The following is a 121,830-nucleotide window of genomic DNA, read 5'->3' as shown; positions in this document are numbered from 1 at the left end:
TTGATTTTGGTAGCCAGTTTCATAAAATTGGTTAAGGGATACAAATCTGAAAGGTGGTATCTTTCAGCAACTCCTATGTAAATTTATGTCACGGTAGACAAATAGGTGTATGTAAATTTTGTGATCTGCTAAGGAGGCAAAATGAATTTAGTCACATCAGGCACAAAAAAACAAAACAAAAAACAGACAGAAAAGAGCCATAGTAAAACAACCCTTGCAAGCTCCACTTGCAAGGTCTTGGTTCTTTCAGCGCATCCCAGCACATCTAGAACCAAACAGACAACTTCATAACGGGTTGCTCCTGCCAGTTTAAATCGTTTGTACCACTGTGATCTACCCTATCTGTGTCCTTCCCCATTCTGGATTCCCAACAGTGGAAGATACTCAGCAGTCCTCAACCATTTGATGCCTATTTTAGTTTGCTCATATTGGCAACAATTAATCTGAAGGCCTGCTCATTTTTTTTTTCTTGAGCTGTGTATTTTGTGTGGTGGGAAGAGGAAAGACACTTGACTTCAGCATCTTTGCTGTATGCACTTAGAACAATGGGGCATGCACGGCTGAATCAATTCCTAGTTAAATTCTGCTGAAATCAATAGACTGATTGGGTTCATGGCCCTGGTCTCTGGCTTCTCTCCCAGCAGCAAAGCAGCAACTTCCATCAAGTGCTGGTGAACGTGGCTGTGGTAATGATCCAGTGTACAGCATGACAAGAGAAAGGGGAGGGGCAGGCATCTTGCTGTTCACAGTCAGCTGTGCTTGCTGTGCTTCTAAGCACTTTGTCCCTTTCACCTCTCACTCTTTCTGGAATACGCTAGCACCTCTACCAACTTGTGTTAGTCAGAAAAGAAGAAAGGGGTCGTGGATTGAAATGCAGGAAAAGAATCATGGCTCTAGTTTGTCCTTTCTGGGCTCTAGTTTGTCACCAAAAATAAATTCTCCCTAGGCAAAGATGGCAGGTTCTTTATACTCTTTAATGATGATGAATCACTGAAAAGAGAATGCTGTCCTCAAAGACACTATCTTTCTTTGAGTACACATAACAAAACCGATCTTGTCAGCCATACTTACTGCATTTTTAAAACATGTTTCTGTGCAGAATTTAGAGGGATGCAAACTTTAAACTTTTGGGGATAGTGGGACAGTGAGAAGACTACAGCTTGTGTAGGTCGTTGAATTGTTTTTAATGGGGAATTTGTCTGAAAATTGTCTTACTGTGTTGCTGGGTTTTGACCTGGCATTGTCCCAGTGTTATGTTTGAGTCTTTCCAACTACTTCAGGAAATTTTGAGTGTGGCATTTTCTCTTTTTTATCTGCTTCATCACAGGGGTCTGATCCTACAAACTCTCTCTATGCATATTTTACTGTCTTCAATTTCCTACATAGGGATATGGATACAGTAATGACAATGTCAAACCATGCTGAAGCTCGGGGAAAAAGACAGGACTGACTCACTGCCTGAAAGCAGGTAAAATGAGATAAAAAGCAGTTCTACCAGTGACTTAAACCTGCTCATTCTGTTATCAGAAAGATTATTTCTACTGCTATTTGTTCAGATAGCTCTGTGAGAAACACCTAATGCCTGCCACCCTAAAACTAAAGAGTTGTTTGAAAAAGGGTCACTTCACAGGCTGTTCTTGTTGTGTTTGTGAAGGTACAAGGGTTGCTTCCACTATCTCTATTTGCACGTTTGGAAAGAACAGTTTGGAACGTTTGGAAAGAACGTTTGGAAAGAAAGAAAGATCAGTCACAATATGGTACTTCCTTCAAGCAACTCAGTCTCCTCCCCAGTCACAAACTGCTGGCAGCTTCTTAGCTACTTGTTCACCTTTTCTTCTCTGGTTTGGCAGCCAATGGTTCCTAAGACAAGCTCTCACCTAAGAGGCCACAGATTCAGCCCTTCCCTCAGGCCTTGAGGTTCTGCTTTGCCTCTGCCACGCGGGATCTGCTGTCCCACTCCATCTCCCATTTGAACAGAGACAGAAGTTGGGCCCTTCTGCGACAGTATGGTTGGGGTCCACAGCAGGGGGAAAAGAGGCCGCTGCCTTCTGCTTTTCACAGTGGGAAAGGAGGGAATGACAGCCTTCAACAAAACCTGCTGATTTATTGCAATCTTCTGCAAACTTGTGAAGGAGACAGCACTCTCCACTGTGCCTTCTGAGACAGCATTGCTCCATGGACATGTGTCAATGCTTGCCATGCTGGTCTTGTTCTCAGAAGAACACCTTCAGTGTTGCATGGTTCTTTGTCTTGCATCTTTATTGGGCTGTACGATTCCTGGTGGGTTTCTGCTGCTTGAAAAGAGGAGTATTTGGTTTTTGTTCACTCGGTCTTACTGAAAACAGTATTTCCCAAATTCAGTCAGCATTACTCTTGGGTTTCACATTTTTCTGCTTAAGAATGAAGAGTTTGGCATGCAGTCGTTGCATTTTAAGTTGGGTGGCACTGAAATGGGTCTCTGCTGTTACCACCTTCCTCCTCCGCCCCCCGCCCCCTTTTTGACAGTGGAAAAGGTGGGTCGGATGGGAAGGTGTCAGACCCTGAAGTCTTTGGTGGCATGAAAAAGAAAGAGCTTTTTGTCCAAGCTGTGTATATATATACTCAGACTGGGTAATATGGGGTGTTTTTTTGGGTTTTTTTTCCTTCCCTAAAGAGACAATTAAGTCTGTGTAAAGGTGGATTTAACTATAGAAATGGTTGTGCATCAGCCTACTCCCATAAACGCCATGGATCAGATATACCAAAAACCCTTTCAGCTGGTGAAACAGCGACACGAGAAAGATTATTTACCTTTTCCTCCTACCCTGATGGAAGGGATCGTGGTCTTTGGTCGATGCTGACGGGGTGAAGCCCTACCGCTGCGGAGGGCAAACTCCTCCGGAGAGCCGTGTCTGCGGGCAGCCCTGTGGCAGAAGGCCGCGGGGGGCTGAGATTTTCCCGTCGCTCCTTACGGGCCCGGGACAGCTCCAAGTCCCGCCATTTTTTTTTGCCCAGACTGAGGTAAGTTTTCCACGAACCGCGGCTAGGCACGGCGCAAGGGTCAGATCTCCACCCGACAGCCGTGGGGAAGCGGGCTGCCCCCCTCCACCCCCCCGCACCGGGCCGCAGGGGAGCGGGCTGCGGCGGCCCACACCCCTCACCCCCCCCCGCCCCGAGCCCGGCGGGGTGCGCCCGTCAGGGAGGGAGGGAGAGAGGGCAGCGCCGCCATTTCGGCCGGTGCCGCCGCTGGCCGCTCCGTGCCCGCCAGGGGGCGACCTCTGCCGAGGGCCGTGGCGAGCGTGCGGGGCCGCGCGGCGGGAGCCCGGGGCCAGCGGCGGGGGGGCCGGGCCGGGCGGTGGCAGCGGCTCGCCGGGGCTCCTGGTACGCGGGGGATCCGCGCCGGGCTGTCCGGCGGGGAAGGCACCTGGGCGGGCGGCGGCAGCGGGAGGGGCGGAGGTAAGGCGGGGGCGGCGGGATAGGTCGGTACGTGCGAGGGGGCGGCTCGGTCACCGTGAGGGGAGAGATCGGTCCAGCCGCCCCACGAACTTCCCGCTGCGAGCGGGTCGCGGATCGGGACGCGCTCCCAGCGGTCCGCCCGCCCGTTCCCCATCCGGCTCGGCCCGAACGGAGGTGCCTCCTCACACCCCCCAGCTCCTCCCCAGCCCGCGGGGGGCCCGGCCGGTGCCCGCCCCGCCGCGGAGGGTCTCCCGCTGCCCCGCCGGCCGGGGCCCTCCTTCTTCGGGACGGCAGGTGGGCGCCGTGTGAGGGGAGGGAAGGGTCGCTGCGAGGAGCGCTCGGCTCCCCGGTCGCTGGCCCGTGGAAAGGTGCCTTTTCCTGAGCGCTTTCCGTTGTTATTCCCGCCCCGTCTCCCAAAGGTAGGTGGCTGCGTTTGTTCCTGCGGAGCTGCGGAGGTCTGCCCGGTCCCGCTCGGGGAGCTGCTGGCGGGTTAGAGAAAGGAGGAGGTGGGTCGTCGTCAGACTTGGGTTTGGATTGCCTTTCCCTCTCCACCCCGTTTATTTACACCCAGTATGGTGTCCCCATCCCGGCCCGCTGCTCCTGCTGCCTCTCTGCGCCGTGCTCGGGCGGGGGGCGGGGGGGGTGGGACCCAGAGCCCTGCCTGCTGGTCCCGTCCCACCCTGCTGATCCGAGGGACGGGAGGGCGGGGGGGCCGCCTGCCGGCGTGGCAAACGCTGAGGCACAGCCCGTTGAAGCTGCAGTGCTTTCGATGTCGGGGATGAAGTTAGTGCCTCAAGCAACCTGCTGTGCAGCTGATCTGCGGAGGGCTGTAGGATGGTGAGGGGACTGGAGCATCTCTCCTACGAGGAAAGACTGAGGGAGCTGGGCTTGTTTAGCCTGGAGAAGAGAAGGCTGAGAGGGGACCTTATAAATGCTTATCAATATCTGAAGGGTGGGGTCAGGAGGACGGGGCCAGACTCCTTTCAGTGGTGCCCAGGGACAGGACAAGGGGCAACAGGCACAAACTGAAGCATAGGAAGTTCCAGCTGAACATTGATAGAGGGGATTGTAAGAAACGTGAAACTATAACAAAAAAGCCTTAGTATTTTTTAGTTTTTAGTAGTCTTTAGTACTGTAACTTGTATTCCTGCATGCATAGTGATCTGACAATGTAATTATTACACTAATCCCTGTTTTCTCTTTAAGGAATGTAGTGGAAGGACATAAGCACAAGCTATCACTTAGTCGTTAGACAAAATAATTAAGTGAAACAAAAGTGGTCTTCGTTCTCAGCAAATAATTGGGATAATTGTGGGATAAAAGAGACTCCTAAATAATTCTACTCCACACAGCTCGGCCTTGGGAGGACAAATGTGCCAAGCTACAGAGATAAGGAGGCACCAAGAGAGCAACAAGACCAGAGCCAAACAACCTAAAGTAACAGGGTGTCTGGTGCGCGCGTTTGGAGGAGAAATCCCCCGTGTGCCTGGCGCCGTAATAAAGAATACCTGCATAACAATATACATTGTACTGTTAGGTTTTTCCTACCGGATCTTCGACTCAACATGAGGAAGAACTTCTTCACTCTGAGGGTGACGGAGTACTGGAACAGGCTGCCCAGGGAGGTTGTGGCATCTCCTCTGGAGATATTGAAGACCTGCCTGGACAAGGTCCTGTGCAGCCTGCTGTAGGTGACCCTGCTTCGGCAGTGGGGTTGGACTAGATGACCTGCAGAGGTCCCTGCCATCTGCTACCATTCTGTGACTCTGTGATTTTGTCTTTTAGTTGTGTAGAGACAGGCTCAGGGTGACAGGTTTCCCTTTCAGTTTGCAAGGTCGCTTGATGAAAAATGGTTCGTGTTAAACTCCTCGTTCATTAGTGGAACACATGATTTCAAATCTCTGCCAGTCTTTGCAGCATCAGGATGTGACAGCCTAACAGCTGGTTTCTCAGAGGCTGACCTAGGGCTTGTTAAAGAGAAATGAGCAATTGCCAGTGCAAGGACCAGCAAACGCTGGAGGTACCCACTGTTGGCTTAAAAGAGAACAGCTGCAATGCAAGCACAGAGCGGTCCTGGTTGGCAGGGGCTCCTGTAGAGTCCTGCTTGCAGCTGACTGACCCTGCGGATCATCTGTTTTTAAGACTGCCACCAGCTGGTATTTGAAGATGTGGAGGCTTTCTTGCTCCCACTTGATGGTCAGATCAACCTGTTCTGGGGCTGGTTGTGGGCAGCTCTTGTAAACAAAATGTTCTGGTTGATGCAGGGGTGTGTCCTAACGAAGTTAGAGCAGGAACAGGTTACCCGTGTGATTATCAGAAGCATAAAGGGTGGTTGAGGATCCTTCCCACCCCTGCTTAGATTGCAGTGATTTCTTATGTAGACAACAGGATTATTTCTATTCTGCAAGCCATTTAATTGTGTTTTTACACACATATATAATTTGTGTATAACGAAGGATACTCATGAGAAAATCTTCTGGATATTCTTGGACTGGAGAGTTTGTGGGCCAGGTGCTCTGCAGTAAGTAGATGGAGAGCCTGTGTCCTGCTTTTCCACCATAGCAAAGCATGTTGTTCTAAGCCTTGCAGACTCTACTGAGTGGACCAACATCCGTGACAGTTTTGCTTCTCCACTCTGTGGGACAGAGAAAAATCATGCCTGCCACAAAAAAAGGAGGCAGCTGTTCTTTTGTAACAGAGAGTATGCACATCTCAAAAAGGGGGGTAGGGTAGAAAGAAGAGGAACACAAGGTAGACAGGGTACAGTCAAGGAATACTGAGTTCCAGAAATCTCTGAAGAGCAAAAGGAGATGGACACAGAATAATAGCGTGATGTTGTTTGACATCAAGCAGCATGGAGTGATGATTTAATACTGTTTGCCACAGTGTTGGTGTAGTAGCTGGCACTGTTTAGAGTGCATTAGTGGGTGATGTGAAACTTGGGACTGGACCAGATCACTTCAGCCTCTTTGCTGATACTTCTGTCATGATAAATGTTCCTTTATCAACTGCCAGCAAAGTACTCGGCATCGTTTGAGATCCCTAAGGAAGGTGCTCGTGTTCTGGAACAGCAACTAAGAGCAGCAGACAGGGCCAAGTGCTCTGGGAACATGGATCACAGAGTCATTTGGAATAGCAGTTGCTTAAAAATATTGCGGGAAGAACGTGGTACTGTTCTTTGTTTAATGTTCAGTCCTTATCATGAGTCCAGTAAAGTGAGGTCTCGGATGGAACAGTTTATAGACAAAACAGAATGGTATTATTTTTATGTTTTAAGACGTTACCTTGGGATTAGATGCTTCACTAGTATCTTTTACAGATATGAGTCTTGTGAGCCTCTTCTACGCCAGGGGCTTAGGCCTGTGAAAGTAAGATGGAGGCAGAAAGCTGAAATGAGTAAGATGTAACTGGAATGTTAATGCTAACTACTCTACAATTAAACTTACTTCCTGAGAAATTACCAACTTACTGCTGCAGTAAGCTTCTTGGGTGGTGTATAATTAGCAAATTAGTACATTAAAGGAAAAAGGCTTAGAAATGAACTGTGGGTATGGCTGAAAATGTAATAGCTGTACACAGAGTAGCTGAGAGACTCTTTTAACGGAATCCAGACTGGCTAACAACAGAAGAGGAGATTTTTGCTCACTCCTCTCCTGTGGTTGTTACGAAGTCTTGCTGCCACAGTCCCCTTTCCACTTTGTGCTGGTTCTCATATGCGGTCGGAGTTCTTCTCTGCTTTACTCGAAATCTTCACCTTGGAGCAAAAATAGGGATTATGCTTGCTTGTTTTGTTTGGATAATTTCTTGTCAGTCTGGCAAGCTCAGGAAAAGGTTCAACAAGTGTTACAGCAGGACAAGAATGTGGGTTTGAAAAGTGGGGAAGGGAGGAAGAGAGAGGGTGTAAAATTGGGTCGTCCTGTCTTGTGGGCCATAATTTTGGTTTGATTTACCCCAAAAAGATAAGAAGGGACTTAGGCTAATCAAATAGCTTAATGGAAACACACTTTTTAAGAGCACGGTGCTCTTCAGTCAAGACTTCCCAAGATCTGTTTGATCTAGGAAATCTGTGTTCGGATTTAATTTAAAATATCTGCCACTTTTGCTATTGAGCACATTTCCTTACCACACCAATACAATCAGAAAAAAAGGATTTTCTGTTTTTGTATGAAGGTTGAACATAGTTTCATACTACCAAAGGATGCAGGTTTTTAAACCCAGAAGACTGTAGCAAATGCTGTGGTAGTAACATGCATTATATACAGGTATTTGGTAATAGAGGGCCTCTCCCATCTTAAAAACAAGTCTTTTCCCACAGTAGTGAACATTTGTTTTGAATTTTCCTTTTTGTAATTTTACACTTATTGCCATTTGAGGGTATAAAAAAATGAAAATACCTCTATGATATTTATGCAGCTCTGAAGTTTTAAAACAGGTGCTAGTAGGTAGATGAGTGCAGTCTCTAAATCGGGGACTGGAGGGAGTGCTGAACAGGCATGTAAAACAGCCTGGGGAAGTTTGACACCAGCCTTTGGCTGGGTGGCACTCTCAGTGTGCTGAAACCGAAGATGTGTGGCTGAGGGCTGTAAGAAATGAAGTTCCATTTTATTTCTCACCCTTTAATTGTGCATTCCTTCTAATGCTAAACTGCTATTTTTCTTCTCCATCTCACAACTATCTATTTTTCAAAATGATCCGAGATTTCAATGACCAGTACAATGTGGTACAAATGCTAGCAGTGAGCAGTGAACATTTCAAATAGTGATTCCCTAAAAAAATATGGACTACCGCTTTTTCTTCTTTTATCTAGTCAAGAAACTGTCAAGTCAGAGGATCATGAAATGCAGTAATTTAATTTCTCATTCTGGTGCCTTTTTTCCCTTTGTTCTTGTATGGAAATACCCCCTGACATGGCAATAACAGTGCTTGATAAGGTAGACATTGAAGTGATGCGTATCCACAGTGGTATGAAAAACAACAATCTAAAAAAACTTGAACAAATAGACATGGTTTTGTTTCTTTGAACCTCTAGTTCCAGTAATTGTAAAAAGTTACAAAAGTTACAAAAAGTTTAACTGTAAAAGTTACATGTAACAACAGTAGTCTAGAATTTTTAATAGACAAATGCAGTACTTCATTTCTAAATACTCCTGTAAGTGAAAAGGTCAAGATTTAAAGCTATTTGACTTCAAGTAGTAGATGGCCGTGTTTAGTCTCAGACAGTGCAACTCGTTCCACAGGAATGGAAAGTTGCATATGTATCCTCATTGAAGGTTAACACTGAATTTCAGATGAGAAACATGAAAAAAATACTGTCTACAATAAGTTCTTTTTTCTTCTGTGAGACAGAATTAACTTGTAAAAGCAAATATTTTTTTTTACAGAAAGCTAGCATAGGTAGTTCTTCACTGTTCCCTATAAATGCTTAGCTGACACCAGTCAGTTAAGCTCACCTGGATACCCCATGTTATCACTTAATGAATGCATGGCTTTATGACCTCTTGATCTCCCTCTCTCTCTCAAAAAAAAACCCCTGCATCTTGAAATGTGAGTCACAACTGACAATAAAGCATGCATGAGTTAATAGACATATCTGCTTTAGATTCGTGGAAGTACCGCCCCAGAAGAGCAGATGAAAGATGTGAGTGTTTCCACGCTGTCAAGTGATGGCTTTTGCTCATGGTGCTGTCATTACCTAACCAAAATATGCTGTGATCCCAGGAAGACTTGATGGAATCTGGTAGGATGTGTAAGGTTGTGTCCAGTCATATCTGCTGAAGTCTGTGCTGACTCTTGGCTTCTCAGAAACTGAAATCCAAGTCCAGATTCGAGCAAAGAGAAGTATGTCCAGCATAGATATAGGTACATAGATACAACTTGACATCATCTTGTATGATGCACTTTGCATAGGGAAACCTCAAGTTCATGGGCTTTAGTTCAGCAGCTTTCTTAAGATGGGTATCCAAAATTGGGTTGTATTAATTCCCCACAGTAACCATACATTAAAAGCAGCAAATTAGGAAAAAAAATACCAATCAGGATTAAATGTGCTTGAACATATTTTTCTGCTGTCAAACATCACTATGGCATCAAAGTAGTTGCTAAGTGTTTAAATTAACAAAAACAGAGATTCCAAAAATTGATTAATGAGGTTGTTGGGAATTTAAGTATATGCTAAATTGACCTGAAGCTCCATTTACAACCAGTTAAGGAACTGACCTCTTACGTTGGTGATTGAAAGTAGACTTATATTTAGGAGTCTGAAACTCATGCTCTCCTCCCCCTCATTCTGTAAAATAGGATCATGTGAGAATGAAATGGGTGGGCCAGTCTCCTTAGCTCAATGTCTTATTTAGACGCCTAAAAGTAGGCAGTTGTAAGTATCCTGTTGTTGTACACTTGGGATCAGGAATAATAATACCATTCTATTAAGATCAGTACATCCAGAATTAGTTTTCCGCCTTTTTCCCTACCCCCCCCCCCCAAGTGGGAAGGAATTTTTATATATATATAACATTTAAATAAAGACATGAGACTATGAGACTAAAGTTGCTGTCCAGCCCTCAAACTTCTCAGGCAAATTGTTGAGATTCTATCCTCAGGTAATGGTAGCAGCACATTGAATTTTTTCTCTTCAAAATATTCCCATTTTCTTCCCCCAGTCCCATATAGTCACAGAAATATTTTGGCTGCTTTCCTTTTACATTCCAATTCAACGCATTCCATTTATTATAAGCAGATTTTAGGAATCAGATATGCTTGGAGATCAGAGGTGGGAAAAAAAACATGTCAGAACTCATCCAGTCAGTGATGATACAGGGAGTGGTACTGGGACCCAGGATATTCAAGGTTTCTGGAGTAGCAGTTAAACAGGCAATGACTTGAAGCACTGCTTGGCTCTGCCTGTGTGAGGGAAAGAAAGGTGAGAGAGAAATGGAAGACATTTGCTTGCATCTGTGTCCATATAGTAAATATTTTCAGATTAATCTTGTCTGCTTGTGAACTCAAAGCAGACAGAACAGATACGTATTTTGTGTAGCATTGTAAACCAACATATCCTAAAAATCCATGCTGTAGTTACTGAATATGCTGTATAGAAAGATGTTTTTTTATATCCCCATAGGATATAGAGATGAGTCTACTTGCAAAATAAGGATCAAAGCTGGAAATTGACTTTCTAGATCTGAAGGTCTACCCATCATTATTTTTGAGTTTACAGAGGTCCAAGTTATGTTAAAATCTGTTTTGTAAATTAGGATCTTCGTAGCCTACAGGACTCCAGGAAGGTCTGTCTTCCTTATGCATGTCTGCATCTTGTACTCTTTTCTGTATTAGTGAAGTAATGCAGAAGTAAAATCTATGCAGTGTCCAAATGCAAGAATTTCAGGTCATAAAACAATTGGCATATTCTACGGAAAGACCACAAAATGGTTTTATAGTGTAGCAATATCCACTTGTTTTTTAAAGAGCTTATCTCCCACAGAAGCAGTGATACTGAATGCCCCTTTACTTGAGTACTCTACGTGTTTAACTTAGAGCCCTGAATGCTTTTTGAAAACAAGCCCCAATTATCAGTTTGAAAATGATTAAAATATGGGATTTAAAAGCCTATCAAAAAGGGGAAGATTATCATATTCTTACAAAGAATCCAAGAAAAGAAGATTTTACCTCTTTATGACATGTGTTTTTTCATCAAACTGTCAAAAATTATAAGGCATGTCCTCAGTTCCATTTGGACTGCTTGCCAGGAACACTGGCTGTATTGCTTATCTTTTAGGAAACTGGTGATTCTTTGGAAGTACCTTTTCACGCTGAGGGTAGTACTTTTTGGGATCCACTTTTGAAAGTTCTTGATAGCTCTTCTAACAAACATGTCTCTAATTCTTCAATTTGCTGATGAATTCTGTTTTGAAATTTCTCAATCTTGCTTGCATTCCAAGTACCAGCAGGAAGATTTTTGCTAAATAGTTGGAAGATCTGTTGGAGGAACTCATAGATGATCATTGTGACATTCTTCTGTGTGACTTTGGTAATTTCCATGGGAAATCTGAAATCAGTTGTTTCGCTGAGACATTGTGGAGAAAAATATCCATCCATTTTGCACAGAAAGTTCATGTTGTGGTAGTTCACTTTAATTCCTTGGAAGAGGCAAACTGGATGCAAGATTTTGATGTACAATGTCAATGTAATGCAAACTCGCAGTAAACTTCTCTGAAGCAGGATGGTCATGCTGATGAAGTAGTCAGCACTATTTGCCTTGTCTTTTTGCAGATCCGTAAGCTTGCAGTTTCTTCATTGTCTTTGTGTTCGCATGCTTCTCTTTCATGTCTCTGAATTTATTTCCTCTGTATGACATGCTGGGTATTACTCATTTTGCAGGAATTACGTTTTTATCAGCTGCGATCCTGCCAAAGTTTACTGCTGATTTCAAACAGTTGCAAAGGTTTGTTTGTTTCTGCCTTGACTGTATTTAATTGAAAAAAGAGTAAGTGAGTCAATCTGGTCAGTCAGAGGACATGGACAGATTAGCAGGTTAGAATGTGGTAAGGATATTTAATCTCATGCTTACTAGAACAGGCAGTCTTGCTTTATGCTGAGAAAGTTTACTTTTATGCTTAAGTTGGCAAAGAATGTGAAAGAGAATCATATCCCCAATTAACAGATATGGAGATATGAACTCTAAACAAGATGTAATCTTACTGATTTAAAAACAAATGTCTTTTTTGGTAGGACAAATTGTTTTGTTCGGGGAGTGACGTAAATTTTATTAGCAAAATAGCCCTGTTGTTGACACAAGCATTGACTCACTAGGGGCATATGTTGCTATCACTATGTTGGCAAATAAAGGTATGTATATACAGCTCTTAAAACAGATGCCTTTTTCTCCAAAATCTCTGATAGTTCACTGCTCAGAGAAGCTTTCTTCTACTTAATCACTTGATGAATTAGCCTACATTTTAGAGCCATAAAGGAAGATACGCTTTTATGTAAAGAAGAGGAATTCATTACATTTCGGAGTAAGAAACTTCTGTTTTGAAGCCTTCTCGTGTGAAGACAAGCTCTTAAGTAGACTGAATTTACTCGTGTTGGTAGCAAAATGTCGTATCTTCAGGACCACCCCAGCCACTGTACTGTTAGAATACGCCTCCCAGCGTCTGGCCAGTGTACTTCTCTGAATATCATGGCCAGGTTGTAGTAGCATGGCAGGTAGCCACCAGCATGTTAATTGTAAGTGCCTAAAACAGTCTCAGCCTTTTGTGATGACAGTTCGGAGACAGTGCTACACAAGCACTGTGGCTTGAAATGGAAGTGCTTGGTTGGTTTCTGAATATGCACTAGCAAAGAGCAGTGTTTCTGGGTACTGCTGGCTTCCTCTAGCGAGGCACTAGCCCTTGTAACTGTAATCACAATGTGAGAACTCACTGGTGATTGAAAAGGAAGACTGAGTTGAGTATTAAGGTAAGCAAAAGTTACAAGGCATTTAGCAGGTGGATTTGACTTTCTTCTTGTGGGAATCATTAAGGATTGCTACATCTATATATGAACCGAAGTGATTTGTCACTAAATTGTAGAGAGTTTAGAAAGCCAGGGGACATGCACTTACATAATTCAGCCTACATAATTACAGGGATTTTTGAAAAAGAATATGGAAAATGTTGAAGCTCAGGAATATAAGCAGCAAGGGAACTCCTGGACACTCTTGAGATTAGAAAGTATTTTCTTAAAAAAAAAAAAAAAAAAAAAAAAATTAGCAAAAAATGTCCTGTTGGTACTTGGGAGGACCTGTTAACACTGTGACAGACTGAAAGATTGCTACGGATAAACAGTTTCTTTACCAAGCCACAGGATGGCTTCTGCAGCTACACAGTAGGACCCTACTAACATATTAATGCTCCTGTGCTTATTCTTTTTGTTTTGCTACTGCTGTAGTAGCACTGTGGTATTGTCATAAATTGTCTACACCCAGAGATCTTCAGGGAAGTTAATTTATGAATGAAATTGTGGGGAGAATGGTTTTGTGTTGAAAAGACTGGACAGAGCATCAGGAAGGCTATGGTAGATGTGCATGGATTTGCCACAGATGTCTTTTGATGAGACATTGAATTATTTTTTCTTTTAGTTCTTAGTTTTTTTAAAGATGGAATTATTACATTTCTCTTCTTGTTTGCTGTATCTGTTTGTATTACTTAACATATTTAAGATATGTATGACTTCTAGTGCATAAGGGGTCTAAACTTAATTGGAGGCATTGCCTTTGTTGTGTATTTTTTTTTAAATATATGCATGTATCAAAGATTTAAAATAAACTGTAATTAACATGTAGTGTTAGAAAGATCAGAATATCTAATTGAAATTTAGCGTCATAAAAGGTTACTGAAGCTTGTACTAGAGGGATAACTATGAGTTCTCCTGAAATTAGATTGATCACAAAAGATCCCAGGACACAGGATTTATTTACTAGTTGTTACACACAGTCTCAAGCATCAGCTTGACACAAAGTTAATTTTTTAAAAAGGCAGTAGAGCATTTTTTTTTTTTTAACTGAGGAGATTGTAGTGTCAGAAACTTCTGGCTTTAATAGACTAGACTGAGCAGAATGAAAATAACTAGCAAGCTGATTCAGATCTTGATACATGTCTGGAAGCGTGTAGGGAGAGATTAGTTACGTGTGCTGAGCTGAAATTGGTTGATTCAAGGCATCGTATGAAAATAAATCACATCAGATCCATGTCTAGGTTACAGCTAAAGTGATCACACTAAGAGTGTCTATTCTGTAATGCCAGAGAGATCAGAGTCTGATCAAAAAGCTTTACCATTGGGAACATGGTTTTAATGTCTGGCCACAGTTTTGATAGTTCTGTTCAGAATTAAATGCTAATTCATCTCACCTTTGATTTGGCTTACTCTTTGCAATAAAAAAACAGGACAAAATTTCAATTTGGTGTACATATGGATAGCTCTGTTGCATTAGATGGAACAACATTGATTTAAATCAGGTGAGGACCAGTCCTTTCATCTACTAAAGCAACACAAAAAACATTTTAGTGTTGCATGGTAAAGCTGGATCCAATTCACTGTTAAAACAGTTTCATTCTGTTTACACACTGGAAAGCAGAGTTGCACCCCCAGTCATCCCTTATTTTCTTTCCATTGTGATTTCATAGATGATCCATGAGCTGTTTGGATGTTGTGAAAAAATACTAAAATTTCAAGGGGAGATTAAACAATAATTAAGAGTCTTTTAACCGTTATTGGAGAAACGGAAGAAATGTTTTCAAAAAAAGGAAAAAGAAAAGGCAACAAGGGAAAATCTGTTCACAGTCACTTCTAGATGAGCTGTAGGTGGTGAAGGAGAGAATATATTCATTGTGGAAGAACCTTTTAGCCATTGATTAGGAATCGGAGACCTGTTGGCTTTGTGCTGCTTGTCTAGGGAAAGGTAAGGATGGTTGCTTCTGAGGGAAGCTGAGTTGTCTCTACACAATGTTGTGTGTAACTCCCCTACTTTGACAACGTGTTTTACCCACATAAAAAATTACCAACTTCTAAATTAAAACTCTCCTTCTCTGAAAACACAGAGAGAAAGAAGAGATATACACATTCTACTTTGTAGTGCAAACCGTCCACCCTGAGAGCAACCTCTTCACACTGACACTTGCTTAACACACTGCTGGCTGTTCTGCAAACATGGAAATACTTTCCCTGTGGGAAAGAGATGAAAAGCTTGAATGAGCAAGTCAGGAGCTATGAACCTATGCTTTTGTTTTGGTGCTTCAGGTTTTTCTGAGCTTTGCATTACATTCTTTCCTCTTAAACACTTCTGTGGAGTTTGGGCAAGGGACCGAGAATTGCTGGAAAAACCATTTTTTCTCTAGCGAGATAGAATATGTTTGTTGGTTTTGAATTTTTTGTTGTTGTTGCTGTTTTCTTTTTATCTTTTAAATAATAATAACTAAAAAAAACCCACTCCATTACAGATTTTGTGTGTCTGTAACAAGTGTGAGCATCAAAATGTCTTGGTTTTGTACTCACATATGCTGTTATGCTTTCGTGATAGCTAAAGAACTTTTCTTGGACTGTGGATACCATTTTGCAGCTCAGGACATGAAATTTTGTGGCTCTGGTGGGAGCCAAGAATAAAATTCAGAGGTTTAAGCTGAAGCAATAAGTCTAGTACAAAGGACTGGGAATCAACTGAATGGAACTATGATCCCAGATCTGAATTCACCTGGGTGACACCTAGGTTAAAAGTGCCTTTCAATTTTCCTGTATTTTAACTGCATCTTTACACGGTAAATACACCTAGTTACTGCATGCGTTGGGAGTGTTGTATAGCTTTGCCCAGGCTCTGTGTCAAGATCATCTAGTGGAAGTGTGAGAAATGCTGGCAAAAAGAGGAAAAAAAAATTGCTGAGGCCTGATCAATGCAAATCACTTTTGAATCTGGATGACCCTAATTTCTGGGAGATAAGCTACTTTAATGTCCGGATTGTCTTTGTTTCACTCTAATGTTGCCCTGTTTGCTTGCTTAAGAAGTAATGGTGATAAACTCTGTTAGTTCATATGATAAAAACTTGCCTGCACCACACAGTGAAGCGTAGAGAGACATTGGCAGATGGAGGACCCCCGATGGCTCCTAGCCCCACCACCGTCAGCCCAGCGAAATCCCACCTCCACAAACCCAAACAAGCACAGGGGCACAGCGGTTAGCAGGAACGCAAATTAAGGGCTCAGAGGAAGGGCCCCTTCCAAGATTGTCCTGGGGGAGCATCACCCCCATGGCCTGAGAGAGAAACTCATCTAGGTGAGTCAGTGCCAGAGCACCTCATGGACTTCCTGGGGGTTGCTGCCGAGAGGTAGGGGACACGTTATGGGATGCAGAGGAAGAATTATTTCAGGATTACACAGGACCTGTTAGGGGATGTTTGGGGGAGGAACCAAAGGTAGGGAAAGGGATAGAGCTGGGTGTTTTGGGAAAGAGAATACGTGAAAATAGAGGGTTGAAGGGATAAAAAAGACCAGTCATGTGTAAATAGCAGCTGGTCAATACATTTCTATGGTTGGGCCCTGCGCCTGAACAGGAGTATGTCCTCTCTTCTTGATAAACTCCATTTCTAAGTATTTTCCTGGGTGAAGGGCTGTATTCTGTAGGTGTGCATGAGTATGGAGTCTTAAGTGCCAGCACCTAGAGTCAGACCGCAGGCCCCGTGTGTCATTGGCATTAGCAGCTGGAGAGACTAGAATGAGTGGACTTAAGTTCCAGCAGCTGAACTGGGACCTGGGGTCAGAGATCTGTGTGTCAGTGGTGCCAGCGACTGCAACGAGTGAGGGTATGCGATAGAACATGTGGGTGCTAGAGAGTATCAAGCTAGACTATCCAGTGAGCAGATAGTGTGGTCTGAGAGCCATGTGCGTGGCTGTCTTTCAGGGTGACAGCACAGGAGGGGCTGGGTGTTGGGGGCACCAAGGGAGTCCCGGTCATCTGCTGTGGAGCTCTCTATGTGTGTGCACATGTGTGCGAGGCGGTCTGCACCAGCAAGTGGAGTGGGGTTGAGGACTTGGTGGCCCACATGTCCAGGTGCCAGGATCCAGAGACAGCTACAGGGCAGATGATGTGTCTGAGCCCAGCTGCTGGAGGGATTAACTTTGTACATACGTGTATACTTGTATATATTCCCACTAGCAGACCTCCATCCTGCTTAGCAAGAGAGAGGAACAGGAAGAAGCTGTTGGTATTTATGTGACTGCTCTGTGTTGATCTGGTCGTGTGTATACGTATGTATGTGCTGCACATGTGTTTGCCTGTGTGTGCGTACTGGGAAGGCCTGGTCAGCCTCACTACTGGTTGGACCTGGGGACATGGAGCTGCAGCAGCCTTGCTTCTGTTGGGCTACTGGATTCTGCCTACCCTAACAAAAGACAGTCATTTTCTTTCAGCCAAGGACAGCAATTCCAGTAGGAAATCCACAGCCTCATCTAAGTGCTTATAAGGTACCCATCTCACCTCATTCATGTTATTGAGGACTGTACAAGTGAAGGAACACTTGCAGGGTTAAGAAGAAAAGATTAATCTTTACTGGAATATTTGCCATGGCGAAAATGTAGAGGTCATAGCATACCAGAAAAATGGAGGTGGAATACCCTACAAAGGCTGTTTGCCTTTCCAAGGGAATTTCCATCTGGCTGCACTGTCAGACTCTTTGTGTTAGATATTTGTGACTCTAGTGTTCTCATCTGCTTGCAATCAATTGTAATAAACAGTTAGACTAGCATTCTTGCTTATCAATCTGTAAAAGGGTCATCTTGGCAGCCAATAAAATAGCAATCATGAAAGCATCTCCACAGTGACAGGAGACAGAAGGTTCCTAATGCTTTCTCACTTGTACTAGTCATTGCTGGTCTTGTTAAAATTGTGAGTTTGTGTGGTAAAATAAGAAACCAAAGTGCCAGACTAGATTCCAGGAGAGACATTCACTCAGTTTTCCCGCTGAGCAGCATTTCTTTCTTTCTGGGAAGAGTGCAAACATCGCTATATTTCTTCTCTCAGATGTGAAACACCCTTAGGCCTGAATGACAGAATCCAATAAACATGATAGGGAAAGCTCCACCCAGCCAACTTGTTTACCCCCAACTGCAGAGCAAATGTTTCATGCTGCATGTGTTTTTAGAGATCTTTGTCAGCCAAATTACTCTTGGGAGCAAGCCTTTAATACACGACAGATGATGTCGAGCTTAGGGTGAAGTTTTACCACACACAGCCACATCGATCTAATAGTTAGCTCCTACCCAAAGAGTTGGTCCAGTTTTTCTCCTGTTTGCCCTTAGGGACTGTTTCAGCTCAGGAAACTAATAGAATTAAAAAGTCAATCCTCTTCCATTTCTCTAAGACAGGCAGTGGGGGGGAAGGATGGACAATTTTTTGCCTGCTTTTCTATTTTGGATTGGCTAATCATAGTAGAGCTGGTGCTGGCACATAGGGATGACCAGAAGAACATGGCTATTAGCATAGAAGCAGCATGTGCTTTTATCAGCAGGCAGCCTTCAGATCACCTGAGATGATATGCGTAGGCTTGGATGATCTGATCTTTCTGATTTCCCATGGTAAGGCCTCTGAGGAAAAGAAATCATTTTCTTAGCTTTTAGAGTGATGCTGACAATTTGGATCTGGTCTCTTTGCCTTCAGACCTTTTTAAAAGGAGACATGACACGAAGAGGCTGGAAACCCAGTATTCTGAGTTTAGGAGCCTCTACTGCGTAGAAGGCAACCTGAGGTAGTCATGTGATCTTGTCTCAGCATGACATCAAAGTCCCATTTTTCAGGAAAGGGAAGCATTAGGTATATTGTGAAGTGTTACAGAGTTGAAGCCAGATATAAATCAGTCTGTGTGGTATGTTAGTGTGACTATTAGAGGCTACAAACGTGCATTAGTATTGTTCAGCTTTACCATATATGCATACAGAGATTGTGTAGGCTATCTTGTATCATCCTCATAATAACAAATAACAGAGTATTTCTGGTCACTTATGTTGAGTGGAGGGCAGTTAGTGTTCTGATGTAATGAAAATGTCTTTGTGTTACTGACAAATGCTTTTTATTTCAGCATGGCAGTTTGCATGTAAGAAAAGTCTTGAACAATGTGACGTGACTGTAGGAAGACTGGTAACTGAGTAGTGATGCAGAATTGCCCAGACATGGTGAGGTGAAGACTGAACTATATGTGCCAAGTGTGAATAATTTTTAAAATGTTGTTTCATGAGGTAATGAAGCCTGGTTTTTGACCTCCTTTCACTTGATTCTTCAACTCCACCTCCTTGTGTTCTGTCAAAGCTTTCAGAAGGCAAGACAGAGGACATACTGCAACTAATTTTCAACTCCACACATGCTGAGTAATTAGGTTGTTCCTTAGTGAGGTCAGTAGACTTGTTTTCATCCCTGTCCTGCTGCTAATTTTGTGAACTCTGGAGGATGGTATCTATTTGAGGTTTGAACTGTGCTCTCGAACATCGTTGAAGCTGGACGATGGTTGAGAAAGCTGTTGTGAGAAGCAAGACAGACAGTTGGGCTGTGTAACATCTTGTTTTTAGGAAATCAGTTGAGAAGTGCAATAGAGATATCATTACATATTTTCCCTTGAAAAGTTGTTTAAAGTTGATAACACACATATATTATGTCTTTGGAATTAGGCGTTATTGTCAAGTGTAGTTGCAGTGAATTTTTTCTGAACTTAAATGAAATAACGTGCGGACAGAGAATATTGACACTGACTTGGTTTGATAACAGGAGTAATAACAATGCCAGCTTCTGCTTGTTTGGGTCGTGTCCGTGTCCCGTCTGTCTGTGTCCCCTCCCCACCGTCCCCCCGGTAAATATCAGTATTTCATATTAGCTTTGTTTCCTCTGGGGAGATGGTAACATCATGAAAATGGTCATTACCAGCAGTTCTAACAGCCTGCCTTGCTAATGATCTTGGCTAAAGGATTAAATGTTTAATTGTCATAGAGATAATTGTCTCTGTGGCTGATGGATCATCAAGTAACAAAGTTGCTGTTGAAGGCTCTCATAAGCTTGAGAGGAATGTATGATCACATAGGTTCCTGCCGCAGGACAGATTCCAAGCTGGGAACAGCTCATGTTGCTCTATGAAAATATGACTGTATTTGTCCTGTCTGCCATGTGCAGAGGAGTGTTTGGGGCACTAGCCATTCTCACAATTCACACTGCATCAGAAATAGTTCGGACTTCCTGCCTGAAGACCCCCAATGAATCCAGTGACACCCAATTCATTTGCTGTGTAGATTGCGACTCCAGAGTGAAGAGCTATTTGTACCAAGTGTTTTGCTACTTAGGATTTTGGAGAAGTCTGTCTGTGAAAGAGCTAGGTGAGTTTCCTAAGCCCTTTTTTAGTCTTTGCTCAGGAGATCGCTTCTGGAATAAGTGAGCTGGCACATGTCCCTTTCAGTGCAGTGCAGTTAGTAAGTGGTCTAGGATTTTGGCGCTGATGCTTATTTTGAAATTGCTTAGCACACACGACAGGCAACTCAGCAGGCCAGCGCATGACAGATCAGTGTTTTGGACAGCATCTGGACACAGGAACTTTTGATGCGCTGAAATTGTGAACCAGTTCACTGTAGAACTTATTTCAAAGCCTATAGGAATGACAGCTTTAAAACCCTCGATAGAATAAAGAGTATAGGTTGCTGGGTTTCTGTCTGAACAATTACGTGCTAGACAAAGAGAGGTACTATGGCAAATTGCAGCAATAGGCTGCAGTGCTCTGAATTTTCTCATCCCAATCCCACAGTGATTGACGCTGACAGAACAGCTACATCCTCAGTCCAGAGGCCTAGCAGTCACCTTCTGTGAACTATAATTCAGATTATAGTTCTGGGAACAGATTGCCCAGAGAGGTTGTGGATTCTCCTTCTCTGGTGATATTCAAGACCCGCCTGGACGGGGTCCTGTGCAGCCTGCTGTAGGTGACCCTGCTTCGGCAGGGGGTTGGACTAGATGACTCACAGAGGTCACTTCTGACCCCAAACATTCTGTGATTCTGGTTAAAAATTATTGCTGAGTTCTCACCAGCAAGCTCATATTCAATGGAGTTTCATGTGTTATGCACCTTTGCAAGTAAAGTTACTTTAATGAGGGCCAGGAGGGCTTTCTTTCTGCCATGCTAGAGGCTAATCTGCTAACATTTGTGAACTCTGTTATATTTATTATCTGTGTGTATTGAGTCAGTGGAATTGCCTTGTGTTTAAGAGGAATGAATCTGGAAAGAGTAACTTTGAAGTTTCAGTACAGAGTGTGTGAGAACACCAGTGGCTGCATTAAAACCATAAGGCTCCCAACTGGATTAGATAAAAAGTGTCAGGGACTGTGATTTTTTTTTTTTTTTTTTTATTGTGCTGCAGATTTTAAGTTATGTATGGATGAGAATATTAGGTCTCATAATCTGTTGCCACTATATCATCTGCCGTGGGAGGCACTTCTACACTGCTATATTAAAATTCAGTAAAGAAATATTACTGTGTCTTTTTCATGAAGACCCAATACAAGATTTACATATAATTATTCATTTCTAACAATATCTTGCATCAGAGAATCACATAATGTTTTCCTTGGATGTATTAATGAAACCTTGTTTTACATATAAGCATTACTATGCTTCTGTAAAGACAGTAGAATCAAAATGGGCAAAGGAGCGTGCCCATAATGTAATGATGTGCTAGTGATGAGGGCGTGAAAGGATGTTCAGGATGGGATCTGCAGCTTCCAGCTTTCAGTGTAAGACTTGCACTTCTGGGCCTGTTACCTTGGGCTACTTTTAGTATCAGAGGAGACCAATGAGCGATTTTAAGTTTGATGCATCTGATGTACTTTACATGTCTAGGGTGAGACGAGTTGTGTCATAGCAATGTTTCTCTTCATTAACTATAATGGGAGTCTAGACAAGAACCAAAGGTGTCAAAATCTACAACAGAGATACTTACAATTGAACAGATGATTCCCCTCCCAAAGGCTCTGACTGTAACCCCTCTGCATCTTACTACCAGCCCTACACCTCATCCCAGAAGAAATAAGTTCCCTACATTTATGTACTTTGCTATGACAGTAACCCATACAGCTTATCAGAAAGCTTTCAAATTTTGCCATGTTCTCAGTTACGGCAGTGGCAGCTGTGCTTCCTCCTGCTGGACTGCTGTATTTGTGCCAGAGCCACTGGTGTTCTGCAGTGTGGGAGCATTGATCACCCTGAGCGTACTACTCGACCAGTGTGCTTCAAAGGGCCAGGAGGCCTCTCCAGTGTTCATGCTCTGAGGAGCATAGTGTGGTGACACTCTGAGGATTGGTCTGGGCTGGTAACCACAAAGCCAACATGTTTCTGTGTCCTGGGTGTGCGGTGATGAAGCATCAGTGCTGGCTAGGTCAGCTGGCTTAGGTGATCAGGCTGTGCTCAGTATGAAATTGTCTCCCTGGCTGGAATTGTGTTGTCCCTGTGAATCATACAGTCAAAAATTATTCAGTCGTAAGCCCTTTCAGAATTTAGCCCGTTTTAGGCAATGTCAGTCCAGAGGCACATTGCCTTACTCTCCCTTCTTCAGCTTTCCCACTGAATAAGCTACTGATAGATAACTGAGAGTTGCTGATGTTGCTTGTTAGGAACTTTGTTCATGCACTTGCTTGATTTAATACATGTGGTTTATTATGCCATATAATCTGCCATTTGGTTCAGAAAGTTGGAGCTGCTGAGTTATTATTTGTAATTATTAGTTTTCTAAGGTAGGACCATTAGATGCTCTTAATATGGGCTTGTGCTGAGCGATGCAGTAAATTAAGCTGATAGATATTACATTATTGTGTTGTTCGTGTTGCCCTGTCACTTGTAAATTGTGGGGTTTATTTATGTCCTCATCACTATTTTTATATTGCTTCAGTAACTCTGTCAGGCATTAGTGTTAAATTCAGCATAATCTGTACTATTCTTAATGACCAAAGCTAAGCTTCTCCTTAGACAAGTCAGCCTTGTTTTATGAGTCAAACTGAAGGAAGCAATGTACAAAGGTCCAGTATATTTTATCTGATGTGAAAGCTATTTTTCAAACATGACTAGGACTCTTAAATGCCAAGATTTATTCTCAAAAGCACTTGATGGGAAGCACACAAAAAATCGGATCCACTAAAAATATATATTGGGCATGATTTTCATGTTGAAAGGCCAAATCTTTGTTGCCCCTCCAGACTACTCTCTTACCACAGAATGGTAGGGGTTGGAAGGGACCTCTGTGGATCATCTACCACTTATGATAGGTAGAAAGGAGACAGAATTACCTTTAGTGGGCCAGTTTAGTACGATATTATGGAAGTGAACAATTGCAAGTGTATTTTCTGAAATGTTAAATCTTTGTGAAGAATTGGCTCTTAAAGTTTTGTAGTTAGGAGGTCCTTAACATGCCGTTGCATCTCATGGTTGATAAATATAGTAATTCTAGCGGAGGTTTCTTCCTTTAACAAAAATATTTAAGAGGGGACTGTTACTACTTAACAGATTATCATCATAGTTTTCCTCTGGAACTAATGTACTGCACTGCTAGCAGGTATTTGTTTCAGATCTGTAAACATGAGTGAATGTGTATGTGTATCATAGCAGAGATGACTGATAGTCTGCAAAAACTGACGTGGAAACTGGATTTGAATTTTGAACTTAAGTGGAAACATGTTTACTCACAAAAAGATTGCTGCTTTACTTTAAGAAGGTGATAAGTTGATTGTGGGGTAAATTTGAAGTCTCTACAGGGTAGTTTTGTGCTGTTCTGTGCTTCTTTTTACCTCTGTCTTGGGGAAGCAAAGCATGCCTCAGTTCTTATTTGCTGCTTAGAGCAAGTATCGCTTAAATGAGGATTTGTCTTTATATCGAAAGTTTATTCCTGAAGATCTTTCTGTGTGCATTCTAGTGTTTCAACTCAAAGCAGAGAATAGAGTAACAGCATGGATTGTTTTAATTTTCAGGAATACTGAGGTCCGAGTCAATGAGTTGATTCCTTGTATTCCCCAAAGGTGTCCCCTTTCCTCAGTCCATCTCATTATACCTTCACACAAAAAAAGTGCAGCTGAACCATTTCAGTTGTTTGGGTTGCTGCCTGCTTTCTTGGAATCTGTTCCAGCAAAGTCTCATCTTTTAACGCTCAGGTGAACAGTAGTACAGCAATGCACTATCTGCACCCTAGACTAATTGTATTAATCTAATAATGTTTTAGAAACCAAAACATTACGAAGTCTTAAGCAGACAAGAAGCGTAATGCCTGACATAAACTTTCCTGTGTTTTTTCACTGAAGCTGTTCTGTAACATCTGCCTGATACTGGAATAAACCATGCAATTAATCGAACAGGTCTAATGAAAAGGAGATGTGACAGATCAGAAGCAAGCATATAAGGTTACCCCTTACCCTTTAGCAACCGTATGTTGAAATCTCTTTTGTGTAGGGCGCAGTTCAGGTACAGAGTATGCAGTTTCACAGTCTGGATACAATATCTCTGCCACACAGATGGAATATGAGTCGGTATATCCAAAGACCACTGTCAACAACAAGCAAAAGTTTTACGTGTCCAGCCTACCATAGATGACAACTGTTCTGTGGAGTTTTGCAGGGTAGTATATCATTTGGCTTAAGGCGTGTTGGATAGGTACCTGTGTTCTAGAAATTAAGAGTTATATTCTGCCTCCACGGGTGTGTCTCTTGAAAAACTGTAGATTACATGAAATGTACAAGCTTTGAAGGAAATCTATAGCATGTGAAGGGATCCTATTTATATCTCTGTAGGCCAGAACTACTAGAGATTACATCTATGTAACTCTCTGTAGATGTAATCTTCTTCACTAAATTACATTGGACTTTGAATAATACAGTTTGCATGGGATCTACACAATTTCAGAAGCACCCATATGTTTTTACTATATTCTCAAGACTTACCAATATGTTTATAATAAAGTAAATCTCACGCCTTTAGAGAGGTCTGAGTGGACTTCTGATAGTTATCTGTTATCTTGTGTTGAAATATATCAACATGACCGTTTTACTGCTGTGAGTTTAATTTAACTCCTCCTGTCCATCCAGTGATCAAAATATATTTTAATATGAGCATATGCTTGGATTTCAGGTTAGCTCTTTATTTTTCCATATTCATAACATTTCAGGTTTGCCTGTTTTGACAATTTTTTTCTTTTAGTAAGTAGTGGAAAATATAGTGCCAGTGTTCATATTTGTTTTAAAATAAAGAAGTTGGAGCTGAGAGAAACAGAAGAGTGATGATGCTTAGCAGAATTTGGAAAATCCTGATTTTTTGGCAGTAGTAGATAATTCCATGGGAATAACTGGTGTAGTCAGTATTTGAAGCTTTCTACTGTATTTATAATGTTCCTTTATAGTGATCACATTCTCTAAATTTATATATTACTTATACCAGACTTTTCATACCACCTTAAGCAGGTGTATTAAAGAATGATTCACACGGTAGTGGCTTTTTTCTTGAATTCCCAGATGTGCCACATCAGTCTGACTCTGACCTAACTGGAGCTAATCTTGTTTTATTTTAGAGCAGGCAGGTGAAGGATTGGATGATAGGCTCTGGTCTTACAGGCTGTATGACTCGTAGCATGTTGTCCTGTTCTTAAAACAGGAAGTGTGCAAGAATACTTACCTAATTGCATGTACTCCCCCACACACACAATAATTTAATAATTGAACCTGTCTGCGCATGACGATATAAAAAGCAGCAAACGTAGGTGGTTTACACTATCTTTGTGTAGTTGCCTGATTGTTTTCTATAGTTGAATCTAGAGTTAGAAATTCAGTAGAGTTAAAACAGGATGTAGCCAGCAACCTTTGCCTTGGTGCCTGCTGTCAGCCTTCTAAATTGCTGTTTAGCTGGCACTTAAATGAAAGCCTGTTGCAGTTCCTGGATGTGATTGCAAGAAACACTAAGTGGAAGAGTGAAGAAGGGGAGAAAGAAAAAAAAGTGCAAGGAAAATGAAGAGGATATTTTGGAGCAAAGAGAGGACTATGGGGAATAGATATTCCTCGAAAGAGAAAGCATTTCTGAATCGTCATCTGATCTTACAGGATTGCATGTTTTCAGTGTGTGAAGTGGTATGGGAGAAGCTGTCTATTAACTACTGTTGAATTTGCTGTAATCGTGGCATCTGCAGATATACTTCCAGTGATTTGCACCTTGGTTCTCCTTGGGTATTAGAATCAGTGGTTCCTAAAGAAATATCTGTAGTCTAAGTTTCAAGTCTTGCTGGAGCCAGAGTAGTGGTCTACAAGATAGTGACTCCCTCAAAAAACTGCTTGCTTCGAAACTCAGTTGTGTGGCTTGCCATCCTGAGTTCTCACTTGTTTTTCTAAAGCACACCTTGACTTGTCCCTGCCTTGTTAGGGTAGAGATTCACTCTTCTCAGTTAGTCACCTGGGTGGCATGCTTTTCAGACAGCACAGGTATTATTATTTGGGACTACCCTTGGGATCTGTGGTGATAGCTGCCTCAAAAATTGTTATGGCATCTGCCTCTCTAATAGCAGATATTGTGTGTGATACAGCTCGGTTTACTCAAATAATTTGGGGCAGGATCAAAACCATAATGTATGGAATGCATGGGTGGCAAAAGATGTGATTGGAAAGGGACGAAGAACAGCAAGGTAGCAATGCAATTTCCTAACCATTTATTTATGTAGCAACCAGAGTGATGAAAGCATCCTAAAGCGCAGTAGGTCTAAGGCTGTTTTGGCTTAATAGCAATTTCGGAATAAATTGCAAGTGCTAAATTTTGTGTGAACAGAGTCAGCATTCTCAGTATTGTTAAAGATTCTATAAAATTCTAGTGGATAAATTAAAATGTTAAAATAAATATAGTAAAGCCATGTAGCAGAAGTACTAAATATATAGTGAAAAAAAAATCTCAGTGTCATTATCTTCTGGATGTTGCAGGATATGTGTTTGTGGTAGGAAGTAGGAGAGGGAAAGAGATACAGAACCTGGGCATGGAGACATTCAGCAACATCACAAATACTCGTTCCTGTTATGAGGTAGGCCAGGGTATGGCATCTAGGCCACGGTCTGGATGAATGGATGAAAAGCGTGTTGCAGATTCAAGTGCTTCTCATTTGGAAGACTACAAAAGTGAGGGAAGGGCTGGGGTAGGGCAGAAACCTCAGGTGCTAATCACCTCCTACGACCAAGCAATAAATGGTGTTTTGGGATGATATTCTTCAACACTGCTTTTCTTCAGGTAAAAACAATTAACTTTGATATACAAATAATTATTTATGTAAGATTCTCCAGATTATCTGCAAAAACTGTATCTTGCAGCCCTCCTGGGAATACTTTGAATTTAGTTTTTCCAGCAGCAGAAAATGAAGTGCCATGTATTCAGATTCTCAAATTGGGAGTGAGCTGTTAAAAGAGTAACGAGAGGAGACCCAGAGTCTGAGTACAGGTAGTGCAGATAGTGCAGGGCTGCTTACCCCAAGGACTTCTCCACACATTTTGATGGCTTTCCTGCTTCTGATCTCACAAAGCTCTTAGTGACCTTCTGGCGGGTTTTTTTTTTGCTATGATGACTCTGAACCAACCTCTTCTTATGATATCTTGAGGGTTATGTGAGTGTGTTAGTATTATGAAGGCTTATTTTGAGAAAAGAAGAACCATACTGGCGTATGGGTTATGCACGTGTGTTTAGTGATACACTGGAGGTTTTGTGAATTCCTCCACTGTGTAACCATTGTAACTACCGTTGATTTGGATGTGTCTTTGATAAGACAGCCTCTCCTGCGACGTGTGTTCCCCAGCATCTATACTCTCTTAGAGAGAAGTGCCAGGACTTAGGTGCCTTTTAGCAGTTCCCACTAAAGGTCTTCTGTTCAGCTCTGCTTTAGGAGATGTGAGGCCACAGGATGAGGTATGGTGGAAAATGGCCTTAAAGGTTCAAGGGTTCGTTAAGAAATACCACCACAGAACCTCCTTGCTGACATTTAGTTACACTAGCAAATAAAAGTTTGTAACGGTGTTGCTCTGGTCGGGGACCAAGACAGACGGAGACCTTGCTTTTGAGTCACAGTATGTGCTGCACACAAGTGTACAAGTAGAAACAGAAAGGTCTCAGGTTTTCCTTTTTCTTGGTCAGAATTGTTTTGTTGTTTTTTTGAAAAGGCAGATGCTTAGCCTGCAGTGAAGGAAGTTTTTCTCTTTTTATACCTTTTAGGAGCTTGGTCCTATAGCTCTGTCACAATACATTTTTTTTTTGTGCGTGATTAGAAGCATAGTGCAAAATAGTTGGAGGGCACACAGAAAGCTGGTCTCAGAGCGAGTGCTGGATGAGAGTTGCTCTGACCACAAACTGTAAAGAGTAATCAAATACTGTACTTGTGTCTATAAAGTGCTTACCACAGGGACTAATTAAAAAAACACCAAAACCCTCCTTCTAGGTCAGTTTGTGAGTAGAAGTTTCATTTGCTGTGTTAAATGCATCCTGAAGCATAGTATGGGTTAAGCAGTATGTAGAAAATGCTTTCAAAGTAGTTTAGTTCACTAGAAAGGTAAAGTAGAATCATAAACTGGAAAGTTATTCTTCAGCATGTAGAGGGCAGAAGGGAGTTCCACACTTGTTCCTTCCCTACAACTTATTGCTAGTGCATTGGTCTGTTGCTGCTGGTGTGTTATGGTCTGTGCAGAGCTACCTGGTCAGTATGGTCCTGGCTACTTACCATCTGCTAAACTGCATTGAAGGACAGCATATTTTTTCTGTCCTATGCTCTCCCCACGTGAACAAACCTTGCTACAGCAAGGTTTGTTTTATCCTGAATTCAGTTGTATCCTGAATTGGAGAGGAGGCTTACAGTCCTCAGAGGATGTAGTTACTATCCTCCATGTTCTTTCCAGTATTGTGTTAGATATATCATGCCTCTGACCTAATTTACTTGCTTTCGTCATATTTCAGGTATCACCGATGGCAAAGAAAACACTTTTCTTTCTCCCTGTGAGTCCTGTAAGACTGCTGATTTAGAGCTCTGGGCTGTGGATGACTACCTCACCCCAGGTATTCTGTTTATAGCCTGGTTTATGGGGGGGGGGGGCGGGGGGTGTGCTTATGTTCAGCGGATTCTCTGGTTTTACCCCATAGGCTATTTTGACCAAATGAAATCTCTGAAATTTGACCAAATAAAGTCTCTGACATCCTGAGCTTTTTAGGACAGTTGGTGAGGCACTGTATTACCAACCTGCCTCTCCCCTGTCCACCCTCCTCACGTTTACTTGAGCTTTGGTGAAAGAAGCCTTACTAAGGTGAAAGTGTCTGAATGGATGTCACCTGACCTTCTTACATCTGGTTTTCAGTATCTATGCTTGCAAGAAGTCCTGTTTTCTCCAAGGAGTGTTAATTAGTTGCCTCTGTCAGTATAGTGTACGTAACATGACTCTGCCCTTCTATCTCTGTTTCGTTGCATGCTTTTCCTGGACAAGAAAATGGCTGGGTTTAGTTGAAATGTCACTGAGATGGAACATACTGTTTAGACTTTTTTCTTAAAGCAGAACACATATGTCATTTCCTAAAGCTAAGATTTAGACCAAAAATAGAACTGAGTTTGGCCACTGCTTGCAGAGTAGGATCCTTGAAGTTCTAAGGGATAAATTTCAGACTTCTAGCAGGGCCTTGACCCTGTTGCTCTGAGGTGTGCTGGCTATACTGCAGCACGCTGAAGACTGATGGAGTTGAGCCAGAGGCTCCTGAGGTAATAGGAGCCAACAGCAGTGAAATATCTCAAAGGAATTAAGGAGTTTTCCACTGAGAAGGTGGCATGGCTGTCAGCCCAACTGAAGTGCCTCTACACAAATGCATGCAGCCTGGGCAACCAACAGGAGCAGTTGGAAGCCACCATGCCTTTGGAAAGCTACGACCTAGTTGCCATTACTGACACTTGGTGCAATGAATCCCAAGACTGGAGTGTAGCTGTCGATGGCTGCAGGATGTTTAGAAGGGACAGGCAGGGAAGGAGGGGCGGAGGCGTTGCCCTCTGTATCAAGAAATGGATAGTGTGTGAAGCGCTGTTTCTGAAGAATAATCATAAGCAGGTAGAAAACTTGTGGGTAAGAATCAGAGACTGAGGTAACAAAGGGAACCTTGTGGTTGGTGTCTACTACAGGCCTCCTGATCAAGAGGAGCCTACTGATGAAGACTTCTTCCAAGCGCAAGGCCTCTCAATCACCAAGTGTAAGAAATCAGGAAAGGTAGGCAAGAGACCGATATGGCTGAGTTGAAACCTGCTGGTCAAACTATGGGGCAAGAAGCAAATGCAGAGGCAGTGGAAGCAGGGACAGAGGTATCTGGGGAAGAGCGTAGGGACGCTGCCTGGTTGTGCAGGGATGGGGTCAGGAAGGCCAAGGCGTAGCTGGAGCTGAACTTGGCAAGAGATGCCAAGGGTAATCAGAAGGGCTTCTACAGGTATGTCAGCCAGAAAAAGAAGGTAAAAATAAACGTACCCCCCCTGTTGAGCAAGACTGGCAAACTCATAACAACGGACAAGGAGAAGGTAGAGGTACTCCACAACTTTTTACTTCAGTCTTCACTGGCAACCTCTCTCCTCACCTCTCCTGACTTGGTGGACCACAAAATGGAGACTGGGAGAGCAAAGTCCCTCCTTCTGTAAGAGATGATCACATTCACAACCACCTGAGGAACCTGAACGTATATAAGTCTATGGGACCTGATGGGATGCATCCCAGAGTCCTGAGCAATTTGGCTGATGCAGTTGCCAGGCCACTCTGCATAGTATTTGAAAGGTCATGGCAGTCAGGTTGTCCTGGGTTCAGCCAGGACGGGGTTAATTCTCACCAGAAGCCAGGAGGGGACACAGCTGGGCGGGCTGACTGAACCAACCTGGCCAAACAGAGCAGGGTATTCCATACGATGTGCCCTCATGCTGGGTTCCAGTGGGGGAGCTGGCCAGGGGGGGAGTTAATGGCAGCTAGGGAGCGTGCGGGGCACCGGACGGTGAGAATTACTCTGTGCATTTTGCTGTTTGTTTTGTATATTCTTCTTATTAATATTGTTGTTGTTACTATTCACTTCCTTTGCTGCTCTGTTAAGCTGCACTTACCCTGACCCACGAGGTTTTTTTACCTTTTTCTTTCCATTCTCCTCCACACCCCAGCAGGGAGAGGGGTGATAGAGTGACAAAGTGGCCCTGTGTTGCCGACCATGGGCCAAACTACGACACAGGTGAAGTCCCTAGTGACTGGAAGAAGGGAAACATTGCACCTGTTTTTGAAAAGGGTAGGAAGGAGGACCCTGGGAACTACTGACCTGTCAGCCTCACCTCTGTGCCTGAGAAGATCATGCAACTGATCCTCCTAGAAGCTCTGCTAAGGCACACAGAGGATAGGGAGGTGATTTGAAACAGCCAGCATGGCTTCACCAAGGGCAAGTCCTGCCTGACCAACCTAGTGGACCTTCTATGGTGGAGTGACTATGCCAGCGAACAAGGGAAGAGCTGTGGATGTGGTCTGTCTGGACTTCTGCAAGGCCTTTGACATGGTCCACACCAACATCCTTCTCTCTAAACTGGGGAGATATGGATTTGATGAGTGGACTGTTTGGTGGGTGGGAGTTGGTTGGATGGTTACATCCAGAGGGTAGTGACAATGGCTCAATGTCCAGATGGAGATCAGTGACAAGTGGTGTCCCTCAGGGGTCTGTACTGGGACATGTACTGTTTAATATCTTCATGAGTGACATAGCGGGATCAAGTCCACCCTCAGCAAGTTTGCAGATGACACCATGCTGAGTGGTGCAGTTGTTGGCACACCAGAAGGACGGGATGCCATCCAGAGGGACCTGGAGAAGCTCAAGAAGTGGGCCTGTGTGGATCTCACAAGGTTCAGCAAGGCCAAGTGCAAGGTCCTGCACCTGCTTAGGGGCAAACCCCACTATCAGTGCAGGCTGGGGGATGAAGGGATTGAGAGGAGGCCTGTGGAGAAGGACTTGGGGGTACTGGTGGATGAAAAGCTTGACATGAGTCACCAATGTGAGCTTGCGGCCCAGATGGCCAGCCGTACCCTGGGCTGCATCAAAAGCAGCGTAGGCAGCAGGGTGGGGATTCTGCCCCTCTGCTCCACTCTGGTGAGACCCCATCAGGAGTCCCGCATCTGGATCTGGAGCCCCCAGCACAGGAAGGACATGGACCTGTTGGAGTGGGGCCAGAGCAAGCCACAAAAATGATCCAAGGGCTGGAACATCTGTCCTATGAGAAAAGGCTGAGAGAGTTGGGGCTGTTCAGGCTGGAGAAGAGAAGGGTCCAGGGAAACTTCATTTCACACCTTTCAGTACTTAAAGGGGGCCTATAGGAAAGATTTGGACAGACTTTTTAGCAGGGCCTAATGCAATAGAGCAAGGGGTAAAGGTATTAAACTAAAAGAGGGTAGAATTACACTAGCTATAAGGAAGAAATTTTTTATGAGGGTTGTGAAACACTGGCACAGATTGCCCAGAGTGGTGCAGATTGCACAGATTGCCCACTCAGGGAGATGCCTCCTCCCTGAAAGTGTTGAAGGTCACATTCGACAGGGCTCTGAGCAACCTGGTCTATTTGAAGATGTCCCTGCTCATTGCGGGGGAGCTGGACTTGATGACCTTTGAAGGTCCTTTTCAACCCAAACCATTCTATGATTCTGTGATAAGTCATTGTATTGCCTTGTACAGAAGGACTGGTTCTCTGGTTTATCTGTACAGAAATGAAAAGTGTAAGGCCTTGACGTAAAATCTGAGACCACATTTTTGACTGTGCATCTTTTGTTGTTCCTTACCACTCACATGACCCGACTGGCATTTTTTCAACAGACTTTAGTGGACATAGTTTTAGGCTTTTGTATGGGAATTGTGTGGATGTTCTGAGAGTGTAGGAGTGAGCAAGAAATCATATTTAACTCTCTCATTGTCTACTCATTCATGCCAGTGCTTTTAAAAGACAGATTTTAGATTTAGGAGTGAATTAAGCTAAACATAACAAAGAGATTTGTGAAGTTCAGCTGCGATTTAATAAGGAGCATAGTCAAAATTTAATCTTCAGGAACAGGTTATAGTCAGAAATGGAACAAGCTGGAGGAGTAAAATGTGTATTATCATGGAGAGTCGCCATGTAATTTAATTTTTTATCTCCTGCTCTTCTTCAATGCTATTAAAATTTTCTTACTCCTTCCACCTGTCCTCTATATATTGTTTTTAAAGGAGTGAAGGATAATAGTTCTTTGTTGCAACAAATGTTGCAATAAGCATGCTATAAAAGTGTAACAACCATACACTGTTGTGGTGAGGACTCTGTCCACAGAGACTGAAAGATTTCGGCAGCCCCCAGGTTAGTGACCTGGTGCTATTGCTGCTCCTACCACAGTAAGTAAGCTCAACCACCCAATCCACCAGTATGGTAACTGTTTACGAGAGCGAGGATTGTAACAGCAGCTGGTGAAACAAGGCACATGCACTCATAAAGGCTTTGCTTTATTAGTGGTGGAAGGATGTAGCAGGTCACAAGGGCTTGATAGCTGAAAGCAGAGGCTGTTTGCATACTTCTAGTCACCAAACCACATTCTCTGTGCTTGAACATGAGCTAACCACAGCTCAGACCAGTAAAAGCCTGTGAATGAGGGAGAGAACTAGAAGAACCTGGGTGTGTCACAAAAAACCAGCATTCAAAGGGGCTGTCCGAACTGCATGCTTCACTGTGATCTGTCATTCTGTCAGACTTCAGCCTCGGTAGTTGCCTGAGCTAAAGGGAGTTCCCCGCCTGCTTTATAGGTTTGGGAGGTCTGAAATGATCTTTGCAAACACTGATTCACTAAAGTGGCTATGGCTGAAAAAGTACTCCCATAGGTTTTGTATTCCATCTGTCTTATCCGCTGCCTTCCACACAGACCTTTCCATATGCTGTCCTCTTCCCTATGCTGTGTGGCCCAGCAGGGGATGAAAGAAGTAGAATGGGATGAAAAACTAGTGGTTTGTTTAATTATTACTGTTTACTTAGTCTCATACAGCTCACTGCAAGGGGATATATAAACACCTGGACCAGGTATCATAGGGGAGATGGCAAGAAGGCGGGAACATGAAAGGGAAGGAGGTGAGGCAGGACTGACTTCACAGAAAAACATTATAGCTGTACATACCCCTGCATGACTGTCAGTCTGTAGAGGATCAAGACCTTAAATTCCTGGATGATAGAGGAACGGAGGCTGAACCTCAGTATAATCTAAACCATGCATTTTTTGCAGTTTCTTTACTGTAGTTCTGAGAGATAGCGATTTCAGTTCACCTTAAACTGTATGATACAGTAAGGCCATGTTTCCAACTGGATTGCCATGGATACTGTTACTTCTTCACTGCAAGTTTTTATTGTAAGTGCCAGGGTATGCTCAATATCTTCATGGTGACCAGTGTACCTTTCCGGAACTGCAGATGAGGTGTGAGTACAGCTGGTACTTGTAAAAGGCCACTAGAATGACACTGGTTGAGAGGTGAGTCCTCTGTTTAAACACCAAACATTTATTCCCATGGTGAAGAGCAGGTTTCATTTCGGCTAATAAACAGCACTATCACCTAAGATTTGAGCGGTCGTATCTGATTCTGCTGCTGTCAGACAGCTGATGTACTTCAACACAGAAATGACTGCTTTTTAAGTCAACTTCTAACTGGTTTGTACAAACAATTTTCCTGAAAGAGGGACTTCTCGATTTTGTAGTCTGTATAGAAGGAACATTTACTGAAAGAAGTGGAATTAAATGGTTGTAAATAAAGCATTTGGATACTAAAATGCAATAGTTCTACCTAACATCACCTCTGAAATATGCTCGTGGCGAAAATGAGGATAACATGATTAATGGCATTTGTTTAAAAGGGACTGTAAACATAATGTTTTGTCCCCAACACCCACCCAAGCCATTGCTACTCAAACACAACAGAGGGACCGACCCTGTTCTTTAGCCATTTATTACTTTTCAGTTTTATCCCTATGAAAATCTCTGTATTTTGCCAGAAGCATGAAGCATCATTTTATTCACTTTGTCAAATGTTGCTATACTATAAGCATAGTTTAGAGATTTCCAGGCAGAAGCTGATCCAATTTAGTTATTGTTTATCACATTACATAATTGCATTCATTTTTAAAGCATGAGTTTTATAGACAGTTTTCCATTGTATTTTGCCTTCCCTTCTCAATCTTTTACCTAAGAAATGGGGTAGCGTGGTTGATAGTCTAAACAAGAAAAGAATCAGAAGTCATTTATGTTTACTCCATTGAGCCTTGACACTTTGATTATGAAAATACCCTTTATGCTGTTTTCTGTGATCTTTTACAATTATGGCTTCTATTAGTTTCATGAAAGCACTTGCTCTTTTTTTTTTCCCATGCATAGGCAAAACAAAGGCTAGTTATTGCATGTCAAATGAATGGATGTTGCTGTATGTGGGAAGTGTTTCTGACTATAGAGAGTGTTTCTGGCTATGGGAAGGCTTCTTTCCAGACTGTGCTTTCCACCGGAGTACCTTGAGGCTGCAGTGTTGTTATTGTGATCCATATCACATATGGATTAGTGTAAGGTAATACTGGCAGCTTTAGAGGAAAAGGAAGAACTTGGACAAACCCCAGGAATCCTTTCTTAGGGAGGACTTTAAGCCAAATTCCAATTCCTGCTCCCTTCCCCCCTCAAAGCTGCTGGGACTTCTACCATAATAAGCAAAGAAAATTCTTGTCCTGAAGCATCAGTAAGCTTCCTTTCATTGGATGCTACCATTTACTATTGCTATTTTGTGTTTTAATTGACATGCTCTAGGTTTCGTGTAAATAACACAGAAACCATGGACAAAGGCTGCAGCAGGACATTGTCATACTTAATAGTGATGGTTCTACATGAAAATTTTCACTACAGAAGCCATGGAGACGCTATCCAAGCCAGCACCTGGAAAGCTGAGGCATGGTTTACACATATCGGTGTATAATTCTTCTAAGTCTTACAGTAATAATCAGACACACTTACTTCTGGGACCTTGGTCTTTGTGGAACTTGCAAGATTGTTGAGGATAGGATGGAATGTAGGAAAAGATACACTGACACTCAGAACCTGGTTCCTGTGTTTGTGTATTCTGCTTTCAAGAGACTTTTTCTCAGTAACCTAAATTTGCTTTGATCCTTTTTCCTTTCCCTTTCAGCTCTGGCAAAACCATAAGGCAAATCTTAATCTCCGTGTGTACATAACAGATTAGTGAGGGAAGGGGGTTTTACCCTTGAAGAATGCCTTCTCATATCAAGGAGTTTTCAGTATGAATACATATAATTGCACAACCTTTTTTTTTCTTTTGATTTCAGGTGAAACTTAGCTGAACTGCACAGATGTAAGTATGTAAATAAAATACATGGAATATTATTGATCCTACACATTTGACTGATTTTTACTTTGAAAGTAGGACAGGTATTTTCAGATTTCAGGACAGGTCTTTCCTTATTGAATAATTCTTTGTATTTTGGTGTATTAAACAGAGAACTTGTTCATTGTATAGCATAATACCAGCTCTGAAACAAGAGCCTGGAAGTAGAAAAAGTGTACATTTACTCAATCAGAAAGGAGCATGGTATGTTTATGTGCCTCCATATAATGTATTTGCTGCCTCAGTTGTCTGATGTAGCCTAGTAAAATAGCCCCTTCTATGGATAGCGAAGTATGAAGCCAAACGTGAGAAGTCTACAGAATGTTTAACCTTATTGGGATTTGGATCAAATGTATGCTTTCCTACAGGCTTTAGCTGCCTTTTGACCAGACTGTGCAAGTGCTCGAGGTGTAGACTTATGTTTTGGAAAGAAAAATGAGCTGCTGCAGAGTTGGTTTTCAGACAGTGTCTTGCTGGATAGACATCTTACAGTGTGTTTAATGCTGGAGAAGTAATATCTTCTCACTTTTTTGATTAATGAAAAGGGAATTATACCAGCTACCTTACTAGCAGCCTGCTAAAGCTTGCTAATGCTCACTAGAGTGCTGTGAAGAAAAATGTGTGTTTATAAACAGTGTGTCATTTAACATTTTTATTGTCTGTGATTTAGTAGAAAGTATATGACAAAAGGATACGGTATGTTTTTAACTCAGCAGTGACTCAGACATAGTGGTGATCATAGTGTGTGGTTTGTTGTGGGTATTTTTTTAGTGGTATTTGCATGGGTAGGACTGGTTTATTATTTCTATATGTTGACTTGGTACACCTGATATTTAGACAGAGTTGCTGTCTCTATATGTGCATGTTTCTGCATAAGGCTGGGGACAGTATTGATTGCTGTGGTGCTGACACCATCAATGAAGCTTGTGGGTCTGGTTCTCTGCTCTGAGATCATCTCCAAATCTGCTGTTACCATCCTCCGTCATAGTCCTGCCAGCAAGGGTATTCACCCAACTACATTATTCATGCCATGGAATAGTTCTTCAGGAGAAGCTGTTGGTGACTTTCACATATCTTCAGAAATTCTTTGCTCTGAAAAGAAAGAAAGAGAAGCTGAAGTGTTGGAAGGAGTTACGTATCTGAGCTGCCCATAGCAGGACAGACATATATTGAGTGTTTAGTTCAGAAGAGCATCCAGAACACTGGCTCTGTATACCATCAAACCAAACACCATGAGCCACAATGCCATTCTTTATGCACCATTGTATAGTTAGGACCTGTCATGAAAGATCAGAAGCTGGTGTCTATCGCCTTTTACACATGTATAAGTCACGAGCAGTTCTGCTGACGTTGCTATGACATGAGAGGTGACTGGAAAATATCTGTTAGTAATAGTCAAATTGAATTTCACATGGAAGGAGAGTGGGTGCTACTGTACCACAGATTTCACGGAGTTATGATGCAATCTGACCAGTACCGCAACATTGTTCAGAGTGTTTCATCTCTGAAGTAACTCTGCCAAGACCAATTGAGATAACAAAAGTGGGAGCGTTTCTCAGTCTGGTCAGATGAAAATTGTCATGGAAGCGAAAGTGGTGGCCAGCAAGCCAAGTTACATTCTTAGTGGTTTAAAAGTCAGAAGGTTTTGCTCACCATTTGTTGTTGAGGTTGTGTGATGATTTTTCCTTTTGCTAATGCTGTGCAATTTTGAAGCAATAGCTTTGCTTTGTAAGTCCAACACTACAGTTTTAATTGACTCTATGTGATTTGGGATGGAATGACAAACCTCGCATCACTGATTGTTGATGCAAACACAGTGCAGAAACATCCTGGAAGTCTAAAGGTGAATGAGTTTCCACAGTGGCTTAGTGATTCAGTCCAAAGCAGAGGAGTGGCCATCCTACCATTAACTAACACCACTTTGTTGCCTAAGCAGTACAGATGCTTTTAGAGCCCAGAGACTCTGGGTAGAGCTTTCGCATTAGCTTCAGCCTCTGAAGGATTCAAACCTAAAGAGTCTGTGTTTAATCTCTGCTGAAAATCAGGTGAGCCTGTTCTTTGGTCTCTTGTGAGTAAAGTGAAAGCTTCTTTATTCCAGGAAAGTAATGGTGATGGTCTATGTTTAGAAAAGCCTAACAGAGGTGGTTGCTTGAGTGGGAGGAGTAAGGACAGCTGCGTAACCTGCAGGAAACTGCAGGAAAGCAGTCTGTTTCAGAAGTGAGGGGATGAGTCTCAAAATTCTTGTTTATTTCTTTGTTCATTTCTGTTAGCTTTTGAGTGAAGACAAGGGTTAATTAGACAGCAAATACCCTCAGGAAGCACAATGCAAAAAATATTTCAGAAGGCTGATTCACCACAATATTTCTGTGAAATTCAGGTCATACACTTTTCTGTTCTATGTTCTTGTATGTGAAAATGCATGAGAAATCAGGTCTATCCATCCCCTGGCTTTGCACAGCCTTCAGTGACATTTTAAGAGAGAGGAAAAAAATCAGCTCTTAGCAGAGCTAAATCCCTTAGAGAAGCTAAACAGTGGGTTTGACTTCTACAGTCCAGCTTTTCAAATATAGTACACAGTTTTGTATTGTGTGAAGTGATACAAAGATGAAAGAGTCTTCTTAGCTTTTATTGCAAGACACTGAACAGACGACTCTCCAGACAGGAAATGTATAGGAAATTCTTGTTTGTTCTGATTCTGCCTTAGTAGGTTAGCAAGCAGTTTCATTTGGCTGCATAGTAATCTTTTGGATTGGTCTTTGTGTTTGGTTTGACCAAGATGTATATATGCTTCCACAGAGAATTTCAACATGCGGCTCCTGGTACACAGAAGACTTGAGATAATGAGTTGTTTGCTGAATATTTTGGTTGTTTTTTCTCTGCATTAATTGGTTTTATGCAGACTTACTGAATGTATGGAGAGGAGTGGGAAAGAGTACATGTTTAATAAGATTAATTATGTTTGCATATTCAGTAGAAAATAGCTTACAACATGTGGTGTCTTTTGGTTTTCTTAGAAAAGGTTTAACAGCAGTGAGTACTGCGCTTCAAAATGTGTCTTTTGAAAATGAGTTTTATTTGGTGCTCAGCTTGTTGTTTTAAATAAAAACTCCTTGCATGTTCTGGTGAATATTTACAGATGAGGAAGGGAGTCAAAGCAGCCACATGAGAGTGCTGGATATATTAAAGTGGGAAAAAATTAGTTAACCTGAGCTGGAAAACTCCGGAGCTAGCATCCTTGTTATTGCAAACTAGGGCATTGGCTCCATGCCATCTCAAAGTGTGTCTGTCGCAAGCTCAGTCTGTGGAGCAATACTCACCTATTCCTTGAAAGGCTTTTAAATAAACAGCTGACTGCCACAGAGCATTTGAAAGCTAGAGGTTATGGATCTTCGTAACAAACAACAAACTGTAGGCCAAACTTGTCTCTCTAAGGTGCCTTCATTTCCTGCCAGTGACACTTAACTAAATTGTTCCACGGCTAGTTTTGTTTAAAGTCTTCTTTCGGCAAGCTTTGTCAGGTTTCAGGATCTCTGGATTTGAACATTCAGGATCTCTGTGTTTGAACATTACTCCAAGGGACATGTCAGATACAACAATAGTCTCCCTGGAGTTCATCCCTGAACTCGTATTTTGCTGGCACAGAAAGAATGTTTATAAACTCATGATTGGGATATCCTTCCATCATGCCATCAGCAAAAGGAAAAATAATCACTTCTTTGCTGTTTTTTGTTTAGTTGCTGCTTGTTGACAAATTGGCTGGATGCTAATCTTTCAGCTATTTGGGAGAGGGTGTTCCATGGCATTTACAGGCTATTGTGTGGGGCTGGGGTCTAGCACACCAGATTTCTTTTAGGTACATTCTGCTTTCTTGTAGTGCTTAAGAAAAAAGAAGCACCTTTTTCTCTTCCTTTCTGCCCCTCAGCAAAGCTTTGGGCAACTATCTTCAGAACAATTTAGTGCTTTCCACACACAGCCTAGTAAAATTTTCATGCACATGATTTGTGTTAAGGAAGACAGTGGAGCATCCATAATCCCATCATGAGAATTCATCAGCCACTGATAGGGTAGGATTTTTACAGTGCTGTGCAAATTCAAAACATACTGTGTTATTTTATATTGTTACGTTATTTAATATGACATTAAATAATGCACAGCATGAAATGTTTACTCTCCATCTTTAATCATAAAACTTTCAGTGCTAAAACAAAAATAGAATTGAGATAGCCTGTATCTACCCTATCAACAACTAATTGCCTGCACTTACTGATGATCATGCTCTTCTGCCTGTGTATATATAAGAACAACAAGGCTCTAATGCAGTAATTTATTTTTTCAACCATCCTGGCCATTAAAACCAGTCTTTGTTGCCAGAGTAGGTTAGATGGGACGACACAAAGTCCATGCTCTTCTTTTTGTTAGAGTGACAATGCCAAGTATTCCCCTGTAGAGAAGATGAATAGAGCCATAAAGAAAATGGCAGCTTCACTATTGCTTTCTAATCATTCTACACAATCCAGTAGAAAATTAAGACCACTGCTGAATTCCTGAATGTGGTTAAGGAAAGTAACAATCTCTGTACAGTTCTGTGGGAAACAGGAATTATATCTGTGCAGTAGTGTAGGTTTCCCTCTTAACTAGGGTCTATGAGGTTTGCAAAAACAAATAGCTTGTTAATTAAAGTAGAGAACAAATATGGAAAAATCTAGCTTGGGGATTTTTTTCCTGCAGAGAAGAGCACTGAAATTATTGTGAATGCTTAGAGGCAACATCGGTCACTTTAGGAGCAGTTAGAAAAGACTTCTAACTAGTCACATAGTATTTTGTCTACTAAATTTATACATACCTTATGTGTGTTATGCTATCACTGTAAAAATGCAGCAAAATGAAAAGATACTTTAAAAATCATCTAAAGATGGGAAGATTATACAAGATTTATTGAATTCCCACCTTTATGATAATTTTAAAGCCTCTATTTGGGTAGATATTTAAAAAGAATAGATAAGTTAATTCCTTAATACTTAAAGAAATGTGTCTTTTTTTTTTTTTTTACTTTTAGAAGTTCATCAGGATAGGGGTTGGCCAAGTTCTAAGTCTAGCTTGTTACATGTTTGCTTTTCAGCTCATAGTTACTAGAAAATTGTGGTAAAACAGTAACAGACAGACAGGGCCAGACGTGAGCTCAACACTAATGTATATTGTTTCCGTATCCTTAGGGACGTGAAGCCATTTGGGAAGGCTTTCAAGAGGAAGCCCTAGCAAACTGCTCTGAATTGATACAAGCATCTCTAAGAAAAAGAGCAAGGCCTGGAGGACCTGTGATAGGGAGCAACTCTTTTGAGATACCTGCATTAAATCTCAGCCGTGCTTTTCTCCCAGCTGCTACAGAGCAGAAGATTCGCAGACATGTCCATAGCACTCAAGCAAGTCTTTAATAAAGATAAGACTTTCCGCCCGAAACGCAAGTTTGAGCCTGGAACCCAGAGGTTTGAACTTCACAAACGAGCGCAGGCCTCTCTGAACTCAGGCGTGGACTTGAAAGCAGCTGTGCAGTTGCCCAACGGAGAAGACCAAAATGACTGGGTGGCTGTCCATGTTGTTGACTTCTTCAACAGGATCAACCTCATTTATGGAACTATCTGTGAGTTCTGCACAGAGAGGACCTGCCCGGTGATGTCTGGAGGCCCTAAGTATGAGTACCGGTGGCAGGATGACATGAAGTACAAGAAGCCCACAGCATTGCCAGCACCCCAATATATGAATCTTCTCATGGACTGGATTGAGTTGCAAATCAACAATGAGGATATATTTCCTACAAGAGTAGGTAAGTGTGAGGAAGAAGTCCTAAAACATAAACTGGCTTTCGTTCTATGTGCTAAGCATGTTCTCTTCCCACCCTCATTTTTAGGGGTGATGAAATTCAAGGCTTTAAACAGCAGGCAGGGAGGAGGTGGGTGTCTTGCAGGAATAGTGTGAAATACATGAAATACTAACTGTGACTGCTAGATATGGTGGGGTTTGTTAGCATAAAATTCTTTCATTCTAGCCATTTGTCCCTGATAAGCCTCCCAGGTTAATCACTAAAAGTGGTCAGCATTGCATTGTTGTCTTGTTGAAAGCTTGCATTTCAAGTTTGCATTGCTTTGGACTTTACTTGACCCCTTAGCAGATACAGAATGGGTAGAAAGCAAAGCTTAATTAGAGTGGTATCCTCCCTTGGAAGTGTGTACAGCTATATGCAGTACATGGCAGTGGAGAATCAGGAATGCAGTGAACTCTGCCCTCCCACCCTCTCTTGACGTCCCATCCAAAACTGACGAATTGGGAAGTGAATTATTCTTCAAATTACTGTTTCTAAGACTGTATATAACTAACAAGCTTTGCTGTGGTTTAACCAGACAGCCCAGACGAGAGATGTGTTAAGGACAACACAACTTTCCTAATGTAATACTATAGTAATTTTTCCTGAAGACTGGGGCAAGTAGGTGTAAGTGTCTTTGCTGGAATAGAATCACAGAATCACACAGAATCACAGAATAGTAGGGGTTGGAAGGGACCTCTGTGGGTCATCTAGTCCAACCCTCCTGCTGAAGCAGGGTCACCTACAGCAGGCTGCACAGGACCTTGTCCAGGCAGGTCTTGAATATCTCCAGAGAAGGAGACTCCACAGCCTCTCTGGGCAGCCTGTTCCAGTGCTCCGTCACCCTCAGAGGGAAGAAGTTCTTCCTCATGTTCAGACGGAACTTCCTGTGCCTCAGTTTGTGCCCATTGCCCCTTGTCCTGTCACTGGGCACCACTGAAAAGAGCTTGGCCCCATCCTCCTGACACCCACCCTTCAGATATTTATAAGCATTTATTAGGTCCCCTCGCAGCCTTCTCTTCTTCAGGCTGAACAAGCCCAGCTCCCTCAGCCTCTCCTCGTAGGGGAGATGTTCCAGTCCCCTCACCATCCTTGTAGCCCTCCGCTGGACTCTCTCCAGTAGCTCCTCATCTTTCTTGAACTGGGGAGCCCAGAACTGGACACAGTACTCCAGATGGGGCCTCACCAGGGCAGTGTAGAGGGGAAGGAGAACCTCCCTCGTCCTGCTGGCCACACTCTTCTTGATGCACCCCAGGATCCCATTGGCTTTCTTGGCAGCCAGGACACACTGCTGGCTCATGGTTAACCTGTCATCCACCAGGACACCCAGGTCCCTCTCTGCAGAGCTGCTCTCCAGCAGGTCCACCCCAAGCCTGTACTGGTGCATGGGGTTGTTCCTCCCCAGGTGCAGGACCCTGCACTTGCCTTTGTTGAACCTCATCAGGTTCCTCTCTGCCCAACTTTCCAGCCTATCCAGGTCACGCTGAATGGCAGCACAGCCTTCTGGTGTGTCTACCACACCTCCCAGTTTGGTGTCATCAGCAAACTTGCTGAGGGTACATTCTAACTCTTCATCCAGGTCGTTGATGAAGAAATTAAACAAGACTGGGCCCAGTACTGACCCCTGGGGGACACCACTTGTTACCAGCCTCCAACTAGACTCAGCGCCGCTGATGACAACCCTCTGAGTTCTGCCATTCAGCCAGTTCTCTATCCACTTCACCAACCACTCATCCAGCCCACGCTTCCTCAGCTTCCCTAGGAGGACATCATGGGAGACTGTGTCGAAAGCCTTGCTGAAGTCAAGGTAGACAACATCCACGGCTCTCCCTTCGTCTACCCAGCCAGTCATGTCATCGTAGAAAGCTATCAGATTGGTCAGGCATGATTTCCCTTTGGTGAATCCATGCTGACTACTCCTGATAACCTTCTTTTCTTCCACTTGCTTGATGATGGCCTCCAGGATAAGCTGCTCCATCACTTTTCCCGGGATGGAGGTGAGGCTGACCGGCCTGTAGTTCCCTGGGTCCTCCTTCTTGCCCTTTTTGAAGATTGGAGTGACACTGGCCTTTCTCCAGTCATTGGGCACCTCTCCTGTCCTCCAGGACCTCTCAAAGATGATGGAGAGTGGCTCAGCAATGACATCCGCCAGCTCCCTCAGCACTCGTGGGTGCATTCCATCGGGGCCCATGGATTTGTGGACATCCAGATCACTTAAGCGATCCCTCACACAGTCCTCCTCGACCAAGGGAAAGTCGTCCTCTTTGTAGGCTTCTTCTCTTACCTCCGGGGCCTGGGATTCCTGAGGGCCAGTCTTAGCACTGAAGACTGAAGCAAAGAAGGCATTCATTAGCTCTGCCTTCTCCGCATCCTCCGTCACCAGGACACCCGCCTCATTCAGCAGCGGCCCCACGTTGTCCCTAGCCTTCCTTTTGCTGCTGATGTAGTTGAAGAAGGCCTTCTTGTTGTTTTTGACATCCCTTGCCAGCTTCAATTCCAGGTGAGCCTTGGCCTTCCTCGTCGCATCCCTGCATGCTCTCACCACGTTTCTGTACTCTTCCCAAGTGGCCTGTCCCTCTTTCCACATTCCATGGACCTTTCTCTTCTGCCTGATCTCCGCTAGAAGCTCCTTTTTTAACCATGCAGGTCTCCTGCCTCCTTTGCTAAATTTCTTTCTCAGGGGGATGCATTGCTCCTGTGCATGGAAGAAGTGTTGTTTAAAGAGTGACCAGCACTCATGGACCCCCCTGCCTTCGAGAGCCCTGTCCCACGGGATTCCTCCCAGTAGCTCCTTGAAGAGGGCAAAGTCAGCCCTCCTGAGGTCCAGGGTTTTGATCCTGCTTATCGCCCTGCTTCCTCCACGCAGGATCCTGAACTCGACCATTTCATGGTCACTGCAGCCGAGTCTACCTCCGACCTTCACATCCTCCACCAGTCCCTCCTTGTTTGTTAACACGAGGTCCACGAGACAATAGTTCCCTCTGGATGAGGAGAACTTCGCAGAAAGGTGCATTGTGTAGTGTAGGCAGCCTAAATCTTTAGCTGTGGCTGCAGGTAATAAAAAAAGACGGGATGTCATACCTTAGACATGTCAATGTACTTGTGGAATTTTTAGCAATTTTAGTTAATGAGTTCTGATTCACTTCTTGCAAGTGGGAAAGATGGGAGCTTGCTGTAAGAAATGTGAGATGTTATATGTAAGTAATTGGTCCAGATGAGTAACAAACAAGCAGAATGCTTATATATTAAAATGAGTTCAATCAAGTATTTTGCATTTTTTTTGCAGCTAGGGCTTGCTGCTAATTGGTAGATGATACATCAAAAGGCTGTGTCTGTCAGTATTTCCTGACCTTTGGAACACCTTATTCTTGGCCTTGACAGCTATTTGTCTGGACAAACTTGGGGTTTGTTTCCCAGTTCCTATCACTTTTCTACATTAATAAGTAGAAAGTAGGTAGTAAGTATGTCTGGACTTTTCCAGCACAGCAAGAAGGAGGAGGATTACAAAGGAAGCAGGACCATATATTTTGTGTATTGGAAAATGAGTTTGGTTCCTCAAGCATTTGTTGATGTATGTTTCTGCAGGATGAATGATTTTTGGCATTGAGGGTGGGTTGAAGGTGCAATGAAGTATGAGATTTTGCTTCCATTGGTATTTCTGCAGGCTTTTATTATACCAAGTTTCCATCTTGGAGTATTCCAGTATTACTCGGTGCTCTTGCAGTTTGCATAAGCAGAAAATGTGATCTGTCTGCAAGCACGGGGAGCAGGTAACACACTGGCATGATGATGGGCTTTACTGAACCCACAAATAATCTGTAATGTAGAATTTTTCAGCTCTAGGTATTCCCCTCCTATGTTTGTGGTACGGTACATTTGGAGGAACCTTTGTCCTGAATGCTTACCTGTTGTAAGCATAAAATGGAATCAATGAACACTCTCAGTCTACTGTTTTTCTCCTCCCAGCATTTCCTGCTGTTGCAGATTAAATCAAATGTGAAGAAACTGAGGAAAAGGCAAAGACCTTGTGGTCTCTAGTATGGGGCTGAACTCTGATACAAATCAGAGCAGGAATGCTTGATGTCTGTGAAAAATCTTCCTTTCACTCTGGATTGAGCTAATGGAAGGAGAAGAGTCTGCTTAAGCCCTCATGCAGTGGTGGACTATGCCATGGTGGTGTTACAGACTGAGATGACTGGACAGTGCTATAAAGAGATTTTATAGACACCTTTTGGAGCATTAATCCATAGAGCAGCACCTCCATCTGTATGCCGCTCTCCCCTCCTCTTGAGCCTTTGTTGCAGATACCATAGCGGCCACCTGCACACTTCTCATTATCTTCTTAATTCACCAATTTGTGGTATGAATTGGTCGAATTGCTTGGGAGGTCTTAGATCTTACAGTTCAGAAGCAGATGCACACCGCATTGAATCTGGCATTCTGGGTAGCTCTTCTCTCAGCAGGTCCCTACTTAGGCACCCACAATGGTCAAAGGGAAGTCGGGGTCTGTTCCTGAGTAAGTTGCTTTTCGTTCAACGGAATATTTCTGATTTATTTGCACATCAAACCCCTATCAGTAAAATCGAGATGATAATACCTGCCAGCCTGTAGGAATACTGCTTATAAAGCTGTTGAATGAAATGCAGTCACTCAGCATGTCAGCGGGTATATTGTTACATGTTTTGCTGGTCACAATTGATCAGAGAGAGGAGCTTTGTTACTGTTGGGTACTGTTCACACCTGTTCTGCAGCAGCTTTTGGTTAGGTGCATCATAGGCTTAGTAAGAATGCAAACCTCTGTTGTCATTCAGATAAATTAATGATGGTGAAAATGATGATCATTCATTCTTCAAAGCAGTTGAAGTAGATCTTGAAAAATTACATAATTAGATGTGAAATCAAAACAGGCATAGGTATGTCCTTACTGATAGTACCACGGTTTTAAAGCACTGGCTGGTTGTAACTTCAAGAGATTAGTTTATTACTTGAGTCTTTGTAGCATATGGTCTGCAGAGAGTTTTTTGTTCTGGAGAAAGTGTATGTCCAGTGGGTGGGATGTGTGCTTGCCTTTCCATTAGCAAATGAGTTTGGTGAAGAGATCCAGTGCAGGATTCATAGGAGCTGTCCACAGAAACTTGAGCACATTTTTCTCAGCTTAATTGTATTAAACTTGTCTTCTCTCATTTGACATATCTCATGCAAACTATCTAAAAAATAATATCAAGAACTGTCATTAAGCACAGCTTCCATTGGGGAGCTACTTTCAAGGAAAATCATTTCAGGATCGGGATAGCCAGGCTTGATGGGCTCTTTTTTTTGTGTTGTTGTTCCTCTGCGGTTTAAATAAACCACAAATACAGTGGAGTTATAAATTGTTATGAATGTTATATTTAACCCTCTCAGTGTTTACACTGGCAAGATGACTTCTGGCCCCTTGCCCTACTGCTTTTATCTCTGTGCTTTTCGGTAAACTGGCTGAAGAAGTCATTTGGCGCAGAAAGCAGTAGATCCTTGGGACAGCTGCAGCTTTTGGTGAACTGCAGTTGTCAGCTTTCACCATACGTGTTTGGGCAGTATCAAAAAAGGAGCTAAGAAAGCAAGCAGCTCTCTATGGCTGTGCTGCCTTCAGGCTCTGATTCCCAAACACCACAAATTCAGTTGCCTTAGGTTTTTTCCTCCTTCTCGTTTCAGCCTTTAAACTAGGAGCAGTTCTGTCTTGTTTGGATTTTCAGTGAATGGAATGCTTTTTTCTGTTGTAAGAGCTGCCTGGAGAGACATCTAGATATTTGAGGCCACAGGGGATTATTTCATTTATTCTAATCTGACCTCCATCATAACACAGGCCAGAGAATGTCACCACATGACTCCTCCATCAGGTCCATAATTTGAAATGAGAAGACAGACAGAAGACAGAGAGTTCTGCCGAAATAAACAAGAACATTAACTTCTTTCCTCACTTGACGTAATGAAAAACTTTTCCCAATGAGGAAAATAAAGCAGTTGAGAGGAGGCACAGAGTTTGTGCTGTCTCCATCCTTAAGGGTTTTCAAGACCAGGCTGGACAAAGCCCTGAGCAACCTGATCTGATCCGATGCCTATATAAAGCAGAAGGCTGGGATGCAGACCTCCCAATATCTGTGCCAGCCTAAATTATCCCATGATTCTTAATTCTAATTTCAGCACTGACAGGCTGCTTCAGGTACAAGAACTATACTGACCGGAAACCGATTAAAGAGTTTAAGAAGCTGCAATTTGGCATTCCATGGAAGTACAAAATCACTTTTAAGCTATGAGAGTTTTTGTAGAGGAGGATTTCAAAGGTTATTAAGTTACTGTAATCAAATAGCCTGGTTATGGCTGATCAAAATGAAAAGATACTTTTAAAATGTTTAAAGCCTAGGACTTTGGCTGAAAAATTAATGCATCTTTAGAAATACACTGCATGATCTGTGCTGAACTACTAAATTTTGGTAGCTGGCAACTTCAGAGTTTTTGCACAGAGCATGTGTGTGACATTACTTCCGAAAGAGGAGCCCAATATGTCACTGCAAAGCATCTACAAAAGCAGACCGAGACTTTGGAGGGTCCTCATGGATGTGATTCAAAAAACCACTGAGTCAAAAACTAAACTTTTTCAAGGTATTCTTACTAATACTGTGGTAGAATTTTTCTGGTTCTCTAGTCAGTAATAATGGTTACCACTTCGGACACTTTTGTGCAGGGACAGGGGAGCAGCTGACTGGTGGGTGTGAATAGAGACTCCTTAACTACTTTTCCTGAGCAAAGGCCACTTCACAATACAGCCTGTAGAAATGTGGGGACAGTGTTTGACATCACTGACTTTCTTACAGCTGTCCCTGTCTTATTGCTCTTCCAAAGTACGAGGAGGTGCCGATGGTGTGGGCAAAGTGGCGTTTGCTGGCATTTGCTGCATATACTTTTTCTTTATTCTTTGTGGCTCTTGCAGTTGCACCATCTAGGAACTGCCATTACTTCATGCACACCCACCCTGCAATAAAAATATGCAATCTCTGCAGCTGATTTGTGTCTTTCATTTTAAGACAAAGCTTTGCCAGGGGCCAAAGGGAGGGGTCAGATTGCCGGCTGTTAACTGGTTATTACAGTGGTGGATGCATGTAGCTGTAGGCTACCAACTGAAGTCTGTTGTAAATTTCAAACAGTCCTTTCTGCTTGATCTTTACACCTGTCACATCAATGCTGGATTTGGGCTCAAGAAGAATTTTGTTTTTCTAAAGCTTATCTTCTTTTCACTGTTGCTGCCCTTCTTTGGTCTCTCCTTCAGCATGGATGTACTTGTGAAGAGCTTTGAGTTAATCTCTTATGCACATGAAAGAAAATTCTGCAAGGCATAGACTATTGTATGGCTGTAGCTTTCCTCTAATCATTAAACTTTGTGAATTCTGTGCATACATGTATGTTACAGCAAAGTTATAGCAGCAGTACAGCTATCCTCTTAGAAAGTTTGCTGTCTGAAAATATATGTGTCTGGAAAATATCAGGTAGATAATTTACAACTAGATCATATGTCAGAGCTTCCTCCTCCTCTCCCCCTTTTCCTGTTTCTGTGGTTCAGGATTCAACAAATGCTTCTGTGAAAACTAAGCTGGAAGATGAATCAACCTGCAAACCTAGTCCACATCAAGATTACCATCAAAGAAGATTGATAAAAATTGTATAGACCCTGTTTGTATCGTGAGTGATGCAGTTTACTAGATAGCTATCTGTCTGTCATTTTTAGCATTGCATTACTTTCTTGCTGACTGATTATACTTCAGAGCAATTTGATTCCCTATTTTTGTCTAGTATCTAAAATGCCTTACTTAGTCTAGGGATTCTGCATATACAAGAATAGAGACTGAAGCTTAGGAGTAGTCTATGCAATCCTCAAGCCCAATCATTGTTGACTGACAGGTGACTGCTCCCAAAGTTATCCTCCCCAGCTATCTTCCCCAGTATACCCTCTGATCTGATGCTAGATGTGCTATCTGAGGATCATATGAGTCTGCTTCCAGGTCAGACGTGTAAATTAACCAGTTCTTTAGTCTAGTTCCGAGAATAATAGAAAATATGCAATAGAAAGTAAGTGCAAAGTCCTTAGCACATTCTCTGCTTTTCCATGAGAATGATTTGGCACTGCTGGTCTGAAGGAACGCTGCCTTAGCTGGAGAATGCGTATTAGAAGGCTGATGCCTCATATGCCAGGTCGTCTGGATTATGGCCATCATTAAGGGCTAAAAAGCATTTCTTCTAACATGTAAAAAAGCAGGTCTCATCAGATATCTTCTTCCATTCTCCATGCTACAGAAACTTAAAATAATATTTAAAAAAAGAAGAATAAAAATTTAAGTGGTAGCATGAAGGAGGGAAAGCTTATGGGAGGAGGGATGTGTTAGCTGGCTCGCAAAGGCTGAAAGGTTTCAGGATCTCTGCTCACTCTGATACTGATTTGGGAGGAAGAAAGAAGTAGGGAACACCTGCAAGCAGTGGTGTCCCACGTGGAAACTGGAGTGGTACGTCCTGTAGCTGCCGGGTCCCTTGTTCTTAAGGAATTTAGCTCTCCAGCACATTGTGATTGCATACGCTGTGGGTCATTGCTTAAATTATTCTCTCAGAGGATCTGCAACTCCACAACTGCAGCTTCTACCCTAACTGAATATGTAACCTCTTCTCTTTAGCTAGCTTCACAGCATGACTGATGTCTGCAGTGTGTTAAGTCTATGGCATACTGGGACTGAGCTTGTGCCCAACTCAAAAGTGAGGAGATTTGGTATCTTGAACGTGCTTTACCTTGGAAAGCTTAGTTTGTGTGAACTGAGGAGTCTGTATTCCGCATTGTTGTGTGAATTCCTTTCCCTGATGAACAAGGAGAATAACTCTGTATTTGAAACCTTAGAAAACAGACTTTGTCTGATATGCTGCAAACCAGAATATGTGTAGGAGTGACATTTACAGGTCATAATGACTTTGCTGGTTCATTTTTTGGAAAGCAAATGAAATAAGATTCACAAGGATCGGCTTTCTTAGTGACTACTTTTTGCCTATGTTTATTTTGCTAAATTGAAGTTGTTGTTAAAGCTCAGAAATATTGTAGAAAAATTCATGGCAGTCCCTGCTTCCATAAAGTATTTTCCTCCCTAAGGTCAATTTTTTGAGGACGACACTGGTACTTTTGGGTCATGCTTTATGAAGAATCTAGCCAAGGGAAGAGACGTATGTCAGTGGCATCTTCAGCTGCCCCAGACGTATAGTAACAATTATCAGAATAAAGTGTGGTCATAGAGATATGAAAAGAAAATAGTTTAGGCCTGTTTAAAGCACAATCTCAGTTTAACTTCACTTTGGAACAGCTGGAGTGCTACAGTAGTGTGGTTCTAAGGGAATTTCTGGAAAGCATTAAGCAAGGACAAGGTCTTCACTTCAGCCAGAGGTATATGCACCAATATTGCCTTTAAGTTTGGCCACCTTCTCTCAGATAGAATTTTGGCCTTGTAGATTCACATACAGCATATAAATGGGGCAAAATTAGAAGCTTTTAACAGGGGAAAACTCATTAGTTTCTTTTAAATGAGGTCCTCATGTCTTTTTTAGATATTTTTTGGAGGAAAGTCAAGTATGTACTTAAAAAATACATGGTTAAAAACCCCTTGTATTGATAAAAGCCATGTGTGAGCCTTTGTATCAAAATAGTGTGGCCAGCAGGAGTAAGGAGGTGATCGTGCCCCTGTACTCGGCACTGGTGAGGCCGCGCCTCAAATACTGTGTTCAGTTTTGGGCCCCTCACTACAAGAAGGACACTGAGGTGCTGGAGCATATCCAGAGAAGGGCAATGAAGCTGGTGAGGGGTCTAGAGAACAAGTCTTACGAGAAGCGACTGAGGGAGCTGGGGTTGTTTAGTCTGGAGAAGAGGAGGCTGAGGGGAGACCTTATTGCTCTCTACAACTACCTGAAAGGAGGTTGTAGTGAGGCAGGTGTTGGTCTCTTCTCCCAAGCAACTCGTGATAAGGCAAGAAGAAGTGGCTTTAAGTTGTACCAGGAGAAGTTTAGATTGGTGATTAGAAAACATTTCTTCACCAAAAGGGTAGTCAAGCACTGGAACAGGCTGCCCAGGGAAGTGGTGGATTCACAATCCCTGCAGGTATTTAAAAGATGTGTAGACACAGCGCTTAGGGACAGGATTTAGTGGTGAACTCAGCAGTGTTAGGTTTACGGTTGGACTTGATGATCTTAAGGGTTTTTTCCAACCTAAATGATTCTGTGATTCTTTACTCTTTAAACACAAAAGCAAGAATGACATATTCCGATAATCTGAACCATTTGAAAGTACAGTGTTTATCGTGATAATGCTGCAGAGAAAACCATCACACTTTCTTATCAGTATTATTTATAAGTGTGATTAAGTCACTTGTGTGCTCACCATTAAGGACAACTAGAGTAGTATATTCCTGTGCCTAGTTATGCAGAAGTTCTCTGCCTGGAGGAGCTTACATGCTTAGAAAAATAAAAGTCAGCAAGAGGTTGTGGGAAGAAAAATTATTCCCAGAGAAAAGCTATTTAGCATGCCTCCTGCTAGAATTGATTTTTCTGCACTGGATTAGTTTGACCACTGTCAGCTGAACAATTACTGGTAGTGCTGCGCATGACATGACTAGCCTTTGTCTACATGGTTGCATCTTATAGTTTGACTTTTCTTCATGAGTGTGTTTGCATGTGTTTACACTGGAAAAGGCCATACCAAAAAAGTGAAAGCTGGGACTGTCCTGGATTCAGCTGGGAAAGAGTTAATTTTCAGAGGAAGCTGGGACAGCTGACCCAAACCATCCAAATGGGATATTCACATGGAGTCATGTCAGTATATAACTGGGGGAGCTGGCTAGAGGAGGGGAATCACTGCTCGGGAGCTGGCTGGGCATTGGGCAGTGAGAAAATTGCGCTGTGTATCACTCACTTTGCACTTTTTGTCACTATTATTGTTGTTCTTTTTCTCTTTCTTTGCTGTTCTGTTAAACTGTCTTTATCTCAACTCAGGAGTTTTGCTTTTTTCCTCAGTTCTTCTCCCCATCCCACCCCAGGGAGGAGTGAGTGAGCAAGCATGTCATGAATGAGCGGTTAGGTCGCTTAAATGATCACTCAAAGGTTTTGCAAGAAAATATTTTACTGAAAATGTGATCTTACAGAGTTTGTTGGCAAGGTTCACTATGTTACTTATCAAATGAATGTAATACAAAATCAAAGGAGGTTTTGAGTGGAAAATGATTTACATGGAGTTAAAAGAAAAGTGTAGGGAGTAAGGGAGACCCTCCCATTGAATCACCAGCTTTGGACTGGACCCCCTTGCTTTCTAAACTCCTTCTCAGAGAGGAGCTTAGATGCGGCTGGATCCAGAACTGGGCTTAGACCACAACGGCTGATGTCTAACGAATATGTTTAGCAGCAGTTCAGGGTGTGCTCACAGTTTAAAGAGACTGAGCGAGAGAGTCACAGGAATTTAGCAGCTATTAATCACTGGTTACCTTAACATTTACAGAGTGATTAGAAAGAATTTACTGTTACAACCACAGTAATAAGATGTTATGCTTTGAATCGATGCACACTCACACACTCACACAAGAATTCTCCTGGAGTCCAGTGAAAGGCTTACTTCAAATCGAATGATTTCCCAACGGGCGAAGGTGGAGTCTGAAGGAAATCAGCCCAGGTGGTTAGTGAGCGTCCCACTCTGAGGGCATTACTGGGTGCAGCCCACTGTGGACCAGAAGAGCTCAAAGGCCCTTCCTTGGTACTGCTGTTTATAGGATCTCAAGATAATAGACTTTAGGCATCAGTAATTTTCCATCCTGGTCAAAATCCACATGGTGCAATCTGAATATTTAGACAGCAACTATACAATTCCAGTACTACCCAGAATGTACAGTTCTGACATTTACCAGTTGGATGTGAATCCGGGCATCAGGAGTTTCAGAGGCAATCAGGGAGCGCCTGATAGGTCCAGCTCACTGCTCTTGTACAACAACAAGGAAAATGTCAAGTCATCCCGATTCAATGCACACCAGCTAGCTATTCCTGCAGTGCAAGTAAGAATACTACGTTGGCTGGTTCTGGGATTGCCAGGTGTGAGGGGTGGGCACACCACCACAAAATGGCCGCGTGGATCTTTGTTGCCTGCTGGGACTAAACCATGGCAGGACAATGATGATGGTTCTGAAGGGAATTTATTTCAGAGTCTTACAGTGGTTCCCTTTTAACTTTGTGGTTGTGGGGTTCACCATTCCTGTGATATGTGGGCCACTGTAGTGCTTCACGCAAGGAATTGTCAATACTTGGTGCATTAGCTGTTCAGTACCTTGAAGAAAACAACTTGAAATCTCTGCTCTCATGTGATGCTGAAGAAGGTAGCTGTATTCTATCTACTGTAGATTCTTAAGGAGGAGGAGAGTTGTAGTACCTTAACAGATAACAGACATAAAGTAGGAAGGACATCAGTCTCCTTTTTTTTTTCAAAAATTTAAGTTGGTACAACACTGAACACAAACATGTAGATTTGCTTAGGAGGTAGAGGAGAAGAAAAAAACAGGCCAGTCTTTGCACCACTAGGACAACATTCATTTTGTTGGAACAATTTTCTACAGTACAGTCAAACCTCCTTCTTCTTCACTGTCCCTTTGTCCTCGGCAGAGGGGACCAAGGCTTGTTGTGTCTGTTCCACAAGACTGCGTTAGAGTCATTCAGCCATTCATTAAAATGGAACATACTTAAGCTTTATTATCATCTACATTCAGGAAAAGCTGAATTGCTCTGGAAAGCAGGTTCAAATTGTCATTGTCTCAGTAATGGATAAGAATTTGCTCGTATCTTTTGTCATAGCTACCCAGCTACCTTCGCCACACAGGATTCACAGCTAGTGGTCTCTCTTCAGCTGAAGCAATCCTTGCATTGGCCTAGCAGGAAGAAATGGAGATTAATAAGGTGGGGATTGGGTCTAAAGCTGACCCTTAAATCATATGATCTTAACTGTGGTTTTTTTTAAACATTGGAGAGCACCTGCAAAAACTTTGGGTTTATGTGCAACTTGCTAATTATTTATTAGACATCATAATTCAACCAGTTCACATTCAGTGACCATAAAATTAATGACTCAAACCCTGCTTTATTACAGGTGTGAAGCTAGTATGATAGTAAACAGTATGAATGCCAGTTATCAGAATTCCTCTATGGTGAAGCCAATACAGTTATTTTGGCACTAAGTCATACTTAGTGGTAATATAAAGCATCCTTCTTGGTTTTACTGGTAGTTGTGTATTGAGGGTCATCGGGATCTGTGACAGAACATGAATAACAAGAATAGACCTTGCTTTACGTTGCCTCACCATCACATATTATACTTCATTGCTTTTTATCTGGTCAGACTAGGCATGTGCTACTGATGCCAGCAAGCATCCAACAGCAGTAAAGCAAGAAATACCCCATTAAATGGTTTGAGAGTGTATAAAAATACTAGTTAGTGATACTGCTTTAAAACATGTGTCTTCGTTTTATGTTTCTATAAAGAGCAAGGCATTTTTAAATGGATAATTGTTTTCCTGTCAAAAATGGGTTTTGAGTGTACAATTGTTCATATTAGTCAGCTGAACTGTAATATTCCCAAAAAGTGTTTTCTGCAGTATCCTTGTTAATGGAAACTTCACAAAGTTTTTTGACTTTTGGAATTGCATAGAACTACAACAGAAACTGGAATTTCATTGATGTTCTATTTTGTTCTGCTCTTAACATATGTAGCTGCTGGCAGAATTGTTGGTTTTAATTTCCCTGTAAGCTTGGCAGGTTTGACTGGAACCCATCAGCCAGCGCAATCAAAGAACTGCTTGCAGTGAAACAGGAACCAAAATGTGCATCCTGCATATACCTTTTGGCTTTTGAAGCCAAAAGATGAAGGCCAGTCTTATCAATGTAGCTGTGACATGACAAGCGCTTGTCCTGCAAAGAGATCTGATGAGTCACAGAAGTAATGTGAAGTGGTTACCTTCTCCCTTACCTTCTACCAGCCATGTGGACAGAACTGCATAAGCTGTCTTAATTAAAGCAATTAACTCCCCTTCCCCTTTGTTGATGATTAATGTAGCTTCCACGTGCGTACGCAGTGCACTGTGAGAAGCCAGACAACTGCAGTTTTGTTATGCTGTAAGTCACATTAATGACAGGGTCCCCAGAGAAAGGTTCTGCAGCTTGACAGTCATTCGCAGGATGAGTTGTGAGCCCTGTGTCAGAGGGATGAACAACTCTTACAGTGAAAATTCTTTGGTTATAGCAGGCCATGTGCCACAAAACTTGTATGTGCAGCATATGGACTGTGGAAATATCAAGTAATTTTCAGTGTTTGACAATGTTTGTATGAGACCTAAAGTCTTGTTGTTATACGTTTAGCCTCAAAGAATTGTTTTCAGGAAGAGAAAGCTAAGGTCTAAATTGTTCTATTTTCCCTGAAGACTGGCACAGGATGCTCTACAGAAGATGATGCACTACAGAAGTTGCTGCCTCCACATGCAAATGGATATAGGAATTTCCTAAAACACAAACCTCTGTAGTGTTTCATGAGTCTTCCTTTTCAAAAATTGTGCTTTACTTGGAAAAACCCCTGAGCCATGCTTAGAATCCTTGAAATAGAGGATAAATGCAGGCCATGATACCTGGTGAGTGACTGTTTTGTATGACTGAGCAGAAAAAATACACTTGCAGCAAAGTCAAAGATTAGAAAAGGCCTGACAAATGCTCAGAGCATCTCAGCAACACAGTATCAAGTGAACCACTGCTGACACAGAGGATTTTTTGCTTCTTTCCATCTCGCAGTGAGTCATATGTCTGAGAACCCCAGGGAGGCTGTGCCATTTCATATGCTTGAAAATATGCAGCGGAAACTTGTATTTCCTTCTTGTAATGTGAACCAGTGTCACTTTGACTCGTGAGAAACAAAAGCAAGGTTGCCGAGACATCTGGAAGCAGAGATGGTCAAGAAGGGAATAATCAAAGTCTGTTAATAGTTGGAAGGGGAAAGGGAGTACAATGAACAGCTTGTCTTTGGAAGACAAATCTTCCATCTGGATATAGGAAGAAGTACCCTGTCTTCTAAGAAGCATATGCTCAGCTGAACTGAGAAACATTATAGTTTACCGGTAAATGTATACTGTCAATATTAGTATGGTAATAAAATGGTAATTGTTGTTCTTACAGCATCAGCTCTAATTAGCCTTAATAGAAAGAACTCAGCCCTCTAACAGACAAATCCCAAAGCTTTAAGCTATAGTACTCAGTAACAGAGACTCTTCCAAACCACATACTGGATGACATCAGATATTTTAGAAAAGTGCCAGTGAATATTTGGGCATTAAAATAATACATCTGTTTAGAATTTAGATGCTTTATAATTAGTTGTGTACCATGCTGTCTTTCTTTTGCCGTTTTAGGGCTTGGTTTTGGTATTTTTTTTTAAATATCTAATTGTTGAGAGCCCTGTAAAGCAAAGTAAGTGTTACTATTTCATTTGTCAAAAATGAGACTAAAGCTCAGGTAATCAAAGTAGTCTACATAATGTATGAGTAGCTATGTAGATAGGAAATTCTGAGTAGAAGTGATTTTTCGTGGATCATACAATGGTTCGTTGGTGGATCCAGAAACAGGTAGTGTCGGTGATTCCAGGAATAATCTTCATCTATTCCTAAACCCCTAGCTTGCGTATGCATTTGGAGTAAAGGAAATGAAAGCTGAAGGAATTTATAAAGACTCCAGTTGAATCCATTTCTAGCCCTTCAGAAGAATGCTTGACAGGGTTTCTGGAGGAAGTAAAATTGCACATCAGACAGAGAGAGGTTTTGCCTAGGTGTTTGTTTACTCAGGACCTACAAGATTACACTCTTTTGAGTATTTGGTTCCGGATCCATGGCTTTTGAGCACATGGTTTGCAGAAGAAAGGCTGTAAAGTTCGAAGCAAGGGTGCATGCAGCCCAATAGAGGATGTCCATGGGAGGAAGATGTAAGACAAGGGGAAGGTGCTGTTTCCCAACTTCCAGCAATCCACATGGTAGAGGTTGCCTCATAAGTGTCAGAACATCCTTTGATCCAGGGGATTCTGGCAAGAATGAGGATCTGACAAATGGCAGTTCCCCTGTTTTGTCTTCATGGTGACCCCTTGTTCTGCTCATTTTAGTTTTCTAATGGATTCGGCTGCATTGAGAATTTCTGCCTGTAAATTTTCCTGGTGAAGAAAAGAGCAGTTGATAGGTTTGGGCTGAATACACATCCTTCAGTTCTGCTTTAAAGTGAAAATAAGGGATCTAAAACCTAATAGACATTTTATCTTTTGTTTACATTTGCAGTTCCTTCAAATACTTTATAAATTGTCTTTGGACAGGCATATTTTAAAAACTCTTCATGTCACAGTAGCTGTCACATCCAGACCCAAAATTTTTTAATACAAACCAGTGCTCATTTTAGTATTCAAGTTGTGTTGTAACTAGTTGATTAACAGTTAACTAACAGTATATATTTTTGCTGCAGAGATCACAAACATTTGTAACTGTCCCAAGGCACAGCAACAGGTGTCAAGAAACTAAAAAAAAAAAAGATGATACAGTAATTTAGTTGTCTTCTGAGAAACCAACAGCAGCAAAAGAGACAAAAACCCCCACAAGTGAGGCTAGCTCACACCAGGAAATCAGAGTTATTCACTGTTGTGGATATTTGCCGCCAGGATTGTGGTATAGTTTTAGTTTTGCCTAGTCCGTCCCTCCTGCAGACAATTGGGTTGCAGGGCACTGACGACTTCATTTTGAAGCTGCAGCTGCTTGCACATGAGCTGAGAAGCTTTACAGTAAAGCAAGCGATGATGTAAATATTCAATATGAAAAAAACATCACATGGAATGTAGCCTTCAGCTAGAATGAAGGATTTCCTTGTTATCTCTCCTGTCATCTGCCCAAGCTTATCCTAGCATGTCTCCTATTATGAGGGCTCAACTGTCAACATACACAAAACTTCTTTTCATTCCACTTAAAATATGTCTTAATGGTTTGTCTTTAAATAAAATTTAGAAATCTCTGAATTCTCAGAGTAAATGCTGATGACAATGTCACCTTCCTTGATTTTTTGAGCAGACTTTTCTTTATGTGAGTTTTTATAGGCTAATTTACAAAAGTTATGTTTGTTGTATCAAGATCTTGTTTTGTTCGTAGTGCAATTTCCTCTCACATTTTTATCATCAAGCTGGATTTTGTAAATGCAGAGGGAACAGGGTTGGGCTCTGACAAATGTCATTGTCTTCCAGTGAGATTTCTGAATCTAAAATCTGAATCTTTTATAAAACCTTTCTGAGGCAGACTGATTCTATGTGGCATAACTAGGAGCATTAAGCTAATGATTTCTGTCTAGTTCAGAGTGTGTAGGCCAAAAAAGAGAAATAGAGAAAAAAGCACGGTTCTTTTGACCAGCTGCAGTCTGTATTCACTGCTTAGCCAAAGCTATCCAAAAGGTCTGGGAAAATTTCTGCATCAGGTGGGATCCTCAGACATACACCAGTACTACTGTAGTGCACCAAATCTAGTTCAGGGGAGACGTAGCATGGAACAACAAAACTGGATTTCTGCTTTAGCAAAGAGTTCTGTGTCAGGCAGCTGCAGAAATCCTGCAATAAAATTAGAGCCACCTTTGAAAGCTGTTTCATCTCTTGCTTTATCCTGCAATCAAATCCACAAAAGCTCACCTGAAATAGCAACAACTAATGAACTGTACCTTCTTTTCAGCATCACTGGAATGTATAGCTATGGAGGCCACACATGGAGTCTCACTACAGCAGTGTTCCTTCAAAGAATTCAGAGGCCCCATTTTTTCTAATAGTTCGGCATTTTAAATCTTACATTTTTAAATTGAGCAACTCCTTTTCAGTCTTACTATGTTACATATTGTGATAATGTAAACTGTCACCTGCTAAATTTCTGGCCTCATACTACTAAACAGCACATTCACAAACTTTTCCAGTGATACTAGCTTTCACTCTTCTTCCGTCAAGGAGAAAACAAACTGTCCAGTGTCAGAGTCATATTCTGCCTTCACCAAGGTACACAAGAAAGTTGCTGACTATGTACCTAAGTTATCTGCACCCCTGAATCTGTTCCCAGTCTCCAGGCTGTGCTGTTCATAGAATCATGGACTGGTTTGGGTTGGAAAGGACCTTAAAGATCATCTAGTTCCAGTCCCCTGCCATGGACAGGGACGCTTTCCACTACACCAGGTTGCTCAAAGCACCATCCAACCTGGCCTTGAACACTTCCAGGGAGGGGGCATCCACAGCTTCTCTGGTCAGCCTGTTCCAGTGCCTCACCACCCTCATAGTAAAGAATTTCTTCCTTACATCTAATCTAAATCTTCCTTCTTTTAGTTTAAAGCCATTACCCCTTGTCCTACCACTACAAGTCCCTCTCCAGCTTTCTTGTAGGCACCCCTCGTAGGACAGGTGTTCCCGCCCTCTGATCATTTTTGTGCCCTCCTCTGGACCTGCTCCAACAGCTCCGTGTCCTTATAGTGCTGGGGGCTCAAGAGCTGGACATAGTACTCCAGGTGGGGTCTCACCAGAGTGGAGCAGAGGGGCAGAATCAGCTCCCAATCTGCTGGCTGCACTGCTTTTGATGCAGCCCAGTGTGCGGTTGGACTTCTAGGCTGTGAGAACACACTGCCAGGTCATGTTGAGCTTCTCATCAACCAGCACCCCCAAGTCCTTCACCTCAGACCTGTTCTGAATCCATTCTCCACCCAGCCTGTATTTGTGCTTGGGATTGCCCCGACCCATGTGTGGGACCTTGCACTTGGCCTTGTTGACTTTCAAGAGGTTCGCACAGGCCCACCTCTCAAGCCTGTCAGAGAGGTCTATTGGTCTGAAGTGGAAGTGTACATGCATTCCTCACCTGCTTTTGGGGCAGGAATTGCTCTCTGAACCTGTCAAGATGCCTATATTCAGTACTGTTTGGTCTAGGTCTGGTACCCTAAGTTCCTCTGTCATAGTACTCCTACAGCTGTTGAAGGACAGATTGGCAGATGGGAACAGGCCTCCTCCTCTCCTGACGTGGTCGTGTTTAAACAGTTCTCTAGAAGCTCCAGTGTAGAAGTATTCCTTAAAGTCCATGAGTGCAGCGTGGTAAGATAGCAAGCACTCTGACGCTGATCCTGGCACTTCAAGCTGTGCCATTTGTGCCATTGCCTCTTGTCCTGTCACTATGGAGAAGAATCTGTCCCCTCATCTCCATTCCTTCCCATCAGGTATTTATATACATCCCATGAGTCTTCTCCAGAGTGAAGAGTCCTACCTCTCAGCCCGTCCTCATATGAGAGATATTCCAGTCCCTTTATCATCTTTGTGGCCCTGTGCTGGACTCCATTTAATTAAGTTCATGGCTTTCTTCTGCTGGGGAGCCCAGAACTGGACCCAGCACTCCAGGTGCAGCCTCATCAGGGCTGAGCAGAGGGAAGGACCACCTCTTTTGACCTGCTGCCAATCCTAATGCAGCCTAGGATGCTGTTGGCTTTCTTTGCTGTGAGGTTGTATTGTTGTCTTATGGTCATCTTGGCCTGCTAGAACCCAAAGGTACTTCTCAGCCAAGCTGCTTTCCAGCCACTCAGCCCCCAGAGTGTATTGGTGTCTGGGTTGGTCCTCCCCCAGGGCAGGACTGTGCATTTACTCTTTTGAAACTTAATGAGATTCCTCTCTGCCTGTTTTTCCAGCCTGTTGAGGTCCCTCTGAACAGCGGCGCACCCATCTGGTGTATCAGCCACTCCTCCCAGCTTTGTGTCATTTGTAAACTTCCTGAGGGTGCACTCTGACCCATCATCCAGATCATTAATGGAAATGCTGAACAGTATTGGGCCTGCTACTGAGCCCTGGGGTACACAGCTAGTGACTTGCCTCCAGCGGGACTTCATGGGACTGATAACAACCTTCTGGGCCCAGTAGTTCAGCCCATTTTCAATCCACGTTATTGTCCACTTATCTAACCTGTACTTTGTCAGCTTGTCTGTGATGACATTATGGGATACAGTGGCTTCACTAGAGTCAAGGTAAAGAACATCAGCTGCTCTCCCCATTATCTGCCTAGCTAGTGACCTCACTGTGAAGGCCGTTAGGTTGATCAAGTGTGGTTTTTCCCTTGTAAATCCATGCTGACTACTCCAAATCAGCTTCTTGTCCTTTGTGTATTTGGAAATGCCCTCCAGAAGGATTTTCTCCCAACACCTTCCCAGGGACTCAGGTGAGATTGACTCGCCTGGAGTTCTCCACATCTTCCCACTTGCTGTTCTTGGAGACAGGAGCAATATAAACTTTCTCCCAGTTTCCAGGAACATCCCAAATCACCATGACCTTTCAAAGGTAATTGTGAGTGGCCTTGCAGTGACAGAAAGTTCCCTCAGCACTTGTGGGTGCATCTCTTCAGACTCCATGGACTTATGTACGTCCAGTTTGTTTAAATTTTCCCTAACCTAGCCCTCCTCCACTGAGGGTAATTCTTCTTTTTTCAGTACTTCTCCTCTTGTCTCAGGGGCCTTGGACTTCTGGAGGACGATCATACTAGTAAAGACTGAGCCCAAGAAGGCATTGAGCACCTTATCCTTTTCTGTATCATTTGTCACCAGTTCCCATGCCCCATTCAGCAGCTGACCCACATTTTCTCTAGTTTTCCTTTTGCTGTTTTTGTACTTGTAAAATTCTTTATTGTTGATGTTCACATACCTTGCCAGATTCAACTCCAGTTAGGAGCAACTTGCTTATCCATGAAGGCCCCCTGCAACATTTGCTTGATTGCCTACTTGTAAGGAGAGGCCTTTCTTGAGCTCAGAGGAGATGATCTTTGATTAGCAGCCAGCCCTACTGGACCCCTCTTCTCTCCAGAATTGTATCCCATGGGATTCTTCCAAGCAGATCTCTGCAGAGGTGGAAGTGTATTTTCGTGTAATCCAGGGCTGTGGTCTTGTTTTGCCCTGTTAGCTCCTCTTAGGATCCTGACCTCTGCCACCTCATGGTCACTGCAGCTGAGGCTGCCTCTGACTTTCATGTGCCCCACCAGTTCTTCCTTCTTCGTTAAGTATCAGGTCCAGCAGAGCACCTTTCCTTGTTGGCTTCTCTACTACCTGTGCCAGGAGGCTGCAATGCACGCAAAAAGTCTCCTAGATTGCTTGAGCCCTGCTGGCCTGTCCTTTCAGCAGATATAAGGGGCTTAAAGTTCCCCTTGAAGACCAAAGCCTGTGAATGTTAAACTTCTTCCACTTGTTTGCAGAAGGTGTTATCTACTTCTTTTCCTGAGCAGGCAGTCTGTAGCAGATACCACAACAGCGCCCGTATTGGTCCGTCCACTAATCTCGACACAGAAGCTCTTGACTGACTCCTGACCTGTCCCAGGGCAGAGCTCTTTGCATTCCCAGTGCTCTCACACAGCAGGCCGCTCTCGTCCTTGTCTTCTCTGCCCCTCCTTCCTTGCCGACATTACTCCATTGCAGTCTCCAATCCTAGCCACCAATGTTTAGGATGTGGTCACTTAGAATAAATATTAAAATTTCTGATGTACTTATAGCTACCTTTTAAATGGAATTTCGTGGTATAATTATAGATGGCAAATTAGCCTGAAACAGGCCCTGCCAAAATGTTCCTTGCTGTAACTGGTGGATGGCAGCCCCCCTCTTTCGAAACCTCCTGGGATGGTGTAGCTGACAGCGATTCACAAGTGCCGGCAGCAGTGCTGGGAGACACAGGCAGGTGACTCTCTAGGGAGGAGATAACAGAAGGTATGGCAAACAAAATCAGTTTCTATAAAATCTCCCAGAATGTAGCTAGTTATACACCCTTACTTGTTCAGAAAAGTATTTCTTGGATGATAGACCAGTGTCTTCTAGGCAAAGAGAAAAGATAGAATGAAAACATAGACTATGAATCAAATCACAGATAAAATTTTAGTGATTTAAAACTGAAAATTGCCCTCACAATAGCGTGACTGATTACAAAAAGTATAGGATATTGAAGATAAGGCTTACTAGTTACAGATTAATTTGACTTTTTTCTTCTTCGGTAATTATAGTGAAAATTCATAAAAAAACATGTTTTGATTTTCATAATTTTTTCTTCTTGAATGACATGGCAGTGAGCAGTATCTTTCTCCTTTTTCTATTTTGGCCCCGTTTGGCTGCCATGTGTCTCCTGCATTTTCCTCTGTAATGTCTGCGTTGATCTGGTCTAGATTTAATCGCCCAGATAGGAATTCAAAGCTGTGATCTTCCACCACCAGTTCTGTTCCCCTGGGACTGAAGTTTTGACTTACAACCTATGTGTCAGAATATGATCCCAAAAAGGCAAGTAGTTTGTCTTCCCATGTGAACTTCCACCACCCTTTGCTGAGCAAAATGGACACTGCTTTCTTTTTTAAACTTTGCATTGTTAATTCCTGGTGACTGAGACAGACAAAGAAATGAGTGTGAGGACTGTCAGCTGCAGACTCGAGCTGCTAATTCAACCAACCAGCCTCTGCTGGCTTTAGCAAATGTTTTTTTCTTAGCACTACATGTTTAATGGCCCACTTCCCCTTGTTGGCCAGGAATAAGCTGTAAAATCATCTAATGGTACTTAAAGATACCTATTAAATTTTCCATCTGTGTACCACATTTGAACACTACATACTGCCTTGTTACTAACATTGTTTTCCCAAGAGAGACAGCCACAAAGTTTCCAATTATAATTCAATTGGTTTTGAACATTATCTGCATTTTGAATTAGTTTTTACTTTTTTGTTTTTAAGCAGAAGCACAAAACTGTCTGCATGTTTGATGGTCTCAAAGGAAAAAGAAGAGCTTGGAGTAGCTTTTATAATCTCAAAAATTATTGATGATTTGAGCACATCAGTGTGTGAATGCCAGAAATGAGACATTCTTTGAAGAAACCTTGCTTTCTGGATTCTTGGAATGTAGAAGAGGCAGCATGTGATTCAGGGCAATGGACAATCTCTGAATCTAAGGCCATACTTAGCATTATCTTCCAGCATTGGGGTGAAGCTTTACTCCCTGAAAGAAGACAGTAAAGAGCAGCAGGAAAGTTGCGAGAGTTGGTCTGGAAAGTGGGAGGAGCTGTTTACAGAAGTTTTGTACACCAGGGGCACCATATTGGTTCTCAGCGATACCATACACCTGTGCACTAAGTTGAAATATCAGAAAATGGTTAAACTGTCATGGTTGACTGAGTGTGAATAACTGCCGAAGAAAGTCAAGCAGGCCAAGGGTTTATTAGTGGGTGAGCTAACAGAATAAGGAGCAACAAGCCAGAGACAGTTGAAGTAGGTTGTACTCCAGCTTCAGCAGCAACTGAGCTTTGTCTTTTCTTCCTGGAAGCATTTAACCATTCCTGTTAATGAGGTGTTACTGCAGGGAATGGGACAATTAACTTTCCTACCTTGCTTTACTTTAGAAATTAGGTATTCACTGTTACCCTGTCAGTCTGCCTTGCTGATGTTTTCTTTTATCTCTTGAACCAGTTGGCCGAAACATCATTTTCATTAGTGAAATCCATCTCCGTAATTACCTTTTGTGTCTGTATTCATCTCCCTCTCCTCACACCCTGTATTTTTTTCATGTGAACCTTTGCCAGCTGTATGACTGCATTTTTAAACTGGTCTGGATAACTGGTCATCATACCATGGGTATGGCTGTAGCCAACAGGAAGGGTTGCAAAAAACTATGTGTATTTTCAGTAGACCCCTCATCACAGAGTCATTTTCTTCTGTACATTAGTTTCTCTTTCTCCAGAAAATTTGTTTCAGGATGACTTGATTTTCTTTGACTCACTTTCAGCGCCTTGTCACGTAAACTATCTCAGTTTACCTCCTACTACGTAGACAGTTCTTCTGGGTTTTTTTTTTAAGAACCAACACAGCTGAAGAACACTGTGTGTGAAGGGTTTTCCCTGTCTGGTCCTTGTTTTTTATTTTTTGATGAATCCTCTTGAAAAAATCAGTCTCTTGAGTGTGATACAGTTATGATATTTGCATACTAAAAGCTACCTTTCAGTGTTGAGACTGTAGGTGATAAATGCATAAAATATTGGCTAGAAAAGGAAGCAAAGGGTAGGAGTAAATAGTCGAGTGCTTCTACTGTGGAACTGAAGAAGGTCAACAGTGGAGTTCTGCAGCCTGCCATGCTGGGACTTTGATTGTGTAACACAGTCATAGGTAAGCAGGAAAAAAGGGCTATCAACGAGGTGCTAACATTTGCTGATGGAGTTGTGGTAGCAGGACAAGGGCTGACTTTGAAGGACTACAGAGGGCAATACCGTGAGACAGTAACTATGCAATAAAAAAGCAGATATAATTCAATGTAGAAAAGTAAGAAATGGTCCATGTGAAAAAACAGTCCTGGTTTCTGTGTAATATGATCATCTCTGAGGTGACTGTTAGCATGGAGATTAATAAAGACAGTTCAGTGCCAACCAAATGTTAAGAATTACTAGGAAATAAATTGGGAGCAAAACAAAAAAGCATAATTATATTACTGTGGAAGTCTCTGTTTCTCCCACACCTTTTTGCAGTTCTTTCGTCACAAAGAAGGGAATTTTAAAACTGGGAAAGTTTCAGAGAGGGCAACAGGAGGAGCAAAGCTATAGAAATGCCTCTGTATTAGGAAGAGAGAAGGTGACTTAGACATGTCTCCGTAGAAAAGAGGCAAGTGATGAGCGGGGTATGTTACAAGCTTTGCAGGCAGGGTTTGCCTGTTTACTGCCTGTTTCAACCCAAGAACTCGCCAGGGAGAGTGAGGCATACAAGAAACAGAGCACCCAGCAGACTATGCAGCACCTTGCCAAAGCGAGCTGTAAGTGGAAGAACTAGCGGCAGGCTTTAGGGTTAGCTGGAGAGGCAGTTTGAGGAGAGATCCCTTGCAGGCTACTGGATAGACAAGCTGCAGTGGGCTCAGCAAATCACTCAAGCAGAAAGTGATCAAAGGTGAAGAGGGCATTGGGAGAAAACATCATAGATAGAATAGTGGCCTGAAGCAGAACAAACTGGTGCGCTTTTCAGCACGTTACAGTGACTCAGCTCTGCTTAACTTTTAGAAGTAGATCAGACATACATATAATAATAGTAGCAAACTATGTGAAGAGAGTGGGGTGACAGGTTGAAGTGGTAACAGCCAGCTGATTTGCTGTGCCCCATGGTCTGTCTGCCTGAGCTTAAATTTCAGAGAATGCAGAAGTTTTTTGTTGATGCTAAGCTGAAAATCTCCATTATGTTTGGCAGTGTAGATCTTTTGAGTTATTGATGTAGTGCTAGATTGAGACTGAGAGCAACAGACTTTTTTTTCCCCTCTTACTAGCTTTGTTACTGATATTCATCTTAGATTTTCAAGGGGGGTAATAGATAAGAGATTTTGTAACAGTGCAGTGAGAAATGTTACATTAGGGCATCCTATATAACTTGTCGCCTCATGTTGTGCCCTGAATTATTTTAAGAAGCTTTACCATTTTGCAAAGGCAGCTGTTTAGCAGCCGTCACATAGTGTAGCAGCTCTTCTGGTACGCAAGAACAAAGCAGCCAACTCGTTGAAGAATTTTTTGGACTTCTTGAAATACAGCTTCCTCCTTTGAAGCATTTGGTCAGGCAGTACATTTTGTCACTATAAAGTACTAGCTAAAATAACCACAGGATTTTTGTTTTTAGTGCTTGGGCAAGTCCCAGGAATCGTAGAGAATTCTGCCTATAATTTTCCTGGGCTTCCATGCATACTAATTTTTTCATTGCGGAAGAAAGAGATGTCCTTAGGCATTTTATGCAGCATCAAAAAGGGAGTCTGTGTAAGGAATCTTTATAAAGCTTTATGCAGATATTCTCAATGCAGAATAATTTTTCCATTTCTTCCTGGGGTTTGTATTTTTGAGGGAAACTATAGATGTCCTTTTTGCAGATGCTGTGATGGAACAACTTCATTGTTTTCCTTTCCAGGGCTCAGTGTGGTGCCTCTGTGCTGTTCAGTCATCTTGTATGCAAACTTAAACACGAGTTAAAAGGCACCTTTTGATGGAACCTTCAGTCTGTCTTAAGAACTGAAAAAGAGCATTTTTTAAATTAATTTATTTTATTTATCTTCTGGATTCTGTCTTTAGTGTTTATGTTTCAAACCTTTTTTCTGTAGAATCAAAAAGGCTTAAAACTTGTACTTAACTTTGGGATAGATATTAAAAGATTTTGTGTATACACATAGATAAAATCAGTCCAATTTTTGAAGTGGCCAAGTGATTCCAGGAGCTGAAGTGCTGCAAGAAAAAATGTCCGTGTAGGAACACTTGTGATGGTGCTGTAACAGTTCCCCATGCTCCCTAGGGCAACATGATACCCTAAGGCCTTGGAGAAGTCTGACCACAAAGACAGTCGTTTTTTCATGCCTTGCAACCCTTACATGGTTTGGAGTACGTTCACCATGCCCCAGGAATGGTAAGCACGTTGTCGTGGGAACAGTCCCGATGGAAAAGTGTTCTGAATCAGGGGCAGGAGTGGAGGACACTAATCATAGTGATGCCTTCAGGTGAAAAATAAACAGACTAACAATGACCTCAAGTCTATGGAGAGCATTGCAGTTGTATCCTTTGGGTTCAGGGTAAACTTAACTCAGTTTCTGCAAGTAGAAATTTAGAAACTCTACTAGATAATAATCTAAAATGATGGACCATCCATACTGATGCAGTGTTGCTGTTGAACTTTTTTTTTGTATTTACTCATTTTTTGTTAATACAAAAGGTGACATTTCTGGGAAACAGTGAGTGGATTTCTGATCATGGTACAGCTGGAAAGTATGACTTGATGCAGAAATTAGTATGTCAAGTTCTTTACCCTGCGTGTTGAACAACACTAAACTGTGGTATCAGTCTGTTATGGCCAAATGCAGTATAACAGCCATCTCTTTCATTTTACCACTTCTGTTTTGTCTAGGTTTTTACCCTCAATATAGCATGTTTGTTGCAGGAGTTTTTTGAACACAGTCTGTAATCATTTTTCTTTGAACGTCACTGTATTTTTCGGCATAGATGCGTGCTGAATCTGAGTGGTGGGGCCGCAGAGCCGTGTATTAATTCTTAAATGTAATAGATGAACCTGCTAGATCTCAGGGCATGCACAAATAACCGCTTGCCTGAAGAAAATATTGTCTAAGTTCAGAATTGTTTAGTTAGTGTTTGTAGAAATCTGCTTTTGAGGTTCAGCGAGCCCATGTGTATCTGCAGATGAAGGCACTCTATTGAAACTGTAGACATGTAACAAGACATCACTAGATCCCTTCCTACGCTTCCACTTCTCATGCAGTAGCCTCTTGCAGTGCACCAACAATGCATACTATGCTGTTGTTGAAAATTACATGTTTTGCTCAGTATTTTGCTCTTGTCCTGACAGAACTATGTGATCCAGGCAGAGAAAATCAAGTATTTGGTCTTTGCAGACCATCAGTTCTATCTCATGGCAGTTGCTAGCAATGAACTCCTGGCTGTGAAGATGTATGAGTTTATTGCCATTGTTCTTTGAACAGTCCCACTTCCATGGCCATGTTAAGCTGTTGCTGTCATTAGAATCACAACTGCTGCTGCATTTGTCTCTGAGATGAGAGGAATGGAAAAGGCATGATGTCTTGAACATGTGAAATCTAGAGCCTCTCTGTATCTTCTGTCACTGATGGAGTTCTCCAGTACACTCAGAACAAATTGGACCCTATTAGACATTGTTTCTGTAACATTCAGCTTCCTGGAACATCACTAAAGCATAAGTTGGCAAGCTGGCCTATTCACAGTTGTGAAGATCTAACATTTTAAGACACACTGAACTGGAAATCATGAGGGTGAGAGGAGGATTTAAGAGACAAGTATTGGTGTTGTCCTCAGGATTTTAGAAATCAAAAGATGTAACCAGGTCTCTTGTGAATCACAGAATCACAGAATTACAGCAAGAGGAAAAAAGAGGCAAAAATAAGCAAGAGGAAATAAGAAATCCATTTACTCTACGATTTATTCATGGTTTTTGTTCCATGGAAGGGCCAGCTTGAGCCCAGCACCTGGAGACACGCTTCAAAATGCAAAAATGAAACCCTTTTGAAAGTCTGTCCTTGCCTGCCAGCACACTGACCTGTCAGAACTCTGCTAGCAACCATGTATCAGAGAAATGGGTCTGTAGTAGTTTGAAGCTCCCTATTCACTGTCTTGGTAGTCCTTTTTCCAGTAACGCACAGCTGACTTCACTCCAGGTGCTAGCAGTTAATTTGACCTTGGCAGCACTGTCTGAGATGTGTGTAGGTGCTTGGCATCTTGCACGGTTCATTGGTGCCCAGAGCCTGAGCACACAGACTCGATGCCTCCAAGTACAAAAGAGGTGGCAGCTAGCACCTGTGCTCCTGTGTGCCTCCTCTTTAAGGATGCTTAAGGATAATTGTGGAGCCAAGACCACATTCACCCATCTTCCTGCTTTACAGACAAGAAATTCTGAGTGTCCAGTTACATAAAGCTGCCAGCTTTCTTCCAGGTTTTACACACATGTTTTATCTGTCCTTCGTTGTCTTAGCTTTCAGGCTATGTTAGTTACAGTGTGACCATATACAGGCCCATAAACTGAAAAGGTGATTGATGTTATACACCATATCAGCAGTGGCAGAGATCATGTAAACTTAAGTTAAACCTATAGAAAAAATGTGTAGACATTAAAACATTAAACAAGAAGATAAATGAATGTTTGCTTCTCAGGTGATTAATGTTAAACATATAGATAAATCAGTCTCTTCAGCAAGAAACTTAAACGTCTATGTTTAGCTCTGTTACTGAAGTGGAGTAATCACCCTTGCTAGTAGAAGTGCACTTAGTCTTTCTGTAGGTTTCTAAAGCTGTGCTAAAAACAACAAAAAAGCCCTATAAATCCCACCTTCAGTTGAATTGTTCCTGCATAATGAAAACAATGTGGGGATCTGACCAGTATTTCAGTTTCAGACATAAAGTGAAAGGTAAGGCGGAAGTGTAGATGGTACCTGTTGTGTGTCTGAGGAGTGGAGTGGTGGTATATACTGGTTTTCTGGCATACATGAAAAAGTATTTTATTAATTTGTATGGAAATCAGGCACCCTAAGGAAACGTTTTATGATTCTGTGTTTGAATTTCTTTAAGCTTTTCATTTATGAAAATTAAGGCCTAATGCGTGTTTTCTTGTTCTTCTTGTGAATGAAATAAAAGTAATTCCTGCAGAACTAGCTTCTAGCTTCTAAAACAAGGTATTAAGCTAAAATAATCTTTGCCTTGTTTTTCTTGCAGTTTTGTGCCATTCAGTAGCCATTAAATGGAATAACAGAGAGTTTTTGCAGGCAATTTTCAAGACCAGTGAAGAGTTCATGCAGTTGAAGCTGTTGCAACGTAGAAATGTTCTTTATATAATAGTTAAAAGGTCTGTTGGTAAGATGGTGTTGCCCATGACTGAGGCCTGAGGTGTTTCTGCTAAAGATAGTGTTCGAGGCTGTCAAAAATCTTTGATATTTCAAGGTTTGTTCAGTGATGGATGCTGAGTTAGGGAAGGATTCAGAGTGTATTGACCCTGTAAAAGATCTGTTAAGGAGAAAATTTTATTCTAGTGAGATCAGGGTGCCTCCTTTTCTCAGCTGAATTTGATAATAGAGCAAATCAACTTATGTTTGGCTAATTATGTTTTAAAATATTCCTTTCATTTGTTCTCTTTGAACACTTTTGGTCCTGTAGTGCATTTGATTTTTATTGACCTCTTTTTGTTCAAAAATTTTATTAACACATGAATCTTGTTAAAGTAGTTGGTTAAGATCAAGTTAATGCAATTTTGAAATTGTTTCTGTAATTGTCCTTTGTTAGTGACATTAAAATAATATTATGCTGCTTAGCTTCATGGTTCTTTGAAAGAAACAGGACACTCATGCTCCTTGATTTTCCAGACTAATTTTCAGTGAAATTAGTGGTAAAGCTTCTTTTGATTTCTGGGTACCAGATAGAGCCCTCGGCATCTGAAGAGACAGATCGTATCTAGTCAATGGTATATTGGAAGAATCTGTTTAAATTATAGTAGCTCCTTTGTGTGGGCAGTAGTAGGTTTTGAGTGCCTTGTAAATCCAAGCATCACTGGCCTGTACTGTAATAGTAAATATAGTCTTATAGAGGCATATGCAATCAAAACATTCAAAGCCTCTTTATATAACTCTAGTTCCTGTTTTGGAATTACATGGGATCCGAAACCTGTCAGTCAATGTGGGCTTCGCAGTGTGAGTGTGCGTGGGAGTGTTTGCATGTGTGGATTTGTGTGTGTGTGCGCGCATGCCTGCCGACATAACCTGAAATCTCTTGGAAAGTGCTGTCATCTGTGAGCGTAAAGTCCTATGTAGTCTGGTTCCTATTCCTGAATGATTTGAAATGGGTTTCCTTTTATGAATTTAATATCATACTGCAAAATGCAGGAGCACTTCCAGGAGCAGGACTTTACCTGCTGGGCTACAGAGTCATGCTATGTCTTCTAGGGGTCCCTTCCAACCCGAAACTTTCTATGATTCTACTGCCTTTTGACATTGAAAGTCTTCTCTTCCTTTCAGCACAGCAGCTTCAAGATAGCAGAAAGAGTGCAGTTGCCCAGATTCATCGGTTTTCTATTGATAAACATAACCCTCTGCAAAACAGTAGAAAGAGGTTTGTGTGTCCTTGGCTCAGAAAATACCGCCAAAAAATCTGAGTGATACATAAAAGACAGCACTGCCTTCTCTGCCTCTGCTCTGACATGAAAAAAGTCAGCATTGCCTTTGGTACTCAACCTGATGCAACCAGTACATACCAGGCATGTGCTGAGCGTTCCTCAAAGGAAAGCTAGATATCCTGTTTAGTGTTTGAACATCAGTTAGTGTTTATTGTGGGAGGGAGGGACTGACCTCTTCCAGTAAGGCATTTCTGAGAGCATAAGGGAAGCAGAGCTTCAGGTGCCTCGTTTGAGCAAGGGCATGGATTGGCAGCAACTGAAGACAGAGTAGCTCAGTTTGCAGTTACGAACTTCCGAAAAGTGAATCTGGCTTAGCTCTCTGATGTTTGAGAGTGCTTCAGTATGCTGAGAGGGGTTTGCTTGGCTCTTTTTTCTTCATCTGATGGGTTCATTCATTTTACAACCCTTTAAAAAAAGAAAGTTGTGATAAGCGTCTGCTGTGTTATCCTGAGATCTGCCATTATAAAAGCAAAAATAGTTAAACATGTAAAAGCAGATTCAAGAGCCCTGACTTGTCAGCCTGCAGAATCTCTTCCAGGACACTGAACTTTATTCCAGGCTGTGCTGTTGTAAATCAGGGTTAACTTGAGAAAAGTCACGGACTGTGATTCTGTTATTGCGGTTTTTTATTCTCAGTTTTCTGGATCAGAACTTCCGATCTTCCACGAAACTTCTCTTGCACGCTGTTGTTCAGTTTTCTTTCCCTATGTCATGAAAGAACTACGTTTTACTGGAGGGAAAAATAGCTTATTTAAAACTTATGAATTACCTCACCAGGGAGCTACAGGTAGGCACTGAGGATATTCTCAAACACGTACAAGATTCCTAAGTGAGCACAGATACCAAAGCGCCAGAAAATAACTTGCATTAGGAGACACAAAGGCTGTGATCTGAGGTGTTAGAACTGCCTGAATGTTTCTTCTAATGGCCCACTGAAAAGGAATGTAGCACAGTAATCATCTGAAGAGCAAACATTCTTTTGTGATATTAACCTTTCAACTACAGTTACTTGTTAATGTCATGCCATGAGTTTTGGCAGATGTAAGGCCTCTGTTTTTCAGTTAACTGCTGGAATATCTGTGTCTTGGGGACAGGAGGGTGTTTTGTCTGATTCTGAGTGCGTTTCCAAGACCATGCTGCTTGCTGCTTCTGGTAATGTTTCATATTGCTGCACCTTGCTACATCAGAAAGCCCAAGAGGGGGCCCTTAAAACAGCACGTTTCTTCCAGTGTGCCTGTGAAATTAACAGGGAACCAGAATGTTAGTTTCCTGAGGATGTCAGAAGGTAATAACAAAAACAAAAGCCATGCTGGCCAGTGGTGCACTCAGCGTGGAAAGCCAAAACCATGTCTTTACCCAGCAATTGTCAGGCCATGGTGAAGTATTGTAGGAACAAAGCTATTAACAAACCTGTGCCAGGTGGGGAGGACAGTTTTTCCATTGATGTCTTTGCCAGGCTCCGGTGTTCATACATACTTTTTCCTTATGTTCACTCATGGGGTTAATAAACTCCGTTTTCCTATGCTAAGCTGTTATACTGCCAAATGGCTGCTGTATTTTCTGTCCCAGAAGAGGCTGCATTTTGTTCACTTGTTCACTTGTCTCTGCTAAGGCAGGGAGAGCTCTAAATTATTCTAATGGATCGCCAAGCCTGTTTTAGGCTATATGTGTATTAATGCCATATAAAGTTGTTCAAATGCAATGCTCCAACAAATGTAATTTTGTTACTGTGGTGAAGATTGATCTTGCAGGGCAGACAAATGTGTTTGATAAATTACACTGTCACAAAACCATGACTCTGCAGATTACTATGGCATTCAGTGTTCTCACTGCCTTGAAGACATACAGATCTATTCTAATGGATTTATCAGCCTGATTATTGTCTGGGTTAAAACTAGCCTTGCTTAGTACAGGCAGCAAGAGTGTTCTGCTCTCTGGCATTGCAGTGTTTCTCTTCTGTTCCTCTGCAATAGCAGAGGCAGAAGTAAGAAGTAACAGGAAGGAGTTCAGACTGTAGTCAGGAGCGGCCATTGAATATTTGCTTAAAATCCAAGGGATCTGGCTTATGGCACAAAGATTTAGGTCGCTCTGTCCTCTGATTTCAGAGTGAGTCAATTCAAGTGCTTTGCATACTTAGGTGTTTCGCAGTATTTATATAATAAGACACCGCTTCTGGAGAAGTTGTTTATTGAATGGCAAAATTCAGTGCCATCACTGATGTCTTGGTATACAGCAGGTGAGAGAGCTGTTGTGGATGTTCAAGTAGAGGAAAGCCTCAAACAATTTTCTCATCTGCACCTTGTTCCTTTTAGAGTTCTCTCCAGGACAGCACATGAGTACGTTGCAGATCTGCAGTAGGCCTGCCTGCTGATTTATTCACTCTAGAGTAATGCTGTTAGAGGCAGCGCTGCTTAAAAAGAGAAAAGGTCACGATTTTGCTTAGAAAGCAATATAATCTCAAAACTGTTTTCCCTTCTGCTGCTCTCTCTGATATGAGAGCAGAAATGAGGGCAGTGTCAGGAGGATATAGGTACATGGTAGTCTAGTTTATCCCTAGTATTTTCCAGCTGTCTGCTTATTTGTATGAGGAACAAAGTCCAGCAAAACTGACATTGTTTTTATTGGCTCTTGAAACAGACATGTGCTTGACTAAGACACTGAGACAACATTAAATATCTGCTTGGATCAGGATAGGTGTTTTTTTCAGCAAAGCTTCCAGCAATAGCTGAGGGCATCTTTTGCAATTTTTTCTACTTGGGGCAGGAATAGGAGAAGGAAAACACCGAGGGAGGAGGGGAAGAAGGGTTTGGTTCAGGTGCCTTCTCCAAATTGTTAGATTCTGGTAACACAGTTTTCTTGCTCCTTATTACAAAACTAGAAAAAAATCTTACTTTACCAAGTTGGTATGTGTTGTGTGTTTGCAATAGTATAGTGTCAGCCCTTTTGCCAATGGAGAAAGGAGTCTCTCTTTTTTCTCACACGTGTATTTTAAAAAAAGAATTATTTATGATTGTGGCTTGTAAAAGGATTTTCAAATAAGCAGCAGAATTTCTGTGCACAATTGCCAAAGGGCTTACCATCTTCTCTTGAGTAAATCAAGACTTCAAACCACACACATACAGAAGGCCAAAAATGCTCACGCGTCTGGCATCACAGAAGATTTAACTGGGCAGTCATGTTCATTGCATGTTACAGGTGCGAGGCAGTGGAGAACCACGTGTAACATTGCAGGCAAAAAGCCTGGGTTGTTCTCTTTGGTTCCTCAGCATCGATTTTCTGGGGCCGTATACTTTCTGACTCTTACCTAGAGATAATGAATCAGGCAACAAAGACAAACTGTATCATGGATTTTCTTCTGTTTCCTCTCTAAGGTGTGCAGCTGACCTGCTTCAGGGGAGGCTGTGATACATATTGGAGTAAGAAGAAAATGAGACAGAATTTTTGCCTGTTGTATTCATCTCAGACCTTTAGTTACCCTCCTTTAGCCCCACCTAATTTAGTTTCCTTAACTTGTATTCTCTCTGCCTTATTCCACCATTTTTTTTGCATCATGCAAACAACAGGTTTTCTGTCAGCAGGATTTAAATAAGGACCTTGCATTAAAACATCTGTATTTTAAAGCAACAGACCATTAACTTACTGGAAATCACTGCACGAGATCTTCAGCTTACTTTTCCATGTTACTGTGACCAGCCTTGTGAGCAGATAGCAGTTGTAACACTGCTTTTGGGGAGTGCTGTGAGAGGAGGGCCATGACACTGTCTCCGTTGTCACATGTGTGGAACACTCAAAGAAAAAAGACAACAGATCAATCGCATGACTCACTTTGTTAGCACTGTGCTATATGTCCGTTTGGTGATGGATAGATTAGATACGAATGCTCACTGTGGCACAGGAGCAAATCACCTGACAGCAAATTAAGAATGTGTAAAAAATGAAGTTGATAGTCTACAGAAAGCTGTGGGTATAAGGCTGTTTTCAAAAAGAAGGAAAAAATCCCTCCATTTTCTGGTGGAAAAGAACTGGATAAATGGATTGGGTAAGTTGAGTTTTGGAAGTTGTGGAGAGTCTTGCTCATGTTAGGAGTAGCAAGTAGCTTTTCTAGCAAGACAACAGAAGCAGAACTGTCGAGGGAGTAGAGAGAGGTTGGAGCGCAGGGGAAATGGCGTGGTTGCTCCCCTGTGCTGCTGTGGTGCATCTGTCACCAGAGTGTACGGGTGCAGCTTTTCTGCAGGAGGAGGCTGTCTGTTAGTGCAGCTCTGGCAAGTACAGCACATGCTCCAGAGGGGTATGGGGTCCAGTCATGCTGGCTGTGTTTGTTACTGGTTATATCATGACTGTCTGCCCCACACTGAATTGTTTCCCAATTGCATATATAAGCCTGAGTTAAAGGAGCTTCTGGTGTGTGACTGGGATGTTTGAAAGCTGCTTGCATGTTCTTGGGACATAATGGGGAGCTCTGGGGTTTTGAACACCAGGCTGACAAAAAGGACCCTGCTATTACTTTCTTCTCGTACATCAACACTGGGGCTCAGCCTACAGATGAATCAAGGCTGCCAGTTCACTCATCAAGAAATATTTTTTTCAGCAAGCAGCAGCTAGCTCAGAAATTTCAGTGTCATCTTTATATTTCTTTGCCTTTTAGTAACCATAACTCAGCTATCTAATTTGGTGGTTTTACATTCTGTCTTTTTACAGTATCCCCTTGCAGGTAGAAAGACAGTCATCTTTCTTCTTGGAAAGTTTTTTCGCTGTTAAAAATAATCCAGAGTTTAAATACATACTTGGACTTCTGGTAGGTTTAGGGTTGTTTTTTTTTTTTCCTTTCTCTTCCTCTCCTTTTTTAACTACAAAGTTCCAGAAGAGGAATTATTAAATCTGGACTCCATGTTAAATGAGGGCTTGGAGGGGAGAAGGCAAAGGCTACTGTGGCTGAGCTGAGGAACGGAGAACAGACTCCTTAACAAGTCAAGGATCTAAATCTAAGCTAGTCCATTCCCAAGAGCCACTCATAATGCTTATGTTCTGTGGCTGATTTATTTACAACTATAGCAGTTGCAGTGGGAACAAAACATTAGGCCAAATTCTGACCTCAGAATATAAATCTAGAATCATTTCACTATGATTTTTTAAATTTTTATGGCATTGCTTTGTATTCGCTCTAGTATAATTGAGATCAGAATCTATTCTGTTATATTAATTTTTTTTCCTTTGAGACTGCATTTCTACCATCCTTTTGTCTAATTTTGAACACAGAGAGCAGCAGAGTGTATGTCTAAACTAGTGGTGCAGCCACCTCAGTATGCTCATCTGCACCTTGAGGCTGACCAAACTTTGAGCCTCCTCTGTACTCCAGGGGCAGATGGGCTGGCAGGCTCTCCGAGGCTCACGAGTCTAGCTAACTGCACAGCTGCCAGTTGCTTTCAGTTGTACAAGGAGGCAGTTTTTAACTATTTAGCACACCATGTCAGTCTGTAAACCAGTTTTACAGGAAGGGGAGAGAAGTCGGAGAGCCATTATGGGTTCTGCCATACCCGGGTGATAAATGTGTGATAGCAGCAATGTTTTGCTGTTTATTTAAGAGTAGATGAAACAAAGATAGCTTTGCAAAACGAGAGAAGTTCCACAATGGCAAATGAAACTACACAGCCTGTCTGAAAACTTAATGCACATGAGGAGCTGTGGGAACACTGCAAGTTTATTATTGACCCTAGGCTCTTCTGCACCAGCTATTTTTTTCCTGTGTGTATTTACATGTCCTTAAATTGACTGCTGATTCAAAGATCCGGTAAGAAAAACCTAACAGTACAATGTATACTGTTACGCAGGTATTCTTTATTGCGGCGCCGGGCACACGGGGGATCTCTCCTCCAAACGTGCGCGCCAGACACCCTGTTGCTTCAGGTTAAATACAATCACACAGGTAATTATTCATTATATTTCTAATTACCATATGTAAATATCTTTCACGCATGTCTGTTAGTATCTTTGGGTGGTCTTCGGGGGTCCCAAGATGAAGGCCCATCCTCTTCATCACGCTGTTCACTGATTGACATTTCTTTCTGCGCAAACTCAGTTCTAGCATCACGTATATCATGTCCTTCAGGTTGTTTTGCTCCAGTCTTGTTGCTCTCTTGGTGCCTCCTTATCTCTGTAGCTTGGCGCATTTGCCCTCCCAAGGCCGACCAGTCTGGAGTAGAGTTATTTAGGAGTCTCTTTTATCCCACAATTATCCCAATTATTTGCTGAGAATCAAGACCACTTTTGTTTCACTTAATTATTTTGTCTAACGACTAAGTGATAGTTTGTGCCCATGTCCTTCCACTACATTCCTTAATGAGAAAACAGGGATTAGTGTAATAATTACATTGTCAGATCACTATGCATGCAGGAATACAAGTTACAGTACTAAAGACTACTAAAAACTAAAAAATATTAAGGCTTTTTGTTATAGTTTCACATTTCTTACAATCCCCTCTATCACTGCCTAACACATCTAAGAAGTTGTCAGATGAAGGTCCTTACCCACAGCAGAAACAGTACTCTACGGCCTTTGCACTTACTGCTTGTAACTGTTAAGTGGGAACATGGGCTGCAGAGAAGTTAAAGATCTGTCAGCTTGGTTTATTCAGTTTTAGTCAGTTAATAGTGAAGTACGAGTTTGTTCTTTACAGTAATATCTTTAGTAACAATCATATGTCAGCCTGGGGAGGATGAAACTCATTATTCTCCGTTTTGGAACATGCTTGTACTGTATCAGAAAATGCCTTCAAGAATTCATCTCTCAGCTCAGTGAACCAGCTTGCAGTGATAAGTGCCAGCTATTCTCTGATGGCTGAAATGTGATCCCCCTGGTTAATAAGCAACTAAATGGGGTTTCTGTTATGGTTTTTGGTAGATTGTATTTATTTTGCCCTTGGAAGTAACAGCAATCATTTGTTATAGTCCAGGTGTTTGGCTAATCGTGTGGAGTTTTGATTCAAATATTGCCAAGATATCTGTATATGTTATCATTTCTGTAGTTTAGTGATGTCTTAGTTCATGACTTGAGCATTTAGACCTCCTCCTCTCTGAGATTCAATATTAGCTTTAGCATTGAGATGAATGGATGTGACAACCAAAACCAAACATTTTTTAAGGAGGTAAAGTAGTTGTGCTTTGATAAATGCAGCTATTTATCTGTTTCTCACTTTATACATCAGGAGTAAGAAGGGCTGCACTGCGTCTCTAAAGCTGCTTGAAATTATATCAAAAGGATCTGCCCCCAGTGAACCCAGTACAGGCTAAAAAAAAGCCCAAGAGGCCTTCCCACATTATCTACCCCTCAGCTACGGCAAGTGTAGAAGCGATTCAGGAGTAAACTAAGCAGGAGACTTCCGCTTGCTGATGTGCTTCCCCACTCACGTGCTAACAGACACAGGGTTGTTCACATCCGCAGTGGATGTACCCTGGTACCTGCTTGGCCAGGGAGTCCAGAATAAGACGCATGTTTCTGTTGATGAGACCCAGACTGGTTACAGCCACAGTTGATAATTTATGTAATCTGTAATCTAAAATCTATTTACAGTGTGGAAATTCTCACTGTATGTCCTCACATCCCCCCCAGTGAAACTGGGCAAATTATCCTTTAATTCACCACTCTTGAGTGCTGAGCAGTATTTAACAGGAGACTAAAATTTGAAAACTAGAAAGCTTGCAACAGTGTTAATTTAATATCTCCATCTTCTTTTTGCAAATAATAAACTTTTTTCTTGTTGAGAGCATGAGCTGGGCTTTTAGGGATTATGGGACTGGTTAGTGTGAGGTTTTCGGTTTTTTTTTAAAGAAGCAGTAGCTAGAGTTATGTAGTTCAAATCTGACTAAAACATGAACTATAACTGAAAAATCAGGAGGATGTGCAACAAAGCAAAGTAGCAGTAGTTTCACGCATGGCACTAAAGTCATCATATCTGAGGCACAATCACAGAAGGGGATGAACCCTTCAGCTTTTTGGGGCAGCTCAATGGTACACAAGGCTGTGCAGGATCAATCTTTAATGAAGGGTGGTTTTGAAGGAATTACTGGTTCCACACGGTGGATGCCTGGCTGTTTACGTGCAAATGTTGCTTTTGCTGCTGCTTTGGAGTCTCCAGCTGCAAAGTGGTGTAACTGCTAAGGTATTTTGGGAGAGCTGTTCCTGTGTCTCTTCAAGAGTTACTCTGTTAAAAGAGAAATCAGATTGGTGCATAAGACTGGAAGAAAGGTGGAAGTAAAGGGATCTGTCCTTCAGTCAGTCGTTTCAGGTTCATTATTAAACTTCATGCTGTGGGATGCCACTGTTGAATAAGATGAGCTGGAGAGTGTCTTATCACTTCTAGGACGAGCTCTGTATGTATCAGTATGGGGAACGGCCATCTCAGGATGTAAAGCCACTGATGTTAATGGGGCACTGTGCACTGCAGTGAAAATCACATATCTGAATGTTACAATACTGGATGTTCCTCCATTAAATTATTCAGGGAAAAAGGACTCGTAGCTCTCAGTCTTAATCCGTTGAAGTTCCTTAAGTATTGGGTTATCTTTCATGCTAGCGGTCAGATAAATGTGTGCGTTAAACAATCTTCTGGTTTGGAAAGGAGGGCTAGGAAGTCATAACCTAGTTTGCCATTACAAACTCACACTTTGCTCCAAAGCTGTTGTCTTGGGAGGATGACAGGACAGTGATGACAACCCTTCCTTCTCTATTCACAGGTGTTCCCTTTCCAAAGAACTTCCTTCAGATCTGCAAGAAGATACTCTGCCGGCTTTTTCGGGTGTTTGTTCACGTCTACATCCATCACTTTGACCGCATCATCCTTATGGGGGCTGAGGCTCACGTCAATACCTGTTACAAGCATTTTTATTACTTTGTGACAGAGCTCAACCTCATAGACCGCAAAGAACTAGAGCCTTTGGTAAGTGTGGAATCTGGGGGAAAGCTCTAGGAAGTTTTCCTCCTCCCTTTACAGAGTCTTTCCCACACTTGTTGCAGTGGGTTCCCTTGGGGAGTAAGGTCCATGACTGAATACCGGCAATTTAAGGGGATGAACTCTTGCCTCTGTCCACAGACCCATTCTATCTGCTGAGCTATTTGTGAGATGTTCAGTAGGTTCAGTATAAAGAGAAAAGTGCAATGTATTTTGTATGGAAAAATACAAGGTAAGAAGTACTGCCATTTGCAAATAGAAGTTCATTTGTCTTCTGCTTCTTCCTGTAGTATGTTTTATATAGAATTTAATTCTGTCTTTTTTCATTAGTCAGTAACAGCGTGGTACTCATAGCAGTCACATGAATGTGTATGAAGGGAACAGTGGTCTATATAAAGGTGATTTTTTTTTTTATCTCTAAGTAGGTGTTTGTGAAGGTATTGAGTGTGTTAGATCCAAAGCACTCTCTGGATCTAAGTGAGACAGATGAGGTGAGACAGAGGATTCAGACAATTAGCAGCGTAACAAAACCAGACACTTCCTTTTTGACTGAAATAGATCAAAATTAAATTCATTGTTTCCAAAAGTAAGGCTCCAGAAATGGAAATGCTTTTGCTGTTGCTTGCAAATGCAAATAAAACAAAAGTGAAAGCAGAGAAGGAAAAGTAAGGAGCAATTCAGAAAGCAGCTTATGCACAAACCCTCACTTCAAAAGGGGTCGGGGCAACGCTTCTCCATGGGTCAGAGTTTGGAAAATACTGTGTCATACAGCTTATTGATGAAGTGCTAGAACCACTGGGATTTATTTTTTTTCCCACATAATCACAGAACAGCTGAGGTTGGCTGGCACCTATGTAGGACAAATCCCTGCTCAAAGCACTGTCATCTAGAGAGGGTTGCCCAGGACCTCGTCAAGTTTTCAGTTGTTCCACTTAAAGGCACACTGCAAGGAGGTGTTTAGCATAGTTGGTGTGGAACAGTTCTGAAACTGTGGCCAAGTGATGTTTGCCTGCATTTCTACAGGAATTGGAGCTGTTGCAGGTGTGGTACGTGTTTTTGCTTACGTTGATTGAAGGAGAGCCTGTAAAGTGAGATTAAATGGATGGTCTTGTTTTCAGCAGTTCACAAGCCCTGCTGAAAGACACTGCGTATGGCGTGTATTGATAACTTGCAATGTATATATGGTTTATTTCTAGATAGAAGAACTTCATAGGCCATGTAAGTGTGTCGTAAGGGAGAGAAGGAGACCCTGCAAAAGAGAACCTCCCCACCAGACTAGTAATCCTAGGTTAGCTGCAGCTGTTAGGTGCTGAGGATGTGTCACAAGCAGGATACAAGGCACGAGATCTCAGAGGTAGGAAGACAGGCGATCTTAAGGCCACTATAAGATCCTTGCTTGCTTTAGAATACAGAGAGCACAAAAATTGTTTAATGCTGCAGCTGGTGGTTAGCAATATTCCTGCAATAAGCAGACAGATGAAGGATTTGGGCTAGAGTGGTGCAGAAGGTGGCCCAAGTCCAGCAACAGAGCAAGCTAGGAACGTGCTCTAACTGGTGTGTGCTTTCCCCTTGCATTCCAGCATTCCCTCCCTTCACAAAATTATGCTTAGGATCATCATATGATGCAGCATTATTAACTTTGCTGGTATGCAGTATCTCCCAGAAGAATGTTTCACCTGGGGAGGCACCATGTCAGCAAATTGACAAAGCTCCACCTGCTTCCATCTTCCTGTCCTTGACTTGGGTGGGTGTCAGCAGTGTGGAAATGCAGAAGAAAATGTATGTCTCTATTTTTGTCTTCAGCTGGGCAGAGAGAAGGGAAAGAGTTGCCAAACAAAAGCAGACGTTACAAATAATCTTGAATTTTAATGCAGTAGTTGAGGACAACCTGTGCCCTGCCAGGTTCACCACGGCAGGAAATGAGCCCACATTATTCCCCTTAATTAGAAAATGGGCCAAGAGATGATTAAATAAACAGACTGCCACATGCTTTAATGAACAGGAAGGCAACTGATTTATCAACATAACTTCAAGAAACAAGAGTAATTGGGAAAGCAGGCAGTAGATGCATAGTAATATTAGCCTGGAGGACTTATGCTCTTTGTTTAAAATAGATTTTATCAGCCTTTTGCAACCCAGTGCAGCAGTTATAAAATCCAATGAAGCAAAATGGTTAAAACAGGGTTCCCCCTCCAATTCGGGAGTTACATACCTTGTCCTTTCTGCAGGCAAAGAGGGGGCTATAGTTTCAAATGCGTATCTTTTTCCCATCCACATCACTATCTTAATTTGACACATCCCCAAGTCTTTCATAGAGCTGTTTTATGTGGGGACAAAAAAGGAAGCTGGCACAGTCACTGATCCCGCAGGTGGTTCTGAGGAAAAACATGCATGTCCAATTTGTTAATCTGGGGTAAAAGAAGAACTCTGAAAGCATATCTGCCCTTTTGTAGAATCATAGAATCATTAAGGTTGGAAAAGACCTCTAAGATTATGAAGTCCAACCGTCAACCCAACACCACCATGACTACTAAACTATATCCCCAAGGGCCACATCTACACGTCTCTTAAACACCTCCAGGGATGGTGACTCAACAACTTCCCTGGGCAGCCTGTTCCAATGCCTGAACTTCTTCTCTCTTTCAGTAAAGAAATTTTTCCTAATACCTGATCTAAATCTCCCCTGATGCACCTTGAGTCCGTTGCCTTTCATCCTGTCTCTAGTTAGTTGGGAGAAGAGACCAACACCTGCCTCACTACAACCTCCTTTCAGGTAGTTGTAGAGACCGATAAGGTCCCCCCTCAGCCTCCTCCAGACTAAACAGCCCCGGCTCCCTCAGCCGCTCCTCATAAGACTTGTTCTCTAGACCCCTCACCAGCCTTGTTGCCGTTCTCTGGACACGCTCCAGCACCTCAAGGTCCTTCTTGTAGTGAAGGGCCCAAAACTGAACACAGTATTTGAGGTGCAGCCTCACCAGTGCCGAGTACAGGGGCACGATCACCTCCCTCCTCCTGCTGGCCACACTGTTCCTGGTGTAAGCCATAATGCCCTTGGCCTTCTTGGCCACCTGGGCACACTGCTGGCTCATGTTCAGCTGGCTGTCAACCAGCACCCCAAAGTCCTTTTCCGCCGGGCAGCTCTCCAGCCACTCCTCCCCAAGCCTGTAGCATTGCATGGGGTTGTTGAGACCGAAGTGCAGGACCCAGCACTTGGCCTTGTTGAAACTCATACAGTTGGCCTCAGCCCATTGAGCCAGTCTGTCCAGATCCCTCTGCAGAGACTTCCTATCCTCCAGTAGATCAACACTCCCACCCAACTTGGTGTCACCTGCAGACTTACTGAGGGAGCACTCAATCCCCTCATCCAGATCATTGATAAAGAACTGGACCCAAAACAGAGCCCTGGGGAACACCACTCGTGACTGGCCGCTGGCTGGATTTAACACCATTCACCACCACTCTCTGGGCTTGGCCATTCAGCCAGTTCTTTATCCAGCGAAGAGTACACTCGTCCAAACCATGGACAGCTGGTTTCTCCAGGAGGATGCTGTGGGGAGCAGTGTCAAAGGCCTTACTAAAGTCCAGGTAGACAACATCCACAGCCTTTCCCTCATCCACTAGGTGGGTCACCTGGTCATAGAAGGAGATCAGGTTGGTCAAGCAGGACTTGCCTTTCCTGAACCCGTGCTGGCTGGGCCTGATTCCCTGGTTGTCCTTCACAGGCCCGGTGAGTGCACTCAAGATGATGCAGCTAACAGGCAGACAAGGCAGTCTGCACTGTAAAAGCTCTCAGAAGACCTTTAAGGCACACCTCCATGGGGAGGCTATCAGGAAATAAACTAAGGTTTGAATTTTAAGATGTGACATCTGCTTTGTGATGGCTCCCTGTGCGACTGACTTTATTTTCCGCTGGCAGTAGTTCACCTTAATTCACTTCTGAGCCTCTTCCGCTGTCCAAAACTCTGTAGTGGAGTGGTGCCTGTTACCTCCATCCCACCCTCACCCTGTATAGGCTTGTATAGGGTGCTTTAAACACTTCATCTAAACGTGCTTTTTAGTGAGAATCTTAATGCAGCTGCCTCAGCACAGTAACTTGCTGTTCAAACAGCAGCCCAGCTATATCAAGTAATGCCCCTCTACTTCCCTCCTGTGATCCCTTTTCTCTAACAATAGATTTTGTAGTATGTAGGACTTAAGAAATATGCCAGAGTACTTTATAAACATATCATGAGCAAAACAGTCTTGGTGCAGAGAATTTTACTTCATTTATTGCCAGTTAACAAAACTTTTGATTACAGATCTGGGTATTGAGGAAAAAAAGACTATTTAACAAAGTACTTGGTGAAGAAACACCGTGCTTCCCTAGGCTCTAATTGAGTAAAAAACTTTTTTTCTCCACTTCCAAGTCTCAACTCACCTTGCTTTTGCTACATGTTACACTCATCCATTCCTAATCCCTTTGATGAGGTGAGGAACAATGCAGGACACCTGGGATGTATGTACTTGTTTTTCTCCACTCCAGCATGGGTTTACCGTGGGACACAGTCCCTTTGCGGTGTCGCTGCCCTGGTGTGGGCTGCCCATGACCCACAGTCCCTTCAGGGATGTGCCGGCTCTGGCACAGGGCACTTCTTTCCATGAGTACGTCCCCAGCCACATCTCCTACAGGGCCACCAGCCATGTGTCCTCTCCTCTTAGTGGCTACTGCTGTCTTAAACATGCGTGAGCGGAGGCACCATGTGCTTCTCTGACTGGTTGAAGTTCTGGCATATGGTGGGTTATTTACAGCAGTTTCAGGGGCGGCTGCAAGTAGCTGTGACTGGCACATGGCATCTTCTGGCCTCCCACCACAACAAGTCACCCCTCTAGCCTCCGGCTACCAAAACCCTGCCGGTTATGCCCAGTGTAAAGCATCCTCTGCAAGGTAAGTCATACACAATCTGTTGGTTCAATCCTTTCTTTCTGTTTCCGGTTTTGTTGTGGGTTTCTTGCCTTTCTCTGGGTAAGAAGTTTCTTCATGAGTTTTCCCATATGGACTATAAGAATGTTTAGCATTTGACAGAAGTATTATGAGCCTGAATTGAACAATGTTGGCAAAGTACTCTGATGCTATGAAGTAAGAGTTGTGATGACAGTAGAGCTTGGTCCGAGTTCAACTTCCTACCTTCAGCAGCAAGCTGGATCCTTGACACATACAAAAGGAATGGGAAGACCAAAACTTCCTATGTTCCTTGGCATTCACTGATTTGCTTTGCTGTCGCTTTAGGAGTTCCGCTGGTGCAAACGGGAGGTGTATAAGCACCACGCCATCATTCTTCTGAGCTCTGTAGACTTCACATGAAACTAGTAGTCTGTTAGTCTGGGCTCTGAACGACAGATCCAGACCCTTGTTCCTCTTCGCCCCCAGGGTAGATTGGATATCTTCAGAACTGCTTCACAGAACACCTCGTGTCTGTTAAAGTATTCTCGATAAATGCAGCCTTATACTCCATGCCCAGTTGCCAGAGGTGTAGCTCTTTGTAGTTAAGATATAACTTGAGACCTGTTTTTAATACATTTTTCAGGGACAGGTCACTCATGAGCTTTTTTTTTACTTTAAGGAATACTAATGGCTGTATGCAGGCAACATAGTCCCTTCCAAATAGCTTTTTATTTCTTTTTGCTCAACACAGGATAATGTGGTGAATGACTTCACGGACCCCAATCTTGTGCTCAATCAGAATCATTTTATTGCTCAAGTGAATACCTTATATACTAATACAATAGTTACTAGAGCCAGTCAGCTTTGGATTCGTGGCTTTGCGAATGCCAGTTCACAGTTGCTGTTTTCCAGGATCTTTTGCAGCTGGATATGTGAAAACAGCTTATCTCATGAGAACAGAGAAGGGAGGCACAGGACGCGCTGATCTTTCAGGATCATGAGACAGTGCTGTTCTGTCTCAAATTATATGGTTTACCACAGGATAAATCATCATAAATCTGATTTTCCCTTAAAGAGAGGTGAGTACCTTATCTGATATGCGTCACTTTCTGTTACTATCATCTCACAAACGAAAGACTAACTAGCGGGAGTAAAGTACTGCTACAGGTAGAGCAGGTAACTAGCGAGAGTAAAGTACTGCTACAGGTAGAGCAGGTACCCCCTAAAGGAGTCTATCATTTTGAAGTGTCTTCTAGCAGTGTGGCAGCAGCAGGTCACAGAATTTTCCCTGGTATAAATAACACTGTTTCAGAGAAAAAGAATTCCTCCTTCGGTTCCTCAGTGTGAGGGGGTGGGGTGTCTTTTTTAGCAGTAGCTGGCAACCACCTTCAGATGCCTGATTTGGCTTGGTGATTGCAGAGCCTGTTTACTGATGCACTCCAAGCTTACCTGGAGGAGGCAGAGACCCTGTCATGAAACCTGAGGATCAGTGCAGCTACAGCCACATGACCTCTAGAAAGGGCAAGGGGGAAGAAAAAACTAAAACCTTCTGAAAAAAAATAAAGTTAACGCCAGACAGGCATTAAACCACAAAGTGGGTGGGTTTTTTCCCCTAGCAGGAAGGTGCGTGTCAGACGGACAGAGGCAAAGAATCTGGCAGCTACACTTCTCCTTCAGTCATGTAAGAGCCTTCTGATTCAGAGGACATGGAGATTTGTGATTGAATCTCAGTGCAAAGCATTTTGTCAGATAACAGTTAGTTGGTGATGCAGCCAAGACTGCTCCCAGCTTCTCAGCATTGATCTCTGTGTGTTGCAGTAGCTTGTTTCTACATCTGTGCATTTTAATTTGCCTGATATTTCACTGTGCCTTATGTTTGTCAGAGTTAAGTTAATAAAAAGAAAACACCTAAAAATGTGGTGAGATTTCAGTGTAAAATTTTTAAATTTGGAGGTCTGAGCATGGTGTAGCTCACTTGAAGGCACAAGGTTTCCAACATGCTTTTTTTTTTTTTTGAACTTGTGGGAGATACGGACCTAGCTCTTTTTCTCATTGTTGAGCATCACTTATTAACATAACCTTAAATTATATCTCTAAAGAGGAGAGGCGAGGGCGTGTCGGGGGGAAGATTTTTGGTCTTTTTTTTGCTGTGCAAATCTGTGCAAGGTCATAGAGGGCCTGAGAATGTGTGCAGGGCTTGTATATTTAATATGTACTCTGAAACTGGTGTTCTAATAACAAAGCTAGATGGCAAACCCAAGTCTATTTCATCTCTTGAGAGCCACCCAGTTGCAGAACTGTGGACAGGTCAAGCATTCATATCGTGTCAATAAACAATGGGAAGTGATGCGTAAGGAGAACCTGCTACATAGGAAGAAATGATTGACATGGTTTGAGTCCACTTGCTTCTCTCACAGCTATTAGGAATTGTCAAATGCCCAAATCTGTTTGTCAGAGGTACTAGTATATGCCATTTTTGTATGTTTTTCTGTTTAACCAATTCAGTGTCCGCTTTAGAGCAAAGAGTACCTTTTGTGCCCTTTAAGAAATATCAAAAAATATGCTGCAAACCGGTCAGGTTCCCAGCAGATTCATACATAACTTTGGAAACTATTGATGACAATGAAATTTCCCTCTGATCACAGGGGTAAAAGACAGCAGAATATCGCCATTGTGCTTTGCTTGTTCTACAGCAGTCTTTTTTTTGTAAGTCCCATCCTGTGAAAATTTTCACCTTTTTCTCAGAAGCCGATTTTTATAAACATTTTGTTTATAAGAACAGAAAGCAATAATTACACTTGAATGAAGAAAAACAGAGAAAGGTATCATTTATGTGTGCTGTTCTGATAACTATTAAAATGCTGATTTCATGGAGGCTGAGAGACAATCAGCCATGGTAGCAAGTCGATAGCTTTGGGGTTGGAAGTGGTGGCAGTCAGTGGAGCTGATGTTAAATATGATGAAGCTGGTATTTGCCTCCATGAGGGTGGGATTCATGTGCAGAATAAACAAAGACAGTAAGGTTTTCTTGCTTTATTCTCCATTGTTCTCAGCGTAAAAGCTTCCATTCGCTTTATAGCATGGTTGGCTTCTGATAACATTTTCATATAATATTTTGAACTGCTTAAAAGTAACCATCTAAATGGGTTGTTTTCCCTAGCTCTGTAGAGAACTGTCTCTCTGAATGGAATTTTTATTGCTTGTCCAGGCAGTCTAGTAACTAACGAGATGAGTGTTTAATACATTAACCTAATCAGTAAACTCTGTTATTGGGGTTTTTTTTCTTTTTATTTTTCCTTTTCCTTTTTCTCTTTTTCTCTCATTCTTTTTCTTTTTCTTTCTTTTTTCTTTTTTCTTTTTTCTTTTTTCTTTTTTCTTTTTTCCTTTTTTCTTTTTCTTTTTCTCTCTCTTTTATCCCTCTAGGAAGCAGTATTGTATATTATTTGCAAAAACCCATTATAGTCTGGGTGACAGAAGATTTCAAAGTTAAATGTGTTCAGGAGATTCCACATTAAGGTTTGTGTAATGACCTCTACCTTCCTATATTTTATGATTCAGAACTGCATTGATGCCCTGATGACACTGACATGAATCTGAGGCACTTGCTTTTCAGCCAGTGGAATTATTCCAGATCTTCCCATAAAATTCAGAGAAAAAACTAGCTCGGCAGTCACAGGTGGTATGTTCATGTGCTGTGTTTCCACCAAGACTAGTATTACACAATATGTTCCTTTCTGTGCTGCTGTAGGGTGCTCTGTGCCCCATGGATGTATTAACTGACAGGTTTGTAGGCACATTTAGCAGAACAACCAAAAAAGTTGGGGAAGAGGAAGAGTTATTTTGTACTTAGAGCCAGGATGTCAGAAGTGCTGCCAGATGTGTGGCATTGCTTGTGAAAAGACAGCGTTTCCATCTCCCAGCCTTTCAGCCAGTATCTTCTTTAATCTATTAAATCACTTAAGGTATAGTTCCACAATCATTTTAAGGCCAGATTGATGCAGTCTAAAACTGGAAATGGTGATCCTGCCCTTCCTATCACTGCTCACTGGGTAGTCCTCTCTCCTTCCTTGTGTCAGAACTGGCCTTTGTGTTACCATAGTCAGATCCTGGTAGTCAGATCAGCTGAGTACCAGCTCAGCCAAAATGGGCGATTTTCACAGAATCATAGAATTGTTTGAGTTGGAAGGGAACTTTAAAGGCCATCTAGTCCAAGCCCCCTGCAATAAGCAGGGATATCTTCAACTAGACCAGGTTGTCCCATCCAACCTGACCTTGAATGTTTCCAGGGATGGGCATCTGCCATCTCTCTGGGCAATCTGTGCCAGTGTTTGACCACCCTCATCATAAAAACTTTCTTGTAGCTAGTCTGAATCTACCCTCTTTTAGTTTAAAACCATTACCTCTTGTCCTGTCGCAGCAGGCCCTGCTAAAAACTCCAACCCCATCTTTCTTACAGGCCCGGTGTGAATACTGAAAGGCCACAATAACGTCTCCCCGGAGCCTTTTCTTCTCAGGCTGAATAACCCCAACTCTCTCAGCATTTCCTCACAGCAGAGGTGCTCCAGCCCTTAGATCATTTTTGTGACCCTTCTCTGGACCCGCTCCAACAGGTCGATGTCTTTCCTGTGCTGAGGGCTCCAGAGCTGGATGCAGGACTCCCAGTGAGGTCTCACCAAAGTGACTAGAGAGGCAGAATCACCTCCCTCGCCCTACAGGCCATGCTGCTTTTGATGCAGCCCAGGATGCGGTTGGCCTTCTGGGCTGCGAGCGCACATTGGTGGCTCATGTCAAGCTTTTCATCCACCAGTACTCCCAAGTCCTTCTCGGAAGGGCTTCTCTCAGTCCCTGCATCTCCCAGCCTGTATTGATACTGGGAGTTGCCCTGACCCAGATGGAGGACCTTGCCCTTGGCCTTTTTGAACCTCATGAGGTTCACACAGGCCCACTTCTTGAGCTTCTCCAGGTCCCTCTGGATGGTATCCAGTCCCTCGGGTGCATCTGCCACACCACCCAGCATGGTGTCTTCTGAAAATTTTCTGAGGGTGCACTTGATTCTGCTGTCTGTGTCACTGGTGAAGATGTTAAACAGTACAAGTCCCAGTATGGACCCCTGAGGGACACCACTTGTCACCGGTGTCCATCTGGACATCGAGACGTTGACCGGTACCCTCTGGCTGCAACCATCCAACCAATACCCATCCACCAAACAGTCCACTCATCAAATCCATATCTCTCCAATTTAGAGAGAAGGATGTTGGTGAGGACCACGTCAAAGGCCTTACAGAAGGCCAGACAGATGACATCCATAGCTCTTCCCTTGTCCACTGATGTAGTCATGCCATCATAGCAGCCACACTGGGTTGGTCAGGCAGGACTTGCCCTTGGTGAAGCCATGCTGGCTGTCTCAAATCACCTCCCTGTCCTCCGTGTGCCTTAGCAGAGCTTCTAGGAGGATCTGTTCCATGACCTTCCCAGGCACAGAGAGGGGCTGACAGGTCAGTAGTTCCCAGGGTCGTCCTTCCTGCCGTTTTCAAAAATGGGCACAACGTTTCCCTTCTTCCAGTTGCCAGGGACTTTACCTGACTGCCATGACTTTTCAAATATAACAGAGACTGGCTTGGCATCTACACCAGCCAGTTCCCTCAGGACTCTGGGATGCATCCCATCAGGTCCCACAGACTTCTGTATGTTCATGTTCCTCACCCTTGAGGTGCCTTCACTTGAGAGGTGTGGGAAGAGAGGTTGCCAGTGAAGACTGAGGCAAAAATGTTGTTGAGTACCTCAGCTGCCATCTTGTCTGTTGTTGCCAGTTTGCCAGTTGTATTCATCGGGGGGGTACGCTTTCTCTGACCTTCCTCTTCTGGCTGACATACCTGTAGAAACCCTTCTTATTATTCTTTGCATTGCTTGCTACGTTCAGCTCCAGCTGCACTTTGGCCTTCCTGACCCCATCCCTGTACAACTGGGCAGTGTCGCTACACTCTTCTCCAGATACCTGTCCCGGCTTCCACTGCCTCTGCATTTGCTTCTTGCCACATAGTTTGACCAGTAGGTCTCAACTCAGCCATGTCTGTCTCCTGCCTGTCTTTCCTGATTTCTTACACTTAGGGACTGAGAGCCCTTGCCCTCTGTGAAAAGCATCCTTAAAGACCTGCCAGCTCTGTTCTGCTTCCTTGTCCCTGAGGGCAGTTTCCCAGGGGGTCCTATTGACTAACTCTTTGAAGAGCTGGAATTTTTGCCAGTACACTTCCCTGACCAGTTACACACAGCCTCTGGTACAAGACAGGTGGTGGGTGTCAGGAGGATGGGGCCAGGCTCTTTTCAGTGGTGCCCAGCGACAGGACAAGGGGCAACGGGCACAAACTGAAGCACAGGAAGTTCCATCTGAACGTGAGGAAGAACTTCTTCACTCTGAGGGTGACGGAGCACTGGAACAGGCTGCCCAGGGAGGTTGTGGAGTCTCCTTCTCTGGAGATACTCAGAACCTGCCTGGACAAGGTCCTGTGCAGCCTGCTGTAGGTGACCCTGCTTCGGCAGGGGGGTTGGACTAGGTGACCCACAGAGGTCCCTTCCAACCCCAAACATTCTGTGATTCTGAGGTCTTTTACCAATGTGTGTGTGTGTTCAGTGGCTCTCTTTAGGCATACAGCTATTGTAAAGCTGTTCAAAATTCAGGTACTTCTGTGCTCACAAGTGCAATTCACAATATGAATTTATCTAATAATTTAGTTTTCCTACAAGGTTGTTGCTTATAGTTACTTTAAATTCTGTTACTCATCACAAATTGGTAGAATGACTTAGTACTTGTTCAGGTATTATCCAAAATTAAATAAATACTCTTTGGCCCAACTTTAAAGTAGGTATAATTTTCTTTTGTTTTTCCCCCCTTCGTTGTCTGCTGTAGTAAAACAGTCCCCATTCAGGCAGGACTTGTCACTGCTGCCAACTAGCCAGCAGTATTTTTGTCTTCTTAAAGAAAAAATTTGGAAAAAAAAAGAAGCAGCCAAGCATTTCCTGCCCTCAGTCCAGATTTTCTGCCTCAACAAGATATAGCGATAATATCCAACAGGATTTCTGTTACGTTGTACAAATGACAAGAATGTAACAGATGGATCTGATCACTAACTGAACAAGAAACCAGTGGTAGATAAATAAATGCCATCTTTTGCATGTCCTCCATTTCCTGCAAGAAATTAGGGGGGAAATGAGAACTCTAGGACTTAACATTGCTGAAAAATAGGATTCTCAACTTTGATGCTCAAGTAAAGCATCATGAGATACACTGCAGTGCCAGAGTTTCTGAGTAAATAGTTTCTGGCATGCATGTTTTTAATGACTATTTTTATCACACCAGCTACTTTGCTTGCACTGAACCTAAGCCACACACTGCTGAGAACAGGAGAACAGAAGGACTTTCCTACTGACAGTTTTTCTGTGTGTCATTGACTCATGAGAGGTTTTGGAGTGGTTCTTTTTGGTGCTCTGGATTAACTGCTCTGCTGTCTAATACTTTGACACAATTATCTCTCTTTTGTGGGTACATAAGTACAGGTGTCTCGCTGGTGAGGAGTACACCACATAAGTAAGTCCTGTTTTGAAGTTCAGCTAATGAATGTAAATTATAGCCTGTTGAATAAAAAGGGCTTCTCCAAATTAATCCACCTTTCACAGTTTGCAATAAACAGCACCACATTTGTACTTCAAAGACATCATTAATACAAGATAAAAAGAGTTATAATTAACAGTTTAGAATAAAGCGAGAGCAGAAAAACTCTTGAAGAGGCTTATTCCTCCAAATCTCTTCAATTTTGCAAGATATTGAAAGAGCAGAAACTAACTGCAAAATAGCATCCGATACTTTTGCACTTTTTTTTTTACATTGAACTGCTATGAGATTGCTATAATGCAGAACACGTGACACACAAAGAATCTTTTCCATAATTATTGAACTAATTTTGAGCTGCTGATGAGTTAATGTGAATCTTACCTGCTCAATAGGTTGTTGTTCTGTGCTATGTCAGTATGTGTGGGAAATAGCTGGCTTGGTTACAGCGACAAGGAGAAAAAACAGATTAGAAAAATGGAATTGTGGTTGCAAAACCACAAAAAATTATAAAGGCATTCCAGGTCAGGTGTGATATAAAAAAAGTATTTGTAACTACTTGTTTTATAATGTATACATAAGTGTTTCTTCTACTCTACTCAAATGTGAGCTTCCTGCATATGGACTTGTCCCTATGTTTAAATTCTGAGCTGAATCAGAGCCAGAATTTCTCCTTAGTAACCACAACGTGATACCTTACTCTGTCTGTTCTAGTAACTTGTAGTCAATATGAATCAGAGTTGCAGTTCATGCCCCATCATGGAAAAGCTCTGGAGAATATGCTGTAGGTAGAATTAGAAAGTGGCAAAACCATTAAGAATTTAATCAAATAGGCTTTTCCATGTATAATTTGTATGGGTCCGTTTACACTAGTGCCTATACCAGTCAGCAAAAGGACTCCTTGCTAATTGTTTGTGCTCTGTGTGGAAGGCACATGACCAGCGAGCAGAGACTGGAAAAAGCTTTTTCACCAGCATTGCAAAAAGTATGGTGGGAACACCTCCGCCATGGTTCCTGTAATGCTTTTGGAAATGTGGTTGTCCTGTTTGCACTAGCATCTCAGCTGTTCTTACTACTATGGAGAGAACTACTGCTGCTCATCCTCTTTGACAAAGTAACATCTTCCCAGCTGTCCTGATTTCAGCAGAGACAGCGTTAATTTTCCTCCCAGTAGCTGCTGTGTTTTGGATTCAGTATGAGAGGACTGTTGATAACACTGACGTTTGCAGTTGTTGCTGTGAAGTCAAGGACTTTTTCCGGTTTCCGATATTCAGCTAGTGAGCAGGTGTGCAGGAGCTGGGAGGGAGCACGGCCAGGCAGGCAGCCAGGCTGGCCAGTGGAAATATCCCATACCATAGACGTCAAGCTCAGCTTGTGAATGGGGCTTGGCCGAGGGGCAGGGAACTCTTCTCCTTGCCATGAGTTTGAATCTGCTATCGTCTGGGAGTTTTGTCTTTTTCTGTAATTTTGTGAAATTTGCAAAATCTATGAGTTCAGGTTTCTGTGTTCACTGCTTGGGGAGTGGCTGCAAATTGGTCTTTGGGTAGTGAGAGAATTGTATTGTATATAGTTTGTTTTGCATATTCGTTATGATCATTATTATTAGTAGTATTAATGTTAGCATTAGTAGTAGTATTTCCTTTGTTACCTTATTGAAGTGTCTTTGTCTCAACTGACGAGTTTTCCCTTTTGTCCATTTCTCCTCCCCATCCCGCTCGGTTGGAAGGGAAGGGGTGAGCAAGCGGCTGCCTGGTGCTTAGATGCTGCTGCTTGGTTAAACCATAATACCAGTTTAGATATAACCTGTTCTTCTCTGAATAACATAGATCAGCTGCCCTTACTAGACTGAAACAAGGAGGCAATCCACTGATGGTGTGTTGTCAATCTTCACAAATGAAAGTCTGCTTAAAAATCCCAACAGCAGCAGAACTTGGGATTTCCTAGAACTCAAAACAACTTGAAATTGTTGGTAACTGTTCAAAAAATATCTATAATTTTCGCTCCCTAACACTTAATGCCTTAATCCAGTAGTATAACTAGCATCAGAAGGCAATTGTGAAGACATTGTTAAGAACAAGTTTCAGGAAAGCTATTCCACCTAACTAAAAATATATATTTTCGTAATTTGAACAGTACTTGTTGGGTGACTCTTAGTTTTATAGAGTGTTGGACTGGGCAGTTATGATTCTTTCTAAACCCACATGAACCAGAAAACTGAGAAACAGCAAGTCCAATTTTTCTAACTGCCGTACGAAAAAATGTAGTGCTGCATGTACTTGACAGTTTTGTAAAAATAATAGGGAAGGGTATCTTTAATGTCCCATTTAAATAGACCTGTTAGTGTATAAAATTATTTATGTAAAATATCTACTATATGCAACAGAATTGTAATTCGTAGTAGAGAACTAACATGTCTCTGGATAGATTTTTTTTTTTTTAAACCAACCACAGAAGGACTTTTATTTTATCGTTGCAGAAGACAAAACCATACAGAAGACAAGAGTACCTGCTTGGAGTACGATGCGTTTAAGCAAGTCAGTCATCCAAGTGCATGTTCTGTGTGTCTATCCAGATCTAACCTTACTGACAGGTGCATTTTGCAGTGTGATTTTCCGATCCTGTTTCCACTTGCAGTCAGTTGATAAAATGCCTTTGCCATCAGTGATAAGGAAATACTTTTGCAGACAGGAGTACTGTCTGTGTCCTGCAAACATCGCCATACAGATTCAGGAATAATCAGCTAGGATTATTATTAGACTATCCTTAGCTTCAGAATAACTACCCTGAAGCCAAACAGATTGTAGGAGAGATTAATTTAGTCCTGTGCATCATAATAATTGAGACTCATTCAAGTGGAAGACATCCTGAAACCTAACAAAGGAAATAGCCATATGATCAATATGCCCATTCGATGACAATTACCAGTCTGCCATTTTTTTCTGTCAGTAAACAGGGACAGACAACTAAAGAAGTAGAGGACATTTTTTTTTAGTAACTTTGGAGAAAACAATTGCTAAATGAAAATTCAAGGCATGGCTCTAGCTAAAAATGCCAGAGAAAAGGAGTTTAACTGTTAGAAATCTGGCTTCAGCCTTCCTATCCTGCTCAGTTAGCTGTCTGAATATAGATTAGTTGTGCAACACAGGATCTTTGGCTGCGTGATCTGTGCTGTTGCATAGTAAACAGCCTCTTTTGTGACCAGCATACAGAGAGCTTTGTCCACATGGTGACTATTTGTCAGCTGTTGACATCTTTGTGAAGAAAACAAAATAACAAAAAAAAAGTTGCAGAAGTCATAGCCATTTGTGCTTGAAGAACAGTATATAAAATGTTCTTTTAAACCTTTTGCTTCTTTATCTGCTTATTCTGTGGTTCTTATTTGAATATCTGAAAGACTGTGAAGTGCCTGCATGGGTACATCACTGAGCATCTCTGTATGGGATTTGGGATTCCCCTTGGGTGTGGCTTGCTTTTCTGTCTCACTGTGAGAGTAGGGAGGAGAGAGGTATGACCCAGTGATGCCTGTGTCAGCGCCAGCAGAGCCTTCTAACCAAGAACCACACATCAGAAGGATTGTTTGTGTATGCCTTCCTGCCCAACACGGTGTATTTATTCACAGGATTGTTACACAGATATTAACTTCCTTAACCATAAGAACATGGTTAAGGCTGGGCAATGCTTGTTTGAAGACATGAGTAAATGGCAGGCTGCATGTGGAAGGTTGCTTTCTCTAAGTCAGTAAGTTGAGGCAAGTGAATTGGGCATGTTGTCCGTTGCTGGTGTCTGCTTGCTGCTGGCCACTTGGTCAGATCTTCCAAGCTGCTGGGTACCTGCGGGCAGGGTATCCCTGCCCGTCACAAGGTAATACATTTCCTCCAACCACTTCTCTGCTGAGACACTTAAACCCTAACCATGTTTAAAACAGTTGTCAAAGGGCTGAAACAAGCTGTTGTCACATTGTCCTTAGGCTTTCCAACTGGCCGTCGGAGGAGGTGAGGAGGGAGAATGGCAAACCCACTTGGTTGCTGTTTGGGGAACGGGCAGTGAGGGTGGGACACAGGCACTGAACAAGGATTCAGACCTTTAAAGCAGCCCAGGTTTTATTGAAGGTGATTATTGCATTTATTAATTTTTTCTGGTGTTTGTCTAGAATATTATTTATACTACTTAGTCCTGTCACTTCACCCACTTTCCCATCAGCTTTTGCCCAAGGCAGACTGTAGACCCCTTGCTTCCATGAAGTACTGGTACAAAGCTGATGTCTGGTTTTTTTATGTCTTATGTTTTGCCTACTCAATATGTGACTCATGCAAGCATAGAAGCACCATTTTCTTAGAAGAACATGATTTTTTATTGGGGAACTCGTTCTTCTAGTAACTCATTCAGACTTTATCAGCATCTCCCTGGATGTAGATTGGTCCTGTTAAAAAACTGCTCGTGCATGCTGTAAGAAATAGATTTTTTCCATTCTTTTACTGCGTTATTTAAAGGTGAACTGAGGACCAGAAATTAGGATAGTTAGATATAGATTTATGTGCTGAATGTATCTGACATGCATGTTAGAGCAGTAGGGAAGAGAGAGGACCAGACATCCATCAGAGATAAAGATTGATTACCCTGTGAAGGCCATGTGTTCCTTTTTTCCTTCTTCTAGGAAATCATGTTGGTACTCCCTGAAAAATATTGAGGAATGCATCCCTCCATGAAGTCACAAATACTGACAGACAAGACAGATTTCTGGTGCTTACAAAGTGGCTTGTTAGCATTAATAAATGTTTCTCTTTAAGTTACTTAGAAGTTATTCCTGTGTTAAATTCTCCTTAGTGCTTGGTCTGTGGTCATATTCACCACACAGATAGGGTCCAGATTTTATTTTCTCTTTTGTATTTTGGCTTTGAAAAACAGCATTTATTTGTGCCTTCATTTTTTGAGTTAATTGTGTAATCCAAAGTTGAGAACAGGAACAAGTCTGACTGCAGTGATACCGAATAATGCTCTGGAATTTCTTGTAATTCATTTTCAAGAGGAAGCGCATCTGGTATCCAAAGTTCTGGTATGGAGAGTTTCTGTTACAGTGTTTTGGGTGTTTAGTCGCCACAGCAAGATTCTGAAAGGTTTAAATATCTTTTAAAATGTTTGTCTGTGCCTGTCTGTGTTGCCGTGTCTGGTTCTGTAACTTGTCTGTCTAGCCTGTATTATTTCATTTAATATCCAACTGGGCTGGGTATCAGAGTACCTTGAGCCAAAGAGTCAGCCTTTCCAGTCTGCCTGCCTGCTCGGAAGAGTCTGTCAACAGCTAGCTGTCATTTCCCATGTTTGGGAACTACCCTTGTGTACTTTTAATTGATAATTATTAGTCAAGAACATACCTCTACACCTTCCCCACATTAAAATGAACAGGAAAGCTTCAGAGAAGCACAAACCCAGGAAAACTCAGGAAACACTGAGGAAGGCTCAGCTTGGCGTTTGTGTTGAAGACAGTGTTCACCTGATGGCGGGACACCACCAGAAGAACTGAAGAGCCAGATCCCCAACGAGGTTTGAGGGGGACTTCTCCGCTGAATTAAGTGGGGTGGGACTGTGTGCTAAGTTCCCTTGTGCCCATCAGAATCGGTGAGAGATTTTCCATTAGGCTCTGCGGAGAGCGGGCAACTAGTTTTTACAGGTCAGTACCTCGGAGGGAGTGTTTGGCAGGTGGGAGCAGTTTGCTCTGTAAAAGGCGCGGCAGTAGGCTCTGCAGCTCACAGCGTGCCTCGTGCTGCTGCCCGGCCAAGGTTGGACCCTGTGGGTATGACCCTTCCTCTCATTCTCACCAGCATTTTGAGTGAAGCTAACTTTTTCTTTGCCAGCTTCATAATTATATCAGGCTCTTTGAGAAACCATTTCCTGTTTGGTTTTCATCCCTATTGTAAATTCCTCTGAGAAAAAAACAACTAGAACTAGGTCACTCTCACAAAGCATGTACCAATTCACTGTTATAAGGACCATGTTGTTTGTTTTTTCTTTTAAAAAGTGCATCTAGTTCATCATCATTGGCTGCAGTCAGTAAAAGCTTGGGCACATACATGCACGAATGCAATGTAACCGTGTCCTTCGTTTACTGATAACAGTATAGGTCAATACAGAAGAAGTTTCTGTGCATCAGAGATGATGGTATTTTGTAAGTTTGAACATGTTTCTGACTTTATAGCTTTGGTGAGCATTTCCAAAACCAAAGCCAAGCAGGTGTTGGAACTGAAGGCCTGCTAAGTAGAAGGAGTGAGAAAACTGCAGAGCCATTTGCAGCAACATTCTCCTGACAGGATGGGGGGAATAGGAATTAGGAGGAATATAGCTGATGTAAGGGACAGTGAATGTAACTGTATAAACAAACAGAAATGCAGGAATGAAGGGAGGGAGAGGCTTGGGGAGAATTTGTATTACTATAAAAAATAAATTCTGGCTCGACAGAAAAGTTAGGAATGGCATGGTAGGTGCACATGACTCTAGAGCAGTGGAACACTCACATCTGCACATAGCTGAAACATTTCAGAAGCTCACATGGCAAACTGGTTTAAAGCCCTCTAGTTTACAGCTTACGCATAGGTTATCTAGGGTCCTGCTCTTTCCTTTGCCTGGACACGCTTATCCATGCCAAACGTCCTTCCTCTGGTGGTATTTTTTCCTTTAAGGTAAGAATGGAGATGCATTTTGCATATTGGATGTGTTGCTTATGATGTTTTATTATTCTGTCGAGACGCAGTTGGCCTTCGACTGCTCCTGAAGGAGGGTGGCCAAGTTCACAAGGACTGATGCTGTCTACATTACCCTCTTTACTGCTTTTCTAACAGGATAAGATGCTACTGTCTGACTGAAAACAGCTGTTCAGCAGCAGCTACAGAAAGAAGTGGTGGTGTTTCACCTTGCAGACCTATCAGCTGTGGTTATTGGTAGTACAGTACGGAGGTGCAGGGACTGAATATGTGTAAATTTAGGGGTCTGCAAAGACTAACACTGCCTCTGAGAAGTATTAGCACCTAGTTAATCTTGAGATAAGGGAAATAAAAGAATTATTTAAAATCTGGGAAGAAAACACAGACTTTGGCAAGAGTACTCCCTTCCTGAGCGTGTTTTAGCTCCTTTCTGCAGCAGCACCTGGCATCCTCTGCTGGGAAAACCAGCGCTGGAAACGGCGTTGGGCCCTGTTAGTGAAACTCCTCCATGGTGTCAAACCACATCAGGGCTTGCGGCCCCTGCCCTGCTCTGCCTTCCCTGGGAAGAGCTTCTTGAGGGCTTTGGATCAAGCTGAGTGCTGCTGGATTTTACTAGCTTCCAGATGTCTGCTTTGCTTGGAGCTAGTTAGCAAGGTGTTGATGTAGTGGCAAATTATATGCTGTTCTTCAGTATTTCCTAGCATAGTTGCTTTTTCTGATCTCTCGAAGAAAGAAGAGGGAGAGGCATTTTGTATCTGCTTATGTATAAAACAGTAGGAAGCTGTCCGACAGTGTGCTGAACTATATTAAGTTCTGCATTTGGTGTTTGTTGCTGTGAAGGAATAAGCCTGATTGCAGCTGTTTTGAAAGAAAAACAAAACAACTCAGAAAAACTCTACAAAACTTCTAAGGAGAAAAAGGGACAGAGTCTTCCATGAACATTCACCTTTGTCACCTTTAACCAATTAGAGAAGAAGCAATTACTAGTTCAGGTTACTGTATGGATCCATGTGGAGATCACACATTACTGTCTAAATTACTGTACTAATTACCATTGTCTTTATAACAGCTGCAAATTAAAATATTCCATTCTATTACACGCATGACATCAAAATAACAAGTGAGGCAAGATAGTTTGTGAATCTACAAGATATGAAAACTAATTAAAGCTCTGGAAAGGAAAAAAAGTCCTACAATTCTGTGTAGGATTCTAGGTGGAGAAATTACCTGTTAAGCACAGAGTAAGATACAGTTACAAGACTGTCATGAAGCCCTTTACGTGAGATATTAATCATTTTATAAATTATAACATTATTCAAGCAAGCTAAGACACTTCTGGTAACTTGGTAAATCTAAATACATCTTCCAAGGGAAATGCTGTATGGTCTGGAAAGACTATGCAAGAGGAGCTAAAGTGACAACCTGCACAACTATGGCGACCCGTAGAGGCGGCAGCCCTGCAGCCTAGACAGCAAACGGCACGCATTAGTACTGTGTATGTGGATAGCTGTTGGACAGACCATCTGATACATCTCTCCAGAAAATCTGCTGACAAATATGACAGGTTGGATAGAATGGGGCAGCCAGTTACCTGAGAGTTTGTATCAGAGTGCCTGTAAATCAGATGAAATAAAATCCTATATGGATCCCAAACCTCAGTTCCTAATGGAGTCTGTAAATTGTCCAAGATCCCATCCTAGGGACAAATGCCACAGCTCTGGACAAGTCCTGAAGAAGATTTGTGTCCATGTGCCTTTTGTGTCCATATGGAGGCAGAAAGAACAAAGCAAAGAATGTTGGCCGCAGGTTCAATGAATGACTGGAATCCTTTTTCTTATGTTAAAAGGTTTCCTGCTCTTGCAGGTGATGTATTTCTTTTTTTGTGGGATGCAGTACCATTTGCGTGACATGGCTAGGGAATTAATAGGGTATTAAAGCTGTCAAAAATCACAAAATACTGCATGCTAATTGCCAGTTATGTTCATTGTCCTTGAAAGTGACAGAGAGGCTCAGAACCATAGTGGCATTTAAAACCACATTATTTTGCAGAGATGCAGAAATGTTAACTGGGAAGAGGTGTGTGTGCACTTTACAACCAATGCCATTTGCTTTTTAATCTCTCCTTCTTGTTTGACAGAAAGAGATGACAACCAGGATGTGTCACTGAAAAGCTAGCCGGTGAAGAAAAGCGAAGTCCAGTTTCCTTCTTACTGCAGAGTTTGAGAATGTGACAGCCCTCATGGACTGAGCCTGCTTGTTAATCCATGAAAGCAGGAAAGTTGGGAACCACAATTACTTTCACAGTTGCTTCCCACCACGGTCAGTGTTCTTAACCCTGAATGTGCTGCTAGGAACCTTACCTGAGTGACCTGGATTACTGAGAAAAGGAAGAATCAACTGCATATTAGTTTAACTTCTTCATTAGGGATAAGAGCCTCTTCAGCCATGAACAATGACAGGCTGTGCTCCTGCTGCTAAAGCTTTACTGAAACTCAGATCCCTGGGCTGACCTCCAGATGAGTTGTTTTGAAATGAAACTGCATTGTTAGCTGCAATGTTGTTTTCTTTTTCTTTTGTTTCTTGGTATGCGCTTTGTTTCCTAAGTGCAACAGAATATTTAGACGGTCTGGAATCACAGAAGACTTTTAGCCTTTAATGCCCCCCACCCCTCACCAGGCCACCAAAGGCTTGGTCACCGTTCCCAAATGCCAGCGACCCTTGTGTTTCCAGGAACACAGCTGTGTCCTTCAGCTGATCAGGGAGTTTGTGCTTCATTGTGACTCATAATTGGGTGACAGTGGGACAGTTTCTGATCTCAGTTATGTGAGTAAGAATCCAGATATAGCTCTGCAGTGTTGAAGTCTTTTCTTTGAATTCATACTGTGACTCACAGCAAATCTGCTCAGTATCTCTACATTACATAAAAAAGCAGCTATAGTCATCATTTTCCTGAAGTCCCCTATGAAATACACCACTCTGTCATGTAATTTGATATCCTCTCATCCTCTTAGAAAAAGGATCCCTCTCATTCACCTTAAAATTTCATCTTTTCAGGGAAAATGAAATTTAGTTTTAGTTACTGTGAGGAAGATACAGTAAAGATGAGTAGAATAAAGGTTAGAGCAGGAGGGACTAAGTGAAGGTCTGTATTGCATCTAAATAGTGTCCAGCAGTGTGGCTTGCTTTCCGCCCTGGACTAACACAAAATTTTTTTCCAGAACTCAAACCAAATTAATTAACACATGTATGGACAGCCTGGAAGGATCCATTGCAGTAAATCAAGTCTTCTATGCCAAATATACCCTGAGAAGAGTCTTTCTTCTAAAAAAAAAAAAAAAAAAAGAGCAATACTTAACAGAGAGATCACAAGAGAGATACAGCTGAATAAATGGGAATCAAGTGGAACACAGCTATATATTCTGTGCCTTCTAATGAATTTTGCACATTTGTGTGAAATATTACTCCTTCCTGAGTAAGTGCTGAACCGTGTTGCTGCCTTCCCCTTGGGTGAGTTAGGTGTGTTTACATCTTCTGGGACAGTATCAGAAGTAAATCTCATGGAGTATCCAGTGATTGGAACAATTAAAATTGAGGGGCAGCAGACGCAAAAGAAGAACAGCAAACCTTTTCTAGCTCATATTGTGGTACATTCTGATTTGCTTGCCTGCTTCCTTAAAACAGGGCTCGTAAATGTTAGTGATCACCTCCTGGGACAAAGAAAGGGCTTTTGTCTGTGAACATTCTGTGTAGCTACATGGAGGCTTTTCTGCATCTTTAGAATTATGCAAACAGCATTATCCTTTGCTTTCAAGGGGATGGACTGACTTGTTCCTACCTCCTTCGGTGGTCTTTGCAATCAGGTTCATTCATTGGGGATTGGAATGTGCACACAGATAATTTCTGGCCTGCTGGTGCTTTTGCAGGATATAACTAGCTTCTGGAATTCCTTGCCACAGCTGCTGCTCAGCTTAGTTGCCTCATTTTAAAGAAGATGAGAAATGTATCTTTTGAAGAAGGTACATGGTACGTGTGGATGACAACTGCCTGGAATTACAATGTCAGATGCTTACAGAAGGCTTTCTTGTACTCCTCCGAAGTGCCTGGGCTGTTGCACTGTTGTAGATGGAACTGCAGCGATGCAGTGCTCTTGAATTTGACTGTGGTCAGTTGCCATCTGGTGTTCTTATTATGGCTGGGCAGTACTGCCGTGCTATATTTTAAAGATTAACATGAAGATGCAAATGTGTGGAATTTTGTGCATAAAGATCAAAGCCGCTACACAAATTGAAAAATGTGGTATTTTATATATAAAATAATTTATTCTTTGTTTTATTAAGCTTCTTACCATATATTGTTTTGAGTCTATTCACTGTAGCTCAGTCTGAAGATCAAGCAGAATTTGTTCCCAGTAACTTTGAATTATTTCTGAATAGCTCTTTTGTGAATGCCTTAATTTTGTGAATGCAAAACTTATCTGTTGTGGTATTTTCCTTTTTCTAAAACTGTTTTTCACAAACTCTGGCGTTTCCTTTTCTACTACAGCACACTGTATGAGGCAAAGGAGGGAAATGCAGGGTTGAACCCTAGAGGATTTGTGTTTGACCTGGCCAAAATTCCTTTAATGGGGTAAGCTCATTACAACCCAGGAGCTGAACCAGCCACAAAGAAGTGCAAAATGTATTTGTTTTGGTTCCTTACTCTACTGGGGAGAATGCAGAGTCTGCTAGGTGATGAAATAAAATTCCTCAGAATGGCAGGGCTGCGCCTTCAGGTGAATGTCCCCCAACAGGTACTCTTGGTTCCACTGCAGCGATACTCAGCCGCGGCCTGGCCATCTCCTGCCATGGTCCATTTTTTCTTTTGCTGTGCCTGGTATTTGATATCCCAATAAGAATAATGTCTGGAACATGGCATCACTACATAAAAGTATCATATTACCCCTTCCCATAGAGGAGAGAGGGGCAGCGTCCTGTTGGATCTCATACTCAAGGATTCCGGCTCCTTTGGTAATTTGCTGGGGGCTACATCTGGACAGAATCGTTTTGGTTGTTAATTACAAGTCCTGATTTATGTAATTCCTCAGGATATGTAATGAGAACTGAGTTTAAACATGATTGTATGCAGAGGCGCCCATTTCACCTACTGAGAAAAACTTCCTACCTGATCTTAATTATGTCTGTGCCTGATCATTCCAGCATTTCATATGCTTCTGGGATTGGGGGGATGGGAGGGGTGGTTGTTTTGTGTTTTTTGGTTGGGTTTTTTTTAATCACCTTTCTAGTCTTTCAATCACGTCTTGTTTTTCTTGCCTAAAAAACAAATTTTTTTTTAGTCTGGTTCTTAAGAAACGCTGCTAGTGTTAAGCTTCAAGGCACTGTACGAGGGATCATTTCAGCTGACTGAGACCAGTCAGCTTTATTTCAGAGTGTGAAAGGTTCCTGTGATACCAAAATTGCCTCCAGTAATTAAAGACTTAATAGCTTTCATCGATTGTCTCTGTAGTAAGGGATTTTGTAATGAACTTTGTGTGAACACAGCCTAGTGTCACTGTAGTGACAAATGTAACATGAAACAAATCTCAGCGTAAACTCCCTCAGGTTTTATGAAGGATGGAGTCCCAGGGTCTGTCAAAGGGGGGATTTTTTACTGGCACACAGCAGTGAAATTGATGATTTCCATCAGATTTGAGAGAGGTTGGATACTTATGAAAACCTCAGTTTTCTCCAAGAACTTGCTTGCCATTATTTGACATGCCTGAAGTGCTTTAGAAAGGGGATAACACTGCGGGACCCAGTGTAGACAAGTGGTCAGTGTTCAGACATTTTTTCCTATATATTGGAAGAAATTAAAGACCTTTATAATGATTCTGGAGACTGTTCCAAGTGCAAAGCAAGCCAAATCATTAAGAAGAACCTGGTCGTGGTATACATTTAAATGTAAAATTATCAAACTTTATTTTTCATGTATTTCATGCTAAATAGAGAGTCAATGTTTTTCAAGGTTTAACCAGATAAGTTGGAGCTATTAAAGTAGTTGTTTCTTTTCTGTTTTAATAAGTTTTTCCTGTTTTAGAGACAGATATAATATAATAAAGAGTTATAATAATATTCTTCCAGGGGAAAAAAAAATTACTTGTCCAGTCTGATACATTCATGTGCCTGTATGTGCGTGTGTGCGTGTATATATATATATATAAAACTATATATATATTTGGATGGGGATAGGAATGTGGAAGTATTGGTGTGTGCATATGTACACTCCCTGCTCTTCCTCACAGAACAATTTTTTTTTTTTTTGGTAATTTTTAAGGGGGATGCATCTTTCTCAGAAGTGGTTGATTCCTTTTCCTCCTCCATGCATCAGCGCTATTTGATATGTTAGTTTTTTTAAATGATGTCAGAAGTGTCTTAGGCTCTTTTAGTTTTGTGTGTTATTAAATAGTGGTTCAACTGTATGGAAGGAGACCGACACTAACTGTTGTAGTCACTAAAAGAAATGGAAATATAACTTTTCAACCCAATCCTAGTGAATAAAGCAACGAAATCCAAATATGAATAAAAGAAACATAACCTTGCAGAAGTGTTGTGAAATTGTTTGGGATTTAACTCTTCAGCAAGAAAAATGTGTGTCGTGGTCATACTGTGGGGTAGAATTTCCTGTCAGGCTCACAGGACTTGGAGGTGACTGAGATCCATCACTGCCATGTGCCAACTTCCTCACAGCCCTCCTGGAACCGATGCGACACCAAGAAAAATCAACCAAACGTCATGCTAATGAACGTTGGCCAGCCTCTTGCCAACTCCAGCAGGGTTGGACTAGCCATGCCAGTAGCCTTTCTTTAGCTAAACTGACCTGCTAGTTCTTGCATCACAGTTCTTCTGTCTTGGGTTACTCATGGGTTTCATCGTGTTCTTCAGCTGGTTCCTGGTGGGACATGCCAAGACAGGAGGGACATTTGCGTAGCACCAAGCCAGCTCAAGGCAAAGTTTCATCTTAGAACTAAAGAGCCTTGGTTAGAATTTGGCTGCCACAGAAGGAAATGGAGGTCTAGTAGGTCAATAGAAACTATCCCCATCATATGGACTTGCAGCTCATTAGACTGTTCTCTTTGTCCTTTGGCCTGATTCCTAGAACATATATACACCATATATATACATATATATATATATATATGTGCACTTTTATATATAAAGCTACTGTATACTGAATATGAGGTCAGTCACGGAGCCTGAGGGGAGGAGGAGCATAGGGGTTAGGAATGGCTGCCAGCGATGTAGAGGCAGCACCCGGGAGAAGCAGAGCCAATGCTGGACATTGGGTGTCTCTCTCAGGCAGTGGGAGGAGCTGAAGAAGAGAGATGCTGGGACTAACGGAGTAACTGGAAAACGGCTGCTGAGGGAAGCTGAGCAACTTGGCAGCGCTGAGAGAAGCCCAATGGCAAGGGTAGCAGGAAGGTTCTCAGCGCAGCATGTGCATATCGATAGACGAGAGCGCTGTGCCAACACTCGGCGGGCCCTCAGTAGGCTGGGAAAAAATGCCAACAGGAACCTCATGAGGTTTAATGAAGAGAAATGGGGAGGAACAGGCATCAGTACAAGCAGGTGACCACCCAGTTGGAAAGCAGCTGGGTAGCAAAGGACCTGAGGGTCCTGGTGGACACCAAGCTGACCATGACCCAGCAATCTGCCCTCATGGCAAACAAGGCCAACAAGCCTGCTGGCCTGCATTAGGAGGGGTGTCAAGGGCTGATCCCTCCCCAGTGCTCAGACCTGGTGAGACATACCTGGAGTGCTGGGTCCAGTCCTGGGCTGACCAGTACAAGAGACAGAACAGACTGGAGCAAGTGCAGAAAAGAGCCACGAGGATGATAAAAGGACGGGAGCATCTCTCACACAAGGCAAGGCTGAAAGAGACGGGACTGCTTAGCCTGGAAAAGGCCCATGGGGGATGTTATCCATATGCACACGATTTGGTGAAGTGAGTGAAGAAGACAGCCAGACATTTCTCAGTGGGATCAAATGACAGAAGCAACAGACACAAACTGAAGTGCAGTGAACTCCTATTAAACATAAGAAAAACCTTTGTGAGGGTAGTCAAACACTGGAGCAGGTTGCCCATAAAGGTTGTAGTGTCTCCAACTTTGGAGGTATTAGAAAAACCAACTGGACACAACCCTGTGTAACGTATTCAGTGTGACCCGACTCTTGAGTATGGGGTTGGACTAGCAACCTCCAGCAGTGCCTCCAGCCCAGTGGTGTTGTGAGCCTGCGATTACACCAGTGTGTAGGCTCTTCAGTCTGCTGGTGTCATTTCCCTGTCCAGGCCAGAAGAGACCTGTGCTGTCAGGGGAAGGAGCTGCAGCAAGCTCTTCCCTCTCCAGCTTTGCTGCATGCCTCTCTGTTTTTCCCCAGCCTGATGCCGTCAAGCAGTGAAAGGTGCATGCAGGTGGAGCGCACCTCCTGGGTCAGCCAAGGAGCAAAGCAGCAGGGGACAAGTGAGACTGGCTACAAAGTCCCACACACCCTGCTACGCTGGAGAAGTTGTCTCGGCTGCATCATTGCCACTGGAGCTGGGATGATGATTGCCTGCTGCTGCACAATATGATGGCAAAGCAGGGTTCTGCCTCCCTTTTCTACGCCACACTGCTCTTCACAGACCTCAGAGCCAGCATAAAATAGAAGTGAGGCAAACCCAGCAGGCGACACAGTGAAAACCAAACAGCTCTGCCTGATCAAAAAAGTAGTTCTAACATACAGCGGATGGACCTCGTGGTTTGAGCCCTTGGACTGTATTTAGTATGTCAGAGCAATTAGAGCAGTTCAAGTAAATGACGGGTCAGCTGAAGGTGTCACACACCTGGTGCATGCATTTTGGTAAGCAGAGCCAGTCTAGTAGCAGTTACTCACAACCCTAAAAGCCATACTGTAGGTAATTACTAACCATTCACTAATAAATATGGCACAAGGGGTAGCAGTAGTTGGGAGGGGAGTTGGCATCGCATTGCATAAACAGTAAATCAAGCCCCTCTCCTGCTGTAACCCAAATTATATTACAGTCTGGCCGTTGAACAGAAAAAAACCCCACAACAACAACAGCACAAAACCAAAAATAGAAAACCATTCTAAAATTCTACATTTATACTGTATCTGCAGGAGTTATGTCACAGAATCCTCCTGGAGCACTGCAGAATCTTGTCAGGCTAGTCACCTCTGCAAATCAGGACATTTTTTTTTTGTAGGGCAGTGTTAAGCACCTGTCGTGCTACTTTCTGCCTTAAAAGGGACAACGCCTATCAGCTGGCAGTACTCGTAGGTGTCATTGCTGTTCACAGCAAGAGGCTGACTTCTAAGAAGTGGCTTCGCTCCCGCCAATAGAGGGACAGTTTGCTGAACACCCCTACCCCCGTGCAGATGGAGCAACAAGACAGCAAAGTGGCTGTGAACCCACTGAGCTCATCTGCATCCTTTGTTGCTGGTAGCCTCCCGCCCAGTAGTGCTCTCACTGTAGACAAATCGTCAATTTGTTTTCTACCCATGGCATCCATATTCATGAGGTAAAAGAGAGTGAGTGGATGCAGTGACAGGAGCAGGATTCAGGCCCAGGTTTGGAAGACTTGCTCAGTCTGCAGATAGGTCTCAAGTCAGCTGTGAGTGATTATCAAAGCTTTGTGCTGGCATGCTGTGCTGAAGTGCATGTCGCTCAGAGTGCCTGAGCCCTTTAGGCTCTCCTGGGCTCAAGCTGTAAAAATCATCAGATGTTTCCCTAAATTGTTCTGTTCTGTGCACTCCTTTACACTATGTTAACAGAAAAAAGAAAACCAAACCAAACCACTGCCTGTTTTGACTTTCTGAGAGTTTCTCTCTGCAAGTAGTCGGAGAAATGGGCTCACAGTGAGGTCTGGTAACTCCCACACTGACCAGTGGTCTCAGTGACACACATATGTAAGACCTGCATAGTTAAGCGCAAGAATTGTCTCCCGCCCTCCCAGTTGTCATCACAATAACCATATTAATACAATGCCAAATTCATCAGCCTACTTGCTTGCTTAATTTTTAAGTAGCTGTGACACAATCGAGAGTGAGGAGAGAAACGGCATATACTAGCTGACAAACTCTTCAGGGATAAAAAGCCCCAAATCCTAATCATCTAATACATTGCATTTACCCTTCTCAAACTGAGTGGTATACAATAAATTTATGAGCTGGTGCATGTAGCGTGAGAAGCAGAGCTGGTTTCCTTAGTAAGCAGGTTTTGCTGACAGGACATTGTTCATTAAGTGTTCCTGTGCTAGATTTTCCTAGCAGAAAAAAAGTCAGTACAAGAAATTACACAAACACTGTATTCTTTTGTTTAGTGGTGGTGTTTGGAGCCCATCAATCAGCCAGCCTGCTGGTGATGTAGCTCTAAGCTGATCATCCATGGCAGTGAAATCAGAGTTGCCTGGCCTATGTTTCTAGCTCTGAGTTACTTGGACATGACACACAATTATAAAAACGGGACGGAGCTTAGGTTAAAGGGAGGGGCTGAGCTGACTTTAAAGCTCAGCTTGGAAGTGGCACTTCAGTGATCCTGAGATTTGTGATGTGGCTCACCCTCAAAATGTCTGTTCCAAATAACACATGGAAAATGGATTTTTATTGATAGATGAGTGCCTGAATGCCTGTCAGGGTTCCCATCTCAGGCAACCCAAATGCTCCTGCAGATGAGGCAAAGCTGCTGCCTTAGTCTGACACAGCATTGTGTTGCTGTTAGCAAACAGTTCACAAGCTGATTTCATTGGATGGACCTACATGAATCATTCTTTATGCCAGCCCATTGGAAAAAACAATTCCAAAATACAAAATACAAAGTACAGAAGAGAAGAAACATATCTTAGCAAAGGGGAAAAAAAACCACAACCCAACAAAACAGCCTGATAGGTTTACCCTGCAGGCCTGGAGAGCTATGTCGAAGGTCACCCTGTGCTGCTGTTTATGGCACTACCGCTTCAGGTGTCCGCAGTCTGTTACCTCTGATTTGCAGGCACTTGCATTTCCACAAGTCACGATGCACACCGGTCTCTGGAAAGTGATAAAACTACTGGAATAGGAACATAACAAAGCTCAAAACTTGCACCTGAATTCAAACAAACATCTGAAAGTTTGACCTCTATAAAGCAGGTATTATAAAATCCTTACTGCAGCAGCTCACTCATTAACAGACTGGAATAACAAATGGCACTAAACTTTATTGCCATTTCCTGTTCTTAGTTTGGAGGTGGTTTTGCAGAATTCAAAGTGGACCTCATGCATTCATTCAAAACACTTCATTGTTCTAAGAGACTGGCTGTTCCCTGCGGGTCTGTGGCCCAGACGGAGGCTCATTACTAGATCCAGCTAGGATTTGTTATGTGCCACCTTCAGAATGATGAAAATAGCTTCTACTTCGCTGAAATGGAATGAGAGAGGTACAGAGCAGAGTAACCAGCAGCACGGGTGAGTAAAGGAGAAAATGTTTTGTTTGAACCAATATAAGAATAAAGGATCATAAAGAGAGCTACGTACAGTATTTGACTTTTCCTAGTGAAACAGTTGGAAACTGTTACTGATTACTTTTTTTCAAGTGGAAACTCTGAAATAGTATTTTTTCTATTCTTCTAATTCCTACCTGAATGTACAAATTTCAGCTGTTACCCACGTACTTTTATGTTTAAGTAAAATGAAATCACAATGTCCCTTCTGTAGTTGTTTTGACTGTACAGGCAGCATGCACTTCAGGCTGGGTTTTCTTGGTGTTTTTCTAGGGGGAGTTTGTTTTTTAAGTGTCTGTGCTGCACTGCCTCTCATTTTATCTTCTGAGCCTGGGGTGATGTGAAAAAGATGAGGAAATGTCAAAATCCTTTTATCTTGTTCTTCCTGTGGGCTGAAGTCATCAAGGCTATTTCTTGGTTGTTGCTGTAGTTTAAGCTGGCAGCTGGCAGCTGACCACCAGACAGCAGCTGGCTCACCCCTTCCGCCCAGTAGGAAGGGGAGGAGAAATGGGCAAAAGGGGAAACTCCTGGGCTGAGATAAAGACACTTTAATAAGGCAACAAAGGAATTACTACTACTAATAATAGTAATGATAATAATGAATATGCAAAACAAACTATATACGACACAGTTTTTGTCTCACCACCCAATGACTAATTCACAGCTCCAAAAAATGTTCGAACTCCCGGTCAAGAGAGAATTCGAAAAACTCACGGAAACTGAAAAAGAGCTGATCGCCTCCTGCCCCTTGGCCAAGCCCCATTCACAAGCTGAGCTTGACGTCTATGGTATGGGATATTTCCACTGGCCAGCCTGGCTGCCTGCCTGGCCGTGCTCCCTCCCAGCTCCTGCACACCTGCTCACTAGCTGAACACGGGGAACTGGAAAAAGTCCTTGACTTCACAGCAACAACTGCAAACGTCAGTGTTATCAACAGTCCTCTCATACTACATCCAAAACACAGCAGCTACTGGGAGGAAAACTAACTCTACCCCAGCTGAAACCAGGACAGTTTTCAAACCCAACTTCATACCAGCAAATTCCTAAAATCCTGCTCCAAGTAAAGCTATGTCAAGCAATCGGCATGCCAGAAATGGCAGCAGAGCTGCCAGTGCTTAAGGTTGCTGTGTAATCACTACATAGCTTTTTAGATTTGAGATGGAAAAAGCTGAAATTTCTTTGAAAGCAAAATGCAACATACTGTATTTGCAGATTTTAACTAAAAATCTCATTCTGTGATTGATGGGCAGAATGAAATAGACCTAAGAGTTTTCTGATCAGAAATTTTGAGCATTTTGATATTTTATTGAGATTTTTTGTGTGTCATTTGGGGTTTTTTTATTTGTACCTCATCTGGTACTCGTTTTGGGGAAAAACAAGTATGGAAACCACAGAAAATTACATCATTTGGCCCAAAAACATCTTCAAAAGGCAGGAGGTACTGTCAGCTCTGGTGAACACTCAACTGGTCCCCTTCTGAGGCGCTCGATGAGGTAAAAGAGAGGAAGAGATAGTCCTAAATAGAATATAGATTTCTGTGTGGAAAGTAATGCATTTTTGAAGGCCATGACAGGAATTCAACAAGATGGATCTCATTAACTTTGATCCCGTAACAATGCTTATTCATCAGGATGGCAGGCAGGATAATTCTTGAAAAATGAAAATGGAAGAGAAGCTGTGAGGTATGGTAAAAGGAGAAAAGCAAGTAATAAGACAATTAAGTTGTTGTAGATCAATTGCAAGATAGCTAAGAACTAGTATCCTGAAATTAGGTCTGTTATAGATTACCTGTATCATGCAGATGTACACCCATGTCTTAATTTGAAGAAAAATACCTACATAACTAATCCAGAAAATGATGCATAGAGGGGGCCCTCTCTTTGAACATCTAGCCCAGGACCGGCAATCGTGGAGCTAGGAGGAGCTGTGCTTCAGTGCTGACCACTTCTGAAGCAGCTCGAACACCTTTGTATGCTGCCAGAATCTCTTTTTCAGCGGAAGTATAGCGGACCTCGGATCCTTTGTATCCCCGGCTCCAAAACCCCAGGGGTCGACCTCAGGTCTCCCCTGGTGCCTTCTGCCAGAGCCTCCAGGTTGGGCCATTCTTCCTGGCTGCGGTGTAGAGCACGTTTTTAACATCTTGCCCTGACCGCACTGGACCAAGGGCTACGGCATGAACTATCTCCCGTTTAATTTGTTCAAATGCCTGTCGTTGCTCAGGGCCCCATTCAAAATCGTTCTTCTTCCGGGTCACGTGGTACAGAGGACTTACAATCTGGCTGTAATTTGGGATGTGCATCCTCCAAAAACCCACAACACCCAGGAAGGCCTGTGCTTCCTTTTTGCTGGTTGGTGGAGACATAGCTGCTATTTTATTCATGACATCCATTGGGATTTGACGGCGCCCATCCTGCCATTTTATTCCCAAAAACTGGATCTCTTGCGCAGGTCCCTTGACTTTACTTCGCTTAATGGCAAAACCGGCTTTCAGAAGGATCTGAACTATTTTCTCCCCTTTCTCAAAAACTTCCTCCGCTGTGTCGCCCCATATAATGATGTCATCGATGTACTGCAGATGTTCTGGAGCTTCACCCTTATCCAGTGCAGTCTGGATTAGTCCATGGCAAATGGTGGGACTGTGTTTCCACCCTTGGGGCAGTCGATTCCAGCTGTACTGGATGACCCTCCAGGTGAAAGCAAACTGTGGCCTGCACTCTGCTGCCAAAGGGATGCAGAAGAATGCATTAGTGATGTCAATTGTCTCATACCACTTGGCTGCCTTTGACTCCAGCTGATATTGAAGTTCTAGCATGTCTGGGATGGCAGCACTCAGCAGTGGTGTGACTTCATTCAGGCCACGGTAGTCTATTGTCAGTCTCCACTCTCCAGTAGATATTCTCACTGACCATATGGAACTATTAAAGGGTGAGCGAGTTTTGGTGATCACTCCTTGACTCTCCAGCTGGCGGATCAGCTGATGAATGGGGAGAAGGGAGTCTCGGCTGGTACGATACTGTCGCCGGTGCACCATTGTGGTTGCGATGGGTACCTGTCGTTCTTCAACCCTCAGCAACCCCACAACGGAAGGATCCTCCGAGAGACCAGGCAAAATGGACAGCTGTTTAATTTCTTCCGTCTCCAAAGCAGCTATGCCAAAAGCCCACCGATACACCTTTGGGTCCTTGAAATACCCTCTCCTGAGACAGTCTATGCCAAGGATGCACGGAGCCTCGGGGCCAGTCACAATGGGGTGCTTCTGCCAGTCCTGCCCAGTGAGGCTCACTTCAGCCTCCAGTACACTCAGCTCTTGGGACCCCCCTGTCACTCTCGAAATGCAAATGGACACTGACCCTTGGAAATCTGATGGCATTAAAGTACACTGTGCACCAGTGTCCACTAGAGCTTTATACTCTTGTGGATCTGACGTGCCAGGCCACCGAATCCACACCGTCCAATAAACGCGGTTGTCCCTTTCCTCCACCTGGCTGGAGGCAGGGCCCCTCTAATCCTCGTCAGAGAAATTGCGGCTCACCTGCTGTAAAAATGACTTGGAGGTCCCCTCCAGAGGATCAGAATCAAGATCAGACTGTCTACCTGGTCTGGAGAGCTGGCTGCTGGAAGGCTGCTATAAGGTCTCCCCGTAGCCTTCTCTTCTCCAGTCTGAACAGCCCCAACTCTCGCCTTTCCTCACAGGAGAGGTGCTCCAGCCCTCGGATCATCTTTGTGGCCTCCTCTGGACCTGTTCCAACAGCTCCGTGTCCTTCCTGTGATGAGGGCTCCAGAGCTGGATGCAGGACTCACGGTAGGGTCTCACCATAGTGTGGACTAGGGGGGCAGAATCCCCTCTCTGGACCTGCTGGCCATGCTTCTCATCCAGGATGCAGCCCAGGATGCAGGTGGCCTTCTGGGCTGCGAGTGCACATTGTCGGCTCACGTCAAGCTTTTCATCCACCATTACCCCCAAGTCCTTCTCGGCAGGCCTTCTCTCAATCCCTTCATCCCCCAGCCTGTAGTGACAGCGGGGGTTGCCCTGACCCAGATGGAGGACCTTGTACTTAGCCTTGTTGAACCTCGTGAGGTTCACGTGGGTCCGTTTCTCCAGCTTGTCCAGGTCCCTCTGGATGGCATCCTATCCTTGTGGCGTGTCAGCTGCACCACTCAGCTTGGTGTCGTCTGCAAACTTGCTGAAGGTGCACTTGATCTCGCTCTCTAAGTCATTGATGAAAATGTTAAAACAGTACCGGTCCCAGTAGGAATCCCTGGGGGACACCACATGTCATGAGTGTCCATTTGGACATTGAGCCATTGACCACTACCCTCTGGCTGCGACCATCCAACCAACTCTCCCCGAGAGTGCCCCTGGCCAGCGGATGGGGCACCCGCCCCCTCGGCGAGGATTCTCTCGGACTTCCTCCTGGTGCTGCTGCAGGGCTCATGTTCTCCTGGCTTGCCTGCTTCATTGGACACAGCTCCAAGCCCCTCCACTGTGGTTAGGACACTGAACCTGCTCTGTAGCTGAAGATAACAGAGGTGGAGCAGGAGTGGTCCTCCTGGCACAGAAGATCACCATGTCCCAGCCTTCACCATTAAGGGACTTGCCACTTCCCAGCTTGACGCTGCCTGCCCCTCCTTTGGGACAACTGGATGTTCAGGGTCTGGTTTGGACTCAATCCAGTTCAGCTCATTCTTGACGGATCTGAGCCTGTGCATCCTGTTGACCTTCTCTTGCTGCTCCTTTACTTGGCAGCAGAGGTGCTCCAATAGCACACAGCCCCTGTGAGCAAGGGCACCATCACCCCACCCTGGCCTCAGTGATGCCCCAGTCCTCTGCACTGCCTTCAGCCCCATACCTGGAGACCTGCGTCCTCCTACGGGAGACCCACCCAGGTCAACATCAGGAGCAATTGCTCCAGTGGGTGCTCGGGCCTGTGACCAGTGGTGTGCTACCACCATCGCTGAGCACACACGCACAGCTCTCAGCGGAGTTCCTGCCTCCCTCTGCTCCAGCTGGTGTGCAAACTGCAGGACCCCAGGCTCCCTCTGTTAGCTGCACTCATTGAAGTCTTGAAAGAGCATCACGCTGACTCCAAGGCAACTTGCAGTGTAAAGGGGAAGAATAATTTGAAGCTAGTGACTTTGGCTTAAATATTGGCAAGGGTGTTTTTTTTTTTCTCTTTTTTCCCCTCCTCCTCTATGTTCATCATCAACTTCTTTTTCTTCCATTCGTGTTCCATCCTCCCCGCAGCAGCAGTATAAGGATGACAGGGCTTCCATTCTGTTTGACTTGAATTCCTCATGGGCAGATCTGTGCACTACCTGCCATGACTATGTAGGCAGTCATCGCATGGAACTCTCCTCTGCGTTACTCCTCTCACCTCTAGCGAGGGATTTATCACTTCAGTACAGTCTGCCTCAGAAAGAGGTTGCAGCCTTCTCTGTCTCCAGAGCGAGATGCACTTGTCTCTGACATTTAAAAAAGACATGTGATGTTTTAACCAAAAAGCATTCAAGTGCTCACATCCGAATGTAAGTTTGAAAAAGTAGTGACTGTTACAACCAAAATCGAATGCCTCTAGGAAGGGAGACGGCTGTAAGATCACTGTTCGTTTTACTGACCCAAAAGCCATTTTGCTGAACTGCCAAACGCTACAGACTGGATCTGCATGTGCCACACCAGAAATGCTCTGCCTTCTCATCTTTAAATTGTTCTACTTTTAGATTCTTATGTGATTCTTTTAGATGTTTATGCGACTAATGTGGGCCAACAGTAAGTCAGCTTATGTCCGTGTTAGTTGAAAAAATATTTATAAACTATGGACTTCTATTTTCCTAGTATAATTATGTTGTTCTCAGCCGTCGGTTTTTCTTCATGTTTTTGTTCTGCAACACTTTCTTCTCAACGCTCACTTTTTCATTTACCTTTTAAAAACCTGACTTTTCTTATGTAGTCAGCAGAGGGAGCTATGTCACTTACTTATGTGAGACGCTAGAGGTCTGTGCTTTGAATCTTGCTTTTTCCCCTTTTTTCAGTTCACATAAGCTAGGACGAATCTTATGCCTTTAAAACTTTAAAAGGCTCTGGCATAGTGGCAGTCCATAGGCAGTTTGACAAACCGCTACAGATCAGGAACAGGATACCTTTCCTAGATTTTTCCTTTTAAATGAACCATGCCAGCCAGATACTACCAGCGGTCTATATTCTGCCTCACCTCAACAAAGAATATAATTCTGTTTCGAAGCAACAGAGTCTTTAGAGTTTAGACAAAACCTTGCAATTGGAAAAAAGTGTTTGAAACATTTGTCGCTCACAGGCAAGCAAAAATGACAGGTGAGAACTGGAGGTTGGGTTGAACCTTCCGCTTGCTGGCTGAGTTGCAGGAAGACTCTTGAGCGGGCAGGGCCTTTTGTTTCATTTGAAGAGGCTCCATTACAAATGCCGGCTTGACAGCACGGAGTGACGCGGGAGAGGAGCCGCTCTGTGCTCCTGCACCCGCGGGGCCCCGCAGCTCCCTTTGCGGGTCTGGAGAACAACGGGGTGATCCTAAGCAAGTGTCCTCTTCGCCGCAGAGAAATTGGTGGTCTCTCCCCAGACGGGCAGGCTTACCTTCTCCTCTGGCTGCCTCCTGACAGCTCGCAGCGTCACGATGACGTCACAGTGCCCCCCTGCAAAGGTGCATTCCGCTTCTCGTGGCTAAGAGCAACCATAGGGACCAGGACAGCCTCCGGGTCAGCAGAGCCACTTCTGCCATGAAAGTCATTCTGCTGGTTTTGTTCTCTTTCCTTACTTCTGCAGAGACGACCAGAAAATATATGTTTGCTGACGGTATGTTCGAATCAAAACTTCATTCCCGTAAAAATTATTACAGAGCTTGCATTCTGCTAGATATATAAAAGGACAGAGGGTTTTCTTCCTCTCGCTACTTTTTAGTTACATGAAGTTTTTCCTCAGAGCGCTTAATAAGACCATTCCCTTCTGCCGTGGTAACACTGCTGTTGTGAAAACACACGCTGCCGTTCGACGTGTTCCGCCTGCGTGCGGGTGCAAAAGCGCGCAGGGGCCAAAGGCGCAGAGAGGTTGTCCAGCAGGTCCAGCAGCCACAGAGCATCCAGTCAGGACACAGCTGCCAGCGCTCGCAGCACCGCAGAGAAGAGCATCTGCTCGCAATTCTGTGACCCCAGCGACGAGCTGGACGGAGAACTGCACACGGTTTGCCCTCGAGATTTCCAACGGTGTGGGGACGGTCAACCCTGCAGACATGCGGCACCATTCAGACATTGGGAACTGCAACACAGCAACACTGAAACACTCTCCACTGTTCCTCGGGCTGGATGCGGCTCAGATTCGCTGTCCCTCAAAGTGAAAGGGGCAAAAAAATGGTTTCACAAGGCAAAACAAGGACTGTTGGTTTCCTGACTGCTGCAGACATTATCTTACACTCCAGACCCAAGACAGGAATATTATTTTCTAGCACATGTAATTATTTGTCCTGACTGAGAAATATTCTAACTGGCATGCTGTACTGTGAGGGCGGCAGGGCAGAGCTAAGTGGGAGCCTGATGCAGGAGACAGTTCCTGAATGTTAGCGTATGCACATGGCTGTTGGAAACAGGTCACATTTAGAAATACAGTATCATATGACTATGGGGATCTTAAAGAAATAATAACAGCATTTTAAAAAAGTGAGCATTACTGCTTTATAATTCATTAAAGTGGTTTTCGTCACTTTTTAAAAGGTGAACAATATTGCTTTATAATTTATTAAAGTGTTTTTAGTCACTTGTTGCAGCAAGCATATGTTGCAGCCTGTCAAATCATCAGCAAATACTGTTTATTTAAAAAAACATGTATTTGGCTAAGCAGTCATTGACTAAGCATCTTCTGCATTTCTCCAAAGTAGCGCTACCTGGAGGCTATTTGGAAGACGAGATGCAAGAAGACGATGATGATGAAAAAAACTTTAATGTTGAAAAAAGTCCTGATGAGGAGACTACAGAAACTGGTAAAATGAAATTTATCACTTCAGGATGAGGTATTCAAAATTTTACGTGAAGTGGAATTCTCCCTTTCATGTAACGTGAACTTGATGTTTGCAATCCCTGCTGGTAATATCGTTTCACAGAGTCGCTGTCTCCACCCAAGCCAAGCGAATGGCTTATACATCCACACAAACTCAGTGGGGAGTTTCTGGTAACAGGACTGGATAAATGCATGTAGGGTTCCGTTAGCTACGTCCTTGAAGCAGAACCCCGTTCTTGGACCAGGCAGTGGCATGCCTAGTGCTTACTGGTGGGGCAGAAATGAACAGCCTGCCTGCAGTAGGACAGGGGCGAGAGCGGAGGACTATAATGTTAAAGAATGGAATTATAAAATATCCCTATAAGGAAAATATTTTAGTTAACTGTTTCTTTCTCTCATGCATCAGGAAGGGGAAGATGGAAGAGAGAGGAACTGTGCTGTGCTATTCAGTCCTTGAACTAAGCATGTTCAAACTTTGTACTGTTTATTTATAAGCACGTTGTAGACTGGAAACAAAAAAGGTTATTAACAAAAAAATAGAGGAAGAAACATGTTATATGTGGCCTTCACAACACTCATTACAATGGCACTTTAGGCAGTTACAGAATAGTGCAATCCAAATTTTCAAAGAACAGAATGGTTGGTTTCTCTGTAAAAAGGACTGCGTTTCATCAGCCACAAATCAGTCAAAGCACAACTAGGTAGTTGGAAAACCATCTCTCTCACTTGGATGTGACTGTTTCTGTGAATACTCCCATTGTGCTCTTTGGAAAACGCCAGACTTATATGGCAAAGATAGGAATCTGACTTAATATGCATTCATTTAGAAATTTCTGCAAGGACATCTGTGTCCCAGCCTGATGAGGGAGAGCATTTGTTAAAGGAGAGTATGCAGAATTTGAAGGAGGAATGTAAGTAGCACAAGATACCATTTAAGCAGAGTGAAACTATATACAGCTGCTTAAGTAGTAGTAAGGTCCAGACAGCAGAGCCTGGCACACATATCAGGCAGCTATGCATCTCAGATTGTATGTTGTGTTGCATTCATTTGTTACCGATACAACTGCTCTAAAAACCAGACAAATTAACGA

At 42.8% G+C, this 121,830-nt stretch overlaps 1 protein-coding gene across 1 annotated transcript; it reads left to right on the top strand.

Annotated features, from left to right (window-relative positions):
• The first annotated feature begins 3,510 nt into the window (after nucleotides 1-3,510).
• On the top strand, nucleotides 3,511-107,792 carry MOB3B (MOB kinase activator 3B). Its single transcript, XM_075411034.1, has 6 exons — nucleotides 3,511-3,941; nucleotides 28,926-29,024; nucleotides 36,334-36,359; nucleotides 41,606-42,213; nucleotides 81,783-81,985; nucleotides 103,351-107,792. The coding sequence occupies exons 4-6, from the start codon at nucleotides 41,796-41,798 to the stop codon at nucleotides 103,378-103,380; spliced, it is 651 nt and encodes a 216-aa protein (XP_075267149.1). The 5' UTR covers nucleotides 3,511-3,941; nucleotides 28,926-29,024; nucleotides 36,334-36,359; nucleotides 41,606-41,795; the 3' UTR covers nucleotides 103,381-107,792.
• Nucleotides 107,793-121,830: the final 14,038 nt, after the last annotated feature.

Source organism: Opisthocomus hoazin, chromosome Z, assembly GCF_030867145.1.
Source record: "Opisthocomus hoazin isolate bOpiHoa1 chromosome Z, bOpiHoa1.hap1, whole genome shotgun sequence".
In the NCBI taxonomy this organism is placed as follows: Eukaryota; Metazoa; Chordata; class Aves; order Opisthocomiformes; family Opisthocomidae; genus Opisthocomus; species Opisthocomus hoazin.
Note: the sequence above shows the minus strand (reverse complement) of the source record. Positions and strands in the feature narration are given on the sequence as shown.

Bases quoted from the DNA above. Each gene is read 5' to 3' on its own strand.
- MOB3B (XM_075411034.1), top strand. From the start codon at position 41,796: ATGTCCATAGCACTCAAGCAAGTCTTTAATAAAGATAAGACTTTCCGC. The intron at 42,214-81,782 runs GTAAGTGTGAGG...CTCTATTCACAG, and splicing joins TATATTTCCTACAAGAGTAG to GTGTTCCCTTTCCAAAGAAC. The intron at 81,986-103,350 runs GTAAGTGTGGAA...CTTGTTTGACAG, and splicing joins GCAAAGAACTAGAGCCTTTG to AAAGAGATGACAACCAGGAT.